Source organism: Pinus tabuliformis, chromosome 2_1, assembly GCF_031772625.1.
Source record: "Pinus tabuliformis cultivar Carrire ecotype Pingquan chromosome 2_1, CPIR1, whole genome shotgun sequence".
In the NCBI taxonomy this organism is placed as follows: domain Eukaryota; kingdom Viridiplantae; phylum Streptophyta; class Pinopsida; order Pinales; family Pinaceae; genus Pinus; species Pinus tabuliformis.
Genome location: NC_142299.1, coordinates 706,411,075 through 706,555,253, shown reverse-complemented (window position 1 = coordinate 706,555,253; position 144,179 = coordinate 706,411,075). Strand labels below are relative to the sequence as shown.

Genomic DNA, 144,179 nt, shown 5'->3' with positions numbered 1-144,179 from the left:
TAATAAATTCACAATATAAGTTCTGCTCATCGGATTAAGACTATTTTTATATGGATTTTACACCTCTCAGAAAGAGGAATCCAACAAAAATATTAGCCTCTTAATCTGAGCATCAGAACATGGAGTTTGGACCTAGTTGTCCAAATTTAACACTCCCTCTCAACTAGGGAGAACTCCATTTATTAGTGCAATCAACATCGTGAGTCATCCCGCCGAAACTTGCTTTGCTGGCTTCTTTATTTCAGAACAGAAGTGGGTCAGTCACAAAGACATCATTCCCCGACTGACATAATCAGTCCAGAGGTCCCAGACCTCACAAATCTTGATCCCAGATCAAGAGGTTGGACCATGCCATCCTAGATAGAGAGTACGGCAATCTCTGATGCGTCCATCAGTCTTTGCTAATAGTCTCTAGCTTTTCCACACCTCATTGGCCAAATGAGAGGTACTTCCCATGAGCCCTGAACTCAATGGGTAGGATGCATACGGGGCACAGATTAAATGAGTGGCGAACCAGCTCAATAATCACAAGGGTGGGGCAGAAGCATTATGAGTGCTTATAGCTTCGAGAAGCTATCCCCAAAGCCCCCCAGAGCTCCCAGAGCTCATCGTCCAACAGGACCCACATCATAGGGTCTTTCCACGACACCAAGACTCTCACGGAAGGTTAGGAACTTGACCTTCCCCAGGGGCTTAGTGAGAATATCCGCGACCTGCTCATCAGTTCCTATATGATCGAGCCTTACAGCGCCTCGCTATACCATATCCCGGATAAAGTGGTACCTGATATCAATATGCTTGGATCGGTCGTGGAACACAGGATTCTCAGTCATACGAATCCCACTCTGATTATCACAGAGTATTACAGTGGTATCTAGCACATGTTGGAACAGCTCACTAAAGAGCTTCCTCAACCAAACTGCTTCACAACAGGCCATACTAGCAGCAATGTATTCGGCCTCCGCGGTGCTCAAAGCCACCGACTTCTGCTTCCTGCTCATCCATGAGATCGAAGCAGAACCAAGATTGAAACAACATCCAGATGTGCTCTTACGATCCACCACACTGCCAGCCCAATCGGCATCAGTATATCCCGGAGTATCACACTCCCGACAGTGTATCTCAGCCCATGGTTTATCGTGCCCTGAAGATATCTCAAAAGATTCTTGGCACCAACCCAGTGAAAATGATGAGGCTCAACCATTTGTTGGCTCAAAGTATTCACTGCAAAACATATGTCCGGACGGGTGTTCACTAAGAACATCAAAGCTCCTATGAGTTGACGATACTCAGTAGGATTGGCCAAGATAGGCCCTGCAGCGCTGCCACTCAACTTCTTAAAGTTGAGTTCCATTGGTGTCGACACGGACTTACAGTCCACCATCCCAAATCTTTCCAGAAGCTTCACAATATACTTTCCTTGAGAAAGGAAAATCTCTCCAGGTCTCTGCCAGACCTCTAGGCCTAGGAAATAGAGCATCAGTCCTAGGTCTTTCATCTCGAACTCAGCAGCAAGCTCCCTCTTACATTGATGAATGAGAGGGTCACCACCTGTCAGGAAGAGGTCGTCCACATACAGCACTAGAATGAGAGGCTTTCCTTCCACAACCTTAAAGTAAAGGTTTGGATCAGCATTGCTTCGAGTGAAGCCCAGCTTCATCAAGTAACTATCCATCCTCTCATACCAAGCTCTGGGTGCTTGCTTTAACCCATAGAGGGCTTTCTTCAACCTGCAGACATAAGTGTCTCGATCTTGAACTTCAAATCCCAGAGGTTGTTCTACATACACCTCTTCCTTTATTGCACCATGCAGAAAAGCGGTCTTGACATCCATCTGATGAAGACTCCATCCTTGCGTAGCAGCAAGGGTTATGATGGATCGGATGGTGGTATATCGAGCCACAGGTGCAAATATATCGTCATAGTCAATTCTCAATCATCATGGATCTGCACCTCAATGACTGTAATGTTGCTCTCATTATACAGCATCACATTGCTACCCCAAATCAACAAGAATGACAGATCTGGTCTTTTCATTGTAATATACTCCTAGTGGAGATTCATATCTTCTTTGCTGTCTATGCATCATCACGCTGCATGCTACCCATGCTGCCTTTGCATCATCACGTTGCAACACTACAACACAGTCAGATCTGCACTAATTGAGGCTTACGATCACCCAATCAAGCCTCCAAATTTGCTCCCACAGGTTGCCCAACCATCTGATCCAAAACTGATCAAATTCCTTGACCCAACACAAGGCATAAATTGTTGTTCCAATCTGTTTTCGCTGCTGCTCCTAATTGTGACTGGTTAGGGCATCCATATGCTGCAACAACCCTTAACCAAGTCACCAAACAGCCTTCAAAAACTACGTGCTACCCTTGTATAAGTCCTCTGCATCCACGCTGTTGATTAGGGCTCAATCTAGCCCCAAAACAGTCCCACGCAATGCCTTTTCAGTGGGGTAAGGGCCTGCGGCCTACCACAGGTGCCTTCCTGTACCCACGGCCTGCTGAAACAGAGTTTCCAGCCCGCACATAATATTCAAATCAACCCAGAATTTTGTCTCCTTTATTGAGGCCTTTCTGCTGGTTAATTTTCACTCCAAAACAGTCATAGGAGTGACCTAAACGTCCCCTCTTCCTTCACTGGAAATGCCCTTACCTGCACCCAATAAAACAGAGATTTAGGGCCCAATATACTGCAGATTTAGGGCTCCTATTCTTAGCGTGTAAGGGCCTCTTGGGACAGCGTATGAGGGCTCTTTAGAACTGCGGATTCTCCTCTAGATCTCTCTGTCCACAAAACCCAAACACGTGGAGAGAGTGCAGTGGTAGTCTCCCTCTTAATGCCAGCTTCTCTGCAGAAGTCTTTGAACTCATTTGACTCATATTCAGTGCCATTGTCAGTCCTCAAAATCTTGATCTTCTTTCCGGTCATATTTTCCACCAAGGCTTTGAAGGTACGGAATCACATGAAAGCCTCATCCTTCTTTTTCAAGAAGTATATCCAGGTTTTGCGAGAGAAGTCATCAGTAAATGTCATATAGTAAGAACATCCCCCCAGGGATGTTACAGGCAACATACCAGAAAGATCAGAATGGACCAGTTGCAATATCTCAGATGTCTTTGTGACACTTGAGGGGAAAGGTCCCCTTGTATGTTTTCCTTCAGCCCTTACATACACCTTTATGATTATTTCCAAAATCAGGCAGCCCTTCATGTTCATGATCTTATAATGCTGCCTATGCATCATCATCATGCTGTCCTATATATCATTGTCACATCTCAGCTATATAAATCACTGTCATACAAGAATCACTTCCATACATCAAGAAACATTGTCCAAATATCACTAAAGTCGCTGCCCAAACATTATTGTCATAGGAACAAATATCTCTTCCATATATCATCTCCATTTGTCAAGAGAACAATATCACTGCTATGCATAACTGTTATAAGAGTAAGTGACACTACAATGAGTGCAGAAGATCACTGTCAAAAACTCTGTCATATTGTCATATTTCACTGTCATACGTACAGAAGATGGGGTCTGATAATAAGCCCACTTGACTACCCTTAAGCTCTTCCATATATCCATTTTTAAGACTCCAAATCATCTACCTTCTAACAGCCCTTGTTGTCCTTCTCAAGGGACTATACTTGGAGCTTTACCAAGCATCTTCTTACAGCCCATTATACCAGAATTGCAAACTGTCTAATCTGGACCATAGTATCTGGCAAATTCATCATTATAAAAGACAAGCACATACCTGTGATAGACGTCATATTTCTGTCCACAACTACATTTTGACCAATGCACAGGACCCTGAAATTTCGGCCCTGGTTAGGGCTTTCTGTGGCTTCTACGACAGCCCACTATACAGCCTTCAAACCTCTTTAATTCCTACGTTGATGGTCAAGGGTACTGCGGCCTTCTTCCTGCTCCTTGCTGGGCCTCTCGGCCCTCTCAAAACAGACTTTTGTCCCATTGTAAAACTCAAAATCACTCAACGGCTGTGCATAGAGAATAACCCTTGCATTTATGCTCAAAACTCCTCTTTACAAGCTCAGCTAGCCTCCTTCCTTACTTGGCCAATCAGATCATAAACAAAAGACACAGAAATACTCCTCTTCGCACTTTGGCCAGAGCCTTAAGCCTGCAGATACCTCTTCATCACTACGACTTGACTCTTCATGACTGCAGCCTCATGTCCTTATGACTGCGGCTTCCTTTACTGCCTAAACATATCCTCTACAGTTGCGCTGTATATCTTTCCGTTACAACGTATATCATTGATAGCGTATATAATCCTCTATGTACAGCGACACAAAGGCATCCATTGACTTCGATTAGGGCATGATTATTTCGATGATGATTGCTATAGATAGAGTTTGTCTTCACCTCAGCTCCGATACCATGTAAAGTTTTGTAGATGTTCTATGCTAAGAGCAATTTCACTTTTCTCACAGCAATCATACAAGTAGTTAAGCAAAATGCAGATAGAACATATAAGCAGATCTTACAGAAGACAAATCAGAAACAAGAAAAATGTGAGTGTTCGTTTCAGCGGTCAACAGGATGCTTCAACCAGCAAAGTCTCCTTTGGTCAGCCAGCCCAGATGTGTCACAAGATCCCTCCAACTAGTAGATGAGTCAACCCAAGTCAATTCTACAAAAAGTCAACGCAGGGGCAGCAAGCTAAAAGTCAACGCAGCAGCAAAACGGTCAACCCTTTGACCTCGATTTTTGTGCCAGATAGTACGGCCTTCAAAAATCGAACTTTCCACCAATTTTCAGCTTGATTGGACCAAGCGTTGACCAAAGTCAACGCTGGTCAAACTTTCTGCGAAACCCTAGCAGCAGAAACCCTAGCAGCAGAAAATCCTAGCAGCAGAAAATCCGTACGGTCTGTCCTCTTCGTCCTTCCCACGTGTGGCTGAAATTCGTCCTCCAGGTAGCGTACTCTCTAAGATGAGAGAGGAAGATGTGAGTTGAGTTGTAATAAAATTCTCTCCAACTTTTCCTGTATATATATCCATCAATGAGGGTGTGTGACACATCTGTTGGGCATGTGAGCCTACATTACAAAACTGGCTGACCTTGCACATATAATTTATTAAGAATAATAAATTCACAATATAAGTTCTGCTCATCGGATTAAGACTATTTTTATATGGATTTTACACCTCTCAGAAAGAGGAATCCAACAAAAATATTAGCCTCTTAATTTGAGCATCAGAACATGGAGTTTGGACCTAGTTGTCCAAATTTAACATTATTTCTCATTAGGATAAAGGAATATTCATATATCAAACCAAGTACATCAAGGAAATGCTCAAAATAATCCAGATGGAAGATTGCAAGCCAGTCCTTACCCCCATGATAACAGGTTGCAAATTAAGCTTAGAAGATTCGTCAAAGGATGTGGACCAAAGGTTGTATAGATCCATGATTGGTAGTCTCCTATATGTGACAGCCTCCCGGCCTGATGTGATGCAGGCAGTTGGACAAATAGCAAGATTCCAAGCAGCACCAAAAGAATATCATATTATTGTCGTCAAAAGAATTCTTCAATATCTTAAAGGAACAACAGAATATGGTCTATGGTATCCCAAAGAAAATGATCTGGTTATCCAAGCTTATACAGATGCAGATTAGGCAGGAAGTGTTGATGATCGTAAGAGTACCAGTGGAGCAGCATTCTATCTAGGTGGTTGTCTGATCTGTTTTTGTATGATTAGTTTTGTTGTGCTAATAACAATTACAGATTTATAAACATGTTCTTGCTTCTTGCTTTTTGTGTTGAGGTTTCCTTAGTTTTTGGTGCTTACAAATAGGTGAATTTCCTTAAGTTTAACAAGACATTCAAGAGCAAAATAACTTCAAAAATGAATAATGAACATCAAACATCTACAGTACAACAAACCATCAAAGAGACACATTAACACAGTGTTTTGGTCCAGCTTCCATGGCTTGGACCTCTATATTAGCTCAATGTGGCAAAAATGTTGTTTACGACTCCTGATACCTGCACCAATGTGTTTAGAAGGTCCAAATTATCCAAGAACTCTTCTTTCTCATCTCAATTTGGTCGAAAATTCAGCAAAGTATGCTTCATTCAATTTTTCCTAGGAAACCTACGCTAAATGTATAGACACTCCAATTAAGTCCGTCAAAATTGGCAATTTCCGCCTAATTTGGCGCACTGCCAAATCCGCTGCCAACTTAATCTAAATTTTAATCATGCTTAATTAATGTTTTCAATGGATTTAGTTTAACTAAAATGAGATTAGCACTAAGCTCTTCCATTGGTTGGCCCTTGGACGTGTGGTTGAGGTCGCATGGGGTGGGGGCTGGCCCGTAGGGCTGGCTCCCACCACAGCGCCATCGGCATCAAACTACAGCATAAAGGACTATGTGGCGGCCTCCTTTCAAGCACGCCCTCGGTGGTCTATTGGAAATTCACTCGAATTAGGAGTGGGAGGTCACGGGTTCAAACCCACCCTCCCCACATCACATTATTTTGCCATATTTATATGCAATCCCATAGTTTGAAACTTTGGTTTAATGTGCCATTTAATGTTTAATATGCCATTTGAAATATATAACATATATGCCATGCAGACTTTGGTTTAATTTGAATGTGGATTTAATAATTGATATTTATTAATATATATATATATATATATATATATATATCCGAATTCCACCTTAGAGCTAACTAGGCAATTTCCCTTTCACACAACCACACTAACGAATCTGGAGGTGACACTTGTCAATATCCCATTGGGCGAAAACTGAAGAAGATTCCACTTGCTGACTAGAATGCTGACTGGACTACCATGTCATCGTTTTGTCCCATTTTGTAGTTTTTTAGTTGTTTAGGAAGACGAACAACGTGCCTTTTCTCCTTCATCCAGACTTTGTTTTCGGTGAAACGAATTGAATTGCAATCGTCTTGATGAGGCGAACGCAGTCATACTATTTTCGAGCCAATCTAAGAACTTTGATTTTTGAGCTAAATACTGAGCACCTGATCATTGTCTTGTTTCATGGTTAAATAAAAAGCAATCTTCAATCTTGTTATCCACAATAGAAGCAGAATATATCGCAACAGCAGCTTGTTGTACACAATTTCTTTGGATGGAACAAACTTTGCAAGATCTTCAAGTCAAGTTTGATGAGCCTATTCCCATCTTTTGATATAACACCAACACCATTAGTATCTCCAACAATCTTGTGATGCATTCCAAAATGAAGCACATTCTGATTAAATATCATTTCGTTAGAGAGCAAGTTGCCGAAAAAAATATCAAACTTGAATATGTTGGCACAAAGGAAAAAATTGTTGACATCTTTACCAAACCATTACCTTATGAAGCATTTGAGTATCTTCACCAAAATCTTGTGATTCTCCCAAGTTTTCATTAGAATCGTTCTCTTATCTACTCGAGTAGAAAGCGGGAGTGGAGGTGTGTACAGGTCCGTAGGATGGTTGTTTTTTAGGGTGAGTTACCCTTTGCCATTGATGACAAAGGGGGAGAGAAGGCAATAGGAAGAAGTGTCATGATCATAGGGGGAGTACTTGTGTTTCCATCAATGCCAAAGGGGGAGATTTTTTATCAGTGGTTGTCATTGATGTCAACCCAAGTAGCACCAGGGGCTACCCCGATCTTGCATGGGCATTTTGATTTGAAAACTTACTCTATTCTGAGTCAAGGATCTTCTATCTGGATTCTACTCGTCGAGATGTTTCTGCTGATATATGGCACACCACATAATTCTTCACGGTTTGAGAGATATTCATGTTTGAAGTCAGTAACCCCAGTTAGTAGGCTAAAACCCTATGGGGTTGCGGGATGGCACTCATAATTGGTTGTGGTCATTGAATAGTAAATAATTAATAAATTTTTTTTTCCTAAAATTCTTCCAACGTTCACTTGTTGAGGACCCTCTCAACTCAAGACTTTCATATAAATAGTGACCTTCATATCCTCCTCTAGTATGGATTTTGTGGCTTCAAACAGGTCATCATGGAATTTTCACTATAAATGTTTTTCTGTGAAGATTCAGAAGCTGAACTTAAAACCCATTTGAACCGAAATCTTTATGAACCTCGTGACCAAATTTCAGATCTTGGTTCACTATATTTTCTTATATATGATCTGAGGATGTTAGAGTTTTTACAGGCTCCCGAATTCCAAGTCAAACAGGTGACGTTGGGAAAATCGTCATAACTTTCTCTCTGAGCATTGGATTCATATTTCATAAATAGTGACAGAAATAGGACGGACTTTAGCTTGATGGGTATCATTTTCAAGGCCGATGGTCGCAATAGTGACACGTGGCAGTTCGTACAAATTCGATCTATTGAACCAGTCTATAATCAGGTCATCATGGGATATTGGGCATAACTCTTTCTTGAATAATCCAATCTTGATAAGACCTATGGGGTTGGAAAGAGGAATCAAAGAGCTACCGCAGGACGAAATTTCAAACCCTAGAGATTCAAAATTACATAGATACAACAGATTCAATATCGATCTCCTAGAAGGAAAGAAAAAGCATGCATTAAAGGATCACTGCAATAAGGACCACACGTCAACAATCAAGGGTAAGTCTCCTACAGCAAGGTATGTATGATTAATGTTTACATTTGAATTTTGAGTATCATCTCTGACATATGTTTTTTCAAGACAATGTTAGTCTATACAGTGTCTCGGTTATATCTCCATGTCTCTATATGTCACAATTAGTTTTCGGATGTCCTATTCTTGATACTACACATTTCATGCTACATATTCTTGATGCTTCACCAAGTTTGCTAAATCTATATGATGTTGTAAGTTCATATTACTTGTCTTGTCATAGTTGATAGAATGGTCTCTCTTGTTTTACTTAGAACTTGGTCCATCACATGTCTAGGGTTTGTCATCAGTGTTTATTGCATATATTTTTAGGTCAATTTTGGATATAGTCTTGCATAGAGTCCAGATCTATATCAAGGGTGGGAGTTTTTGTCTACTGTTGCAACAAGTCAACAACAAAAGTGACAAGCACACTTCAGGTATTGTAATTTTAATTTGTATTTATTCATTATTATGCACTTACATGTGTTTTGTCGTCAAAGGTAAGTTGAAGGGTATTTTGTTTTGTTTTGGGATTGGTTTCGCTGGGAAAATTTTGCATGTAGGTAGAAGAAGATTCAAGTACACCTTCAAGCAAGAATTCAAGAGAAGAAGTATTAAATGAAAGGATGCAAGCGAGACATCCTCTGAAGACATGACAGTCATCTGTATATTGTGATGAAGTGTCAAGAACAAGAGTCATCATTGTAAAGTTATAAACGTGTCATTTGTAAAAGTGTCATCATTGGAAGATTCATTATTGTAAAAGAGTCAATCTGCCTAGAGCCGAAAAGGAATTATTGGGAGGTATAGGAGTCCCTGTTGGGATGATGTCATGGTTGGGTTGTAGGTCATAGTGTGATTGGGTGTTCGGTCAGAATCATTGTAAACCATATTGTGTCATGGATCATTGTCCCTGGTATGGGAATCCACACTCTTGTCTCATTTCAGTCATTATAGGGTGGCATGGAGGTGCTAGGTAGGTGCATGAAGTTGCCTACAGGTTGGAGCTTGTGAACACTTCAGGGTGGTAGGTTGGTCTAGGATGTTGGGTAATCCATTCAATGGATTATTGAAGAAACCAGGGCGTTGGGGCGTCCTTCCAGTGCAAGATGGAGAAGAATGTTTTTTCTAGAATTCTAGGAAGTTGTTGCTTTCATTTCAGTTGGGGTTGAAGATTAAAGAATTTATTAGAAAAACATTCAGTGGTTTTTGACCCGAAGGGGGTTTTCCACCTAAAATTCTTGTGCCTACTGCGTTCTTTTATTTACCGTTTTTTTTTTTAACACGATCGATTACTGTTATATTATAAAAACTTCAGCAGAGGAACAAGTCCTGTTACATATATTGGAGGAAGCGAAGCTGAATGGATCCAAAATGGGCACGCAGTCCCTTGATCCAATTCACTAGACTTGAGATTTAAGACTTGGAAGATATAACGGCTATATTGCCGTATGAACTGTCCTAGGAGCAAGCAGTATTTACAAAGCATAAGATGTTTTACATAAATTGATTTACTGAATCATCGGGCGGTGGCTCTTTTTTGTCACTGTTCTTTGTAGAGGCCTCCCCTTGCATGCTTTGGGTCATAGTTTTTATGTGGTTGATGGCTTCTTCCAGGTGATTGCACTTCTCTTTGAGGCTTTCTATTTCCGCCCTCTGTTTTTCCAGCTTTTTCCTCTTGGATTTGCTATCTGCCTGAACTTCTTCTTTGAGCTCATTGAAGTGCTTGACAAAGCGGGCAATCATGAAGCAGTGCGCTTTACAAAGGGTGCAACTGTTGTTGGTAATGACACGGTCGAGAGGATTTTCAGACATTGTTGACGAGCCTTGAATAGTCTTGGAAATCTTGAAGCAGAGCTTAAAAGAGATGCTACAGAGAAGAGAGGAAAGGTTGACAGAGGTTTTGGAGGGGCGGATCAAATGAAAGGGAGAGGAGCAGATCAGAGGAAGGCTCGAGGCTCCACAGAGAGAGGACGGGAAGCGGGGAGAAGCAGGGTCAGGGGGGGAACAACTTTTGCGGAAGAGAATAGAGAAGATGACGTGAGGATGGAGACAAATATACAGGGAAACTGAGAACTGAGAAGCGGTGGCTGACGAGGTTGAGAGAATCTGATTCAAATAGACAATAAGACTGTTAGAGAGAAAGAAAATACAATCCTGAAAGACACAATCAGTACCTCGCCAGGCAGAGTTTGAAGAGCTTCTTCGACTGAGGAGCACTGAGAGCGATCTAGACCGACTGATACTCGAACTTTTGGCCACCTGAGACGATCTGTAGGGGGCACGACTGAAGCACAAGCCTTTTCCAAGATGACAGAGCAAGACTGAAGCACTGAACTGGCTAAACTGAGGCACCTCGTGCTGTATATAAGCCAACTTAGGTAACGGGGCCTCTGAATGCGGATCAGGCTGCTCAGAGATTTTCCTGTCCCAAATGTCATTTCGAGAATTTCTTGAGCAGCCTCTAAGGATTGCGAGATGACTGGTGCCTAACTTCTGGTTGCTTTTGTCACGAGACTTTTCCCAATCCATTATCCAGTACAGATTTTCCATAGTCCTGTAGATTTCATTGACAGTGCTTTTGATGTGATGATGGACATTGTCAGAGGGGAGGGAATCAGATGTCCAATTGCAAGAGTTAAGGGGAGAGGTGGAATTTTTATTGAGGTGACTGTTGTAGTCTTGAGTCACGAGCTCGACTGAGGAGAGAGCCAACTTATGGAATTGGTTTGTCATAAGTGTGTTCATTCTCACGGACCTGTCCTGTGGGTCTGTTGACTGCACTGTTGGCTAGAGAATCCGCCTTGATGTTGTGGTTTCTCATGACATGCTTGTATTGGATGTTCCCCAGCTGATTTGAATTATCCTTGATCCTGTGCTTGATTCTGTTGAGGGCCTGTTTCTTGAAATCTCCCCCTGAAGCCATAGCTGCAATCACAATTGCCGAATCGCCAATTATGACTGGATTTTTGGCTTGCAATTTTTTCAGGATGCAGGTACCTAGAAGAAGGCTATAGGCCTCTGCCATATTGTTCGTCATGTTTCCCAATCCCCATTCATAAGTGGTGATAACTTGCCCATTTTGGTCTGTGATTATTCCCCCTGCCCCTGCTTGACCAGGGTTGTTTTTGGATGCGCCATCGAACTGGAGAGTGAATTTCTTTTGCTCTTGTATCCACTGTTCTATGTCTTCTTGAGATCCCCTGAGTTTCCAATTTTTTTCCCCTTACCTGCATTTGTTGGAGACTGCTTATTCTTGGAATAGACCAACTGGAATTTATTGTACCATTCTTCCTCTTCCTTCTGCCAACTGGAGTGATCAGTTTTTGTAACAGTGTTGGCACTTATCATTTCTGCAACTAGGCCCAGAGTTTTGGCCAGAGTGCGAGCTGGGTTTGGTTTTTGGTTTTTAAAGATGCAGTTGTTCCTAGAGAGCCATATTTGCCAACAGAGAGTAGAAGGGATACATTTCCATAGGCGAGTGATGGTGGATTTGCCTTTTCTTGCATGGGGGTAGCTTTTCTCCCAGTTTCTGTTGAGGGTTGTGAGTTGATTGAAGGTTTCTCTGGGAGGCCTCAGAGGGCTGATAATTTGATTCCAGCAGTGTTGAGCAAAAGGGCAATCTAGGAAAAGATGTTGACTGCTCTCCTCCTCCGAGCAGCAGAGGCAGCAAATTGAGGGACCATGAATCCCTCTTTTTTTTTAGATTTTTGGCAGTGAGGATCTTCCCTTTAAGGAGGGTCCACACAAAAAATTTAATCTTTGGGAGGCATTCGGTTTTCCACACTACTGACCGAAGATTCCAGTTATCTAGATTGTTGCTAGATTGGAGGAGTTTATACCCATCCTTTATAGTGAACCGACCTCCGCTAGGATCCCAGATGAACCTGTCATGAACAAATTTGTTTAATGGGGCTGCTCCCATCAGCGTTTTCTTGAGGTCTGCCCATTGATTCTTGAGGTGGTTTGGGAGGGGGAGATCCCTCCAAGCAGACCAACTATTGTGATCGATCCCAAACGGAGATATCAAATAAGGAACGTAAGTTTTTGGCCTCCATCCATAAATTCAGGGGTCTGAACTGCTGAAAGAGGTTTCTTGGCTCCGATCCCATAATTCTATCAATCCAGAGATTTATTTCTTTTCCGTTTCCAGGTGACTTTAAGATATGAGTTTTTATTTGGGGGATGACTTTTTTGATAAGTCTCCAAACCGGAGTGCATGGTCTTTCCACTAAAAAATCAGTGAGAACCTTGGAGTGCTGCCCATTGAGGTATCTTCTTTTGAGAGCCTCAACCCACCAGCTGCCTTTTTCCATTAGCATTCTCCACACCAGTTTGAAGCCCATCGCTTTATTGGTAAGGCTTGGAATTTTGATTGCTATGCCCCCTTTTTCGAAAGGGAGGATTACCTGATCCCAGCGGACCAAACTAAATTTTTTTGTATCTTGTTTCCCTCCCTGCCAGAGAAAGCCTCTCATGATTAACTCCAAATGTTTGTGTATACTAGCTGGGGCCAGAGTGACAGCATATTGATAAATGGGGAGGGCTGAGAGGAGAGCCTTTATGAGGGTGGTCCTGCCCGCAAGATTTAGCCACGACAGCCCCCAACTGTGGAGAAGCCCTCTCATTTTTTCAATCTGCTTATTCCAAATCTCAGACTTGACAACTTCTTTTGCCAAGGGAAGGCCAAGATATGAAAAGTGGCTCCAGTTTCTTTGAACTGGGATGTCCATGATTAGAGAGATTCTTTGCATGACTTGGAGAGAGACATTCCAAGTGTAAATTCTGCACTTATTGTTGTTTAGCAATCCCCCTGAGACAGCCAGGAAGGTGTCTAGGGTTCTCTTGAATCTCCTTGCGATTAAGCTTGAGGCTCCACCTATTAAGAGTGTGTCATCGGCAAAGAGCGAGTGATTTATTTCTTTTATTCCTCTCGCTATGCTGATCCTTGTTATCTCCTTTTGCTTCCTTAGATTTTCCAGGTGTATGCTTAAGGTTTTTGCCATGATGATGTAGAGGAAGGGTGAGAGGGGGCAGCCTTGTCTCAATCCTCTGGAGCTTTGGAAGTAGCGACTGGGCCTGCCATTGATTAGGGGGGTTGTCCAAGGATTTGAAATACATTCCATAATGATGCTTATGAATTTGTTGGATATTCCAAACTTCCGGAGGACAGCAGCTAAGAATTGATGATTGACCCTGTCAAAGGCATTTGCCATGTCAAGTTTTATGATCATACCTCTTTCCTTTCTATGGAAATTGTTGTGAATTGCTTCTTGGATCAGAATGACATTGTCCGTTATTTGTCTTTTAGGAACGAATCCTCCTTGGTTCTCTGAGATAAGGGAGGGCAGAAGCTTTTTCAGTCTATTTGCTAGGATTTTGGTAACTATTTTGTAGGAGACATTGCAGAGGGAAATGGGTCTGAAGCGATCAAAGGAGAGGGGGTTAGGATCCTTGGGGATAAGCGCCAAATGGGAGGTTTTTGTGTATTCACCCATCTTGGTTTTTTTGAAGATGTTTTTGACCATCCTTACTAAGTCTTTCTTTATAATATCCCAGTGAGTCCGGTAGAAAGCAGATGTGAAGCCGTCAGGTCCGGGGGCCTTGTCCGGCTGCATGCTGAACACGGCTTCTCTTATTTCTTCCTCCGAGACATCCTGATCCAGCTCGCTGTTTTGATGCTCATTGATTTTACAATCGACTGGTTGCAGAAAGTCCACGCTGTCCATATACTGGGGGTCTGCAGATAAGAGAATTTTGAAGTGATTGTGGGCAGCTTCTTTGATTTCCTCTTGCTCTCTTAATTCTTTTCCCTCAGCAGTGATTTTATCTATTTGATTTCCTGCTCTTCTGAGCTTGAGGTTATTATGGAAGAAAGAAGTGTTTTTATCTCCCGCACTGAGCCAGAGACACCTCGATTTCTGTCTCAGCTCCTCTTCCTCTTCTCTGTTCTGCCTATATAGTTCCCTGAACATTTCATTTTCCTGTGATTGCTCTTCCTTTGAGATTTGTTGGTCCTCCTTTTCCTGATTCCATTTTTCCAATTTTTTGTGTAGCTCTATTCTTTTGTTTTTCTCTGAAATTACATTCTCTTTTGCCCACTTTTTGATTGCTGCTCTTAGGTATTTTAATTTAGATTCCCAGACATAGTGAGGGGAGCCAATGACTTCCGTCTCCCAGCTTTCTTTGATGATCTTGCAGAAGTCCTCCTTGCTATCCCAAATTTTATTGTATTTGAACGGGATTGGGCCGAGATTTCCTATTCTGTCTAGAATCAAGACCACAGGCTTGTGATCTGATGTTGTGGCATGGATGATCTTACTTTTTATTGAGGAGAAACCTGCAGCTATTCTTTCATGAATCAAGATCCTATCAAGTCTCTCTTTGATGTTATGAGTTCCTGCTCTCTTATTGCTCCAAGTAAATTTACCATTGCAAGGTGGGATGTCGATGAGTTTGTGAGTTTCTATTATTGTTTCCAAAGCATCTCTTGAAGGGTCAGCAAGGAATTTCCCTCCTATTTTTTCTTCAATGTTCCTTATTAAGTTCAAGTCGCCACCCAAAACTGTGTTCCTATTTTGACATACCTGCAGCTCTGAATTGATAGATTCCCAACAATATGCTTTATCCCTGTAGTGATTTGGAGCATAGATGTTGAGCACGGTAAATTCTTCTTTTGTGATTTTATTTTTGAGGTCAGTTCTGACCCACCAGTAGGTTGAGTTTTGTCTGATGAGGTCCCATTTTCTCTTGTTCCACAATGTACCTATTCCTCCTGAGGCGCCCAATGAATCTGTTGCTGTTCCTACAAAGCTTTTGTATCTTTTTGTAAATGTTTGAAAGTCTTGGTTGGACATTTTGGTCTCTTGGATTAGGAAAAAATCTGGCTGCTCATGACTGATTAAATCCCAGGCTGCGTTGGATTTTAGAGAGGAGCCCAGGCCCCTACAATTCCAAGAGACCAATATCATTACTTACTGGTTTTTTGGTGAGCCCCGCTCTTCTCCTTTGTCTTCTCCCCGCTTCCTTTTTGCTTGTCCAAGAAAGAGTCCATCAGTTGTTGTGTGCCCGTGGCCATTTCTTTAGCTGTTGTTTCGTCTCTTATTTCTTTATTTGATTTCCTGCCTGCTTTTTTCGGTGGGTCTGAAGTGTAGCTTGCTTCTTTGAGTTTGTTTCTTGTTAGGATACGTTCTATGGTAGGGGGTGGGGAGGGGAGGATCTGAGAAGGGGAAGGAATGACTGCTAGAGCAGTGGCTGAGGGAGAGGAAGGGGGGGAGGAAGGGTCTTCGTCCACCAGGGATTCAAAGGGGTTGGAAGAGGAGGGGAAAGGCTGAGTCAAGATGGGAGGGGGGGGAAGGGGAGCGGCTTGGGGTTCCGGGGGGGCTTAGGTTTAGGGCCAGACTGAATGGGGTTTGATTTCTTTTTTTTTACTTGCTCCCATGTGCCTTCGCTAGCTTCAGCATTTTCATTCATTTCATTTACTTTTAGCTTACTACACCTATTAGCAAAATGACCATATTCATGGCATACCTTACATTTGAACGGGATTTGTTCGTAGTCCAGCTGTTGAATATGGGTCCATTGGTCCACTTTGATCTTGATAGCTTCCGGTAGGCCTTTTCCTAAGTCGACTTCAACACAGATCCTTGCACAAGCATGCATATTATCCTTTGGTTCACATCTGTCAATGTATTTTCCCACAGCGTTCCCAATAGCTTTAACCGATTCATCCCCCCAGCAATGCAGAGGGAGGTGAGGCAGGCGAACCCAGACCAGAACTGCATTTGGGATATCCATTTCCGGATCGAAGTCAGGGGACCATCTGTTCAGGTAGAGACCTCTCGAGTCCATGAAGTAGGGACCATTTCTGAAGATGAGGTTCCGGTCTTCTTTGGTTTCAAAGAGGAAATTGTAGTAGCCCCTTCCACATAATCTTATGGAAATTTTCCCTTGAATTTTCGCGTTCCAGTTATGCTCCACCCATTTCTGAACCGCTCTGGGAGATGGCCAGAGACCAGTAAATTGTCCTACCAAACCTCTCTTAGCCAAAGAGATCGCTGCTTTCCTTGGGAGACTGGGAGGAAGAGAGATTTCTGGAATGTCAGCCAGCTTCTTAACAAACTTTGATGTTGTAGGTCGGATTCTTGAGGAAGTATTTTCGGAGATGAGAGAAGCAAAAATTTCCGCCTGGTCTTCATTGTCTTGCTGCTGGGAGGGATCAATCCCAGCCATGAGTGAAGCAGAGGGAGGCCAGTCTCGACACTGACCAGAGGAGGGCGCGGACCGAAAGCAGGAAAGGATAAGAGGAAGATGGCGGCCCCGCAGCTGGGGCTGCCAAGCAGGAAGCCTGCGAAGGTCCACAGGAGGTGAAAAGCGAAGGACGAGAGCACTAAAAAAAACCAAAGCGGGGGCCAACAGCCAAGGGATCGAGCAGGAGGGGGCCCAGCAGCAGGGGCTGCCAGGCGGGAGGCCTGCTGGAGGCCTATCGAGGGCCGCAGAAGGCAGGGATGCAGAAGCGCGGGAGCTCCTGTTCAAACTCCCATCATCTTCACTGACTCATATTTCTGTTAAGCCTATTTACTGTTATTACTGCATAAAAATTAATAATAATTGAAGATTAACTAAATTTCTCTTAAAAGATTTAAAAGTGCTAATTTCTAAGGAATACGGATTCACCTCCCCTCTCAGTATTTCCAACAATTCTCTAATATGATGCATCCTATATTATTTAAAAAGATACCTACCTATACTTTACACAATAGAAGAATATTTGAAGGAGATCATCTTAGTCATAGTAGAGATCTCTCACTTCCTCCTTAGGCTTCTTTGTTTTAGGTTATTCCACTTCTTCAGTAATATGAGCTTCTTCCTTGTTTCTCTTATTATTGTCCCTTTCAATTTTAGGACAATTTATTCTATAGTGCCCATATTCTTAACAACCAAAACATTGCACCTTAACCATGTTCTTCCTTTTCTTTTGAGGACCAAGTTTTCCAAATTTCCCTTTCCTTTTTGTCATAACAACATATGCTTGATTCTGCTCATTCGATCCCACATCAGTTTTTGCCTTCAGTCTAGTTTCTTCAATTTTTCATAATGACCACAGATCTTGGAAAGGGGTGGATTATTTCTTCCCATAAATACTTGAAGTGAAGTTGCCCCATTCCTCTGGTAGTGCATTTAATACTACAGTGGTCATTTCTTTGTCAGACATTATTTCACCCAATTCCTGAAGTTGATCTCTTATTTCTGAAATGCTCACAAAATATGAGGCTATTCCTTCTTCTCTTGAGATCTTCAATTTGTAGAGTTCTTACCTTAGAGAGATAACTTCTCCTACAGTACTTATGGAAAATAACTCTACCAAATTGTCATATATTGTTTTTGATGTGTCTAATTTTGATACATATGGGATGAGAGAGTCTTTGATGGATTCTATGAGAATCCTTTGGGCCCTCACTTCCCCCTTCATGTATTTAGCAAGTGCTTGAGTATCTTCTTTGGGAGGTTGGGTTATTAATCCCTTGATGTGATCCATGATTTCATTCTCAATGAGATTTAGGTTTGTTCTTTTCTTCCATGCAAGGAAATTTGAAGCCCCAACTAGTTTGTTTCTTTCCTTGCAAAAAGATATTTTGGTAGTTTCAAATGAAGTCATATACTTACTTGAGTGAATGTTGCTTCTTCCGCTTGCTTCCTCCTTAATCTTGATGTTGATGTAGATAGTAGAAGACTATTCCTTGAAAGAATGATGAGATAAATCTTGTTTTATGAACCTTGAAGATGATGACAATGTTCTTGTGACCTAGCCTTCCTTAGTCTTTTGAAGAGCTTCCACTTCTTTGGTGATGGATGAATGATGAACTTGGAAATGCTTCTAGGGTTTTGATCCTTTCTTTCTTCTTCCTCCTTGATGATGATTCCTTCGATCTAGGGTTTTGGTATGATGAATATCTTGATCTCTTGCTTGATATCTTTTGTCTCACTTTGATCCTTCCTTGAAACTCGATCTTTGTGTGCCTTCTCGATTAGATGCCCCTTCTTGACTTTAATACCTTAGCTCTAATACCATGTTGAGAAATCTAGGGCATCAATAGTTAGGTGATTTCTCTACTTATGATAATTTCTTGTGATAGACTTTTGCTTCTTGATTAGATCTTCTCTTTCTTCTAATTATTATAGTGTTCTTTTCATCAATACAATTACCATATCATGAACAAATAGAGAGACACGAGACATAGTATATAGGCTTGTCAGCCAAGGCCAAAACCTCTCACTCTTTGAGAAGAAAACCCAAACGAAATTCTTCTTATAGATATTCAATTGATGAACACCAAGACCATGACAATGACCCTTGACACTAGAGTCCTCCCAAGACCAAGTCACTAGCCTCCTTTACCAACACTGCTCTTCTTCTTCCTCTTCTCGGCTTCCTTTAGAATCTCGATCTTCTTCTTCTCAACTTCCTTGAGAATCTTGGTCTCCTTGAGGTCTCAAGAGAGATACCTAATGCACTTCTACTTGGCCCCTTCTAGTGAGGTCTTCTTCCCAAATAATATCACTTTGATGTAGCTGCAAGACTTCTACCTTCTTCTGGCACCTTCATATCTTCTGCCTTTGCACGTGCGAGGATATATTACCCAAAATAGTCTGCAAACTAACTTTTCTCTTCTTCCCTCCTGCTTCGCTAAGATAATGGATTTCTCTAGTATGATTCTCGCACTTCTTTGTAGACTTTCTTGATCGAATTGATTTCTTTGAAGTGAGTTCGAGTACTTGTATATATACATGTTTGATCATGTCCATTAGGCTGACATGATCACTTGAAGGAGGGCCGACATCATCTTCTGGATTTCTCCCTTCGTTGTAGGCCGACTTGAAGAGGGCTAGTGACAAGGACTTGGAGGATGACTTTACATAGACAAGTGTGACTCTTTACAATGTATAACATGTCTTCATTACATGACAATGACTCTTTATACTTTTATGACTATATGACACAATTCCTAAGGGCTCTCAATGAGAGCCTATACTAAAATAAAATCTCTTGCTCATGAAACCCATGATACAAGCATTACAATAATTTTATTTTTATTCTTTACATCTCTTACATAAAATCACAATTACATGTCATTATGAATACCGAACCTAGTTACACTTTAAAACACTCTTTTTGTTGTATCCCCTGACTAATCCATGCCCAAAAGTGTACATGATAAGTAAACAAAAATACCCAACTTCATAATGAAATGGCATACCTTCAGGGTTGGAAGTCCCACCTTCAAACATACGATCATAACAAATGGACGAGGGGCAAAATGGATGGCTCAGGTGGTGGAGATGGTGGCACATTTAACTATATGGTGGCTGCAAGGGGTTGTTGGTTGCTAGTTGAGGACCATCTAGGAAAAACAAATGTCTTATGGATATCACCCATAGGTGGTGGGTAACAGGATCCATTGGTTGCTTCTTTGATGTGCCATGTTGAATCTTGATCCTCTTAGGATGATGAAGTATTCCAACGTTGTATTGTATAGGTCTATCAAATCTATTTCACTTTCCTCTATTATTCATGATCGATGATGTGGAATCTTGGGCTCGTTTCATCACAGGCTCAGAAAAAATTGCAACAGTGTGTTATAGTCTTCGAGTGATCCACCAACATTTGCATTGTTGGGCTCCCCTAGATTCTCAACATGATACCTCCTTTCAATTTTTTTGTAGAGACTGACCATACCACCATCAATTGAAGGGATGGTAGCATAAGATAAGTCCAACTGAATGCACCCACCAAGATCAACTGCAAACTTTCGAGATAAGAGCATTCCCCATACATCAAGTACATCTATAATAGAAATATCCATAGTAATAATCATGTATGGATATGTTTCTAAGCATCTTTGGTCATGCCAAGAAATTCAATATTCTTCGAATTCATGGAGCATATATTGTGGTAAGGCCTTGATATCCTTAAATTCAACTATTCCATGACTTTCTTAGCCATAACATTAGTTGAAGCCCCTGAGTACAACATACAATTATGCAACAGACAATCATTCATCATCAAGGTCATGAAGAAAGGATGATGGTCTCCATTTGTCATGTAATGGTTTAGCTCCTTTAAATTAATTTATTCATCTTTGGAGTGTGCATCAACCCTTTCCTATTGACTAACCCCAATGGATTTCAAGAATTCTGCTCTTTGAGATAAAATCTTCAAAATTTCAAGGATAGGAACAAAAAAAATTGCATTATTGATCCATGTGACCCAATCAATTTTCAAACCAGAATGATAAGTCTTAGAAGCAGTTTGTTCCTTGTTTTGATCTTTATTTCTTCTTTGATAATTGTATCCCTACTTTTTGCAATCTCCAAGATTTGTTCTTGAGATGGATTTTCTCCATATAAATCTGTAATAGGTTCCTTTTCATTTATGAAATTATTAATCGAAAGGATGAAGGGAGCATCTCCATATCATGATCTACATCTTCCATAGGCAAGTGAGGATCGTGATTGATTCCATTAACGTGTTCCCATTTGTCCACCATCCAATATTCCCCTTGCAATAACACATGAGACCTCATCATGTAAGCTTTCACAAGGTCTACAATATGGCAAAGGTTGATAAACAACATTTGTAGTTTCAAGCAGATTTGGCAGTCTCTATTCATTTGGAGAGGTCCTTTTTCTCCATGCATTATTATTATTCCTAGGTTGAAAATTTTGTGCTTGTGATCTTTCCATTTGGATCAACCTAGCTTGCATAGAATTCATTTCTCTTGCATTTTCAATCTTCATATCCTTAATCAATTGCGCCAATTCTTTAATAGGATCATGGTCAACGTCCTAAACTTATTTTCTTGTAGGCTCACGAGACTTGCTTGGACCTCTATCAAAGCTTGGAATCTCAGACTTCCCAGATGCCTTTCTACATTGTTCCAATTTTTCAGCTAAAGTCTAGGCAGTTTTATAATCAATCGGCTTAGCACATCTTAACTCATATTAAGTATCAACATTAAATGCATTGAGATATTATTACAATAGACTTATCGGTAGGCTTATAATCTTGATGTAATTCTTTAACAATACCATTAAACCTTTTATTGAATTTTTTCGTAGTCTCATTTTATTTCTTCTTTATATCGCTAATGGCTCTGAGCAAATACCTTCATTCTCTCTTATCGCCATATTTATCCTTAAAGGAATCAACCAGCGTTTGTAATGAATTAAATGGTTATCTGGATTTTCCATAAACCAATATAATGCATCTTCTTCTAGGGAGAGAATAAAGAGCTTCATATTTACATCTTCATGATTATAATTAGCTTTGCTAGTATATCTACCCAAGCAAGTTGTAAAATATTTGAGATGATCACTAGCACTAATCACATTATTGTCTTGGAAGGAGGGGGACTTGTCAATGCCATGCTCTAGAAGATCATGAAGATAACCTTGAACATCAGCAAAGTCACAAGGAGAGAACAAGTCCATGATGTCTTCCTCAGGTGGGTGAAGAAAAGAAAATGGATATCATGGAGGGCTTCTTGTACTAGAAAAACAAGATGCTTACCAAAATTAAGCTTGTTTAATCGAACTCTAAGGGCCTTTTTAGGATCCAAAGTGGGATTAACCAAGCTATATGGATTCCTTCTAGTATATGCTCTTGTGAAAGGAGGAATAAGTGGAGTCGCCTCTCAAATAGAAAACTAACCCTGAACACCCAGGTGCTCATTAGTAAAGGGAAACTGAGAACAAGAAACTTGTCCTGGTGAGAGATGTCAAACTAGGAACAAAAAAATTCTATCCCCGACAACAGTGCTAGAAAATGTTGTCGTTTGATGTCTACACCAAAGGCTCAACGCTCAGAGTAGGGGTCGTTGCTTTGATCCCTACTCACCCCGTTTAAGTTTTCTCCTAAAGCAGAATAAAGGAGGTAGTCCCTGAAGGTGAAATGGATGAGGAACTCTTTGAGAATCAACAAGTTTAGGAGATACAAATTAATATCCTAGTAACTTGATTTAAAATTATGTGGCAAGAAAAATTATTAAGCACAACCAATTAAATTATTAAGATATATTCGTGATATACCAGTGCCTTGAGATTAAGATATACTTGTACGACAACAATCAATATGTCAAGTTATTGATAAACAATTGCTACCAAAATGAGACGAGAGACCTATCCTAGAAGAAATGCAAGATCTAATTTAAATTTGCAATGCAAGATCTTGGTTAGTTTTAGTTATATGCCTAGTCTACATTAGAACCTTCTCCTCACTTGTTTTGAAGCAAGTCTCGCACAGGGTTGTAGAAAGAACTCCAGGGGAAGGAGATTAAGGCCTCATTAACGATACCTACACTGGAGTTCTAACAACCTAGATGTCTTCGTTCCTACAAGGGATTGTCCACAAGAGAACTGCAAGGTTATCTATTTTAACCACAATGAAAGGGTCAAGCATCACAAATTGGGAGAGAAGGTGGCCTTAAATCTCTATCAACCAAGCTTATGCTTGGAGGTAAATTTTAATTATGCAATTACAATTTAGGATGATAGTGCAAGATGATCAAATTAGGAATGCTTCAACAAAGATGAAAGTACTTCAATAAGATTAATCACTTGTAACCAATATATCACAATTATCGCTTGTTAACCAAGATTACAAGAAACAAAAAACGATAGTAATGCCTCCTTATTACTTATATGTGCTTATTAGAATTTCTCTTTCATTTATTATATTAGACAGTTAGAACACGAGAAGTATTTAAGAATACAAGAGCACAACTATAAGCAATTTAGATGAGATTTCTAACAATGAGCTTAGCTAATGAAATGCAACAAAAAGATTAAACTAGGAAATGCAATTTGCAAAAGAGCAATGCTTATGCAAATGAGATGCAACTAGAGTTTAACCATGCAAAATGAGTTGCAAAGATTGAATGCAATTACAGAGAAGAAACCAAAAGATAGTTAGTAAACAAACAACGATATCCTTGACAAGACAAGAGAGAAACCAATAGCAATGTCAATGTCCTTTTAGTTGCCTAATTCCAATAGTAAACACTTCAAGAAGTGCACCAAACTTCAAAATAAACCACTGTCAACAAAAATCAGCTCACTGTAGTATATATAAAGCCACCTAATGATGAGATTAGTCCACAAAATCGTTCACAACTAATCACCGCATACAAGGAACACTATCAAATGCTCAAAATAATGAAAAGATGCCACTGAGAGATTAGATCAGTAACTGTATAATCAGATCATACTTCCAATGACCAAGATTTGTCACCCAAATAGCAAGAAATGAGAACCAAACACTTATGATTATTCTTGTAATTATTATGTGTTATTTTCTTAGCGTTTTTAAGGCTTATTATTAGGTGTCAATCTTATGGTTAGGGTCTACAACCAATGTTACGAAAATCGTGATTGGGATAAAATCGACAAGGGTTCGAAAGAGGAAAAAATCATAAAAAACGAGAAAAATGGTAAAAATCAGCAAAACATCGGCAACATTAAAAAAATACAAAAAAAAAAAACATTTTTTTTTCAATTTTTTTAGTATCTAAAACATCCACGATATTTTGACAGTTTTTTGGCGTTTTTTACGATTTTATTGTGATTTTTCCACTTTGGAAAAATAATTGGAAATTTTCACAATTTTTTGGTGATTTTTACGATTTTATCACGATTTTTTCATTTTGGAAAAAATCTCTGATTAAATCGGCCAATTAAATCGCCATGCAAAAAAATCACTATTTTCGCAACACTTTATGCAACAAAGTTCACTTCAGATCTAATTGTAGACAGTCAGTGAATGGGCCAAGGATGAGAGCAACAATGCCTTGGAGACCTGCGGCCTAGCCTCAAAGGCTAGTATGCTAGGATGAAGCCTCAAATTTGCAATGTTTGTACCTCAAACAAGTGCCCAAACCTCTTGAAATCCTCCACGCTCTACCTGCAATCACCAATGGGTTAGCCTTATGCTACAAACAAAGCGATCATACCTTCAAAATGGATGCGACCAAGGGAAAAAGAGGCCTCTAGGCCTATGGGTAGGCCTAGAGGGCTAGTTGATGAGAGAGATGAGATCCCCAAGCCAAACAAAAATATAAAAGCCCTCCCACAAGTCTACAACAAAAGGTTAGTCAACAAATTGCAATGGATCAAACTTGTATTCGCCAATTTCTTAATGAAAACCACAACCAAACATTGACAAAGTCCCAATTAGGTCAGCAACACAAAAGAATTAGTCCCAAAACCAATTGCAATGAAATTTTGTAAGTCTCTAATGTCTGCGTTAGGGTTTTAGGGACCCAAAAGGGGTTGTGGCTAGGTCTCTAAGGGCCTTTTATGCCTGCAGCTAGTGATACAATCTCTCAAAACCCTTTGCGACTAGCTTGTAAAGGTTTGTAATAGGAATTTTTTGGCCTCCAAGTGACTTATGGTGGATTTTCACTAGAAACAAGTTAGATTATGCCATAAATATGATTTATAGCCCTAGAGAATTTGCCAATAAATTTTGAAAAACACCAAACACTTATGAAAAACCCTTGATGCAATGGGAATAGCCCTAAAAGGGCCAGCACCCTCTAGATTTGCTTGAGCGTTGATGGAGGGAGGGGCTAGAATGACATATCTAGGCCTCCTAGTTTAGATCAAGCCTTGAATTCCACTCGTCCTTCTCCCCTTAGTTGGACGGCTTCCTCCAAGGATGATTCACTGCCCAAACCCTAGTCATTAGGCTAGGTGAGGGCTTAAGCCTTCGACGAAAATGAAATTAGCCCTTGGTCTTGTGATGTAACACCTGCAAAGTGACAAAAAGCTGAGAAAATTCAAATTTGAATAATAAACCCCACTAACTATTTACACTAGAAAAATAAAATACAAGGGTTAGTAAAACTATTTACAAAATTATTCACAATAAAATTTTCAAGCTCTAATAAGTAGATCTATCTTTATTTGTACTATTAAATTTGAAATAATTGAGTAAAGAGATTTTTAATTTAGAGTCATGGCCAAGTCACTGCATACAAATCATTAAATAAGCCTTGGAGAATTTAACACAATGGGATTTTAAACCTCTTGCCTTGGGAGTTGGTTGGTCAAACCGAAGACTTCCCCTCATGCCCAAGATCTGAATATCAATTGATCTCTACACACTTGAAATGAAGTTATTAGATCATAAGGGGCTAAATATACATTAAAACCCTCAAGATCTAGAAATACCTACTAGATCGAGCGAGCTAGAACACTTTTCTAAACCCAGTACCTACCTGTGCAAATAGATAATCCAATTGTTGGCTAATGAAATAATAACTTGGCAATTATATTCAGTAGATCATTAAGAACACAATTCATAATAACATTACCACAAGAAGCAGAAAATGAACACCATGACGAGATGAACCCCCAAAGACTTTGATATTATTATTGCAAAATAAAAATTACATCCAGCAGCATGACTCACAACTTGCTTAAGATTTTATGATCAGTACATGATTGTTCAATGAGGAGCTCAATGGCTTCCTTATAGAGAAAAATGAGAATGTGAGAACCCTCCAAGTGGAAAAACGACTAGTTTGACTTGATCCAAGGCTTGATCCTTATCAAATTATTTTTAGTCATTGATAATTGTTGCATAAATCCCCAAAGAAATTAGATCCCTTTGAAACTTGAGTTGGATGGGCCAAAATCAAACTTTTGGGTGTTTTCAATCCCTTGGAGAATCTTCAAAAAATATAATTGTCGTAACTTGAGCATCAAATCAACCACCTGGTCCAAAAAATATGATTTTGCTTGAAAAATAGTCTTTCTAATCCAACGAATTTTTGAACTAGGACATTCTACCTTGGAAATGAGGCCTTTTAACTTTGACTTGATTTTCCATTTTTGAAAAAGGTCCTCAATTACTTTTTTGATATTTTTTTCCACTTGGAGAGATTATTTTTCTCATTTTATTTTTGATAATTTATGGCTAATTTTATTTTTATTTTTGCGAGAAAGTAAATAAAAGGACTTAAGAGGGTATTAAGTGAGTCTAAACAACATTTGGCAATGGTGTCTAATTATGAGTGAGCATTCACCAAAAATATTCATAGACAACACTTTTACACTGTGTTGCACGGGTACCCGCACCCGGGGGTGGGGTTCTCGAACCCGTCCCGGGTTCCCGCACCCAAGTACCGGATTCGGGTATGGGTTCTTCCCAGACGAACCCAGAAGAACCGGGTTCTTCCATGAAGAACCGGGTTCTTCAAAAAAAAAAATTGGGTTCTTTTCCTTTAACGGGTTCTTGGGTTCTTGGGTTCTTCGGGTGCTTGGGTTCTTGGGTTCTTCGGGTTCTTCGGGTTCTTTAGGTTGGGTTCTTTGGGTTCTTTGGGTTCTTCGGGTGGGTTCTTTGGTTCTTCGGGTTCTTCAGGTTGGGTTCTTTGGGTTCTTCGGGTTCTTCAGGTTGGGTTCTTTGGGTTCTTCGGGTTCTTCATAAAGAAAACTATATTAAAAATTTAATTTTCAAATAATTTTTTTTATTGAAATTTAAAAAATAACTTATAACAAAGGTAAAAAACTTAAAAAACCCTAAATCTTTAAGACTTTAACTCTTTACACAAGCAAATATCTGATAGACTGATACCGTGATACGTGATTATTCTTGGCGGCAAAGCACCGCGACATACCAGAAGAACAAACACCGTGATCACTGATTACTAATTTCATTTAACTTTTAAGTTTTTTCCATTTGGTTGAGGCTTGAGCAGTGCCCGTTTACCATTTTCGGAGGCAGTGGGCAGCTTCAGCAGCAGTGGGCAGTGGGTAGCTTCAGCAGCAGTGGACAGAGCAGCTTCAACGGCACTGGTATTTACGAGTTTTCGTTTTCAATTTTATTATTCCATGAAAAAGTTTCACAAGACCCGCGTGTGAAAAATATAGGTGCATTATAATTTATATTACACATTTGAACAGTGAACACCCACAGGGGCTCAACTAAATTAAGATGCATTACACTTTCATTGTAAGTGGATCGCAATTGCCCACTAGCAGTCACTACTGCAATATCCCTAATGCCATAGGTGTTCGTGATTACTTAAAACCAAAAATCCAGGCCTGTAGACCCGTGTTCTCTGTTCCAACGATGAGCTTTGTGGAACGGAACGTAGCCACCATCTAATTTGTAAGGCTCCTTGGAGCATATTAGCAAGTTTAATTGCAATGTTTTCCATCGACATGTAACATTGAGCTGGCAAAACATATAATAAATAATTCCCTTCTCTATACAGATGGACATTCAATTGTAACAACTCAATTTAAAAGCTAAATATGTCACTTATGTCGAGAACATAGAATATATGGCATCGAAACCAGAACTGGAAAAGAGACCTCTTACTCTGTAATTTGAGCCTGCAGATTCTTGTAAATCAATTTGGAATGAAACATTCATTCCTGAGCCAAATAACCATCAAATTATAAACTGTAAATGCACACATACAGGTTCAGACATTTTCGGTCAAATAGAAAGTAGGATTGAGACCAGCCATAAGTTGTAATCAGATGATGCTGTTAAATGGCGAAGGGCTATTTTGGACAATGGATAAATTAAGTATCAAAATCTGCCAATTTCTCACAGCATTCTCAAAGTTTTCTTGTTTAAAGTTGAAAAAATACACAAATTCAAATTTCATATATATTATTAATTATAAATTTATAATTTATAAAATATAATTATTAAAATTTAATATTATTATACTACCCGACGAACCCACGCACCCTGTTTCCAAAAATGTCGTCCCATCCCCGCACCCACGTTTCCTGGCAACATAGCTTTTACATCAATATTTTACATAGATAGCCCTTTAAAAAGAGAATTTTACAATAAGCATATGACCCCTTATACTCAACCAAATTATGCGACACAAGACACATGGTCTAATATGATAAATATACATAGACTCAATAACACTAGGACTCACCTAAGACCTTACCAAAAAATTCCACTCTAGCTTTGGGATGCTCGGGAGAAAAACCTTGCTAATTATTAGTGCAGTTAAAAAATTCCCTAGAGTGAAACTTTTTGTTAAGAATCAAAAGCTTACCTAAGTGTGTTTGCATAGCTTCATAGTCATTGTAGAATCATTTTTATAATAAAATTGCAAAAATTGGGATTAAATTCTTGAAACATGGCTTCATAGTCATACTAGAATCATTTTTACAATAAAATTGCAAAATTTGAGATTAAATTCTTGGAATTGATGACATATTCATGGTCAACAAATGGCTTACCAGAGCTATTGCAACGGAGGAATATTGGTTTCAAAAGATGCAAGTTAGTGAAGGTGGCAGTGTTCTGCAGGGCAACAGTACTTGCAAGCTTAAAAAGTCTCAGTGCATCCATACCAATTTTGGAAGCGCAGATATAGAAGTCCCTCACCATCTCCCCCACCAAGAGCTGGTGTCTATACTTGCAGGTTTACTTTAGAAGATTCCGCGTTGAAGAGGATATTGCAGCAGATTTAATAGTTTCTTGACACAGATATTGCAGCGAATTTAGTAGTTTCTTGACAAGGATATTGCAGCAGATTTAATAGTTTCTTGACGAGGGCACAGAACCTGAATTTAATAGTTTCTTGACGAGGGCACATAACCTGAATTTATGTCCCCCTCTGCAACCCTTGTAGGTATGCATTCACTCAAAAATCCCTTGTAGGTATGCATTCACTCTTTTTGATGAGGGCACAGAACCTGAATTTATGTCCCCCTATGCAGCCCTTGTAGGTATGCATTCACTCTTTTTGAATGCCATATTCAGATTAGAACAAGTGGTCATTTTCCCATCACTCCTTAGCACCATGCATGACGAGTCGAACAAGTGGTCATTTTCCCTACCACCATGTTTGGCTAGTGAGTAGACCATGGAAATATCCTTAGCACCATGCATGACGAGTCGAACAAGTGGTCATTTTCCCTACCACCATGTTTGGCTAGTGAGTAGACCATGGAAATATCATGAATTTCGTGGTGAGCCATTAGAAACAACGTCGTCGTGAATATAGAACTGGAAATTTTTCTAAGAAACACGACAACGGTTGTGAATACAGAACTGAAAATCCATGGAGGACGAAGAATATCAAACTAAATAAATAGACAACCAAGACGAGGGGAAGGAGAAGATGTCAGTGCACTTGGTGAACATGCATGGTATATGTTATGACGGTATGGACAAATGGTCAATAGAAGGGCCCAGGCAGTGTTGTGCTTTTCCACGTGAGTGAGGACGATTAAGGTGTCGTGTCACCTAATTTTTCAAAGTGATCACTAAGGTGTCGTGTCACCTAATGTAGTGAAGGAAACATGTATGGTAGTAGTTGAAAGGCTGGGCAGCCTACCGAAGTTCACAAACCCTCTCCTGTAATTAGTCAAGCTACGTCGACAGCCAACCTACCACAACAAAAAGGCACTGTAGGGGAAAGCGGAGATAGAAATCTAACTAAAATTGTAAAGGCGTTGTAAGTCTTTAATGTTAATACATTAGAAAGCCCTAAAACATTTCCATGGTATCACAATAAATACATTTTGAAACTGTTACTGCTACGGTAAAAACAGTGTTTGGATCACACGCTACGGGCAAAACAGGTTTTGGACACACGCATTGCATGGAATGTTCCAAACATGAATGAAAAAAGAAAATAATACATGCAGTATTGGTTATTATTATGCCACATTTATACACTTATCATGCTTTACATTTTAACCATGTGCAAGGATGAATAGGTATACAAGTTAACAACGTACTGTTAACCATTTCTGGGTTTTTACAGAATGAAGTTATAATTTTTTAGTTAACGTAATTTTCCATTTTTTCCCTCCATATAAACAGCCCTTGGCACTTTTTCTTTTCTAAATGTGTTTGTGTGCATAAGATCGTGAAAATCTATCCCTTCTAATACATATATTGTGCTCCCACGTTTAAGTCCAGACCACAGGAAAATACCGAGCTATTAAACCATTATAAGTCTACATCAAGTCAAGCATGGAACATCATCGGCATACAGAACTTTTCTGAGTGCCATGTATCGATTTGAAGATAACTCCTTGTTTTATTAATGTTACACATATTTAGGTGAAGATGGATCCAAGTGATGTGAATTTGAGTATTTAAACTGACAACCTAAGTCGTTGGTTCCCTGTCACTTAACTGATTATTTAAGTTCACATTTCTTTAGTTGAATTTTGGTGGAATTTTGAAGCAAAGATTTAAGTTGGTTTTGTACAGATGTTCGGGACAATGGTACTGTCAAAGTCACGTTATTAAAAACTGGTACTAACATTGAAAATGGCAGCAGAGGCAACATGATGGAGACTATAAATTTCGAATCTCATTGAGAGTATGTCAATCATTGTCAACAAATCCCCAAAATATCTTATTTCAACTGGATTTTCACTTAACTAAAGGAGTTGTGTTTCTCATTTAATGTCTTCCTCAAATCATTGTAAATGCAGGTATTGGGATCTCAACTGGAGCAAACCAGGAGGTCCACTACTATCTGATTCATGAGTTTACAGTATTGAACCAAAATTGTGGTTGAATGGACTCCCTGATCATGGAAATGGCAACTGAACTTCAAAAATATGTGATTGCAGGATTGAAGGTTGAGAATTTAGTGTGGTCGTGAAAACAGAGGACCAAGTTGAAGTATCATTCTTTCGAAACTGGGACAGCATTCCAAGGCACCACACAAATTCCCTTGAATATAGACATAAGGTAAGTAAAATTATCTAACATTTAGCCTGGTGAGTTAGCTTTAATATAGACATAAGGTAAGTAAAATTATCTAACATTTCGCCCGGTGAGTTAGCTTTATTTTGGGGGTTGATTTTTTGAATTTACTGTCCTTGGTGGGTTAGGTCTATTTGGGGATTAAATTTTTGAATTGATTGCCTCAAGTGTCTAAAAATATATCTACAGAACATTCGTTTGAATTTATTTTTTTTAAAACCCCTAGTGGTCTGAATAAGGTTGGTAAAGGAAATGAACAGGCACATTGGAAATGGTAATTAAAGCCCCAACTGTTGATAAACAGTATCTGGGGGCCTAACTTAGGCACATTCCAGTCACTCTGCTTCATGATAGAGTGTCAAAACTCCCTGCTATGACTCAGTTTGAGATTGTAACTATCAATTCAATCAAGGCAGTGTGTGTTACAACTGCTGCCAAGTCCAACTTGACCCTGGAAATGCATACTACGGCTGTTATCATGCTTAAGTCAGCTTGGATATGCTTACTAAAACAGCTGTGATGCACCAATCGGCACCAATCAGCATTATACATGCATGCCGAAATAAAAGCCTCTACTTCTCTTGCCATTTTATAAGTGCAAGGTTGGAAAGAAATATCCCGCCGTCTTGTTTTCATGAGAAGTCTCGATGATATACATACCTCTCAACACCTTGCAAAATTTGCTCCATTGTTGAGGTGATATCTAACTGTGCTCAGTCTTCATTGGTTGATTAAGAGTACATTGGTTTGGCTTATGTATGTTTGTACTTTTCTTTAGAGGACTTCAACTCACCATTGACTTTACCTCCAGGAGAATTGAACTTCTGATTTCCCTTGTTACAGTGTATGCAAGGATGAACGTCCCAACAGTTGGACACAATGTCGTCCTTTTCCACTGTGAGAACAACTAAGGAAAGACTAAGAAAGGCTCTGCATACCTTATTGTTTGTCTTTCTCGCTTTTGTGTTTTCTTATTTGGTTTCCCAAGTGGCCAGACATTTTGAGGTGCATGGCGCTTGCCTAATTCGTCCATCTTGGAGCTTGTACAAGGCTTTTGCAATGATGATGCACTAGCTGGACCTTCTCCACTAGTTGATTGCACTCCTTGGAGCTGCTTCTTTGTACTTTTCTTCAGTTCCTTGCTGGGATAGTGAACCCTTTCTTCAGAGTGCTGCCCACTCTCCGAAGGTTCCTTACACTCTTCTTTAGTCCTCTGATTAATGGTCTTACATCCTCCTTACATCCTCCTTTGTGCATGCTTTAGGGAAATGGAAGTTTAAATTCCTCTTTAGAAGTCTCACCTTCATAAACTCCACGGCCAGATTATTGAGGCCTCAATTCAATTTCATTAGGGTCTTTTCTGCCTTGTCTATCCTTGCCTAGCCCTTGGCCATTGTATCCCATATTTTGTATTATCTTGGAGCCAAAGCTTTTCATATGTAATTCAAAATTTCAAAGCTTCCAAATGAATAGGAAGTATGTGCATGGGAATTGACACTGGAAGTGGAAATGCTTACCTCGTTCTTTGATCATTGTCCCAACATCCCTTCTTGCTCATTTCTTTCATTGGGCAGTATTGTTTTCTTCCTGCAACTTTTCCAATTTGGCTTGGAGTTTACCCAACAACTCCTCCTTGGGAGTCAAGTTTGTCTGTGATTTCTCCATGGATTGTATGCACCTTGCTTCAACTCAGTTCATGCTTTCACAAGTGAGATGGGCAACTTGAACACACCGGGTCTATATCATTGCAAGTTTTTCTCTCATGGTGGAAAGAAACTTTCTTATTGGATCCTGGGCTGCAAGCTTTTATTGTCTCTCTTCAATTTCATAATTTCTTGGAGTTGCTGTTTTTTCTCCAAGTAATTCTTGGATCTTGGACTTCTTTGCTTTAAGCTGGTTCTTTCTTTTTCCTTTCCCGTGATCTTTCTACAATCAACTGTGGAGCTGTAACTTTGTTGCCAGAGGATCAAAGAATAGAGATGAAAGCACAACGCTTTTATTTGAAAACAGACTTCTCTTATAACAAAAGAAAGAACTGCCTTGGTAACAAAATGATCACTCTGGGCAACCTGAACGAACTGTCTTTTCAATTCGAGCAAGATTATCAGAATATCACCAAGTGTCATAGACTTTAAAATAAAATACAGATACTGAACACTTAAGTTAAACAAACATAAACCTTAAAAATGCTGAAATCACTAGAACCTAAATCATACAATGAGAATTTTCCACCATTCCAAAGAGTGGCATTCAAGGTCTGCAGCAGTATTAGTGCCAGAGCAAAAATTTATCATATATAGGGTCATTTATATACAGGGAATATCTACTGCACTCCATGCTTTCGAGGACCAACCATTCCTGCTAGCTGCAGTATTAGTATGAGTCTTGAGAACGGTCTGTCATGCATAAGAATCGTTGCCCTCTGACAGCAGAATCAATGTAAACAGGGTTTTTATGGTATCCAAAATAATGCAGGAGCCTCCTTGGTTCATGGGCAATCCTGCACAGCCAAAAACAATTTTTGCTTCCAGTTCAAATTTTGATAAATTCTCCCACTAATCTTAGCTGAGCTCAGAATTTTTATGTTGTGATCGGGATTTAGTTATAGAGGTCATACCCTGTATTGAATTCTGGTTTTTTTCAACACTCCCAGGGGTTGCATCACGTTTTGAACGGGTTAGAATCCATGAGAAATATACTATTATAGTGCCCAGGCAAGAATATGCATATGCATACTCCATTTTAAATCAGAGCCCTTCTTTTTTCTAAAATCAAGCAAGTTTGGAAACAGGGACTGATTTTTAGAAGGTTTCCTAAAAGTTGTTTCACAAAGTGAAGAAGTTATTAAGCAGATTAGATCATAATATCTATTCTTTATGGATTGGCAGTAGTCAATGTACCTCCAGATGTGCACAACTTGACAGCAAAAATTATGCTGTTCAAAGATTCAAAAGTGGAGAACAATATCAAGGGAAAGGAAAAAAAATCCAAATATCATGAAATTAAAGAAGCAGGATATGAAGGCAAAGATAGGGAAGCAGTTGCAATCATCCAAAGCTAGAAAAGCACTTGTAATCAGCATGTCAGTTGTAGGCAATATTATTCCACATGTGCAGAGTGCCAGAAAAACATCTATTCAAAAAAAACTATGTTAAAGGCGATCATACAATCGTTAAGGAAGAAAGTAAGTTAAGAAAATGGCAGAAATGACTACGTACATGCAACTGCTAAGAAAGATCCATTTATAGTAGAATGATATTTAATTAGGTTCATGACAGTGGAAATTACTAGGTCTTAAGCTTACCAATTATGTATATAGTGCAGTCTTTGGAAGGCATAGACCAGCACAAGCATTTCACAAATTGTCAATATAAGTCTTTAATAGTTAACAGATCCATGGCAATAACTGGATATGCTGAATGACATAAATGGTGATCAAATATATTGATGATGGAAGAATGAATACATGTATTCAACCCTTGACATCATGATTCCATTGAGTATAGCATAATTAGGTACACAAAGATGCCCTTAAGCCTTATACCAAAAACTTATAGGAAGAATGTTTCCAAACAAAAGCTTTCTTGGAAACAATTTCCAGCACCTGCCCTCAAGTATTCATCAATTGTAAGAGGCTCTCTCTCTATAAAGCAACATTACCAGACCTGCAGGGCTTGACCTGGACTTGCTGGCCCAACCTGGCTCGCCCACCAAAACAGACCAAGGCAATGCAGCGCAACTCAAACTTGGCGCTAGTGAGTTTGACTCACATTGACTTGCAACTACTCACAGATCAAACTCTAACCCACAAATATTTGGAAAGCTTTTAGTGGGTCAACAAGTTAGACTCATGAACCCATAAAAAATCTTGTTGTCCCTAATTATATAAACCACAATTCATCCTTTGTATCGGCTGAGTTTTTGTGGAGTCCAAGTCAAACTCGTAGTTTTTGCCTCACTAAATTTTTTCATCTAACCAAGTTTTGTAACACTGCTTTAGATGTTCAAAAACTCGTTGTCCCTCATTATATAACCCACATAGCTGAGTTTTCCTAGAGGCTAGAGTCCAAGTCAAACTCTTATTTTTTGCCTCACTGTGTTTTTCACCAAGACAAGTTTTGTAACACTGTTTTCACCAAGGCTCCTTAAATTCTCTTATTTCATTCTGAATCTAGTTTTGGTCTGTTTTTTCTGCCCTGGAAGAACCAACATGCAGTGTTAATTGGTTCCAAGTGTTTTCTTATTTCTATTACTAATAGTGGGTGCATTCCTCCAAAGAAATATATCGATAACACCTTCATAATTTTGAACTTTGATTCCTGTGAGGCTGCAAAACACACTTAGTTATTGAAATTTGATACCTACTTTGGATTTTATGTAACACTTTAGTTATTGAAATTGGATACCTGCTTTGGATTTCAGGTAACGATGGATTACTTGATAGTTATGATCACTGCATCTCTCCATTACCAGGGTGATTTTCTTGCTAAAAAATGGTGATATTGCACACACAGAGACTGTGAAACAGGGATGGATCCCAAGCTTGAAGGAACTAAGAAATATTGTTCACTTGGCCTAATCACATGCCATCTTGGTGAATGTAGGCTGCAAGAGCCCAGATCAACCTGATGATCATATTTATAACAACAATAATATAGGAGTTTACAATGTTGAAGCAGTAAGAGATTGGGAAGTAAGCAACCCTACGTAACCTGTAGACAATACATAATAAATTTGTGGTTTGAGAGAAAAGCTGCTATGACAGATTGCTCGGAACAAGTCACATTTGTTTTAGGGTGGAAAGTGTGGAGGGGACAATCTCCAGGTGAATGTAAGACCTAGGGTTTAGAATCTAGATGGCTCTGTGCTAGTTTATTTCTAATTGAAAAGCAAATGGGCATTCCCTACAATTGAGAGCTTGTGTAGTGGGTTTGACAATAAGCTATTCAATTTTAGGTTGGTATCGGGATCCATTGCCAGTTATAATAACAGGTAAAGATGGTTTCTTGATGTTTTATTGTTTTTCTTGTAATTCTGATCCATTATAGTAACTTAAATTTCATCTGGTCAATTAGTGCTTTGTATCGCAATCAAGGGTTTAAAGACTTTGATTTGAGAAGAGGCTAAGGCTAAACAAAATTTTATCGTCAGAGTACTTCACCGTGATGCCCAACTTACAAACTGGAGTTGTAGCTGTAGTTATGATGAATCTGGTCAAATTCTTTTTTCAATGGATACTTCATAACTATTTATTCGGCAGTAATGCCATCTGCGTCATGACCTTGTTTAAAATTTTAATCTAGTTGAACACAAATATTAAAAGATCAAATAAAAGAAGACTAGCAACCCATTTTTTACTCAATGCAGGTGTTAAAACAAAAGAACAAACTGTTCAGTACTTTAGCTCCAATAATCCCTAGTCTGGTTATAAAACAACAGCGAACTAACAGGAAGAAAATTGCAGGTAAAAAATGTGGAAAAACCCAAAGAACAACAAATTTTTTTACAAAAATGTGAAGAAACTCCCAAATTATTAAAAAATTTAGACTTCTGTGATCCATAACATTGTTTAGAAAATCTTCGGCAAAATCACATAACCAATCTTTTGTCGACGCGTTTCGAACCAACCAGTGTGGTTCATCGTCAGGATAAGTTGGTTCGAAACGCGTCGACAAAAGATTGGTTATGTGATTTTGCCGAAGATTTTCTAAACAAACTCCCAAATTCTCAGGTATTTTCATTTTTCTTTGATATTGGCATCATTGACCATGATCAAACCAAGATCAAAATTTGAGAAACCTGATCGTTATAACTTATGACAACTGCATATCAGGTAGCATTGATACTCCATAAAGCTCTGAAGATCGTATTGAAGAAAACAATTTATTTCATCAAGCATCGGTGACAACCATTTTAGTTTTTTTCTGGCCAAACAATTTATGAGAGATTATTTTGACCTCTTCCACACATGAGGAAAAGTCCCTTGTCAGTTCCTAAGTTCCACTAAGTTAATGTTCTTCTATAGTCTGAACTGCTTGATAAAGACGTTTACAAGAATATTGATGGCTATAATTCCAACATTGTAAAGACCTTCCCAATAGAGACATCCACAACAACATTGGCTATGAACCTTCCCTTTCTGGAATATTGATTTCCCTCAAGTTACTATTGCATCTTTTTAAGTTGTAGTGGTACTTCTTAAAGAGCAAGCTCCTAAAGTTGAGATGCTGAAACCATATTTGGAACCAAACAAAAGGTAGAACAAAAATTATTCAATCCTTAACACCAAACCTTGAAATGTTAACAGAACAACTTTTATCACAGTTACTATTATCATCAAGCACTGCCTAGATTAGAGCATTGACCATTTAGTAACAAAACCAAATACCATCGATCATCTAGTAGGTACAATAGAAAACCATGAAGTAGAATGAAATGGATCAGATAACAACAACATCTAGTAGTTGCTAGGTTATAAACTAAATAGCATGGAGTAGAATATGAAATGAAATAGGCCATTGTGACTCAAAAAGTTACAACATGCAAAGAATAATATTCACAAAATAGGGTATGTTAATATTCACAAAATAGGGTATGTGTCTAATTTACAAAATAGGAACTGAAACACTATAGTGAACTTAAGTCTATTCAGATGTTGAACCACTATGGCAGTTACTTTTGGCACATCCCAACAATCTCCACCTTGACAACAATTTTCCCAACTATGATATCTCATGTAGTTGTTGTTGGGTTGATAGTGACTGTAAGAATTTTGAAACTTCATTCATGGTTGGACGGTTAGAAGGCTGCCCCCTTGAGAAAAATAATGCAAGCTCCAGTACCTTTCTAACCACCGCAATATCTGTGCAAGTTGCTACTATTTCTGAGTCCACAATGTCCATAATCCTCTTGTCTACTTCAAATTGTATCTGCATTCAATGCCCATGTTAGTTAAACATACATTAGTTTTTCTTTTTCTTAGTCAATGCAATACTGCTAGACAAACAAACTCGACAATTCACAATTAAAGCAGATCCATATAATCGAAATCGTATTGTCTTACCAATTGAAGCAAATTAGAGTCATTATCCACAGCTTTCCTCCGTGTTATGAGCTCCAAAAGAACAATGCCATAACTGTACACATCAGATTTCTCAGTAAGCTTCAATGTCCTTGCATATTCTGGGTCAATGTAACCAATGGTACCCATTACATCGGTAAAGGTGTGGGTTTCAACAGAGGGGATACACTTGGCAATGCCAAAATCTGCCAAATGTGCTTCAAAATTCTCATCCAAGAGGGATGTTGGAAGTCTTTACATCTCTATGAATAATACGTGGGTTACAATCATGATGCAAATATGCTAGACCTTGTGCAGCTCCAAGAGCAATCCTTAAACGAGTATTCCAGTCTATCCTATTTGAAGATCCAACATAGAAAAAACATTGTTTAGATTCTCCAATTAGACCATTCCAAACATTAACTATATATGAAAGGCTGGTTAGAATCTCTTGCTATCTTACATAACCTTTTACATATAAATTTCTCGACAAATTTTTCCATACAGTTTACTTACCATGTAAGATGTCCTTCAAACTTCCATTAGCCATTTAGTCATAGAACAACAAGTTTCCATGTGGAGAAAGAGAGTATCCCAGCAAACTAACAAGATTCCTATGCTTGATGCTTCCAACAGTATTTAACTCAGCTTCAAATGCATGCAAGTTTTCTGGATACTGTGTATGCATTCTCTTAATGGCAATTGCCTCACGGTTCCTCAAAACACACTTATAAACTAGGCTTGTAGCACCAGATCCAATTATATATCTCTCATTCAAATTTTCCTTGGTTCTCATGATGTCTTCATATGTGTATCCTGTCAAGTCCTTCTAGAATATTATTAACCTTGGACAATCTGCATAAGAGAAAAAAAAAAATCATTAGCCAGAAACATAGATATTGATGTTGAAAGAACACTTTTATTCTCTAATATTATTTAAAGAAATAGGAAATGAAGCACATTACCTTCCATTTTTCTTTTTGATACTTTACTAAATGGCTTACACTGATTTGCACAATTGAGTGCAATCATGATCACAAAAAATAGTCGATTTGCATAATAGAAGACTATCATGATGGCACAAAATACTATCACTAACCCCAGTGAGATGCAAACAATCACTGGTGTTGAGAGAGAAGCTGTCAATTTACACAATCAAAACATTACAATTATAAACAAAGATAACTTGAAAGGATTGTCTCAAAACGAAACATTGTAAAATTTAATTCTCTTTTCAGTTTTCACCTTTTGATTGTTTGGAGTATATCTGACAATGTGATCCAGTCCAATTGCCACAGAGATCTGGATTTCCTAAAAAGCTAAGGGAATAATCATTCTCATTAGACAAATGAAAAATACCACTAATGTTAGGAAATAATGATGAATTTTATTTAGAAAGAAATGGTTCCATTATATCTACACCTTGCTGAGGTAAACCTTGTAAAGTTATTTATTGTAGGAATATCTCCAGACAAATGATTATTGGAGAGATTTCTGTAAAACAAATGGGCCATCTTTAGTTCAAAGTCTTGAATTTCAAAAACTTGAAAGACTAACATATTTGTAAGTGTTCATAGGCCATACTCAATGGAATTACCTATTGCACAAGAAATTATTGAATAGAATTACGAAAATTCATAGTAACTAGTACATTATGTTTCCACTTTACAGGGATCTTTCCTCAAACAATATCTATGGAATGATTCATGTAGTGCTCGAACTTATGAGTCTAGACACATTGTAAGTTATTCTACTATACTAGTTAAACTTTCAAGGATGCTCTTAAATTATATGTAGAAACAAAACTTCTCTAAAGGGATCACATGTATTTTGATTGATATGTGATTTAGGGACCTTTCTAACAATAACATTTATGGACCTAACTTGGGAGTTGATAGAGCTTCAGAACATCTTCTTAAATTGTAAGTTTAATTATTGAAAAAAATTCTATATTTGTAAGCCATGAGTAATGCTTTATGGATGAGAGTTATATTTATTTTGTGCTCTCTATTGGATTATGATTGCAAGGAACTTAAGTGGAAATAATTTGAGTGGTTTTATCCCAGCGAAATTCATAAACCTAATAAATATCGTGCATATGTAAATCCTCTACAGTTGTTTGTAGCCTACAAATTAATGATATACGTGTGTTCTCTAGTATGCTCTAGTCATTTGAAGAAAATAGTAACTTTGTGTTCTTTTTTTTCAATGCAGAGACCTTTCTTTCAACCAATTATCAGGTCCTATTCCTCGAGAATTTGGAGATCTACCTAATTTAGTCTCACTGTATGTTCCTTGGAGTGATTTCTAAATAAAAATTTCATGATAGATTCAGAATGTCAAGTTCTTGAAGATTTTGCAGCTGATTTATTTTTCATTAAGTGTTCACACATACATGTACTTAAATATTAAATACACAGAACCTTTAACTAGATTTGCAGCAAAAAAATTAATAAAACCACACACACAAAAATGACACAATATGTACCTTGGAAACCCTGAAGGGAGAAACTAGCAAGAGTGATTTTCTTATTCAGTTTGAGAGAGAAATTTGAAAATGAAATTACATAACAATAGGACCTGAATTTGTTTTGTCCGAGAATGACAACAATCATAGATTGATATATATGATTTCAATCTATGATATATATCAATCTATGATTGTTGTCATTCTCGGACAAAACAAATTCAGGTCCTATTGTTATGTAATTTCATTTTCAAATTTCTCTCTCAAACTGAATAAGAAAAACACTCTTGCTAGTTTCTCCCTTCAGGGTTTCCAAGGTACATATTGTGTCATTTTTGTGTGTGTGGTTCTATTAAATTTTTTGCTGCAAATCTAGTTAAAGGTTCTGTGTATTTAATATTTAAGTACATGTATGTGTGAACACTTAATGAAAAATAAATCAGCTGCAAAATCTTCAAGAACTTGACATTCTGAACCTATCATGAAATTTTTATTTAGAAATCACTCCAAGGAACATACAGTGAGACTAAATTAGGTAGATCTCCAAATTCTCGAGGAATAGGACCTGATAATTGGTTGAAAGAAAGGTCTCTGCATTGAAAAAAAGAACACAATGTTACTATTTTCTTCAAATGACTAGAGCATAGTAGAGAACACACGCATATCATTAATTTGTAGGCTACAAACTAGTGTAGAGGACTTACATATCCACGATATTTATTAGGTTTCTGAATTTCGCTGGGATAAAACCACTCAAATTATTTCCACTTAAGTTCCTTGCAATCATAATCCAATAGAGAGCACAAAATAAATATAACTCTCATCCATTAATGATTACTCATGGCTTACTAATATAGAATTTTTTTCAATAATTAAAACTTACAATTTAAGAAGATGTTCTGAAGCTCTATCAACTCCCAAGATAGGTCCAGAAATGTTATTGTTAGGAAGGTCCCTAAATCACATATCGTTCAAAATACATGTGATCCCTTTATAGAAATTTTGTTTCTACATATAATTGAAGAGCATCCTTGAAAGTTTAACTAGTATAGTAGAATAACTTACAATGTGTCTAGACTCATAAGTTCGAGCGCTACGTGAATCATTCCATAGATATTGTTTGAGGAAAGATCCCTGTAAAGCGGCAACATAATGTACTAGTCACTATGAATTTTCGTAACTCTATTCAATAACTCCTTGTGCAATAGGTAATTCCATTGAGTATGGCCTATGAACACTTACAAATATGTTAGTCTTTCAGGTTTTTGAAATTCAAGACTCTGAACTAAAGATGGCCCAATTGTTTTACAGAAATCTCTCCAATAATCATTTGTTTGGAAATATTCCTACAATAAATAACTTTACAAGGTTTACCTCAGGGAGGTGTAGATATAATGGAACCATTTCTTTCTAAATAAAATTCGTCATTATTTCCCAACATTAGTGGTATTTTTCATTTGTCTAATGAGAATGATTATGCCCTCAGCTTTTTAGGAAATCCAGATCTATGTGGCAATTGAACTGGATCACATTGCCGGATATACTCCAAACAATCAAAAGGTGAAAACTGAAAAGAAAATTAAATTTTACAATGTTTCATTTTGAGACAATCCTTTCAAGTTATCTTTATTCATAATTGTAACGTTTTGATTTTGTAAATTGGGAGCTTCTCTCTCAACACAAGTGATTGTTTGCATCTCACTAGGGTCAGTGATAGTATTTTGTGCCATCATGATAGTCTTCTGTTATCCAAATCGACTATTTTCTGTGATCATGATTGCACTCGATTGTGCAAATCAGCGTAAGCCATTTAGTAAAGTATCAAAAAGAAAAATGGAAGGTATTGTGCTTCATTTCGTATTTCTTTAAATAATATCAGAGAATAAAAATGTTCTTTCAACATCAATATCGATGTTTCTGGCTAATGATTTTTTTTTCTCTTATGCAGATTGTCCAAGGTTAATAATATTCCAGAAAGACTTGACAGGATACACATATGAAGACATCATGAGAACCACGGAAAATTTGAATGATAGATATATAATTGGATCTGGTGCTACAAGCCTAGTTTATAAGCGTGTTTTGAGGAACCGTGAGGCAATTGCCATTAAGAGAATGCATACATGATATCCAAAAAACTTGCATGCATTTGAAGCTGATTTAAATACTGCTAGAAGCATCAAGCATAGGAATCTTGTTAGTTTGTTGGGATACTCTCTTTCTCCACATGGAAACTTCTTGTTCTATGACTAAATGGCTACTGGAAGTTTGAAGGACATCTTACATGGTTGATGGTAAGTACAATGTATGGAAAATTTTGTCTAGAAATTTATATGTAAAAGGTTATGTAAGATAGCAAGAGATTCTAACTAGCCTTTCATATATAGTTAATGTTTGGAATGGTCTAATTGGAGAATCTAAACAATGCTTTTTCTATGTTGGATCTTCAAATAGGATAGACTGGAATACTCGTTTAAGGATTGCTCTTGGAGCTGCCCAAGGTCTGGCATATCTGCATCATGATTGTAACCCAAGTATTATTCATAGAGATGTAAAGACTTCCAACATCCCTCTTAGATGAGAATTTGGAAGCACATTTGGAAGATTTTGGCACTGCTAAGTTTATCCCCTCTATTGAAACCCACACCTTTACCAATGTATGGGTACCATTGGTTACATTGACCCAGAATATGCAAGGACATTGAAGCTTACTGAGAAATCTGATGTGTACAGTTATGGCATTGTTCTTTTGGAGCTCATAACACGGAGGAAAGTTGTAGATAATGACTCTAATTTGCTTCAATTGGTAAGACAATACGATTTCTATTATATGGACTTGCTTTAATTGTGAATTGTAGAGTTTGTTTGTCTAGCGGTATTGCATGGACCAAGAAAAGGAAAAACTAATGTATGTTTAACTGACATGGGCATTTGAATGCAGATACAATCTGAAGTAGACGAGAGGATCATGGACATTGTGGACTCAGAAATAGTAGCAACCTGCACAGATATTGCGGTGGTTAGAAAGGTCCTGGAGCTTGCATTATTTTGCTCAAGGGGGCAGCCTTCTAACCGTCCGGACATGAATGAAGTTTCGAAATTCTTACAGTCACTATCAACCCAACAACTACATGAGATATCATAGTTGGGAAAATTGTTGTCAAGGTGGAGATTGTTGGGATGTGCCAAAAGTAACTGCCATAGTGGTTCAACATCTGAATAGACTTAAGTTCACTACAGTGTTTCAGTTCCTATTTTGTAAATTAGACACATACCCTATTTTGTGAATATTAACATACCCTATTTTGTGAATATTATTCTTTGCATGTTGTAACTTTTTGAGTCACAATGGCCTATTTCATTTCATATTCTACTCCATGCTATTTAGTTTATAACCTAGCAACTACTAGATTGTTGTTGTTATCTGATCCATTTCATTCTACTTCATGGTTTTCTATTGTACCTACTAGATGATCGATGGTATTTGGTTTTGTTACTAAATGGTCAATGCTCTAATCTAGGCAGTGCTTGATGATAATAGTAACTGTGATAAAAGTTGTTCTGTTAACGTTTCAAGGTTTGGTGTTAAGGATTGAATAATTTTTGTTCTACCTTTTGTTTGGTTCCAAATATGGTTTCAGCTTCTCAACTTTAGGAGCTTGCTCTTTAAGAAGTACCACTACAACTTAAAAAGATGCAATATTAACTTGAGGGAAATCAATATTCCAGAAAGGGAAGGTTCATAGCCAATGTTGTTGTGGATGTCTCTATTGGGAAGGTCTTTACAATGTTGGAATTATAGCCATCAATATTCTTGTAAACGTCTTTATCAAGCAGTTCAGACTATAGAAGAACATTAACTTAATGGAACTTAGGAACTGACAAGGGACTTTTCCTCATGTGTGGAAGAGCTCAAAATAATCTCTCAGAAATTGTTTGGCCAGAAAAAAACTAAAAATGGTTGTCACCAGTGCTTGATGAAATAAATTGTTTTCTTCAATACCATCTTCAGAGCTTTATGGAGTATCAGTGCTACCTGATCTGCAATTGTCATAAGTTATAACGATCAGGTTTCTCAAATTTTGATCTTGGTTTGATCATGGTCAATGATGCCAATATCAGAGAAAAATGATAATACCTGAGAATTTGGGAGTTTCTTCACATTTTTGTAAAAACCTTTGTTGTTCTTTGGGGTTTTCCACATTTTTTAGTTTGCAGTTGTTTTATAACCAGACCAGGGATTATTGGAGCTAAAGTACTGAACAATTTGTTCTTTTGTTTTAACACCTGCATTGAGTAAAAAATGGGTTGCTAGTCTTCTTTTATTTGATCTTTTAATATTTGTGTTCAACTAGATTAAAATTTTAAACAAGGTCATGACGCAGATGGCATTACTGCCGAATAAATAGTTATGAAGTATCCATTGAAAAAAGAATTTGACCAGATTCATCATAACTACAGCTACAGCTCCAGTTTGTAAGTTGGGCATCATGGTGAAGTACTCTGACGATAAAATTTTGTTTAGCCTTAGCCTCTTCTCAAATCAAAGTCTTTAAACCCTTGATTGTGATACAAAGCACTAATTGACCAGATGAAATTTAAGTTACTATAATGGATCAGAATTACAAGGAAAACAATAAAACATCAAGAAACCATCTTAACCTGTTATATAACTGGCAATGGATCCTGATACCAACCTAAAATTGAATAGCTTATTGTCAAACCCACTACACAAGCTCTCAATTGTAGGGAATGCCCATTTGCTTTTCAATTAGAAATAAACTAGCACAGAGCCATCTAGATTCTAAACCCTGGGTCTTACATTCACCTGGAGATTGTCCCCTCCACACTTTCCACCCTAAAACAAATGTGACTTGTTCCGAGCAATCTGTCATAGCAGATTTTCTCTCAAACCACACATTTATTATGTATTGTCTACAGGTTACGTAGGGTTGCTTACTTTCCAATCTCTTACTGCTTCAACATTGTAAACTCCTATATTTTTGTTGTTATAAATATGATCATCAGGTTGATCTGGGCTCTTGCAGCCTAATTCACCAAGATGGCATGTGATTAGGCCAAGTGAGCAATATTTCTTAGTTCCTTCAAGCTTGGGATCCATCCCTGTTTCACAGTCCCTGTGTGTGCAAAATCACCATTTTTTAGCAAGAAAATCACCTTGCTAATGGAGAGATGCAGTGATCATAACTATCAAGTAATGCATCGTTACCTGAAATCCAAAGCAGGTATCCAATTTCAATAACTAAAGTGTTGCGTGAAATCCAAAGCAGGTATCAAATTTCAATAACTAAGTGTGTTTTGCAGCCTGACAGGAATCAAAGTTCAGAATTATGAAGGTGTTATCGATATATTTCTTTGGAGGAATGCACTCACTATTAGTAATAGAAATAAGAAAACACCTGGAAACAGTTAACACTGCATGTTGGTTCTTCCAGGGCAGAAAAAACAGACCAAAACTAGATTCAGAAAGAAATAAGAGAATTTAAGGAGCCTTGGTGAAAACAGAGTTACAAAACTTGTCTTGGTGAAAAAAACAGTGAAGAAAAAAAATAAGAGTTTGACTTGGACTCTAGCCTCTAGGAAAACTCAGCTATGTGGGTTATATAATGAGGGAAAACGAGTTTTTGAACCTCTAAAGCAGTGTTACAAAACTTGGTTAGATGAAAAAATTTAGTGAGGCAAAAAACTACGAGTTTGACTTGGAATCCTCAGTGGAGAAAGTCCAGCTAGTGCATCATCATTGCAAAAGCCTTGTACAAGCTCCAAGATGGACGAATTAGGCAAGCGCCATGCACCTCAAAATGTCTGGGAATCAAGAGGAATAGTTCCATTTAGATTGTTGCTCTTCACATTGCTACAAAAGACAAGTGAATAAATAAACTCAATATTATTAGATAGTTTCAGACAATGTTCCATAATTTCTTCAATGTTCTTAAAGGTTATACCACTTACAAGTGATTAAGAGCAATGCATGAACTAATGTTTTCTGGAATCAAACCTTCAAGTTGATTTTTGGATAGATCCCTGCCCCAAAAAAATGATTACTCAATATTGTTAAATACTTATAGCAAGAAACCACAATATATCAATGAATAATGTTAGTGTATAATTAGGTTTTGAGATTTTTTATCATTTTTGTGTCCACTTTTTCACAAATGTATAGACACAAACTTACAAATGAATCAAGTTTTCCAACTTCCCCATCTCAGGTGGAATTTGTCCTGTAAGTTGATTACCATGTAGATGCCTGCATAACCATATGAGCATGGCTATTTCTTATCATGCAAATACAAATTATGTTACATATTAGAACACACAACAAAAGATGTAATTTAAATCCTTACAGGGACTCGAGACTTTTCATGTTTCCCAATTCTGGTGGAATAGATCCTGTGAGATTATTACCAGACAAATCCCTGAGAAATACAAAGGAAAGAACAAGAAAATCAGTGTCCTGGGAATTTGACTATGAAAGCAGTTTATGTTCCAAATTTAACGACTACAATGGACCCATAGTGTAAAATTCAATGATTAATTATGTAAGCAACTCACAAATGTAGAGTTTCATCCAAGTTGCCTAGGATAGGAGGAATTGTTCCAGTAAGATAATTATCACACAAATTCCTGTAATACGTAATAAATATAAATGTGTAAGAGCACTAAACATAAACCATCATTAGATAATCAACTTTTGGTAACGCAAACCATTCATCAATGAAAGAATATAGAATCTACATAAAACTAACAATGCCAATATCCAAAAGCATTCTGCATTTTTATTGAGCTAGGCTTGGATACATTTTTAGCGTAGAGAGGTTATTTATGAATGGATTAGAAGAAATTCTGGACAAGCTAAGATCCTACAAAAAATATACTCACAGAACAAGAAGAAGCCGCATGAGACCAATAGCTTCAGGAATCCTTCCCGTCAGCTTGTTTCCATGTAGTGCCCTATGAAAACCACCTCAAAATTAGGCTATGGGGACTAACACAAACAAAAAATAATACCATGGATCAAATAGTACAAACCTACAACTAATTACAATTCCTGGGTAACCTACATGATGTCATATCCTTACTTATTTAACAAAAAAATATTGATACTTATTCATTTTGATTATAACATTATTCCACAAGAAACAAGATGGATCAATAACAACATGGGATACTAGAATTTAGTTACTCCTACAAATATATACACTTACAAAGTTTGCAACTGTGGAAATTGATTGTTGAAAGGAATCTCTCCTGTAAGTTGATTGTGTGACAAGTCCCTAATAAGAACACCAGCCGCAATCCAACAAGAAATGATTGAGTTACAAGTATGCACCATAAGAGTCTTCCATCAAAACATACATATCGACCCATTTGTTCATTTATAGACTTCTTAGGGAACCAAAAAACGTACAAAACTAAGAAACTTCTACAATCACCAATATTATCAGGGATCGTCCCTGTCAAGTTGTTCCTCCCCACATCACTGCATAATAGAAATCAAAGTCTTTAAAGATCAGAAACATTTGAGCTACAACCAAGAATCATTTATGCAAACTCTCTTAATGCACTAAAACTATTGCATCAAGATAGCATTTTAAAAAGAAATGTTCTAAAAAATATCATATCTACTCTAGAAGACAAATGCATTGTGACTTACAACAACTGCAATCTTGTCAATTGACACATGTCAGGAGAGAGAGTTCCAACTAGTAAGTTTTGTTGCAACACACTGAAAATCATAAGAAAATGCTTAGTGAGAAAGAAGCTCCAAATTTAGTTTGCATAGGTAAGAATAATATTGATTAACTTGAAATCTTCCTCGAAAACTATTGAATCAATAATAAGGAAAGGATGATATGATTTGATTAAAAGAGAACAATAGTGATGCACTCATAAAGGATTCAGATTCTTACATAACTTCCAAAACTTCATTCCAGTAGATGTTCCTAAGGATCTTCCCACTTAATTGATTTTGTGCCAAGTTCCTTAACACAATACAATACATAACTTCCAAAACTTCATTCCAGTAGATGTTCCTAAGGATCTTCCCACTTAATTGATTTTGTGCCAAGTTCCTTAACACAATACAAAAGCATTGTTAAATGAAAATGTCTCCATACTTTATACATCCTATACAGTTTTGAAGTAAAAAGTAGCAAGGAGAGTAGAATTGAAACTAGCACTCCCCCCAACTCACCAACTCCTTGAGTTTGAAAGCTTGGTTAGCATCTTGTATCTCATGAAAAAATATTGTTTCTTTTACATAATATTTACCATTTTTCTTGAGAGCAAATAATAAATTTATCTTAAACTAGAGACTTTGAGTGTTGGGATAAGATGAAATTTGTTAACCAACTTCTAGTGGATGTTTCAATTTTTGGTTCACATATACATGGTGCACACAAAAAATAAAAACACAAAATACATGGAGAGAATAATAAATGTAATTCATCAAATAGTATGTCGTGACAATACATCAAGTGAGCCCAAAATGGGATAGCTAGTGTGTTACATCATATTTTGTATGGGGTGTCTAATGACCAATTTCATGACACTTAACAAGACGACACTTACGGAATCTCTATGCACCAATTGCAGATCATGGGCATTATCATGTTGCACATATTATTCATTTCCATTCACATCCCCTTATCCACTTACATTTTTCCACTTAGCACATTCCCTTAGGTGGGACACTCCACTGGGTGGTCCACGTGCATTTTTGATTGGTATTGTTCAAACCTTGTTGAAGGCTAAGTGACTTGAGTTAATTTTCCCTACCTTTGGAATTTTTTGCACACTTCCTTAGAGTGCACTATCTATTATGGGGAATATTTTATGGTTATCTAACTTGGTCAATGTCGACTTAATGCACATTCTCATATGGATTACTGTTTTAAGATGGTTGTTGAGCCTTGGAGACCACTTTTTGGACCAATATGCTATTTTTGGAGTTTTGGAGGACACAATACTAAGTGAGTGTATTCTATTATTTGATTGAATGGTTTCAATCATTTAGAAGCTTCCTCCTAGGGTGCCCCTCTAGTGGAAACTATTTTATCATTTTTGTTGGATAAAGGACTCTTGGGGTGCACTTGATCTCTCTTGGAGCTCTCATGTGGATAGATATAATACTGTTTGAAGACTAATTCATGTCTATGTCACATTATTTATTGTTTGACATATAAAAATTGATCACTATGATGTGATTATTTTATTGTAAGGTGGCAAAACCTAGAACTCTGTAAACTAGAGGCTCTCCTTGTAATGGTTGTTGAAAGAGTGATCACATTTTGGAGCAACAAAATTTTTCTTATGTGCATGTCCTTAAATCTATTGCTTTTCATGTTGTGTAAGGCTAGTATATGAGTGAATTATTGGAGATTGAAGATTGATTTGCAAGTAGGGAGCTAAGCAAAGGCCATCCAATTAAGAAGACTAGTTCAAGTGGTGAAGATCATTTAGGTGTGAAATTTTTATCTAGTTTCTTGTCACTTGTTTATTTTCTATTATGTTCTTGTTCCTTTTAAACCAATAATAAGTAGAACAAGGAGAATCTAAGCATGAATAACGAGGGTGAGCTTTGAAATTAACATCTTAGGAGTTATTTCCTGACATTTCTATACTTTATTTTTCAGCCAAGTAGGGTTAGTGTAGCATGCACTTAGGTAGCTTTGAAATGAACAAGGTTCATTTACTAAGAAATATATAACATAAGAAGGATAGACAACTGAAATTCATAAAGGACAAAATACATAACCATAATGAATAAGTTATGATCAATGATATACAAAAAACTTTGTGATGGTATATATACACATTGATGGCTCATAAGGAGAAAGGTTATGTTAGGTTGTGACCCCTAGTAAATATCATTAGTAGTAGTATATTTGCTATTTTATTTATATATTTTTTATGTTCTATTGTGTTTTCCATCCCTTCAAATATGCTTTGTCCTCAAAGGATTTTATGGAAAAGCTCGATGTCTTTGTTTAGGCTCATAATACCTTCTCATTATTATCTATTCTTGAAGTTGTGATGTTTGATGATATGAGTTACAAGCATTGAGCATAATTATCTTATTGTAAAAGGGTCAAACCACCCTAATTCAACTTTTTGCAAAATTGTGGTAACTACTTCTCTGATTTGGGAAAGGATAAGATTCCATGCTTGAACTTCTCTTCAATATAGTAGGATCTTCCCTTCGCTTCTCATATTGATTTCGTCTACTAAGTAATACAATGATTTTTATAATTAGGATGACAATAAGGCATCTTTATATTTGGTTTCTTGTTTTTGGAACCTTCATCTTTGGAAGTTTCTCTAGCATTTATTCTTGTGACTTATTTTCACCTTTTAACTTCTTAATATGTGTGATCAAGTTTTAAAGTATTTTGATGAGGGAGTTTTTAAATCTAATCTTATTGTAATTTTTTTTATTGTTATATTCTTTTTGTTGTAGCGAAATATCCAAAAAAAGTCCGATCATATGAAAATATCCAACACTTCCATCTAGGATGAAGTAAGAATTATGTCAACTTCATTTTTTATATAGATTTAACATTGAATTGGGCTATGAATTTGTAGTCAGCTAAGTCACCTGACACAGGGATTCGAGATTCGACGGATACGGGGATTCGTGTGTCGGATACGGACACGTTGACCCCCCGGAACAGGACACGTTCGGATACGTTATATATATATCTATATATATATATATATATATATATATATATATATATATCAAAAATTAGATATTTCTTACACAAATTCTCATTCATGATACAAATTCATTGATTCAAACATAGATCTTCATCTAGATCTAAGTTTTACAAAGTAACATTATGCATACAAGATTACAAATACAATTGTGACATAAATGATAAATTATAAATTTATAATACATATTCAATTCATCAATGATCCAATAGCAGAAAGACAAGATAGTAAGATAGCGATATTATAGTTTTCTCATTAAGTCATCAAAATCAAAATGTGTTACTATTTACATAGGTAGTGCAATGCCAATGGCAAATACAAATAGCAAATACAAAACAACTACAAGTCTACAAGCCTCAAGGCAGTAGGTAGCTCATGGCTCATGAGTCATCAATCCTCATAGTCATCATCAAAATCAGCATCATTGTCCTCATCAATGTGGAAAAAGTCGAAGTCGGGATTAATTCGGCAAGGGTCCAAAAGTTGAAAAACTCGTCAAAGTTGGGAGTTTTTTGAAAAAGTCGGCAAAAAGTCGACAAAATTAAAAAAACACAAAATTATTCATTTTTATTTTATTTTTTTTAACATCTAGAGTATCCACAACATCAAATAAATGCATTTCCACATAAACATGTAAAGAAAGCTAATATATAATATGTATATGAAGTCTAATGCTACATCACATATCAAAATAGTGAATCAACTCCTGAATTTTGGGTCTTGTCTGAGTCTCAACTCTCAAGAGTCAAAATATCAACAAAAAATATAATAAATGTATATCATGAGTCATCTAAAAGTCATCAAGTAATCAGTCACTGAGATCCTCTTCCCCTTTTAATTTTTGTTTCCGCTAATTGTATTAAGAAATAAGTCATGCATTTATTCAGTAGATTGTAATCTGCTTGGGTAATAAGGTGTCAGGTGGTAAGTCCAATGAAAATTAAGAGTGAGTATCACAGTAGATGTGAAAATTAACGCTTGGTGACTCCAAGCTGCTTATTTTCTGAGAAAACAATAGATGTCAGATTACTAACCTAGCCTTGGCATCTATTATTCAAAAACTCTTGGAGGTAAAATCCACTTCTGATACATAACCTTTGCCCACATTTACAGGGAGTTCATCACTAAAGAAGATTCCCTTTCAAAACGTGATCTCATTGTAGGAAGGATCTTTGTTGTCACGTGATTTCACAGGTACTTTGTTCCTGTCTGAAAAATGGGTTCTTTTTTGAGGCACTGGTTTTGTTTTTTTTGGACAGGTTGTTGCTATTTGATCTTCATGACCTCCTCTTTGTTGTTTCTTCTGGAAGCATTCAACAACTGTAACAATGTTTTTGATGGTGTGGGGTTCTTTCTACGGAAGACTGTTGTATGCCTGTCCTTTTGGTACTTTTGTAATCTTTTGAAGGGGCAGTGGTTGTTAGAGTCTGGATCACTGAAAGCCTGGAGGCTTAGCCAATGTATACTTTGCTTTCTAACTAGAAATATGAAGTATAAAGATTTGTTTTTCCTTAGAAAACAAAAACATATCTTAACCTCAAAACTAACAGATTACAAATGAGACTGCTATGCTCGCAAGAAGTATGACAAACAATACAATGCAATAACTTGAAAATGCATGGATGGAAGCTTCAATTTATAGTTTTTTCACCTTTGCGGCCTCTTTATCCGCGGCCTGGGAAGGGAGGCAGACTTTTTGGGTCGACTCCCGATTTAATCGGGAGTATAAGGAAAAAATCGGGATTTTTTCCTTTGTGAAAAAGTCGCCAAAAAGTCGGGGGATTAAATCGTTTAGTTCAAAAAATCGTGTTTTTAGGATTAAATCGGGATTTTTTCTAGACTTTTTCCACACTGGTCCTCATCATCATGGTCACCACTTCTCTCTTCCACTGCATCCTCCTCCTCTGTATCCAAAGTCATCTTTGCATCTGCGGGTGTGGAGGATGACCCCTCTATAGTATCACCATCATCAAATTTGACAGGCTCTAACACTTACCTATTGTTTGAATCTCCTTGAAAATGCTCCCACACCCTTTGCTCCTTGCTCCTAAACACCCACAGTAAACCCACAACAAACTAAACAAATGAATGTGCAAATAGAATAGGGAAATACTTCTTTATAACGCCGCGCAGGTTCTTGATTTCCAGATTCAAAGTGTCCGAAAACTGTGACATGTTCCAGATTCGAAGTGTCCTGGTCGGGACAGGTTTTGGATTCGAAGTGTCCTGATCAGACACGATGTGTCCCGATTTTCGGACACGAATCCATCTGAATCATGTCTGATTCGCCAGATTCGGGACAAGTAGGGCCTAGGGGATGAATCCGGTTTCATAGGTAGTCAACAATTATTAATATATAGTAACTCCTTAATTTCATATTGTTCATCTCTAAAATTTCTTTTCCTTTTGATCATTGATCTGGATTGGATGATTATATTTTTTGTCATCCATCTCGAGTAGTTTCAGCAGTGGGACCTAGTTTGGAGAATTGGGATTAGAAACTATCTAGAGCCAATTTGAGGCTTTAAATGACCTTTTTGGGATAAACTTTGTTACTTAAGCATCACACCCCTTGGCGTTATTCCACACTCGAAGACCTTTGCAACAGTGCAAGAATTGCCTCAATCAAAGTTCAAACGCAAAAATTATGCCTCTTAGAAGTTGACCTATCATGATTGACCACCATACTTTGAGAGAATGACATGTCATCCCCCATTTCTCATGCAAAAGGGGCTAGCCACATGGGCCTTATGAATAATGCTCTAGAAGGGTTGAGTTGTAACTCATATTAAGGGTTGAATGTGTCAAATTTAAAGCTTAGTTGGCTATCGAGATGTGCTATAATTGGGCCACTAGGATGAAAATGGGTTTAATTCTATTCTAGTGCATTTTGTTCCATAGTAGAGCAGAGAAACTGAGAGAGGATAGAGAGAGATAGAGAGAGCAGAACAGAGATGGTTTTTGTTTTGTAGTAACCCAATGGCCACAGGTCTCACTCCTTTGTATTTTCATCAATTCCATTTAGAAAAAAATAGAGTAAAGGAACCTCACTTTCTAGCTAGGTTTCCTCCCAAAAGGGTTTCCGAAGTCATATATGGTGGAGTGGTCATTGTGACTGGTGTGTGTTCATTTTTCACTATTCTCTATTTTTCTCATTTTATCTATTGCATGCATAAGCAAAGAAAACGATAAATTAATAAATCTAGAAATATAAGGAAAATTAACCCTCATAGTATAGATTTCATATTTTAATCCATTTTTCTTAAGATCCATTATGACGAACTATCAAGTGAAATATCCACTATTAGTTTACAGATCATATTAGTATCAGAGTAGGTAACTTTGGATATTTTATGGGAAGTTGCAAGCGATCCAGATTGGTTTAAGCAGACAAACATAACAAATCAATTTTTAATAACCCTCAAGATCTAACAAAGGAGAGATTCACAAGGTTGGAGACCAAATCACAGATATCAGACGAAATATGAACCTCCTTAAAGTGGCTCAAGCAAACAAGCTTGGAATCAAAGAAGACAAAAGTTCCAACTCGGAAGTTAGATTAGAGCGAAAATCAAGGGATCAGGAAGAAACAGAAGACTCTAAAAAAGAATTCGAAAAAGAACATCCCAATTTGAGTGTTATGAACCATTCACAGTCCTTGCTCAAGATGGAAATGAAGGTCGACATCAAGCCATATCAGGGTGAGGTTGATGCTTTGGAATTAAATCATTGGTTGCAGCAATTAGAGGTTTATTTTAATGTTCACCACATACAAGAGGAACAAAAAATTTTGTTTTCCCGTTTGAAACTTGAGGGCCATGCCCTAGCCTAGTGGCAGAGCCATGCAAAAACCTTGAGGCTAGAGAGGGATCCTTCAGTGACTACATAGGAGGATTTTAAAAATCTCATAAAATACCAATTCTACCCTATTGGGTATATAGAGGACTAGTGGATCTGGTGGCATTACCTCAAGCATAGACAGGGGTCGAGTGTACAAGAGTACACCACAGAATTCAAGAAGATAGCAATAATGTTGGATTTCTCTCTGAAGAACCCCGACATACTCAAGTATCTAGGGATTCAACATAGCCATTTGCAAAAGCAAATGATGTTGTACAAACCCAGAACAGTCGATGAGCCTTGTGTACAGGCATAATCCCTAGAAAATATTGGCCATAAGAAAAGGCAGTCAAGTGGTTCAAAGCAAAAGGAACACCAAGAAGCTTCCAAAGAAGGGAAGAAGAAATGAAACGGGGGGGAGAACAAGAAGACAACAACCATAGCACATCAATGCAAAGATCCTAGGAACCACTGCAACCACTATAACATTGATGATCACAAAGAGGTGAAATGTTGAAACCTACATCCAGATTTCAACCCTAAGAACTGAAAGAATGATGTGAGGAAGAAAATGGCCACAAATTCAAGAAATCGGGTGGAAAGCAACTTAGAGATGGATGAAATGATTGTCTACGCATCAATGTAGAAGGGGATGAATTTGAGTAGTGATCCGGATTGGATCATTATATTGTTTGTCATCCATCTCGATGCATTCAGAGTGGAAAAAGAGGAATCAACTCATGGGACCATTTTTACATGTGGAACCTAGTTTTGCAAAATGGGGTCTGAAACCTTCTAGGAAAGTTTTGAGGCATCAAACAACGTGTTTTGGGGGTAAAACTTTGCCGCTTTAGCGCAACACCTTCATGCTATTCTATACACAGAGATCTTTCCAACGGTGCAAAAGCGCGTCAATCAGAGTCTGTATGCAAAAGTTATGCCACTCAGAAACCGGCCTTCCTGTTTTAACACCTATAGTTCAGGAGGATGTCCCATCAGCCCCCATTATTCATGGAAAAGGGGCTAGCCACGTGTTTTTGATGTAAAAGACTCTAGAAGAGTCTATATTGTAACTCTAATTAAGAGCTGATGTAGTCAAAACTAACCACTAGTAGGTTATCGAGTTGTGTTATAACCAAGCCGCTAGGAGGAAGAGGCTTTCCATTCTTTCAAGAGCATTTTGTTCCATAGTTGAGCAAAGATAGCCAAGAGAGATAAGAGGTAGAGCACACAGAGAGGATTTGTGCATTGTAGCAGCCCACGGGCCACAAGCATTACTCCTTTGTACCTGCAGCCTTATTTTCCAGATAGAGAAAGAGAGTGAAGCAGCCTCACCTTCCAGTTAGGTTTTCTCCCAAAAGGGCTTCCCAGAGAGCATATCTTGTGTCTTATGTGTGTGTCAGCTTATTTTGTCATTCTCTACTTTTCTGCATAATTTCTATTTGCATGCATGCACTAATTACAGTTAAATATGCAAATCTAGAATTTTAATAAAACTGTAATAGTGTAAAAATTCAGTGTTTTAATAAATTATTATCAAATTTGTTGTGATGAACTGTCCAATGGAATATCTACGACAGTTTATGGATCGAGTAGCCTTCAATAACAAGAATAGAAGGAGATGACCAAATTCTTCCATATAAAGAAACAATTCAAGAAGACAAAAATTGATCCTTTGTTCGGCTAAGGATGATAGGTGAATCTCATAGTGGTAGATCTAGTTAACAAACTTGGACTGGAGGTTCATGACCGTCCTAGCCCATATCCATTGGGATGGGTCAACAAGGAGGCAAATATAATGGTAACTAGATAATGCAAAATCAAATTTTCTATCAATGCTAATTGTTGGCAATGTTGGCATTGATGTCAAATGGTCATGAGTCATGATGATCCAGGCTTTCCATGGAAATGACCTTTAGACCCTGCATTATCTCTCCTTTTGGCATGAGTGGAGAATGCAATGGGGTTGCTTCTATTAGAAGGCATTTCTTGCTCCACCATTCTTGTTTCTTCTTGAATGCATCTTGACATCAATTCTTCAAACCCTGGAATTCGATCATTGTTGAGGACGGTGGTTCTAAATACATATCACTCAGGTGGGAGTCCTCCAAGGGTGGTGAGAGTAAGTTCCTTGTCAAGAATGACTTCTCCAATCGAGAGTAGATCATTCTTGATCTCAGTAATCCTCAAGAAATAGCATTGAATATCCTCATCCTTGCCCTTCTTAATATCCTTCAACTTATTCTTGAGAAATAGAATTTGATTAGCATTACTAACGTTGAACATGCCGACCAACCAGCTGTAGATCTCCTTGGAGGTCTTCAATTCGGAGATGTAGGCCACCAGATGCTTGTCAATGGAATCCTTGATAATCTTATTTGCTTTGACTTCAACCCTATTGTACCTGGTCTTCGCAGCAGCCGGTGCATTTGAAGTAGGTTCAGGGATTTTACCCAACACATAGTCCATCACTTCTTTTTCTTCCAAGGTCAAATCAAAAGACATCTTCCATCCATGATAGTTAGATTTATCATGGAGCTTGTCTTCAGTCGGGAAGTAGGATGAGGAACCCACTGAACCTTTTGTCCTTGTCCAATTGTCTTTGGTGATTGCTCTTTCACTCTTGCTTGGGCTTTCTCTTCACCTCAACTCTGATTCCATGTTAATTTTAGGCAACAATGGTATGTTCTATGCTTTATAGCAATTTTACTTCAACTTCTTTATTAGCCCAATATCAATATTCAAATTAGCAATCACATCAACATGATAGTAAAATGCAGATAGAACATAAACATAAATAGTAGAAGACAAGCCAAGACAAAAGGACACAAAATGTGGCACCAGCCAGGGACAAACCCCAATGTGGGGAACCCTTGATCAAATCTTCTTTTAGTATTCAATAGTTCAGCAGAGAGAGAGAGTACAATTTACAAATCTGATAATTGATAGCAACAGTAAAAGAGCCCTAACCAGAAAAATCAATGTTGGTCAAAAGGCAGATTTGACCCTCAAAAAATTGGTCAACTTCAGTCAACTTTAGCCTCCAAACAACAAGATGAATCATCCTTCAAAACAACCCAAAAACAACCCAGTCAAAGTTTGGTCAAACAGCCCACCTGCAATCAGCCTTAGCTGCAGTCAACGTTGGTCAACAATCAACGTTTAGCCTCGATTTCTATGCCCAAAAATGTGGCCTGCCCAAACAGAGATAGCCCTCACAAAAACGCAGTCAAAGGAGGTCAATACATGTTGGCCAACACTTGGTCAAACTGTCCAGAAATTTGGTCTCTTGAAATTTCGGCCTCTTGAAATTTCGCTCTCCTGAAATTTCGACCTCCTGAAATTTCAGACGTGTGGAGAGAGAGGCCCAAAAATCCGTACCCAATCAATGAGAGAGAGAGAAGTGTGAAAATGAGTGTGTCCAAATGAGGCTAAGTCACCTTCTATTTTTATGCAACGTTGAGGATGAAAAGGCGTGACTGTTGGGCTTCTGAGCCTACATAAGTTTGTTTGTCGACCTTGACAATTTGACCATAATCAAAGAAATTCATAATTTCATTTGCACGTCTCAGAATTGGATGATCTTTAGGTCAATCCTACACCTCTCGAAGAGAGGAATCCAAGAAAAATATCAGTTGTCATAAATAATATGACCCATGTGGAGTTTGGCCCTAGTTGCCAATTTTAACAATGTTTTTTGCGAAGAAGACAAGGATCAAAAGGACAAAGATCAAAGCAAGATACTTGCTTGCTCTAGCAATCAAGGATACCAAACTCTAGAAGATTGTCTGAGGTATATCTCTCTGTGGAAGAATGTGAAATTCCCGTGGAAGACTACGAAGGTCTAAGGCATAAGTTCTAAGGTTACATTTGAATTTTTTAGGCTGATGTAGAGGTCAAATCTCAACCCTCTTGAGACATTGTCTTTGTGGCATATCTCTGTGGTACATTGCGAGGTCTGAGGTAGATTTGTTAGACGTGTTTCGGCCCTCTTAAAGTCCTTATCTCTATGATACATCTTTGTGGCATAATGTGAATTTTGAGGCAGACTTAGAGGACATTTCTAGACCTTGTTGTAGATCTTCTGTAGACAGAATTGTGGAGGGTTGACTTGGTCCTTGATGGTTGGTCATTGTTACCCACCATTTTGTGGGTGACACCTATAGGAGAAAATTTTCTCCTAGATGGTCCTCAGTCGGCAGCCAACAGCACCTTGCAACCACCAGATAGCTCGATGTGCCATTTCTCCGCCACCTTAGCCAGCCATGTGGTCCCTCGCCCATCTGTTATGATTGTATGTTTGAAGGTGGGCTTGCCAAACTCGAAGGTATGACTTTTCATTGTGTAGTCGGGTATGTTTGTTTACTTGTCATGGATACTTTTGGGCATGGATTAGTGGGGGGAATCAGTGGAAAGAGTGGGTTAGGCCTGTACTCCTATCTCCTCTGCCCAATTTGATGGTAAACCTTGCATCCTAGTCCAATGGGAACTCCTTTACTAGCTACTAATTTTAGCTATGACACTACATGGGAAACCCGATTTTGGTTTTAAGGTCCTGCTTCCCGATACCATATACATTACTCCCTTCCGCTCATTATAACCCCATTCATCATTTTTCCCATCTGGGTCCACAAGGCGTTATCCTCCCCCTCCCCTTGTCTATTGAATTTCCATGATCTTTGGTCTAGGATAGAATCTTAGAATCTCTGACGCTACCAAACAAAGAATCTCAACAAAACTACTTTGCATAGCGGAAAATATAAAGCAGTAAATCACAAATGCACAAGTATAGACAACTTTTTACAAAATATTGTACAAATATTGTTAATTTTAGGTATGTTCTATGCTAGAGCAATTTATTTCAATTTCTTTTTCAGATTAGCAATCACATCAACATAAAGTAAACTGCAGATAGAACATAAACATAAATCGCAGAAGACAAGCCAAGACAAGAGGACACAAGATCTGGCGCTAGCCAGGGACAAACCCCACAATGTGGGGAAACCCTTGATCAATTCTTCTTTTATGTTCTTCAAAGTTCAGCAGAGAAAGTGAAAAAGATAGTACATTTACAATAGAAGTCAACACTTTGACTTTTGATATCTACAGAGATCAGTTGAAGACATATTGCTTCAACTGGTTCTCTAAGGTGACTTCTTCACTTATCATAGTGTTGCATCTTATCCATTTGCTGTACCTTACTGTGTAGCACCATCATGCTGCATCATGCATCATCATGCTGCTCGTGATCACTATGTTGCCCATACATCATGCTGCCCATGCATCATGTTACTCATGATCTCATCTATCATGTCGCTCATGATCTCTTACATCATGCTGCCCATGATCTCATCTATCATGTTGCCCATTCATCATGTTGCCCATGATCTCAGTGCTATACCAAAATATCACTAAGCTGTTCTCATTGATCCAAGAAAGGTTCCAGCACTGTTGGTGCAACCCTCTTGCCTCTTCCTTGAGGCTGCACCACTGTCAAGTTCATGTTGTCTAAAGTTATTCCATGACAGCACTTAGTCACCATGAATAGCGTCTATAACAGTCTCCATGACCTGCGTATATCTGTCTCCATGAACAGTGTATAACAGTCTCCATGACCTGCATATATCTGTCTCCATGAACAGTGTATAACAGTCTCCATGACCTGCGTATCTATATCTCCATGAGCAACGTATAACTGTGGATAGATGTGAGTTTATATCATCCTCTTGACAACAATTAGGGCTCTTTTTTTAGAGCTTCATTATATAGCGTATTAAGGCAGCAAATTAAGCCTCTCCTTGCAGCGATGTATAATCTTATTTAGGACAGCGTATGACTGTGAATAAGGTCAGCGTATAGTTCACATTACCTCAACCTATGTAATGCCTCCTACAGTTGTAGATGGACCCATTTATGACTGCGGCTTAGAACAGCGAGTTAGGGATCTCATTTAGACGGCTGGGACATTTAAGTCTCCTCTTGACCTGCGAATAAGGCCCTCCTTCGTGCTGTAGATTAGGCTCCTCTCATCAGCAGTTAGGGCCTCCTTTAGTCCATGGATTAGGGCTTCTTTAGACTGCGTATTGCAGCTCCCCAAGACAGCAGACAGATCTCCTTCAATTTGTGGCTTGTGCTCTCCATTTGGCTGCGGCTAGGGCATCATCCTCTCTGCGGTTAGATTTACTGTGGCTAGGGTATCGTACTGCAACTAGGGCATCCTACTAGGCCAACGTACTCTTTAGTATCTCTCATTCTCCAAAAACCCAAGACGTGGAGAAGAGATCACATAAAGAGTGTGTGTAAATGACTTCAAATCCTCTTCTATTTATACTAAAACGAAGATGATGAATAGACATGACTATTGGGCTTCTGAGCCTACTCAAGTTGCTGGCCGACTTGACAATTTATTTTATAACATAAATAAATTCATAACTTCATAAATACTTATCGGAATCGGATGATCTTTAGATCAATCCTACACCTCTCGACGAGAGGGATCCAATAAAAATATCAGCTGCCATAAATAAGCTAACCCACATGGAGTTTGGCCCTAGTTGCCAATTTTAACACTCCCTCTCAACTAGGGAGAACTCCATCTGCTGATCCATATGTCCAACTGTACTATCTCTGCCATCAGTGCCCTGCACTTCTCTGCTTAGCTCTGCTAGCTCTGCTCAGCTTTGTTGGCTCTGCTCAGCTTTGTTGGCTCTGCTCTACTCTGCTCAGCTCTGCTCTGCTCAGCTCTACTCTGCTCAACTTAGCTCTGTTGAACCATGAAGAAGAAGAATTGATCGAGAATGTCTCATACCATTCTCCACTGACCCGAAGTCAGTCTCAGAGTGCATACCACTGGTCCCAGACCAGTCTCAACCGACTCAAAGTCAACGTCATAGGGGGCACCACTCCTACTACTGGTCCCAGACCAGTATCATCAGTCTCAGAGAGTGTACCACTAGTCCCCGACCAGTCTCAACCGACCCGAAGTGAGCGTCATAGTATGTACCACTCTCACTGGTCCCAGGATAGTCCTCCACTAACCCAAAGTCAGTCTCAGAGTATGTACCACTGGTCCCAGACCAATCTTAACCAACCCGAAGTCAACGTCATAGTGGGTGCAACTCCTACAACTGGTCCCAGACCAGTATCAATGATCCCAGATCAATGAAGGTCATCCTAGCATAGGGAGTATGGTAGATACAATGATGCGTCCATCGGTACTACTATGGTCCCTATCCTCATTTCCGATGGATAACACATCATCCAGAACTCATAGGAGAACTAATAATCCTGCTACACAGGAGAGCAAATCATCTTGTTCCACAACAGAGCGAATCATCTTGTCCGCAGGAGAGCGAATCATGTTGTCCACAGGAGAGCGAATCATCCTGTCCCACAAGAGAGCGAATCATCATGTCCCACAAAAGAGCGAATCATCTTGTTCACAGGAGAGCGAATCATCCTGTCCACAAGAAAGCGAATCATCCTATCCCACAAGAGAGCGAATCATCTTGTCCACAGTGCGCACCACCAGGGGAGAGTGAGTCACCATGTGGTCGTATGTTGCTCCAGTAAGAACCGCAAGCCCCCAGAGCTCCCAGAGCTCAATGTATGCAACATGTAGGACCCTTTCACAAGGGTCTCTCGACAACTCCAATTCATTTAGGAAAATCACAAATTTGATTTTTCCCCAGGGGCTTAGACAAAGTGTAGCGACTTGTACATCATCTCATAGCGATGGAGCTTCCTTGCTCATAGACTTACCATATCCCAGATAAGGTAGTATCTGATGTCTATCTGCTGGAGCAATCGTTGAATACAGGATTCCTCAATAATTGAATCCCACCTCTGGTTGTCACAGAGAAACACAGTGGTATTCATCATGTGTACAGATAGCTCACTAAAGAACTTCCTCAATCACGCAGCTTCATACGAGATCATACTCGTAGATATGTATCCAATCTCGGCGGTGCTTGTACCAACCGGCTTCTGCTTCCTGCCCATCCATGATATCGAAGCAAAATCCAAAGAGAAACGTCACTAAGAAGTGCTCTAGTGATTCTCCACACTCCCTGCCCAATCAGCATTCGAATAATCATGCAGCTTCATATTTCAGACAGTGTATCTCAATCCATGAGAGATTGTGCCCTGAAGATAACTCAGAAGATTCTAGGCACTAATCCAGTGAAGCTCAACCAAATATGAGCTCGCCATGCTAACTACAAAACATATGTCCGGACGGAGGTTCACCAAGAACATCAATGCGAATGAGTTTATGAAACCCAGAGGCATTTCCCAAATCTGGTCGGACATCACTACCATATAACTTCTAAAAGTTAAGATCCTCGAGGTAGTCACAGACATGCAATTTATCTTTCCACATTCGGAATCCAACTCCCTCTGTCTTCTGCAAATGAGGGGGTCTGCACCTATCAGAAATAGGTGCCGGTATGAGAGGTCTATCATCCACAACTTTCGGGAAATGGTTTGGATCGGTTTCACTCCTAGTGAATCTCAGTTTCATCCGACAGCTATCAATCCTCTCATACTACGCCCGTGGTGTTTTATTTCAAGCCATAGAGGGCTTTCTTCCACCTGCATACGTGAGATTCCTGATCATCAATCTCAAACCCCTCGGGTTGTTCCAAACCTGTGGACTTGCTACATGAGGGGAATGATCCCCTTGTAAGATTTTCCTTCGGTACATCTCAGACATGTACCTTCATGCTCTTTTTGAATTCAGGCATCCCGGTCACCATCTGACTCACAGACCTCCGGTGCTGAGTCAATGGACATGGTCCCCAGTGGACTTGATACAACCCTGAACTCTAAAACATCTTTGAAAAATCTATTTTCAAACACGTACCTTTCCATCGATGAGTACCACCCTGAAACCTTTGACTTCCATTTCCGAGATGGACACCAGGTTCTTCTTGCGATCAAGTACATAAAAGAGATCCTGGGGTTCCTTGCTTTCTTTGAAGAGTTGACCATTTCCTTGATGACCTGCATTACTTATCATTCCTCTGATCATTGAAGATGTCCCTGGAATGATTATTATCTTCATCAAGAGATGTGTCCCTGTCCTTCGGACACTCCTTCGCATGATGGCCGAACTTATTGCAACCAAGGCATCTGCCTTTCCTTCCACCGTTAGATCTGAACTTCCCAATGAAGTGATCTTAAGTAGGCCATTAGAAACTTCCGCTGCGCCATTCTGATAATATTCTCTGCTTCGGTGATTGCTCTTTCACTGTTGCTTGGGCATTGTCTTCACCTTAGCTCTGATACCATGTTAATTTTAGGTATGTTCTATGCTAGAGCAATTTATTTCAATCTCTTTTTCAAATTAGCAATCACATCAGCATAAAATAAACTGCAGATAGAACATAAACATAAATCGCAGAAGACAAGCCAAGACAAGAGGACACAAGATCTGGCGCTAGCCAGGGACAAACCCCACAATGTGGGGAAACCCTTGATCAATTCTTCTTTTATGTTCTTCAAAGTTCAGCAGAGAAAGTGAGAGAGATAGTACATTTACAATAGAAGTCAACACTTTGACTTTTGATATCTACAGCAATCAATTGAAGACATATTGCTTCAACTGATTCTCTAAGGTGACTTCTTCACCTATCATAGTCCCGCATCTCGTCCATTTGTTGCACCTTATCGTGTAGCACCATCATGCTACATCATGCATCATCATGCTTCTCATGATCACTATGCTGCCCATACATCATGTTGTCCATGATCTCATACATCATGTTGCCCATGCATCATGTTGCTCATGATCTCATCTATCATGTTGCCCATGATCTCTTACATCATGCTGCCCATGATCTCATCTATCATGTTGCCCATGATCTCAGTGCTGTACCAAAATATCACTGAGTTGTTCTCATTGATCCAAGAAAGGTTTCAGCATTGTTGGTGCAACCCTCTTGCCTCTTCCTTGAGGCTGCACCACTGTCAAGTTCATGTTGTCTAAAGTTATTCTATGACAACACTTAGTCACCAGGAATACCGTATATAACAGTCTCCATGACCTACGTATATCTGTCTCCATGAATAGTGCATAACAGTCTCCATGACCTGCGTATCTATGTCTCCATGAGCAGCGTATAACTGTGGATAAATGTGAGATTATATCTTCCTCTTGACAGCAGTTAGGGCTCTTTCTTTAGAGCCTCATTATATAGCGTGTTAAGGCAGCAAATTAAGCCTCTTCTTGCATCGATGTATAATCGTATTTAGGACAGCGTATGACTATGAATAAGGTCAGCGTATAGTTCACATTACCTCAACCTGTGTAATGCCTCCTATAGTTGTAGATGGACCCCTTTATGACTGCGGCTTAGAACAGCGAGTTAGGGATCTCATTTAGATGGCTAGGACTTGTGTTTAAGTCTCCTCTTGACCTGCGTATAAGGCCCTCCTTCCTGTTGTAGATTAGGCTCCTCTCATCAGCAATTAGGGCCTCCTTTAGTCCACGGATTAGGGCTTCTTTAGACTGCGTATTGCAGCTCCCCAAGACAGCAGACAGATCTCCTTCAATTTGTGGCTAGTGCTCTCCATTTGGCTGCGGCTAGGGCATCATCCTCTCTGCGGTTAGATTTACTGCGGCTAGGGCATCGTATTGCAGCTAGGGCATCCTACTAGGCCAGCGTACTCTTTAGTATCTCTCCTTCTCCAAAAACCCAAGACATGGAGAAGAGATCATATAAAAAGTGTGTGCAAATGACTTCAAATCCTCTTCTGTTTATACTAAAACAAAGATGATGAATAAACATGACTATTGGGCTTCTGAGCCTACTCAAGTTGCTAGGCGACTTAACAATTTATTTTATAACATAAATAAATTCATAACTTCATAAATACTTATCAGAATCGAATGATCTTTAGATCAATCCTACACCTCTCGACGAGAGGGATCCAATAAAAATATAAGCTGCCATAAATAAGTTGACCCACATGGAGTTTGGCCCTAGTTTCCAATTTTAACAAATATGTACAAATCAATCTTCATTATATTAAACCAATCTGAATAATACAATAGTCTAGGGAATACAAGATACAATGACAATCTTGCGGCAACCTCTATGTCGTATCTTGTCCTGTCGGTCCTTCGCTTCCGTTCTACTCTCTAGTTGCTCCTTAGTCCATCAAAGGACAACACATAAAATCTCCAGGAAGGGTTGCCACCTATCACTACAACAAGTCACTTCTGCTACAATGAACACGGGCTAATCCAATCTGCGCTCTAGGCTAGCCAATACCTGAGCTCCAATCTGCCAATCTAGTAGCCTCTTTCCTCCATCAAAGGGCTACACATTAGGCTCCAATCTTCACCCAACCTTTAGTTGTCACACTTCCTTTAGGACTGCTTGTCAAGGGCTACTTTGGGTAGCAAACACGTTGCCCTCCACCAGTCCAATGGCACCCAATACTTCACTGCAAGATATGCTCCTAGTTGAGGTCTCCAACTTCCTAAGTCAACCTCAACACATGGCTCCCACAATCTGCAAACAATTCTTATAAAAAACTGGTAAATCCTTTGACCCAACACAAGACAAACTTAACTCCAAGTCTGTTGTACCACTGTTGTCCTTGACTATTCTTGGTTAGGGCACCTGGCACACTGCAACAACCCTATTAAATACCCACACAGTCCCTTAAAAATTTGTGGCCTACCTCCAAATGTATCCTCTGCCTCCACGCTGAAGTTTTGGGCACATATTAGCCCTCAAACAACCCTACGCATGCCTTTTCTGAGGTGTTAAGGTCTGTGGCATACCAAACCAGCCTTCATGTACCCACGACCTACTCAAAACATAGATACTTATCCACTAAACAAGCCCCAACAGACCTGCGGTGTTACCTCTCCTAGCTCGCCCTTCCTGTAGGTGTAAACAACACTCAAAACAGACACGGGAAGCATCCAAAACAGCCTCTATCCTTCGTTGAAGTGCCCTCTTTCCTGCGGCCCAAACAAAGGTGTAAATTCTTCCTTAGCCGAGTTTCTAAGCTCCCTCTTCTGCCTTATGTTGCATGAATGGATGAGCCTAAATGAAGCTCACTCACCTTGTATTTATACAACATAAAAGGGCTCCCTCAAAAACATCATCATAGGGCTTGACAAGTTGTCATCGGGCTTAACTTTCCCACACATGCCCACACATAACTTTCAAAAATTCATAACTCCAATTCTACAACTCGAAATCGGATGATTTTCAATGCATCGGATTTGTCTCGATGAGTACTATCATCCTCATCCATCACATGTCGAATTATGCCCATGGTTTTGGCCCAAACAACGATGGGTGCAAAACCCCCACCTTGGGTTCCAAGCCCACAACTGACTCTTGTGGTGCTCCACCCTCCAAATCCAAAACCACAGGGCTTGGAGTACCTCCCAAGCTACTCAAAAATCAACACTCCCTCTTAGCGAGGAAGGTACTTCCAAGACTAGGAAGTAACTCATCATCATCATCACTACTCGCAACACTCACCCAACTCTTGGCGCTCACCACTGCAGCAATCCCTATAGCATGAACTACGCCTCTCTCAGAAGTGTCGTTGTCATTGGAAGCATCTTGCTTCTTCTTCTTTTCCTGTATCGCTTTCCAATCCCTCCATGATTCCTTCTTGGCAGATGTGGAAGCACCCTTGCTCCCCACTGACCACGCGCTCTTCTTGGGCTGCAAAGTCTCCCTCTAAATCTGCAAACTCCCACTAGAACTCGACTCCTTCTAAGCCTCTAGAACCTGGACCTTCTTCTCTAGAACTTGTACCTGCCCCTCTGAAGCCTGCACCTACAACTGCTTCTCTGGAACTTGCACCTGCTCTTTCTGCTTCTTCTTCCCATGATCCATAGGCTTGCCCGTCACCCTGTATAGACCATGCTCTCTAACTCCAAGCATTATACCCGCAGAGCTAGAGCCTCTGGGCCTGAGTCTTGCCTTCCCATCCTCGAATAAGACCTCAAGCCCCTTCTTCTCGATCATCAAAACAAATATCACGCTATATATGAGTCCTGGTACAAACAATACATCTTGGACCTGCATCCCTCGTCCTGTCTCCATCCTGAATGGCACAACTTTCGATCCTCGGATCTCCTTCTAACTCTTGTCACCCAACACCATGTGCAACTTCGAGTCCCATTCAGCTAAAGTCTCAAAAACCATCTATGACCCTGTCATATGTTTCGACGCACACCTGTCCATGTACCATCCATCCTCATCAATAGTACCTTGCGAGAAATGAGAGATGATGGCAAAATCCTCCTCCTCCAATATTCTGGTGAGAGCATCCATCTCAGCAAAAGTGGCAACACCGGCGACCTACTTCCCTTTCTTCTTCTTCATCGGACATCTCGACGAAAAATGACCCATCTCGCCAAAGTTGAAACACTTGACTTTACTCAACTCCTTCTGCTTACCCTTCATTCGTGCTGCAAGAGCCACGTCATCATCGAAAGTCTTATTCTTTGGATGAAGATCCTTGTCTCGCAACTCTTCCTAAATGAAGTCGTCCCAAAGCCTATTCCAATTTGGCAACTTCTCTCTGGCAACGATCCCCTTGATCAAGGCTTCCACTCCTCAGTGAACCCTTTCAAAGCAATCCTCACCATATCAGAATCTAAAATAATCACACTGACGACAGCAATCTCATCTTTGACCTGAGACAATCTCGTCAGATAAGAAGTCACTCCTTCACCCTGTATCATCTTGGTGGACTTCAACTTATCCACGAATACCAGTACCCAATTCTCGTTCTTATTCAGGAACAAATTTTGAAGAGCCATCCACTTCTCATGTACAGTGTTCTTCCTGAACAAATGAGGTATTAGGGGATCCTTCACACCATAAAGGATGATCAATCTCGTCGTCGTATCCAAATCCTCGTACACTTCCAGCTCGTTTGGGTCAGTTGGCTTCTTGATGGCTTTCTTGGCGAACTCCCAGATCTTGTTGACCTGCAAGACCAACTTGATCCTTTCCCTCCATGGAATATAGTTGGACAACCCCTCCAACCTATCCTCATACCATAGACCAGCCCGCAACTTCAACATTGTAGTGAGCCCTTCACCTATGTGACCAACTCCCTCTTAAGTTGTACTTCGATGTGCACTCTGATGATTCACTATCTTCCAAAGTAGCTCAGACATGCTTTGATACCATGTTTAATTTCCATGATCTTGGGTCTAGGATAGAATCTTAGAATCTTTGATGCTACCAAACCAAGAATCTCAACATAACTACTTTGCACAACGAAAAATATAAAGCAGTAAATCACACATGCACAAGTATAGACAACTTTTTACAAAATATTGTACAAATATGTACAACCCAATCTTCATTATATTAAACCAATCTGAATAATACAACAATCTAAGGAATACAAGATACAATGACAATCTCGTTGCAACCTCTATGTTGTATCTTGTCCTGCCAGTCCTTCACTTTCGTTCTGTTCTCTAGTTGCCCCTTAGTCCATCAAAGGACAACACATAGAGTCTCCAGAAGGGTTGCCACCTATCACTACTGCAAGTCGCTTCTGCTACAATGAACACGGGTTGATCCAATCTACTCTCTAGGCTAGCCAATACCTGAGCTCCAATCTTCCAATCTAGTAGCCCCTTTCGTCCATCAAAGGGCTACACATTAGGCTCCAATCTTCACCCAACCTTTAGCTATCACACTTCCTTTAGGACTGCTTGTCAAGGGCTACTTTGGGTAGCCAACATGCTACCCTCCACCAGTCCAATGACACCCAATACTTCATTGCAAGATTTGCTCCTAGTTGAGGTCTCCAACTATCCAAATCAACCTCAACACACGACTCCCACAGGTTGCAAAATATTTTGGTCCAAAACTGGTCAATCCTTTGACCCAACACAAGACAAACTTAACTCCAATTTTGTTGTACCATTTTTTTCCTTGACTATTTCTGGTTAGGGCACCTGGCATGCTTCAACAACCCTATTAAATACCCACACAGTCCCTTAAATAGTTTTGGCCTCCCTCCGAATGTATCCTCTGCCTCCACGCCAGGTTTTGGGCACTGATTAGCCCTCAAACATTCCTATGCATGCCTTTTCGGAGGTGTTATGGCCTGCGGCCTACCACACCAGCCTTCTTGTACCCATGACCTACTCAAAACAGAGATACTTATCCACTAAACAAGCCCCAACAGACCTGCGATCTTATCTCTCCTAGCTCGACCTTCCTGTAGGTCTAAACAGCCCTCCAAACAGTCACGAGAAGCCTCCAAAACAACCTCTCTCCTTCACTGAAGTGCCCTATTTCCTCCGACCCAAACAGAGGTGTAAATTCTTCATAAGCCAAGTTTCTAAGCTCCCTCTTCTCTCTTGTGTTGCATGAATGGATGAGCCTAAATGAAGCTCACTCACCTTTTATTAATACCACATACAAGGGCTCCCTCAAAACGTCATCATAGGGCTTGACAAGCTATCATAAGGCTTATTAGCATCAAGCCGACCTTGACCTTGTGCCACCATGCCCACACATAACTTTCAAAAATTCATAGCTCCATTTCTACAACTCGGAATCAGATGATTTTCGATGCCTAGGATTTGTCTTGACGAGTACTGTCATCCTCATCCATCACATGTCGAAATATATCCATCGTTTTGGCCCAAACAATGATGGGTGCAAAACCCCAACCTTGGGTTCCAAGCCCACAAGTGACTCTTGTGGTGCTCTACCCTCCAAACCTTGAACCCTAGGGATTGGTGTACCTCCCAAGCTACTCAAAAATCAACACTCCCTCTTAGCGAGGGAGGTACTTCCAAGACTAGGAAGTAACTCATCATCATCATCTCTACTCGCAACACTAGCCCAACTCTTGGCACTCACCGCTGCAGCAATCCCTGTAGCATGGACTACGCCTCTCTCAAAAGTGTCGTTGTCATTGAAAGCATCCTGCTTCTTCTTCTTCTCCTGTATTGCTTTCCAATCCCTCTATGATTCCTTCTTAGCGATGTGGAAACACCCTTGCTCCCCACTGACCATGCGCTCTTCTTGGGCTGCAAAGTCTCCCTCTGAATCTGCAAACTCCCACTAGAACTCGACTCCCTCTGAGCCTCTAGAACCTGGACCTTCTCTGGAACCTGTACTTGCCCCTTTGAAGCCTGCATCTGCCCCTCTGAGGCCTGCACCTGCAGCTGCTTCTCTGGAACCTGCACCTCCTCCTTCTTCTTCCCGTGATCCATAGGCTTACCCATCACCTTGTATAAACCATGCTCTCTAACTCCAAGCACTATACCCGCAGAGCTAGAGCCTCTGGGCCTGAGTATTGACTTCCCATCCTAGAACAAGACCTCAAACCCCTTCTTCTCGATCATTGAAACGGATATCAAGCGATATCTGAGTCCTGGTACAAACAGTACATCCTGGACCTACATCACTCGTCCTGTCTCCATCCTGAATGGCACAACTCTCGATCCTCGAATCTCCTTCTAACTCTTATCGCCCAACACCATGTGCAACTTCGAGTTCCATTCAGCTAGTCTCAAAAACCTCCTGTGACCCTGTCATATGTTTCGACACACCACTGTCCATTTACCATGCATCCTCATCGATAGTACCCTGCGAGAAATGAGAGATCATGGAAAAGTCCTCCTCCTCCAATCTTTTGGTGAGAGCATCTTTCTCAGCAGGAGTGGCAACACCGACGACCTACTTCCCTTTCTTCTTCTCGTCATTTCCCGTCTTCTTCTTCATCCGACATCTCGAAGAAAAATGACCCATCTCACCACAGTTGAAACACTTGACTTTACTCAAGTCCTTCGTCTTACCCTTCATTCGTGCTGCAAGTACCACGTCATGATTGAAAGTCTTCTTCTTTGGATGAAGAAGACTCGTCTCGCAACTCTTCCTGAATGAAGTCGTCCCACAACCTATTCCAATCTAGCAACTTCTCTCTGACAACGATCCCCGTGATGAAGGGCTTCCATTCCTCGGTGAACCCTTTCAAAGCAATCCTCACCATATCAGAATTTGAAATATTCACACCGACGACAGCAAGATCATCTTTGACTTGAGCCAATCTCGTCAGATACGAAGTCACTCCTTCACCTTGTATCATCTTGGTGGACTTCAAGTTATCCTCCAATACCAGTACCTGGTTCTCGTTCTTATTCTGGAACAAATTCTGAAGAGCTACCCACATCTCATGTGCAGTGTTCTTCCCGAACGAATGAGGTATTAGGGGATCCTTCACACAATCAAGGATGATCAATCTCGTCGTCGTATCCAAATCCTTGTACACTTCCAACTCCTTTGGCTCAGTTGGCTTCTTGATGGCTTTCTCGGCGAACTCCAAGATCATGTTGACTTGCAAGACCAACTTGATCATTTTCCTCCTTGGAATATAGTTGGACAACCCCTCCAACCTATCCTCATACCATACACCAGACCGCAACTTCAACATTGTAGTGAGCCCTTCACCTACAATGTGACCAACTCCCTCTTAAGTTGTACTTCCTTGTGCACTTTGATGATTCACTATCTTCTAAAGTAGCTCAAACATGCTTTGATACCATGTTTAATTTCCACGATCTTGGGTATAGGATAGAATCTTAGAATATCTGACGCTACCAAACCAAGAATCTCAACAGAACTACTTTGCATAGTGGAAAATATAGAGCAGTAAATCACACATGCACAAGTATAGACAACCTTTTACAAAATATTGTACAAATATGTACAATCCAATCTTCGTTATATTAAACCAATTTGAATAATACAACAGTCTAGGGAATACAAGATACAATGACAATCTCGTTGCAGCCTCTATGTTGTATCTTGTCCTGACGGTCCTTCGCTTTCTTTCTGCTCTCTAGCTGCCCCTTGGTCCATCAAAGGACAACTGTTAAATTATGGTATGTTCTAGGCTTAGTGCAATTTACTTATTTTCTTTTTATTAGCCACAAATTAGCAATCACATATACATTAAGTAAAGTACAGATAGAACATTAAATGATCAACCGAAAACAAGCCAAGACAAGAGACACAAGATGTGGCGGCTAGCCAGGGACAAATCCCAATTTGGGGAAACCCTTTGATCAAATCCTCTTTTATCTTCATTAGTTCAGCAGAGAGAAATAGTACAAAATCTGAATTCTGTAATTTTATATCAACAACAGCAAACCCTAGATCAACAAATTCAAACTTGGTCAAACTAGCTGAAATTGACCTCTAAAATACTTGGTCAATTTCTGGTCAACTTGTCCTCGAACAGCCTGAAGAAACAGCCCCAAAAGTTCAGTCAAAGTGCAGATTTCTAAAGTCAACTGCAGCCCTAAACTAGGGCAGTCAATACTGGTCAAACCAGAGGTCAGATCACCTCGATTTTTGTGCCAAAAATTGCGGCCTGCCTAGGAGAGGCAACCACACCCAATCTGCACTCCTTGGAGGGTCAACGCTGGTCAAAGATGCTTGCTGTCTTGTTTTTGTGTTCTCTTTGCTCTAGGACGTCTTCCTTTTTAGCCACACGTGTGAGAAAGAGAGAGAGACTCTTTCTGCGCAGGAGAGAGAGAGATGTGTGTGAGAGTGAAGTGTCCAAATGAGGAGAATGCTCCTTGTATTTATATGCAAAATGTTGAGGTTGAATAGACATGACTGTTGGGGTCCTGAGCCTACATAAGTTGCCGGCCGACTTGACAATTTGTCCATAATCAAAATAAATTCATATCTTAATAAATACTTATCGGAATCGGATGATCTTTAGATCAATCCTACACCTCTCGACGAGAGAAATCTAAGAAAAATATCAGCAGCCATAAATAAAGTGACCTGCATGGAGTTTGGCCCTAGTTGCCAATTTTAACACTCCCTCTCAACTAGGGAGAACTTCATCTGCAATTTGTCGGATGGTCACTGTTGTCCATCCATCAAATGCACTGTCTTGTATGGCTTGACCCTGTTTTGCTCTGCTCTGCTTTGCTTTGCTTGAACTATGAAGAAGAAGAAATGATCGAGGATGTATCATACAATCCTCCACTGACCCGAAGTCAGTCTCCAAGTGTGTACCACTCTCACTGATCCCAGATCAGTATCATTGATCCCAGATCAATGGATGTCATCCTAGCATAAGGAGTACGGTAGATACAACGATGCATCCATCGATAGAACTACTATGGTCCCTATCCTCATATTCCTTCTCATTGATCAGATGAGAGGTACTTCCCATGAGTCCCAGACTGCATGGGTAGGATGCCTCGACAGGAAAACTAATCATCTTGTCCATAGGAGAACGAATCATCCTGTCCAGTGGATGCCACAGAGAACTAATCATCCTGGCCTACAGGAGAACTAATCATCCTGTTCCATAGTTTCCACGGAGAACGAATCATCCTGGCCCACAGGAGAACTAATCATTATGTGCCACAATCGTCGCGGGGGGTCACAAGGGAAGGTTCCTCGGGCTGCAAATGTGTCCTTCGGCATCATCAAGTGTCCCCCTAAGCCATGAAGGCCTCTTCCTGGAGGAGGAAGGTTCTTGCGGAGGAGGATCAGTGGGATCTAGAGGTTCTTCCACATCAGGCATTGTCTCATCTTCTTTTTCCTTCGGTTCCCTGGTGTCAGCTTCTTTAGATCCTCTTAGAGTAGGAAGATTGTCTACTTTGCTAACAGCCATATCTTCGTCAAAAGTGACATCATGGCTAATCTCGACTTCTCTTTGACCAGCCACATAGATTCTATAGCCCTTAGTATTTTCGCTATAGCCCACGAAGATTCCTTTCTTTCCAAATGCACCCAATTTATTCCTTTTCTCCTTTGGCACATGAAAATATACAGGGCTTCCGAAAATTCTAAAATGAGATACATCAAGTTTCTTACCAGTGAACATCTCTTCATGAGTCTTGGAACCCAATGATTGATGAGGGCATCGATTTTGTACATATACAACGACGTTCGCAGCTTCGGCCCATAAAAACTTCGGAAGTCTTTGATCATGCAGCATAGCATGGACAGCTTCCACAATCGTACAGTTCTTCCTTTCTGCCACACCATTCTACTTAGGACTCAGGAGTATATGGTGTAGTAGTCTCCCTCTTAATGCCAGCCTCATTGCAAAAGTCATGAAACTCATTGGATTCATATTCAGTCCCGTTATCAATCCTTAAGGTCTTGATCTTCTTTCCGGTTTGATTCTCGATCAAGGCTTTGAAGTGTCGAAACCAGGAGAACACTTCATCCTTCCTTTTCAAGAAGTATATCCAAGTCTTGCGAGAATAATCATCTGTAAAAGTGAGGTAATATAAATTTCCTCCCAAGGAATTCACAGGCATCATGTCGGATATGTCTGAGTGAACCAACTGCAATATATCAGAGGTCTTGCTTTGGCTTGAGGGGAATGGTCCCCTTTTGAGCTTTCCTTCGGCACATCCTAGACATACACCTTCTTGCTCTAATCTGAACTCGGGCATCCCAGTCACCATTTTTCTTACATCAGGTAGAGCTTTATAATGAAGGTGAGCAAACCTCTAATGCCATAGTTCGCACTGAAGAGATGTGTCACAAGACATGACACCTAGCGAACTTCCTCCGACCTGATATAATGAATCAACTCGAAACCCAAGAGTGAAGGCATCTTTAATATTATTTTTCCATACACGTACCTTGCCATCGCTGAAGGCCACCTTGTAGCCTTTGTCTTCCATAGCCGAAATGGACACCAGGTTCTTTTTGAGATCAGGTACATATAATACATCTTGTAGGTGGATTGTATTACCCTGATTCAATTTAAGAGTAACATTTCCTACGCCTTTCACGGGATATTTTGAATTATCTCCAAGAACAATTTCCAGGTTGGTTTCTTTCTCTATCAGATTATAGAGAGCTTCTTTGTAACCAGTGAAGTGCCTTGAGGCACCACTATCAATGAGCCAATTTCCCAGCGAGTCCGGGGGAGTAGAAGTAGATAGAGCTGCTGGTAGATAATATTCATCTTGCTTATTGTTAATAGTGTTAGATTCATACCTCGAATTTCTTGCCTTCTTGAATGGTTGTCCTCTTCCTTGATTTCCAACACTTCTTTTACCTCTACTATTTGACCTGCCATTCATTTGATTGCCGTGAGAGAGATTTTGATCATCATCCCGATGTGTCCCTTTTATCAGGGCACTCCCTTGCATAGTGACCTGTTTTATTGCAATTGTAACATCGTCCTTTTCTTCCACCCTTTGGTCCAGCCTTTCCTTTGAATTTAGCCCCGGAATTGTTTCTTCTTTTAGCATGAGAAGAAAAAGCAGCGGGATGACCTTTAAGTGTGGGCATTTCTTGTTCTTCCATCCTTGCTTCTTCTTGAATGCATCTCGCCATTAATTCCTCAAATCTAGGAATTACATTATTGTTGAGGAGAGTAGTCCTAAATATATACCATTCAGATGGTAGTCCTCCAAGAGTTGTGAGTGCCATTTCCCTGTCAGGAATTACTTCCCCAATAGATAGGAGATCGTTCTTGATCTCGGTGATCCTTAAGAAATATGCTTGCATACTTTCATCTTTGCCCTTCTTAATTTCCTTCAGCTTATTTCTAAGAAACAAGACTTGATTTGCATCATTAACTTTAAATAAACTCACCAGTCTATCGTAGATTTCCTTGGAGGTGTTTAGCTCAGAAACATAGGCCACCAAACGTTTGTCGATAGAGTGCCGGATGATCTTATTTGCTTTGACTTCTCCCTTGGTCCATTTGTTTCTAGCAGCAGCGGATGCATTTGATGGAGGCTCAACAATTCTGCCTCTCACATGGTCCAACGCTTCCCGTTCTTCTAATGTTAGATTGAGAGACATCTTCCATCCGTGATAGTCAAACTTCTCACAGAGTTTGTCTTTAGCAGGGAAGTGTTTTGGGGACCCCATGATTTCTTTTAGATAGCCTTGCCAACCTTCTCTTAGGTGATTGCTCTTGCTCTTGCTTGGGCTTTGTCTTCACCTCAGTTCCGACACCATGTTAAATTATGGTATGTTCTATGCTTAGTGAAATTTACTTATTTTCTTTTTATTAGCCACAGATTAGCGATCACATATACATTAAATAAAGTGCAAATAGAACATTAAATGATCAACCGAAAACAAGCCAAGACAAGAGACACAAGATGTGGCGGCTAGCCAGGGACAAACCCCAATTTAGGGAAACCCTTTGATCAAATCTTCTTTTATCTTCAATAGTTCAGCAGAGAGAAATAGTACAAAATCTGAATTCTGTAATTTTATATCAGCAATAGCAAACCCTAGATCAGCAAAGTCAAACTTGGTCAAACTAGCTGAAATTGACCTCTAAAATACTTGGTCAATTTCTGGTCAACTTTTCCTTGAATAGCCTGAAGAAATAGCCCTAGAACAACCCCAAAAGTTCAGTCAAAGTGCAGATTTCTGAAGTCAACTGCAGCCCTAAACTAGGGCAGTCAATACCGGTCAAACCAGAGGTCAAATCACCTCGATTTTTGTGCCAAAAATTGCAGCCTACCTAGGAGAGGCAACCACACCCAATCTGCACTCCTTGGAGGGTCAACGCTGGTCAATGCTAGTAAAAGATGCTTGCTGTCCTGTTTCTGCATCCTCTTTGCCCTAGGACATCTTCCTTTTCAGCCACACGTGTGAGAAAGAGAGAGAGAGACTCTTTCTGCGCAGGAGAGAGAGAGAGATGTGTGTGAGAGTGAAGTGTCCAAATGAGGAGAATGCTCCTTGTATTTATATGCAAAACGTTGAGGTTGAATAGACATGACTGTTGGGCTTCTGAGCCTACATAAGTTGTTGGCCGACTTGACAATTTGTCCATAATCAAAATAAATTCATATCTTAATAAATACTTATCGGAATCGAATGATCGTTAAATCAATTCTACACCTCTCAATGAGAGGACTCTAAGAAAAATATCAGCAGCCACAAATAAGGTGACCCACATGGAGTTTGGACCTAGTTGCCAATTTTAACAACAACACATAGAGTCTCGAGGAGGGTTGCCACCTATCACTGCTGCAAGTCACTTCTGCTACAATGAACACGGGTTGATCCAATCTGCTCTCTAGGCTGGCCAATACTTGAGCTCCAATTTGCCAATCTAGTAGCATCTTTCCTCCATCAAATGGCTACACATTAGGCTCCAATCTTCACCCAACCTTCAGCTATCACACTTCCTTTAGGACTCTGCTTGTCAAAGGCTACTTTGGGTAGCCAACACGCTTCCCTCCACAAGTCCAATGGCACCCAATACTTCACTGAAAGATCTGCTCCTAGTTGAGGTCTCCAACTGCCCAAGTTAACCTCAACACATGGCTCCTACACGCTGTAAACAATTATGATCCTAAATTGATCAATCCTTTGACCAACACAAGACAAACTTAACTCCAAGTCTATTGTACCACTGTTGTCCTCGACTGTTCCTGGTTAGGGCACCTGGCACGCTGCAATAGCCTATTAAATACCCACACAGTCCCTTAAATAGTTGTGTCTTAAATCCAAATGTATCCTCTGCCTCCACGCTAAAGTTATGGACACTTATTAGCCCTCAAACAACCCTACGCATGCCTTTTCTGAGGCGTTAAGGCTTGCGGCCTACCACACCAACGTTCCTGTACCCACGACCTGCTAAAAACAAAGATACTTATCCACTAAACAAGACCGAACAGACCTGTGGTCTTACATCTCCTAGCTTGTCCTTCCTGCAGGTGTAAACGGCCCTCCAAACAGTCACAAGAAGCCTCCAAAACAGCCTCTCTCCTTCGCTGAAGTGCCCTCTTTCCTACGACCCAAACAAAGGAGTAAATTCTTCCTTAGCCGAGTTTCTAAGCTCCCTCTTCTGTCTTGTGTTGCATGAATGGATGAGCTAAAATGAAGCCCACTCAACTTGTATTTATACCACATACAAGGGCTCCCTCAAAATGTCATCATAGGGCTTGACAAGCTGTCATAAGGCTTATTCACATCAAGCCAACCTTGACCTTCTGCCACCATGCCTACACATAACATTCAAAAATTCATAACTTCATTTCTACAACTCGGAATCAAATAATTTTTTATGCGTCGGATTTGTCTCAACGAGTACTATCATCCTCATCCATCACATGTCGAAATATGTCCATGGTTTTGGCCCAAACAACGATGGGTGCAAAACCCCAACCTTGGATTCCAAGCCCACAACTGACTCTTGTGGTGCTCTACCCTCCAAACCCTGAACCCTAGGGCTTGCAGTACCTCCCAAGCTACTCAAAAATCAGCATTGTCAACACCTTGGGTCGAGCCTGGAACGATGCCCCGAAGGTTGATGCAGCTAAAAGAAAAAGGAAAAAGCATAATTTGGCCACTCTCAACAGGAAATGTACCACAAAATGCCCAAGATGGCCGAGACATACAAATTTAACGCGTGGGAAAAAGCCAGGCATGAGCTCTACCCCTTATCTATGGCCATCACCCTGGTTCCTATAGGCCCTGTTGTCGTTCAAATTGTATAGGCACAGTGCGACAACGACTCAGTATAGGGGTTGTCACTTTGATCTTTGCCCTCTCCATTCTAGTTGTCTCCCAACAACAGGCTATGGGGGGTAGTCCCTATGGAATGTGAGAATGCAAGACTTGTTGGAAACCAATAAATCTAGGAGACACGATTGAATGGCCTAGCCACTTCGTTGATTTAGCAAGTTTTAATGATTAGATTATTATGTGAGACCAATGCCTTATGGAGTCAATTACTTGCTTTGTATCGATTAAGTACCAAATGACCCGATGAACAATCATTTCTTATGGAATGCTTATCTATCCTATATGAAATGCAAATCCTATGATCTAGGTGTGATGCAAAGTCTTGGCTTATTTTAATTATATGCCTAACTAAATGTATCCCTTAATCCTTAGCTGTTTTGAGGCCAGAGGAAAAAAATTCCAGATCCGACGAGTACATTGCAAAGAGGCCAAAGTTTCTCTAGGAGGGTATGTAAAGGCAGCGCAGAAGCTTCAGAGGGCAGTTCGATTTTGTTGGGGTAAAGTTGGTTATCAGTTCTAGAGGCCAGAAGACACTTCCAGAGTGTCGGAGAGACAATTTCCCAGTCAGCAGTAGGCAGGACGGCTTGCTTTGCAGAAGTTCTGAGTTGAAGAGTTTGAGGGACTACGCAGAGGTGATGTAGGGCCTGCGTAGAGCTAGGTGGACAGATTGCTTTTCAGAAGCAGTTAGGTGTCGGGATTGCTTGGAGTGAGGATAATTTCCCACTGATAATATTTGCCAGTATTTTCTCTATAGGATAGCTAGTATTTGGCATCCAGATTGTACTCAGATTATTTCACTGTTGCTTAATAATATAAAACCCTCAACTGTTGCATCGGTTTTTCCAAGTTGTGTTTCTCTGGGGACTTAAGTCCAAAAATAAGCATGTCAAATTTATGAGTGTGTTAGCATATTTCTCAGTTTCCAGCGCTATTATTTTTCACAATTTTATTTGTGAAGGTTGCAGTGTGATTTATTTGATATTTGTCGTAGCAAATAAATTGTTAATTAATTAAGAATTAGAAGAATTAATTCCAGTTGCTACAATAGGATTTCAGACTTGAAATTTTCACACTTAGAGATTGTGGCCAAGGGAGAAAGAGGTGCCAAGGAGGGGAAATAAGCCTTTAGGCCTGCGGCAAGGGTGAGGAAAGCCGCCGAGAGGGAGAGGAGCTTGCGGCAAGGGAGAAGGAGGTTCACGGAGGGGGAAAAGGCCTTGGGAAGGCATTCAGCTAGGGCTTAGAAGCTCTTGAAGGCTAATGACAGGGGAAACAAGGGCCATGACAAGGGTTTCAAGGCCAAAATAAGCTAGTGGTTTACCAAGGGAAGAAAAGGAGGTTGCTACTAGTACAAATGAGGGCTACGCTAGGCCTAGAAGGCCTAAAAAAATTTCAAACCCCTGCAAAAATTCAAAATTTGCTTCAGATCATCAAAATCGCCATAAAAACGCCACAAAATCTTCCTTGAGGGCTAGTGGCTTCTTCTTTGGCTTGAGCGTTGAGCTTGGAGGGGAGCTAGAGGGTGGATCTTTCTTTCCTAGGCCTAGATCCACCTCAAAACCCCAACGATTTTCTTCAAGGAGGCTAGAAACCCTCACAAAGTTGATATGGCTTGAGATTTCACCTACACAAACGAAAATAACATTTCCCAAAACCCCAATATATACAAAATTCAAAATAAACCCCAATAGCTACAAAACAAGGGTTAGAAATAATTTACAAAAAAAAATATTCTACAAAACATTTACACAATATTTACAAATATATAATGTTTGTAAATAAAATATTTTTGAGAAATAAATTTTGAATAATGGCAATGGATCAATGTGTTTTCCGAAAGTTAGAATATTGTCCACACATAGAATATTGGCCACACCCCTTAGGGAAGTTAAAACACCATATAAAAATTTCTAGAGCCCAAACAAGGTTGGCTCTCCCCCACAGCCTGTGAAATTGGAGCCCAAGGGCTAGCGTACCTGCAAATCTCTATATATTTTCTCAAGTAGAACTATTAGATCATATGGTGAATCAGATCACTTAAGAAAAAACCAAATTTTACCAATAGAATGTTCCTATCACCGACAAATGAAATAACAATTCATTAAAAAATATTAGCACAATATAGGAAAGCACATAACTAGCACATACCACAGATCAATGGAAGATGAACACCATGAACTGAACCCTGAAGTCTTTTTATTATGAGATTAAAATGTTCCCAGCAAAGCTATGGCTCAATACCAACATTACAAATTTACAACATCCAAAAAATAGCCCAGATCAAAATTTTCATCATGACTTGAGAAGCAAAATGGCTTTTATATATAGAGAAATCTCTCCAAGTGGAAAATAACGGCTAGTTGGCTTGATCTCCGTCAAAATAAACTCGACCATCGATAAATATTTAATTATCTTTTAATCTCCACCATTGAATATTTTTATTTTTAGGAAAATTTCGAATTTCACTTAAAGCCCATTTTTTATTAATCTAAAAAATAAAATTTTGGACTACTTTCCTCAAAATTTTGACTTTGACTTAACCACCAAGGTCCAAGGGCTTAATTTTTCTTAAAATATCCATTTTTTTCTTGGTGGGGGACCTCCAAAATTTGACTTCTTTTTGACCCACGAATTTTTTTATTATTTTCCACTTAGAGAAATTTTAATTTCTCTATAATTATTTTTTACTCTAAATTAATTAATTTTTTTGCTTATGATTTAATTTTTTTTTTGCCAGAAAAATTAATTAATCGACACAAGAGGGGATTAATATTTTTTCCACCCTCAAATATTTTAGCCATGGTGTCTAATTGCGAGGGACCATGCACTAAAATATTTTTACACCAGATATTACAAATAATTCAACCCTCAATGGGGGAATACGCATTCGTTATAAAACCTCTAAATGATTACTCAATTCTACGATACAATATGATCTATTATAGACCAAGTTCTCTGTAATAATATAATTTAGCCAAATAGCTTAAATTATTCCCAAACAATTTTTACAAAGACTCGATATAACAATAGGACTCACCTACGGCCTTGTCAATGAATTCCACCCTAGCGTTGTGGTTTAAGCTGGAGGAAAAACTCTGTCGATTATCTTTGTTTAGAAACACAGATAATTCAATGAGGTTAAAAACCCTCCTAGGATGAAATTTGTCGCCAAAATCATAGGCTTACCTAGTTGTTGTAACAAAATTAAATGGTCATACTAGTCATTTACAATAAAATTTTGCAGAAATTGGGTTAACAATGATATAACAATTGGTTGGTTGATGATTCTAATCCCTGAAAAAAATGTGTACATTGTTTCCTTGGACTTGTGACAAAATGGGTACAACATGCCCTATATGAGCCTCCTTCATCATTAAGGAACCCATGATTGTCCCAACCCCTGGTGGGCGATGAACTACCCCACCTTAAGGGGGTATCCACTGCTATACCCTACACATCATGCCCTCATCTCCTGGAGCCCCGAGCAGTTATGAAGAAAAATTAATCAAAGGCAAAAGGCATATGAAGAAGGGTGGAAAAACAAAAGTCGGGGTAACCCATGTACCATGATTTCTCCCTCCTACATTAATGTACCCAAGTGTGGGCTTCCCCTATTATAGCTACCATTGTACCATGGCATGTGACTTGGAGCATTCCCTTGGTCCCCTGCTTCGTTCCATCATTATATCACATGCTACCTACCACCTGATGGATGTACCATGGACATGTCACCCAATTTAAAGGTTGAAACCACCTAATAGAGTCCTTGGTTAATCTTTTTATTGAGCTTGGAGACACCTGTACATGCCAAAGCCCACTATGGAAGGGCATGCCATTATGAAATGTCCACTTGTTTTCCATGATTTGTAAGCTCTCTTACTCAATTACTCTAATGATTTATTGCACTAGAAGGCGAGGAGACGCGTTGCATATTATCCAGGATTGCAAGTGGGACTCCATTTGGGGTTTGGTCTCCCTATACAGGGTCCAAGCCATCCAGAGGGTCACATTGACACTTGTAGGGTGAGCGTTGAGAGCCATGGCCCTCCACCACAGCAGAGAGCAGTAGTCCACTTCATGGATCCCTCAACACCACTCATTGATTGCTCGTGTTCCACCTTTTGTTCCACCTTTTGGATGAGGATGATGCACCTGGACCACCTTGCCCAGTCATCTTCACACTTGCACCATACACTTGGCATATATTCTAAGGTCCATATGAGGATGTGTCTCCCCAGAGGAGACAATGGGAGGGCTTATGTTATCATTCCAACCTTTGCAGATGGTATACAGGCATTATCGATCCACTTGGAGACCCATTAGGTTGTTGTTGTGCCCCTGCACCCATTTGGGGCACCACATTGGATTTGCTTGGATATCAAGGGGCCATCCCCTTGATCATTATGTTTGGAGCCTTCTCTCTCGCATCGACACACTTTGGACTCCACTAGGCCTTCTCAATGGCCCAACAACTCATTATGAATACTATTTTTCCTTCTTGAGAGGCTTTGTCTTTGTATTATTGAGCTATCTTGGTGGGCTTGTCACCAAGTCATGTCATTATTGTACATTATTTTATTATTTGGGGCATTATTAGGCTAATTAGGCTATTCAAACCCCCTTATGGATTGTATAAATAGATGAGAGGCTCATTCATTCCTCTCATCATCACTTGGATTGGACTAGTATCTCTTGAGAGATTTTTGCACTTCCTTTCCTGGATGAAATTTTGGAGTTTCTTGATGCACTATGATGTTCGGATTTTCACTATTGTCTTTGGAGCTTCTTTTCTAATGCGAAGTTGATGAATGGGTATACTCTCTCTCTCATGTAAGTAAATTTTAATGTTATTCTTGTTATCTTACTTGTCTAATGCATGGTATTTCTATCATTATTCTTGTATGGGCTAAATAATGTGACATTCTTCTTCGAAACCTTGATTAATTGATTTAATGCATGCGTTTCTCTTTGAGGGAGTGGTGAATGTTCCTAGAGGCACCTGATAGGTTTAAAGCCTTGAAACTTCATCTCCTTTGCAATTTGAAGTATAAAACCCTAATGACCTAGTTGTTGCACCTTGAAAGGCTAGCAAAGATCATTTAGGGCTCCTTAGCATAAGAAAATCTTCAATCTAAGTGTATCTTGACTCCATTAAACCCAAGAAGTAAGGAACTGATCCTCACATCCCTTTGGTGGTCAAAATAACCTTTCTTTTCTTCACTTCTCCCAATTCTAGGCCTAACCCTAGAAGATCTCCTAGGGCATCAAGAGAAATCTTTTGTAGCCATCCAAAACCCTTGAAAATTGGTCCACAACTGTGTTGGGGTCTTCTCAAGGGGTTCTCCAATTTTGAGCTCAATCCGACGGTGGAATCCTAAGATATTGCAACCCCTAGCCCAAGGATCATTCCTCTCCCTAGGTTGATTTGGGTTAGTGTCCTCACTTGGATCATTATATTTGAAATTCAAAAGAAAAATAATCCTTTGATCCTATTCTCCTCCCTAGCCAGGTGAAGCCCCTCTATTGTTGATCAACTCCATACCCTTCACCTAGTTTGGGTCCACTTGGGTTCTTTGTGGTCCTGCAACTTTGTAACTCAAATTCTACAAGGATTGCATAGAAGCCATTTCTCCATAGGGATTCTTAGGTTTGGAATACCTCTTGTCAAGGGAAATTCTCCAAACCTAGGCCCTTCTTAGAGAGCCTACCACCTTGCTTCTAAAAAAAGTAAGCCATTTGATTGAGTCTATCTTGTGAATAGACTTTAAGAATCACTTTGCATCCCATCATTGATCTATTCATCCTTGTGATTCCTCTTGTATCGAGTCTCCTCCCATCGATGAAAGTTCGTAAAGAGGAGGGAGTTTTAGCTGAGGTGACAATGGGCTATCGCTCCATTGTTGCCATTTGACCTAGTAGTGGCTCTATAGGATCCCCTCCTACGAGCCCTGCTAGTTTGAGCGGTAACAATCATCTTACTGGTCAATTGACTTTGATGTATCGCTTGTTGCATTGACTCTCTAAGGAAAGGTTGGCTGGGTTTTTCCCCATGAAGGTTTTCCCAGGGTAAATCTCTTTGTTCTTTGTGTGGTTGTCTCTTTTTCTTAAATGCTATATGGTTGATGTCTTCTGCGTAATTTGCTAAATGGTGAAATTATGGATAATAATGTGTAAGAGAATTAAATCATCAAAAGAAATTATCAGTTTAGAAGACTCTTTTGAAAATCAACATGGTATCATAGATTATGGTTGAAGATCAGTGTTAATGTTGAAGCCAAATTAGGCCTTGGAATGAATCTTTTTAATCTCAGACCGAAGATCCTCAGATGGACAAGGCTTCTATAAGATCAAAGCCCTAATTCCTAGGCCTCAACCCTAGTTTCAATGCCAATCTTCAGGCCCTGCCATATAGGCCTGGAAAATCCTCTGAAGATATAAAAATGGTTGAAGCCCTAATCTCATATCAAAGGATGAAGGAATATTCAAGATCAAGTTTTATTCTCTATCTTATTTGTATTGATTGAAGGTAGGCCGAATGACCTCGGACCTTGAAAAGGCCAAACCTTGATCAAAATTGTCCAAGAACTTGTTCATATAATAAATTTTGAAGTCTTAAGATATCTCATAGATCTGAATCATCTCTAAAAGGTTGATCTTATCATCATAGGTTGAAAAGTTCAAATATAAAATTATCTCTATCTAAGCCAAAGAAGGTTGAAGTCTGAAAAAAAAGTCGCAGAAACTATCAAATAAGCCGCAGGACCTATTACTAAAGTCGAAGATCAAATCTCAGAAATATAACAATGGCCGAAATTTTTCAAATCAAACCTCAGTTTGAGGACCAAAATCAAGATTATCTTATAAGGTCCTCAACCATTACGTCTTATTTTGGTATTGGATCAACGTTCCAAAAGTTGTATTGTTCTCAAGCAGAAAAGGTGTTTTGTCCAAGACCAAACGTTCTTAAAGGCAACCAAGACCTCGCAGAAGGAAACCTTAATTGAAAGTCACCTAGAGACATTTCTTGTTCATATGACATCCCCACCTTATGATGTCTTGCTTTTGATCAAGTTCAAATAGAAGTTGCTAACAATCATTGTCAAGGAAGATCACCTTTCTGAAGTTGACGTTAAAGTCTTCAGAGAAAAGGTCTAGAAATGCAACAGATCATCAAAATATGAAGTTTGGCGCTCAAAGTACGAGATATGAATGATCATTTTGTCCTTATATCTCAAGGAACTATGTTAGCCAAGATCAAGTATAAGTTTGAGTTGTAAGTATGTTTCAAAGTTCTTTTGGAACTAACGACTTCTAGTTCTATGAACCTAAGATGATCTCAGTGTATCGTAAAGTCAGTGCTATTTAAATTAGAAGACCATGTCAATACTCTGAAATCATTCCCTTACAAACACTTGGTACAAAGTCTGGAATATGTATTTCGAAGGAATCCCATATTAGAATTGTTATTCAAGCTAGATAAAACCAATACTAAAATAAAATGAAGTGTGAGTTAACAATATTATGCTTCCTTGAAGATATTGCATTATAAGTAGGGCATTGAAGTTACCATGGACCTTGTATTGTAAAAGGCCCTAGAAAGATGCATTGTATGTGATAGTGATAAGGCATATATTATGAATAACTAAGTCCTATATGAGAATAAGGGTCATTGTAAAAGAGGTTGAGTCCCTATTTAGTCTCTCTATTGACAAGGTCAAATTATGTGCAATAGGATAAAGTAATAAACAATATAATAGAAGTTCTTGAATAAATTGACATGTGCTACTTGCATGAGTACTTGGATCCATTCCTTGCACATTGAAAATATGATTATGAGAAAGCAAAGTTTCTTGGATCATCATTGGACATCCTTGATTGATTGATGAAAATGATGGGATGTGTAAAGAGCATTATAGGGTTTTGACAATTGGTTTTGTAAACCCTAGCAAGCACAAGAAGAAAACCCTAGGGATTATGCACAAACTCTGGGATTGAACTTTTTTGTTGAAAGAAGAAACCCTAGCTCGTATGAAGGAAGGATGACACCATGATGGTGATGTGAACAAGACTCGTTTGCAAGTTGGATGCATCAAAGGCTAAGATCAAGAGGGAGTTGACATTCTTCTCAAAGATAAGTATTTTGTATCTATTATTTGATTATTGTTGGAAAAGTAACTAGATTCGGTCTTCATATTTATATTTGTACTTGTAACTAAAGCAAAAAGAAGAAAAAGATTTATATTATTATTATTTATTTAGTTAAGTGTGAAATTATTCTTCTAACTGTAAATTTTAATTATGCAGTTTATTTGCTATGGCAAATAACAAATAAAATCAAAACTACAATTTTCACCATAAAAATACTACAAAAAATAAAATATTGAAAGCTAAGAAATTCTAGCACACACACAAGAATTTTGACCCTTTGCGCAAAGTTTACGCTGACCCTGTGAGGATTTCGGCCTTCCTTCCTTTGCCTCTTCCTGGAACTGGAAACCTTCCTCCCGGAATGTTGCTACCCTCCTCTTCCACCTGCTACTCACCCTATGGCTCTATCTTCTCTGTCGAGTTACAATCACTGAGAAAATCAAACTTCCTGGGCAACTGAGTATCTGCACTGGTGTGTTCTCCATCACCACATCGATCTCCTCTTATAATCCATTGTTGAAGCACCAACGGCCAAGATTAAAACTTAATCAATGGCTAGAATCTTCTCTGGGTCGATCTGTGTGAGTTTCTAAATTATTATCACCTTATCTCAATTAACACTGATTAATTAACCATATTCCCAAAGTTTAGACTTATGAAATATTTACAAAACAGTTAATAATCTAATTGAGACACTTCTAGGCAGAATTTCCATAAACGATTTCTGGGTTTTGGAAATCTCATGTATTCTAGCCTCTCCACCAAATTTCGTGGCTAGAACACATCTAATGCTATAAAAACTAACATTAAGCATGTTCTTCATGCTTTTTAGGTTTTGATTGAGTCAAATAATTAAATTTGAGTCAAAGTCCATTTAGACTCTGTTGTCGCCCAAAGTGTACACCAAGGACCACAACGCTTAGGACAAAGGTTGTCACTGTAAACTTTATCCACTCCGTTCTAGCTATTTCCTATGCAAGCTAAGGGGGGTAGTCCCTAAGAGGTGAAAGATGGATGATGAAGGAAAATTTGTTGGGAATCAACAAGTTTTAGGAGATGCACTGAAAGCTATATTATTAACTTGACTTAAATTAGATGCAAGCAAGATTAATTGAGCAATGTTTAAGATATTCAATTAAATTTAGACAAACTAGATTTAAAGTTATGAGACCAATGCCTTTAAATACAATGCTCAAAAAAAAAAAAACTTGCAAGATAAATGATTCACCAAGTAACAAGATGACAAATGTTGCTTTAGGTGGATGATCAACTAACTTATATGAAATGCAAGATGAAATGAGATGTTAAAGACTTAAGCACTTAGGTTACGATTTACTTTGAGTTAAACGCTAAGTACTTTAACGAAAAATCTCAATTAAACAGATGCTCAAAATACTCAATTTTAAGAACCGAAAGATATACAATTTTCCACAAGTCCACGATAGAGTATTCAATAAAAATGTTGATCACAATTACTTGAAAATTCTCAAAACTAAATATGCACGAAATATCTAATAATTCAAGTAAATAATCTGCACTTAGAATTAATTAAGCAATGAGCGATCTCAATAGATATCAAGCACTAAAATATTTAAAATCCAATGCCAATGATCATGAAACTTAGCTGAAGCATGCAAAAGGCTTAAGCACTTAAATTTCGAAAATTAGTTACCAGGAAAAACCATGAAATTTAAATACTAATCAAATAAATACCTCTTCAAGAAATTATGGAATTAAATGATTTTCTAAATAACTCAAAACCAGAAAATATTTCCTTTCCTATAGTCAAACTTAGAGAAATTTAAAAAATTTATGTGCCTTGACCATAGAAGAATTTTTTAAATTTTACCCCACAAAAATATTTCAAAGATTTAAAGCCCCGAAGCTTTTATCACAAAAAATTTAACAATAGCTTTAGATTTTAAAAATGTATGTCATACATAAAAAAAATTAAAGTTTAATGTGATAAAAAAATTAATTTTCTCAAAGGGGTGATAAATCAAAAAAGATTTTAATGTTGCAAATGTTTAATGAGGAAATCAAATTTAAATTTTTTAAAGGGCCAAAGGCCACTCTAAAAAATTTAAATTGAAATACACTTTCTTTTTGGTTTTAGGTTAAATGAGTTGAAGTGAGGGTGAGTTTGTATGCAGGTCGATGGACGGGTAGTTAAGGAGAAAGGCGGGTTTGGCAGGGAACGCAAACGAAAGGAGCTCACATGGAGCTGCGAGCTTGATGGACAACGGACGCAGATGGGAGAGGATGAGGGACACGAGCAGTGAGAGAAGATTAGGCTGCGTGCAGTCGGAAGAGGGAGGACAGAGGATGAAGGGCCAGGGGAGAGGAGCTCACGCAGGCATACAAGGAGTCGCAGGCTAAGGTTGCGAGTTATTGAGTAGAAAAGAAGGGACACAAGGAGAAGGCTTAGGGTCGTGGGCAAAAAGGAGCTCATGCATAGGGATGAGGGTTAGGAAATGCATAGGGAGAAAAAACACAGGAAGAGGGAGCAGCAAGGGAGAAAACGCAGAGGATATGGAGTGTGTGAGGAGATGAGGAGTTGCGATTTGAGGGAGCAGAGGAAAGCGGGTAGAGGAGACTATGAGGAGATGGGGGGAAAAATCGAAAATGCAGAGGAGATAGCGGGAGCTTCAAGGCAGCAGATGGGAAGAAAAATGGTAGCCCAAGGGCCCTAAAAAAATTTTAAAAAAAATTCCCAGAAAACTTTATCTCAAATTGATATATTTCTGCTTCAATTATTTTATGAGAAAAACCTAGATCTGGAAAAAATAATTTGATGATTTTAATTGAAACTTTTCCCTTAAAAAATTGTTTCTAAGACAAGATCTTACCTCCCAGGGCCTAGATCTATCTCAGATCTTGAAAAAATCTCCTTGTAGAACTTTAGATCCGCTTTTTCACAAGCAAAAAACAAAAACCCAAGACCCAATACATATACAAAAATATGAAATTATACCCAAATCCCAAGTTAGAAAACAAAAAAAACAAAATTTTAATTTTTCAGATCTATAAACTTAAATTACAGATCTATTAGATCTTAGGAGTATGAGTCCAACTCTGCTCCCAGATCTGCAGATTTGAGACTCTTTCTAGTAAGATCTAACAATTTAGCACAATATTTTGAAGAGAAATATTTTTTTAAGTTTTAAGTACTAGCCCAGGACACCCCTGCAAAATATAATTCGTTGGATAATCTAGGAATTTTATTCTGAGAGGCCCTCCAGATCTTAAATTTCGGGAGTCAGCTGGTTCAACCGAGAACTTCACCAAACGCCCAAAATTTCTAAATCAAATGATTTTTTCACACTTATAAAAAAAGACGTTAAACCAATAGAGGTAAAAAATAACTATTAAATCTTTAAAAATTAGAGATACCTGCTAATCAATTAAAAATCTTAACGCTATCTTAAAAGCCAACAACCTAAGCAAGATATACCTATGCAATAGATTGATCTACAAGAGCTATTAACCAACAGCTTATAAATAAGATCAGTAAAATTTTAAATACAAGTTACCATAAAATACCGAAGAGGAACACTGCCATCAAGTAAAACCCGAAAGACTTTGTGTTGTATTATTCCAGAAAATTTTACAAGAGCTTCAAGAGCTAGTACATGATTCAAGGATCGGATTTGGCGAATGACAAATGACCTCTAATTTATAGATTAATTCTCCAACGGCTAGTTGGTTTGATCCCCGTCAAAGTAATCTCAACCGTTAAAAAAGATTTAATTATCTTTTAATCTCTTCCATCCAAATTATTTTATTTTTTGAAGAAATTCGAATTTTTCATTTAATTGAATTTTAATAGACTCAAAATTAATTATTTAGAGTTTATTTCCTCAAAAAATTGACTTTGACTTAACTACCAAGGACCAAGAGTCCAAAATCTCTTGAAATTTTGGATATTCCCTTCGCTAGGGACCTCCAAAAATTAATTCTTCTAAAACCCACGAATTTTTTAATTTGGAGAATTAATTTTTCCTAGGACTTAAAATTAATTAAATTTCTGGCTTATAATTTTAATTTATTTTTGCCAGAAAATTTAATTAATTGACTCATGAGGGGATTAATAATTTTTCCAACCCTCAAATAATTTAGCCATGGTGTCTAAATATGAGGGACCATTCACTAAAATATTTTTTACATCAATATATTACAATTTAATACATGAAGGGGAAACACCCGTTCGTTATAAACCCTCAATCATTTACTCAATTCTGCGACTCAAATATGATCTAGTAGACCAAATAATTTGTAATAAAGCAATTTAGTCAATTAAGTTACATTACTCCCAAATTATTTTATAGAAAACTCGACTAGAACACTGGGACTTACCTAATATCTTGACGACAAAATCCACCCTAGCTTTGGGGTGAGGTCGATCAGCTGTGTTTAAAAACACACATGAATCAATAAGACAAAAAACCTCCTAGAATAGAAATCGTCACCAAAAAGATAGGATTACCTAAGTTGTTACATACATAGATGGTCATACTAGGATCATTTACATTATAAACTTGTAGAATGGGTCGACAACTTTTAAAAAAAGATCACTGAAGATGATGATGAAATCTAGATAATCTTCACTGCCCGAGCATGATGGAATATGCTTGCGAAAATGTACACTGCTATAGGGTAGTTGACACAGATTGGTCAACAAACTCTTTGTAAGAAAAAGGAAAATAATTTTTGTTTTAGTCAAAAAGACCCTTCATAGTGGCAAACAAATATATATTGGCGTAAATCCTCCACCAAAGAGATCAGAAGTTCATTGAGTTTTTCTGTGGAAAGAAAGTGTGAATTTCAGTGGCAAAAAAATTCGTTTAAGTTCTCAAATGATTTCGCCAAAGTCCTAAAGCAATATATGTGAATTTCCTGTGGAATACAATCTGAAAGGAATGCGAGTTACTCAAGATGAAAGGATACAAGTTTTCTGAAGCTAGAAGTCTGCAACTATATGTGAGTTTTTGTGATGCTTTACAAACTAAAGAAGGAAGGTAATGACTATTTTATGAAAAGCAGAAGAGGACTAGAATGAGAGCTATAGGAAGGACGAACTATCACTGTGGGACAAGGCATCATGTGACAAACCAGTTGATCTTATTGAAAATGAATCATGATTGAGAATGGAGGTCTGACTTGGGGATCTTATGTAGGTAGTTGTCTTGGTCTTGGATATCTCATTTGATTTGATTCTATAAGAAGAGGATTATTTGGGTTTTCCCCAATTGTGGAGTTTTTCCCTGGTGTGGAACCTATATCTTGTGTTTATTGTCTCTTGTGATCTTCATGTTTATATTTTGGTAATTTCTTGATGAAGTAAAAGAACACAGAATTTAATAAGACGTCAACAAAGTTCACTAGTAATTATCAAGTAAGGAAAATCAATATTAATCCTCAAAGACCTTGATTTTCCAACAATTATGACTACTGACGTTAATTTTTATTGGTAGTTAGTCCCTTGTTTTCAAATTCTTTGCCTGGTTGTAATTGTTCTTCCATGATTTCCTTGTAAGGGTTGCAGGTACATAATGAAGCCTACCAAAGCTTTTGTAGCAGATGGAAGAAGAAAGCAAAGATAAGACGAAGAGGACTCTCCCAGAAATAGGGATATACGAAGAGAGATACTATATAAACTATGGACTCAAAAGGAGCAAACAGATCAACAAGATGGAAGAATGCCTTGATCTATGTCAAAACGAAGTCAGTGGTGACTTCCAAAACAAAGTATGATTGGCTGGCAAGAAGTACTAATCAAAATATTACTTCAAGAAGAAAGACTATGAAAGGACATTTTGTCAAGTACACTTCCGTTTATGATTCCTATTGAAAACCACATCAAATGGATGTAAATGTTGACTTCGAAAGAAGTATACATAAGAGCTACCTCAAGCTTTCGAGCTACATGATATTTGTAAGAAGAATTTTTACAGGCTCCTCGGATTTAATACACCTAGATTGATGGATCAAGGTTGATCCTACATGATTTGGTGACAAAAGTAGAAGAGATCATGTGTCAAAGGGGGTTGCATTAAATGGAAGATTTTCTCTAGAGAGAGATGGACTTCTAAATTCAATATGAAATATCTTGACGATATAGTTGATAGCATCAGTGGCAAAGGGAGAAAATCAAGATTTCCATTTGGGTATCCTGAAAGAAACCAAGATGATGGATCAAGTAAAGGAAGCAAATTAGTTTATGGTTGAGCCAAGAAATGGAGCTCAACATTTACAGTTGGTCATGAAACACAATTACAAGAATTCTCATTGAACAAGTAGTGTTGAGGACATAGAGAGTTTGTATATCGCTTTAGTCTGCGCTCTAATCTCGTAGATGAGACTTTTCCCCTTCATAGTCACATATTTACACTAACACCTATTGATTGAGGGGTTGACCTTGGAAACGTTAGTTCCCTTGAGGGCTAGAAGCACCTAATAGGGTTGACCATTAGCCACCTCTATCAAGGTAGGAAAAACCTTTACAAGACTTGGTGTAGTTAAATATCATAAAGTAATCCTTGTTTGAAGTATTAATATGTCATTAACATGCAAGTTTGGTCCACTTAAATGCATATGTGGTCTTAGTATTTGATGGTTGGTTGCTTTCACTTGTGTTCATGTTGTTTTTGTCAGGGGGTCCACAGTAGCCCCAGCCTTGAGGGCACCCAATCCATAGGTACCCAGGATTCTTCAGAGAGATACATGTCTTAGCAAATGCAACGTTGAGAAAGTTGAGACTCCTAATGACTTGAGCAGATGCGGCATTGAGAAAGTTGAGACTCCTAACGACTTGAGCAGATGCGGCATTGAGAAAGTTGAGCTTCCTAGACCCAGCATGTCCCAGGCTAGCCTTCACACAACCTAATGGGAAAGAATTGCTTCAAAGCCTAGGTGAGGATGTTCTCCCATTGAGAGACTTGGTAGGGCTTGTTTCACTTGGAGAAACCCCAATGATGGAGAAGGGAGGCCTTGTTTTGATAGTTAGAGACCCCTGGAGATGACATGATGGCACCCCAACTGCACTTGGGATCCCAGAGGAGGATTTGAGGTGGATTTGAGGGATATTCCTCAAATTTTGGATGAGCTTGACACCATGACACCTTTTCACACCTTGACATGGCATTTGGGGCCCTAAAAGGGCATGAAGACAGCGTTTCTAGAGGCTACGACTCACATGTGTGGGCATTTATGGCTTATTTTGTCACTTAGGTAGTGGGTTGGCTTGTAACCCAAGGTTATTTTATGTCAAACTTGATTTAGAGGCTTCATTAATCAAAAATTAGTTGAGGTAGACCTCATATAAATAGAAGTCACTTGATTTGTCTTTTCATAATCACTCGCAGATCAATTCAGTCTCTAAAAGATTTTAGCCTAGCTGAAATAGATTTGTATATTGTGGAGATGTGTTCTTTTATGAAGTATTTGCTTCTAGAGACATTCTCTTGTTTTGGAGACATCATTTTGGAATAATAAAGGATTAATTCATGCATTTTCTTGTAAGTATTCTATGTTGTTGAATATTTGTTATGGCTATTGCATGGAATGGTTATTGTTAGGGTTTCTATGTGCTAATTTTTATTGAATATTTTTCTATGAAAAAATGGCAAAGTATTGTATGCATTACACTTAAGAAGTGTATGATAATCCCTTGATTGATCCTTCATGTTAAGCTCTCCTCAATGATTTTATCCCCTTATAAAATGATAGTTAGGGTTTTGAAAACTAGGGTCTTTTAATATCCCTTACTCCATTCTAGGTCTTGATTTTTCTATAAGTAGATTTCACTTTGGACTCCATCACCTAAGATCAAGCACTGACCTTTCCACATAGGTGATCACACCATAGAAATTCCCTAAAATCTAGATTTTTCTCCCTCTCCTTAAATTTTTGACCCATTAAGGCAAGCTCCTTGGCTAGGGCTAGGTCGAATTCAACTAGTGCTAGTACACTTTGCTTTTGGAAGGATTATACATGTGGTTCGTCACTCATTGCCCCAAAATCACCCCCTTTCCATGGTGAATTCTTTCGTTCTAAGGCCGACATCACAAACCCTAGAGTAAACCATAATCTAGCCCTAAGCTTCAACTTGGGGATTTTTGAAGGCTTATTGTCCCAAACATTGATCATATTCATCTTGTCAAGCCTTTTCTTGGCCTTGTGTACCTTGGTAAGCCTATTATCATTGCTTATTCACTAAACCCTAGGTCACTTGTGCCCTAGATACCTCTTGACTCTTTGGAGGGCATGCTTTGCCTTTTCTATGCTTGTTTGAGCCTTGTCCTTAATTTGAGTGTCTTTCCTTGGCCTATACTTGTCACCTCCTAGCCTGAAATTTACAATATCCATTAGGTGACCTACATAGGGAAGCCTCCCTTGTGGTGAAAATCCACTAAAGAGAAGGAGGTGGTGGTTGTGGTGATAGTGGGCCCCACCTCATAGTGTTGTCACTTGGTCTAGTCCTTGTCTTGTGGTCTTCTGAGGCCCCTTTCACAAGACCTGCTAGACTTTGAGGCAACAAAATCCATGAATGATGATAAAACCAAGCTTGGGTAGAGGTGGTGAGAAATGTCTGGAATGGCTCTCTTGGTGAATCTCTATTAAGGATTTTCCATATTGATTTGTTTAGATTGATTGTATGGACTTACTTTTACTCTCTTTGAGAAATTTGAGTCTTATAATTGCAAACTAGTATATAGACACTGATAAGACATTGTCGGTGCATTGAATTACATATCAGTTTCTTGGAATGATGGTTGAGTATGTTACAATTGGTATTAGAGCCAGGTTACAACACCAGGGGCTGTATGGGCTCACTATTTTAGAATTGCATATTGCGGTTGCACAAGGGCATTGCCAATTATCACAGTGTAACTCCTGAGTTCTATAATTTGTTAAATTCCTGTATGAAACCAACCAAGTTGAATAATCTAGCAATGAGGCATATGCTTGCATACACCAACCCAGTTTTTGATGCCCTTGGAAGATCATCCCAAATTTTTAATATATAATTTTCATAAATTTCTAGTTATAGCAAGAGATGTATACACTTCATAAAAATTGCATGTAGATTCAGACGTTCTTTTAAGAAAAAAAACAAGCAGAAAAACATGATTACCTTGAATGTATTTCGGGGAAATTAGCATCGCATACTTTTGGTATGGTTAAAGACCTTTGCTTATAAGCTTTTTCATTTGTTATGACCTTTAACTTGGAATCATTCGATCTTGTTTTTGAAGTTTCTAGGCAAAATCTTCTTGGACATGTTTTGAAAGAAATAGATAGTAGGTTTAGAAAGGAAAAATCAGGCTTAGAACTTCTTGGAGGTGGTTTGATTTTCCAATTATAGACACGAGGGTTTCTTTCCAAAACCGTGTTGTTGAGTTTTCTTGGGACAAGAAGAAATAAACTCAACTGTTTATGAAATTCTGTGCCATTCAAACTTGTGTTTGTAATGGCGCAATTGAGCCTTTTAGAAACTCAAGAGTTTAAGACCTAGAGGCTGGAACAAATCCAGCGGAAGCTACTAAAACCCATCCTAAGTTTTTGATTCAATTCATTGTTCACACTTGCACATTAAATTTATTTGGTGGCCCATATATTTCTGATCAAATTCTTCTTGAAGAAAATGTGAAAACTGATATTCGCAGTAGTAATTACTTCACAACTTGGATGTACAGATTTAAGATCCTAACTGTGTGCAGCCTATTCAAACTTATAAGACACAATTGAATGAAACCTCACTAGGGTCAAAACTAAACAGATGTAAAGGTCAATATCTAGTCATGGACTTCCTGTGTCCAACCTCAAGTTATTGACTTTGAGTGGGTATAGACTTCAGTGAATGTTTTCTCGGATTTTTCTATTTAAATCCTTATTTTTTAGGCAATGCTAAAATTATCTGAGAGCGAACGAAATGAGTACTTTATTTGCAGTTGGGGAGGATTTCAAAAGATTCATGGAAGAAGCTGGAAATGGAGGGGTTGATGAAATGGTTAGTGTTCCATTTCTGGTACCGCTTTAACATTCACTACATCTGAAATTTTTCCGATCTATGACTGATGCAACATATTTATGTGAGCTTATAGGAATTTTGAAGTATGGCTAAGCCTCAGGATCCTTTGATTATCACTCATATTGTTTTATAGCTATCATTATACATTAAGGGTTCTCTGGCTACAGAAATAAAGTTGTTCTGGTCTTCGGAGTTATGCCTTGTTTACGCTGATACATCATCTTGAGTATTTGTTGTCTCATATTTTGGCTCGCAATGTCTTTCTGATGTGTGTAATGTCCCAACTGAAAAATTTCTCAAACTTCAATAAATTTCTGAGTTTGCAATTAGAGTTTTAGTGGCAACTTTCATCAAACAGTTTGGTCACTTTCTGCTGTAGGTGTGTGTTTTCGCATGTACCCAACAATGACTAAAGCACAGAGTGTTAGTTTTAGGTATGTTCTATGCTAGAGTGATTTATTTCAATTTTCACAGTTAGCTCAACATCTTTTCCAGATTAGCAATCACATCAGCATTAAAGTAAACTGCAGATAGAACATAAATATAAATCACAGAAGACAAGCCAAGACAAGAGGACACAAGATGTGGCGCTAGCCAGGGACAAACCACAATGTGGGGAAACCCTTGATCAATTCTTCTTATATGTTCTTCAATGGTTCAGCAGAGAGAGAGAGAGAGATAGTACATTTACAATAGAAGTCAACACTTTGACTTATCTAGATAAGAGCATAGATCATCTCTAACAAGATGATACATGAGATCAGTTGAAGAAATGTTGCTTCAATTGATTCTCCAAGGTGACTCCTTCACCTATCATTGTGCTACATCTCATCATCATGATGCACGTGCTTGTTGTCCCATTGTGCCACTACTGCACAATGTCATGGCTGTCTCGTTGTGCTTTGCCATACCATAACAGCACCATGAATTTGCTGCACTAAATACTAGTTGTCCCATGTTGTACCATTGTACCATTGTTGTCCCATTGTGCACTATATGCCATTGACCATTGTTGTCCCATTGTTGTACCATATGCTGCACCATACTGCACCAAGTTGCCTTTGTTGTCCCATTGTTGTATCATTGCAACACCATGTAGCATTGTTGTCCCACTGTTGCACCATACATCTTGTTGTCCATATCATTGCACCATTGCTGCACCATACAGCACCAAGTTGCCTTTGTTGTCCCACTGCTGCACCATACATCTTGTTGTCCATACTGCTGCACCATACAACACCAAGCATCTTGTTGTCATATACTATGTTGTCTATAATGTTACAGCATTCATCATAAGACTTGGATCTATCATTCATGATTGTGATTCAATCCAAACAGCAGATAGAGCATCCTTATTTAGAACAGCGTTAAGGATAGTTGAAGGTGTGGCTTCTTTATCTCAACGTCTACATGTGAGAGCATTCCTTCCATGCCAACAATGGTCATCCTTTCATGACTACGTATAGGATAAGGGCTTTTCCATTCATGACAGGAAGGGCATTCCATGTGTAGAGCACTTCTTCTAGGACAACGTTTAGGTGCCATCTCCATTAGGTAGCGCAGCAACTAGGTTTAGGGCATCTCTTCTCCTTAGACCTGCGGCTAGGGTTTCTGCCTTCATTTCCATGGTTGCGTATTACTTCTTCTTCATAGGGCAGCATTAGGGCTTCTCCATAGGGCAACGTTAGGGCTTCCTTCACCATGCTAGATCTCCCTTTCCTCTTGTGCCTAGGGCTTCTTCATTAGGGCAGTGTAGAACCTAGGGCACTCCCTCTAGATTAGGGCAGCATTATCCCTTAGGATCTCTCCTCCTACTAAAACCCAAAGACAAGTAGAGAGGAAGTGATCCCAAGTGTGTGTTGAAATGACTTGAAGACCACCTCTATTTATACTAAAACATTGAGCACAAGTGGGGTTTATCTGGTTGCTGGCCGACCTTGACGAATCGTTCCATAACACTAATAAATTCATATCTCCATGAATACTTATCGGAATCAGATGATCTTTAGATCAATCTTACACCTCTCAATGAGAGGGATCCGAGAAAATTATCAGCTACCATTAATAAGATGACCCACATGGATTTTGGCCCTAGTTGCCAAATTTAACACTCCCTCTCAACTAGGGAGAACTCCATCCGTTGATCCATATGTCCGACTGTACTATCTCTGCCATCAGTGCTCTGCTCTTCTATGCTCTGCTGAGTTTTGCTCTGCTCTACTCTACTGAGCTCTGCTCTGCTCTGCTGAGCTCTTCTCTGCTCTGCTCAACTCTACTCAACTCTCTGAGCTTTGCTCAGCTCTACTCTGCTCAGCTCAGCTCTGCTAAACCATGAAGAAGAAGAATTGATCGAGAATGTCTCATACCATTCTCTACTAACCCGAAGTCAGTTTCATTTGAAGAGAGTGTGTCATATCACTCTTATTGACCCGAAGTCAATTTTATTGATCCCAGATCAATTTCACAAGAGAGTGTCTCAAACCACTCATACTGATCCCAAATCAGTTGGAGGTCATCCGAGCATAGGGAGTACGATAGATACAACGATGCGTCCATCGATAGTACTGCTATGGTCCCTAACCCCATTTCCCTGTTCATTGATCAGATGAGAGGTACTTCCCATGAGTCCCAGACTGCATGGGTAGGATGCCTCGACAAGAGAACTAATCATCCTGTCCCAAAGTCGCCTCGAGGTATCACAGGGGAAGGCTGAGCCATTCACCCTATACACAACACACAATTAGTGGAGGGTGAGTCACCCTATGGTCGTGTGTTGCTCCAGTAAGTACCCCAAGCCCCCCAGAGCCCCTAGAGCTCAATGCAAGCAACATGCAGGACCCTTATAAGAAGGTCTCCCAACGACTCCAAGTCGTTAGGAAAGTCACCGATTTGACCTTTCCTCGGGGCTTTGACAAAATGTCTGCGACCTGTACATCAGTCTCAATGTGATGGAGCCTCCTCGCTCATCAACTTACCATATCCTAGATAAGGTAGTATCTGATTTCTATCTGCTGGAGCAATCATCGAATACAGGATTCCTCAACAATCGTATCCCCCCTTGGTTGTCACAGAGGATCACAGTGGTATTCATCATGTGTACAAACAACTCACTGAAGAGCTTCCGCAACCAGGCAGCTTCACACAAGATCATACTTGTAGCTATGTATTCGGTCTCGGTGGTGCTTATAGCAACCGACTTCTGCTTCCTATTTATCCATGATATCAAAGCAGAATCCAAAGAGAACCAGCACTAAGAAGTGCTCTAGTGATCCTCCACATTGCTTGCCCAGTTAGCATTCGAATAATCATGCAGCTTCATATTTCCGACAGTGTATCTCAATCCATGAGAGATTGTGCCCCAAAGATATCTCAGAAGATTCTTGGCACCAATCCAGTGAGGCTCAACCAAATATGAGCTCACCATGCTAACTGCAAAACATGTATCCGGATGGAAGTTGACCAAGAACATCAATGCAAATGAGTTTATGAACCTCAGAGGCATTTCCTAAATCTGGTCTGGCATCATCATCATATAACTTCTTAAAGTTAAGATCCTCGAGGTAGTCACGGGCTTCCAGTTTACCATTCCACATTCGGAATCCAACTCCCTCTTACTTCTACAAATGAGAGGGTCTGCACCTGTCAGAAATTGGTCGTCCTCAAAAGGTGCCAATATGAGAGGTCTATCATCTACAACCTTTGAGAAATGGTTTGAATCAGTTTCACTCCTAGTGAATTTCAGCTTCATCAGACAGCTTATCAATCCTCTCATACTAAGCGCGGGGTGTTTTGCTTCAAGCCATAGAGGGCTTTCTTCCACCTGCATACATGAGATTCCCGATGAATCTCAAACCCCTCGGGTTGTTCCAAGCCTGTGGACCTGCTACATGAGGGGAATGGTCCCCTTGTAAGATTTTCCTTCGATACATCTCAGACATGTACCTTCATGCTCCTTTTGAATTCAGGCATCCCAGTCACCATCTGACTTGCATCGGATAGGGCCCCATAATAGACCTCCGGTGCTATAGATGAGATGTGTCAATTGACATGGTCCCCAATGGACCATCCTGCAACTTGATACAAATTGCCAACCCTGAACCCATGAGAAAAAACATCTTAGAAAATTTCATTTTCATACACGTACCTTTCCATCGATGAATGTCACCCTGAAACCTTTGACTTCCATTGCCGAAATGGACACCAGGTTCTTCTTGCGATCAGGTACATAAAAGAGATTTTGTAAATGAATCGAGTTACCCTCATTCAATTGAGGGGTAACACCCTTTCCGGGATAGGTGGCATCGACTCCAAGTATAATCCCACGAATGTTTCCATCTCTACCAAATTAGAGAGAGAGCACCCTTCTATTCGATGGAGTGCCTTGAAGCACTACAATCAATAAGCCAGATTCCCAAAGAATCTGAAGGAGAGGGCCAATACAAGATAGCACTTCTTTATCTTATCAGAAACAACATTTGATTCTTCATACCTAGGGTTCCTTGCTTTCTTGAAGAGTCAACCATTTCCTTGATGACCTGCACTGTCATTCCTCTGATCATTGAAGATGTCCCTGGAATGATTGTTATCATCATCAAGTGATGTGTCCCTGCCATTCAGACACTCCTTCACATAGTGGCCAAACTTATTTCAACCAAGGCATCTGCCTTTCCTTCCTCCCTTAGATCCGGACTTTCCATAGAAGTGATCTTCAGGTAGGCCATTAGAAACTTCCGCTGCGCCATTCTGATAATATTCTTTGCTTCGACTTCACCCTTGGCAAATTAGAAGAGGGATGAGGAATCCATTGATCCTTTTGTCCTTTCCCAACTGTCTTCGATGATTGCTCTTTCACTCTTGCTTGGGCTTTGTCTTCACCTCACCTCTAATACCATGTTAGTTTTAGGTATGTTCTATGCTAAAGAAATTTATTTCAATTTTCACAGTTAGCTCGATATCTTTTCCAGATTAGCAATCACATCAGCATTAAAGTAAACTAAAGATAGAACATAAATATAAATCACAGAAGACAAGCCAAGACAAGAGGACACAAGATATGGCGCTAGCCAGGGACAAAGCCCAATGTGGGGAAACCCTTGATCAATTCTTCTTATATGTTCTTCAATAGTTCAGCACAGAGAGAGAGAGAGAGAGATAGTACATTTATAACAGAAGTCGACACTTTGACTTATCTAGATAAGAGCATAGATCATCTCTAACAAGATGATACATGAGATCATTTGAAGACATGTTGCTTCAACTGATTCTCCAAGGTGACTCCCTCACCTATCATTGTGTTGCATCTCATCATCATGCTTCACATGCTTGCTGTCCCATTGTGCCACTGTTGCACAATGTCATGGTTGTCCCGTTGTGCCACTGTTGCACAATGTCATGGCTGTCCCGTTGTGCCACTGATGCACTATGTCATGGTTGTTCCGTTGTGCTTTGCCATACCATAACAGCAATATGAATTTGCTGCACTAAATACTAGTTGTCCCATGTTGTACCATTGTTGTCCCATTGTGCACTATATGCCATTGACCATTGTTGTCCCATGTTGTACCATTGTACCATTGTTGTCCCATTGTGCACTATATGCCATTGACCATTGTTGTCCCATATGCTGCACCATGTTGCCTTTGCTGGCCCATTGTTGTATCATTGCAGCACCATGTAGAATTGTTGTCCCACTGCTGCACCTAGAGCATCCATATTTAGAACAGCGTTAAGGATAGTTGAAGGTGTGGCTTCTTTATCTCAACGTTTACGTGTGAGAGCATTCCTTCCATGACAACAATGGTATTCCTTTCATGACTGCATATAGGATAAGGGCTTTTCCTTTCATGACAACAAGGGCATTCCATGTGTAGAGCACTTCTTCTAGGACAGCATTTAGGTGCCATCTCCATTAGGCAGCGTAGCAACTAGGTTTAGGGCATCTCTTCTCCTTAGACCTGCAGCTAGGGTTTCTACCTTCATTTCCATGGCTGCGTATTACTGCTTCTTCATAGGGCAGTGTTAGGGCTTCTCCATAGGGAAACATTAGGGCTTCCTTCACCATGCTAGATCTCCCTTTCCTCCTGTGTCTAGGGCTTCTTCATTAGGGCAGCGTAGAGCCTAGGGCACTCCCTCTAGATTAGGGCAGCATTATCCCTTAGGATCTCTCCTCCTACTAAAACCCAAAGACAAGTAGAGAGGAAGAGATCCCAAGTGTGTGTTGAAATGACTTGAAGGCCACCTCTATTTATACTAAAACTTTGAGCACAAGTGGGGTTTATTTGGTTGCTGGCCAACCTTGACAAATTGTCCCATAACACTAATAAATTCATATCTCCATGAATACTTATTGGAATCAGATGATCTTTAAATTAATCCTACACCTCTCAATGAGAAGGATCCGAGAAAAATATCAGCTGCCATTAATAAGATGACCCACATGGAGTTTGGCCCTAGTTGCCAATTTTAACACATAGCTAAACAATTGCTCACACAAGTGACCCAACTCAAGAATAATAACCAGCATGGTATTCGTCATTGAAAAATGAAAGGTACAACCATTAGATTACTAGTCTTCCAGCATGAATAACCCAGAAATATCTATATATCAACACAACAGAAATTACATGGCCATTTGTGCAAGAGCGTAGTGCTAAGGAGAAATGAAGTTGGTGTATGATGGCTGCCAGCATATACACAGTCCCAAACAAAGCTCATGGAAACATTTTTTATCAGCTATACATCATTTACAAGTACTCAGAAACTAACTAGACTGCTATAGGGTGCAAGCAAGGATATACATTTCAAATTTAGGAGCTATTATGTGGACTGATATACACAATTAAAGATTAGGAACCTGAGCACGCTCCAGCTGGGTGACAATGCCTGGAATCTTATAATTTCGTCCTCCCTTTCTACAACAATTCAGCCCTCATTAAAGACACAAATCAAACTCCTCCTTTGGCACTAGAAATTCTGAGCGTAATGACCAACTTGCCCCTTGGAGAAATGAAGAGTAACTCAGCCCACACAATAATCTGAACTAACTAAATAATATAGTAGTAGGCACAATTCTGGGTTTATTACCGCAGTACATCAACGATATATCAGTCCTATAAATGGTGCATCTTCAGTCCTCTAACCAGCAGTAGCATTAACTAAATATTTGTGTCCAGCACCATACCACCATGAAGTTCGCCCCTTTTTATAGTGGATATCAGCAATGGAATTAAGAGAGAAGGCACAGTCCAAGTATGCTTAAACAAGTCCCCTTAGCCAAAAGTCTTAGTGGATTCAGCTCAGAAAATAAAGATCCACATCCCTCTAAATAGCAAACTCGGCCCTTTCTGTCAACTGAAGGAACTTGGCCCTTTGCAATGATGGTATAATCCTACAACCAAATTAGATCACAATGCTTGAGCCTCCTGCAAACAATTCATTTAAATGTTGAAGATTCTCTGCAATAAACACAACGGAAGATCTGAAGTAATCTTCCCCTAAGCTAACTAGGGTGGCACTCGAAGTCCACCGAAATCAGCTTCAGTTTTGCCTGAAACTCTTGAACTCGCTTGAGCTTCTTTCAATTTGCCAATGAGATAGATAGAATAGAATGTCTTGCCATTGAGTTCCTCCTCCTTTTATAATTCTACATGGAGCCTCCCTCTAGCTTCTAGATACTCCTTTTTGTAGAAATTTCTGTTTTCCCACCCCGGTTTTCAGTTTCTCCTTATTTCTCCCATATAGTTAAATGCCCTTTCCCATAACCATACATTTAACAAGCTGGAAAAAATAAATTTGTTGAAAACACAAATTCTGGAAATTTTACAGAATGCTGGAAATTGCAAAAATAAAAATCAGCAGTAATAAACAGCCATTAAAACACATTTAAACACTGAGATTTTTGGTCAATGTGACCCTAGAAAAAACCCCTACAACTCTTGGGGAAAACCAGTTTGAGAGCTCTTCTTTATTTCTGGAAATTGTCTTTTTACAGTAAGAAATATTCAGCAAAAATCAGCAAGCAAACTTACAACTTATCTCTTTTCCCATGCCTCACAGCAAATTGGAAATTACAGCAAACATGACAGCAATAAATGTTGTACGGCCTCCTCGATTTTTGTGCCCACTTTCAGCATTAAATGTTGTTGTACGTCCAGCATTAAATGTGTTGTACGGCCTGCAATAAATGCATTGTACGGCCTGCAATAAATGCGTTGTACGGCCCTCATTTTGCGTGCAGAAAAATCAGCAAGCTGCTCCTCAATTTTTGTGCAAACCACTCCTCGAAAATCGTGCCAAAATCTGCCTTTCACTGTGTGTTGAACCAGCTGTACAAATCTGCTCAACTGTTGCCTTGGAATGTGTGCCAAGCTGTTGTCTCCTTCTCCTCCTTGCTCAGAAATCTCTCTTGCTCTCTTGCTCTCCTTCTCCCAATCTGCTCATGAAAGAATGAATGACCTTTTCCTCATTTTCCTCCTTTAATCTAACCCCAAATGACTTTTGGGTGATCCCTAAATCCAATGGCTGAAATAGATTGAGATTTAAGGCTGAGATTAAATGCTCATTTAAATCTCACTTTTTATTTTTTAATTCACCCCACTTTAATAAAGACCCACTTAGTCATTTATTTCCAAAGTCACTTTTCCTTTCTAATTTTTCATTGACTTTATAAAAGTCACTTTAAAATTAGACTTAGTAACTTTATCACTTAAAGTCACTTTTAAATTAGATTTAACTTTATAAAAAAAAATTACAAAGTCACTTTAGGAGAAAAATTAAATTCTTTTGGACACTTTTCCCTAGGCCAAAGATCAAAGCCTTAGGGAACCACCTGTCCTCTGGTACCAAATTTCAACACTTTTCCCTATTATTTTATTGGTGGGGCCCAATTTCCACTAGGAGACTTTTGCCGCCATTTTGAATAAAATAACAATTGGCCTCCTTTCTCAATAAAATATTAATTTGCCGCCATTTACCAATAAAATAATAATTTTCTTCCCTTCTCCAATAAAATATTATTTGCCATCATTCTCCATTAAAATAATAATTTCCGCTTTTCTCCACAAAATAATATTTTCTCCCTTTTAATTTAATATCACAAAAAATTGGCAAAATTCTCAAGTGTATTTTGCACTCACAATATTTGGTACCATTACAATGTGCAGATTACAACAATTTTATATCTGCAAAATTTTAACTACTGAATAGAAGAGACAATTTTCTTCTTTTTTAAATTGATGTTAGGTAACATTAGTTTAGGTGATTTCCATCCATTTTGTATGTGTCCAGACAAAAGGCTGAATGCATGATTTTTCATGCACGTGTCCTGGCTTAAGTATCAAATAGTATTGTGCCCTATATTGCAACAGCTAAATCCATCATGAACACATGGGATAGAAGAAAACAATATTCCAGAATCCAAACCCTCACATGAAGATCTGATTTATGAAAAAAAATGGAGCTTTATATGGATTTTATCTTGAGTTGGAGATATTGATATGACTACATTTTCTTCTTTTCTAAATTGATGTCAGATAACATTAGTTTAGGTGATCGCCATCCATTTTGTATGTGTCCAGACAAAAGGCTGAATGCATGATTTTTCATGCACGTGTCCTGGCTTAAGTATCAAATAGTATTGTGCCCTATATTGCAACGGATAAATCCATCATGAACACATGGGATAGAAGAAAACAATATTCCAAACCCTCACACGAAGATCTGATTTGTGAAAAAAAAATGGAACTTTATATGGATTTTATCTTGAGTTGGAGATATTGATACTGACTACATGAACTTGACAATCTGAAATCAGAGCACTAACTTGAATAGACCAGCGACTGATCAAAACGAAGTCAACTGTCAAACACAGGAGTTTTATGTAGGATGGACATAAAAAAGCTTTTCTCATTTAAGTAGTGTCTTATCCTATATATCATAGATAGCTATTAACATGCAGCTCATATAAAACAGTTAATCTAATCTTTCAGATCTAAGATCTAAAATCTATGGTCTAATATCAAGTAGTGAGATACAGATCTAGGAATCACCAAGAAGAATGGATCCCTGTCAAGATCTCGTGAGCCTGGACGTTCCTAGCATACTTCCAAGTTCCTACTTTCCAAGTGTTGGAATGATATAATTGACATACTTGTGCATTATGATTTTGAGAAAATAGCAGTCCAATTACTAGTTTAGTTGCAACATTTTATTAGGTTGGAACCTTGGATAGCTACATAAATTATCTTTTGGCTAGTGCCCAACTTTGAATTTTATGTTAATAGCTTAACTGCAGTCAATGGCTGCCATATACACAAAATCTGCATAAATATTAGAACCTGGCATATTGGGCAGAATAGAAAAAGAATACATAAGGCCTTCATATACTGCCAGCATTGGAAATGGATTGGAGAATGGGCCCATGAATGATGCCATATCCTAGCTGTTGATACTGTAGCATCCTGTGTACTATTGTTCCTTGGCCTTTGGGGTGTTGATGGATGTGCAGCCTAGTTGGCCAACCAAACATGACCTACTACCAATGCATGTGAGTGTAATTTTTTTTAATAATTGTGGAATTGGATATAGCTATAAATTTATATTAAATGGCACACAAGCATTCATTTGCATATTTTTGCTTTTGGATATAGAAAAGCATTCTTCAAAGCAATGCTTTATATCCCCATCACAATGACAAGTACTAGCACGATTATTTTGATCACTATGTTGAAGGAAGATTTGATTCTTCACTGTTTTGGGAGTAGAATTTGATTACTTGCCACTTTAGTTGTGTCTTGCAGCACATATGAAGAGTTCAAGGACAGGATTTTGGAAATTGTGAAAATGGTTTGTCCAGAAGAGTTAATCGTCTCAAATAAATTTTGGTCTGTCGTTTCTAAATGGAATACTCTTTCTTAGTTTTCTTTCAGTACTCTTGAGCTTGCAGTTATAGATGTAAGAGTAGTTATGTAAGATTAGAATAAAAGCTTTGTAAAGATTGTTAGAATCTTTGTAATGCATTCATGAATTGGTATGGTGTGATTGAGCTGGTCAATAGTTATAACTAGAGTGATTGGGTCATGGCACTCATGTTACAAATTTTGTATACAATGTGAAATTGCATGCCATGTGAAGCAACTGCATGTGACACCATAATGTGTTGAACTTGGAAAAAGCTATAACACTACACAAGTATCCAATAAGTATCCATACTTAGTTGATGTTTTGGATCATAATTCTGGTGTTGTGTTTGGGTTGAGAAGAAACATATCCAGATATTTGACAAAATAATAAGGAAGTTTCTAGATGCTGTGTAGAGGTGTTGGTTTGGAACTCTAACTTATTTTGGTAAAACACGAGCCTGAATTATCGAAATTTTGTTTCTATGAGAATGCATTGCATGAATATGTATTATGCATATATAAACTATGAATGATAATTTTATGTCATTTCGTGTAATGAACAGCTAAAAGTGATTGAAATTATTTTCAAGGATTATCAGCTAAAAGTGATTGAAATTCTTTTCAAGGTTTATCTGCTAAAAGTGATCGAAATATTTTGTTGAAAATTTGCAGCTGAAGGATGAATTTCCTTATCTAAAATCTCATTTTTGACAATTCTGGAGTGACTTTTTAAAAATAGAAAGTCATGTCCAGCATCTCAAGTATGACTTTCCAAAAATGGTAAATCACCTTGCATCAATTGGTAATAAAATATAGTTGATGGAAAATCACTTAATTTATCATTAATCAATCCTGCTAGTTCAATCTCGACTTAATCATCAATATTATTATTATTATTATTATTAAAAAGAAATTCATGTCTCTCAATCATGGCAACTCAATCATGTCATATGTAACTTCCCTCAATTAATGTATATGTTACTCTCTCTCACTTAATGGATATGTTACACTCTCTTACCGATCATTAAAAGCAGGGCATATTCCTCTTACACACTCATTAAAGCATGTCGTAAAAGATTCCTCTTACGCACCCTTTAATGCATATGTTACATTCTCTCCTTTATGGCATAAGTTACTAAGGCATGTGTACCTCTTTTATGGCATAAGTTACTAAGGCATGCGTATTGCTCCTTTATGACCAGAATTTGTTGCTCCTCCTATATATGTATCTCATATCATCTCATTCTCACTACTTGTGCATTATGAAAGAAGGATTTGAACTTGAGAGAGAGAGTTGGAGAGACTTGAAGAAGATTATGAGAAAGAGAGACTTGGAGAGTAAGAGCAGAACTTGAAGGTTGATTCAATGTTTGCATCAATTGTTGCTACCAGTGATCTTCATGCTACATCTTGGTCAGATTTGGGTGAATTTACTGATTCTCTTGATCTTTCATTGTACTTTGTATCTTTGCTGAACAATTGATATGTAATAGAAGAAGAATCTGGTTGGGTTTTCCCCTTGTGGGTTTTGCCCTGGTCATCATACCTAAATTCTTTGTGCCTTATTTTGCTTTTAGTTGTCTTCAATTGTGCATTTGGTTTAAGTTCTATATACAATTGCTTAACTAATATTGCAGCAAAAAGAAGTTTTGGAATAAGTAAATTTTACAACATAGAACTTCAAAATTTCAACAAGGTATCAGAGCTTTGGAAGCTACTTGTAGGGCTACTTTATCAGGTCAAATCACATTAAGATCAAAGATCACTTCATCTAAGACATAGTGCATAAGTGAGCGGGTTAGCTCCACTACATATCCACAAACAAGCAAATTGTGGACATTCTCAGCAAGCCTCTATCTAGAGTGAAGTTTGTATACTTCAGAGACAAGCTTGGCATGATGCAGAATGTCTCCCTCATTGAGAGGGAGTGTTGGTGTATTTTCTAGATTGGACAGATCTTCTCCTGAGAAGCCATAAGGACTTGGTTGGTTCATGCTAATTTGACCAAAGGAGATTGATGTAATTCACCTGGACTTTGGTTAGTCAATGCTACTTTGGGCAAGGGTGAATGGTCCAAGGGGAGATCTTCTCCTGAGAAGCCATGAAGAAATTTGGCTAGGTCATGTTGATTTGACCAAAGGAGATTGATACATTTACTTGAGAAGCCACGTTGATTTGGCCAAGGGAAAATGGCTCGGGATACTCACATTTCCTATTCTAGGATGGAGTGATCTATAGACGTGCATGTGAGGAGTCATATTACCTACTCCAGGATGGAGTGATCTATAGACGTGCCTATGAAAAGACACTACATCAACATAGAAAGCTTATGAACTTTTCTTGTGGAGGAGAAATTTCAGCTAATGAGAAATCTGTTTGCAGCCAAGGACAATACCTCCCTCACTAAGAAGGAGTGTTGAATTTTTGTAGTGTCAGGAGGTATTCCCGAATGGCTAAAGAAGTATCCAAGTCGGCCTAAGAAAATTAAAATGAAAAAATTCATTTGTGGAACATCAAGTTGGCCCAGGAGGGTGAAAGGATGTGTCCCTTGGGTTATTTCACCCCATTCAAATAGTGTATGTAGTTGATGTGGCATTTCATTTTCATGACCAACAAAGTGCAAATCTGAGCAAGAAAAAGTCTATTTTGGAGATCATCTTTCTATCTCTCTCTTGGCTGCACATGTGAAGGATTCTTTGATCGAGTTTTTGGACAAGTTTAACCAGCATTCTTGGATAGTCACACGTGTGAACAGAAGGATGAATTTGACCACAACAACTGACCGAGTTTGATTGTTTGATCGAGCAATTTTAAACCGAATTTGACTAGAGTTTACCAAGCTACAGTTGACTACAAGAGGGCCACATGTGCAGACTATTAACTGTAGGGCTTTGACCACAGTTGACTGTAGGGCTTGTTGACCACTGGAGTGGCACCTGATGATTATATGAAAACTCCATGCCCAAGGATGATCCAAAGGACACTTGTACCATCAGATATCATCAGTCAACAGAGTTTTTAAACTCTACTTCTATCTTCTCATCATCTTTCTTGTACCCAGATTCCACACCCTGCAGGGAATTGTAATAAGTGATACTAGTAATGATGAGTTTTTGAGTCTGTAACAAGCCTAGGATGTTGGGACTCGATCAGCAAATGAGTACACCTTGGAGTGTTTTTTTATCTAGTTAATTATCTCTTCTTTTTCAGAGGCGGATAATTTTCTGGGTTTTTTCACTCACTTTTTACCCCAAAGCTAGGGTGACGGTTTGAAGGTTGAGCCCCTAACACATCTTAGTGTTTAGAGTCGATGTATATTACCATACTAGATCACACAAAAAATTTCGTGGAATTTGGTTAGGTCTAGGTAGTCATTTTTTTATTTTTTAGATTTCCCGCAGGTCAAAAATTGCAAATAAAATTGTACTTGTAATGTAATAAGTGATGTCTAGAGAAGTTGTATGGGGTATGAGTAATGAAATTAACACCTCACCCCCTCAAATTTCTACTGTGACACACTTTGATGGGTTAAAAATGTGTTTTGAACCCTCAAAACCCACTTTTCCTAAGTTTAGTGGCAATTAATTAAGCTAGAAATTAAATAAATGGAGAAAAATAAATATCCACACACGCTAAATGTTGTGGAAATGAGGTGGAAAATTATGGGGGAGTTAAAGTGAAGTCCCAAGGTGATGTGGACTCCTAAAATCAAGGAAATGACATGTGCTCAAATAAAATCGAATTTATAGCATTAAAGGAGAAAGTTGCTTACTTGGAAATTCGAAATTTGTGAAATTAATGCACATTTGGGAGAATTTGGGAGAATATTTGGTGGAGATTTTTGTGGAAAATTGTCCTCACATGGGTTACCACCCATATACACTGGTCATTCTATCATAAAATTCGAATTTGGCACATAAGAGAAGAAGAAAATGATGTCCACTTGCCAGAATTCGATTTTTACACTTGGCATTGGAGCTCCATCCAACAAATTTGAACTTCTCTTTGGGATTGTCACCTCATGCCACTTGTTTAATCACTTGTACATTGAGATTCACTCCAATGCCATTTGTCATTGTCATTCTTCATTGGGATTTTCTCCCAACTCTCCATATAATAGAGCCATGGGCTCTCATATTGTATCATGTAATACGAACTCTTGCGCTTGAGGAGGCTCTGCAGGATTGTATTCACTACTTGCAATATAATACAACAGTCTTCGGGGTAAAGCGTGATGGTGATCTTCTCCTTGCATGTGTGGTAAATTCTTGACTTATTGTTATGCTTCTATTTATTTCCTCATGTTATTATTTCTTTCATGCTTGTTTCAAGTTATGTTAGTATGCAGCTATCTCATATTAGCATAAGAATTAATTATTTGCTTTAGGAAAAGAAATCTTCTAGTGGATAATAGATGTATCTCTAGGAATTCTTTCCACTGCACTTATTTAATTTCATGTTGATTTAATGATTTGTGGTGAGATTTTGTAGATGAATCATTATTTGGTCAAGCTTTTCAAGCATGAGGGGAAATTCTCGGAGGAATCAACCCATTCTTGAAAAATATTCAAGAAGAAGCCGCATGTTTTGAATTCCAAAGTCTTATCTATATCTTATTTATGCCTTGCAGGGATTCTTTCAAGTTTCTTAAAGATTTTATTTCTTGCATCAAAATATCGAACTTGGAAAAAATTATTTTGTACGTATTGTACTTCATTGATCAATATCTGGCTATTTCAAAAAGTTAAGTCCTTCCTGTCCATTGCCACCTCTTTGCACTAACAACTATGGATTGAAGGGTTGACCTTGAAAATACCACCACCCCTTGGGGGCTAGAAGCACCTAAATTCCTAATAGGGTTGGCTACATAACCACTCTGACAAAGGTAGGGAACACTTTACGAGACTTGGTCTAGTTAGAAATCTGAAGGTGATTCCGGTTTGAAGTATTAATATGCCCTTAACACTTAAGTATCGTCCACTTAGATGCATTTATGATCTTAGTCTCTAATGAATGGTTGTTTTCACTTCAATTTGAGTTGGTTTTTCCAGATGGTACAGACCAGCGAAGGCCTTGAGAGCACCCTATTACCCTCAAACTAGCAGGGGTCCTAGGAGGGGATTGTTGTGGGGAAAAGTATCCAACACGGAATGACCCTATCCCACTCTAAGGGTGATAGTTCCTTAGCAACAGCTGAAGCAAAGCTATCTAAAGTTACTTCTTTATGACATGCAAGAGATGAAAGGAAGGGATCCACTTACCGATGTCTTGCGCAAATGGTCGATCCAATCTCCTCTATTTGCCGCTCGCTCCCAGCTCCAAGTCTTCTCACGGGCCCAGCTACACAAGATCCTGCGAACAAGACAAGAAAAGGAAACTACAAGAAGCATGCATTCATAATTGATTCAAGGACTAGCATAAATCAAATACGCAAGTAAGACAATACACCATTGAAACACATGCGAATAGAAGAACCTCAAATGCTTTATTAATATAAGGAAGTAAGGTTCAGGCGGTGATACAACCGTGAGAGGTCCAATCCAGCATCACCTTCCCGACGGAAAGAAATCTCCTCTTCACCTCCCTCAAGCAATCACCCAATACTCTCCACTGTAAACCAACAGCAATTCTTTGCACAAAATTCCGCCCTCTAGATCCCATGGGATGAGATCCTTATATAGAGTTTTGGAGTGAAGATAAGTCAGCTTGATGTGTGACTTGTTGTCCTCTTCAACTCCAGTTGTTCTTCAGTTCTTCACTCGGAGTTTCTACCTTCCATTGGGAGTTTTAGAAGCTCTTAACTCATCATTAGGCGAATCTTATGATCAAGTGTCTTTTTGGAAGCTTCCTGGGCACTGGCACATTGAGAAAAAGATTCCTCCACATGTCAAAGTACGCCCAGCGCAGGTAGCCTTTGTTGCACTTGCTATGCAGCGCAGGTACACCATAGAGCTTTTGACATTCAGCGCAGATGCTTAGTGGAGCAGCTGCTTTGATCCAAAACTGACCTGTTTTTGAGTGTTTTTCAGTGGAGAACTGATTTGCAGTGCTGTGGTTCGCTGACCTTGTTCCTCTAAGGGTAATAACAACATGTTTAGGGACTTTGGATCCCTTAGATTATTGACATTTCATGCTCTATGCTGTAAGGCACAAAAATGTCTATAACAGGGATAGCCCACTGTCACCTCAACTAAGGGTCCTTGCTCTTTATAGACTTTCACCGATGGGAGGAGACCCGGTATAAGAGGAATCACAATAATGGATATGAAGGGATGAAAGGTGATTCTCGAGGCTAGGGTTTGGGGATGTATCTTGTAAAGATGATTCCTAGGCCTGTAACTCCTTGTGGAGAATTGGTCTTTATGTGATCTTTGTGAAATTGGAGTTATTAGGTTGTGGGACCACACAAGACCAAGTGGACCCAGAATTAGGTCAAGGATGTAGGATTGATTAACCAAATAGGGGCTTGACCTAATTGTGGAAGAGAAGAGGATCAAAGGATAAATATTCACAGAATAGAATGCAATGATCCAAATGAGGGCACTAGCCAAGGGAAACCTAGGGCAAGAAACAATCCTTGAGCTAGGGTTTGCTTTATCTCAAGATCCCACCGTCAGAATTTCTTGAGATTTGGAGGGCCTCTAGTGGAAACCCTAGCACAGTAATGGGAAAGAGATAGAAGTATTTTGATGGCTTGAACGTGAGATAAGTGATGCCCTAGATGACCTATGGAGGCTAGGCTTAGAAAGAGAAGGAGAGGTGTGAAAAATATGTGGTAAAGGTGACCACCTATGGAAGGACTAGTGCCTTATCCTATGGGAGAGATGGAGTCAAGAGAATTTATGGTTTGGAAGATGTTTACCCAATCAAGGAGGTCTTCAAGCAGCTTCGCATGACATTAGGGCATGAGAGCAGCTACTTAAGATTTTTATACTTCTATATGCAATAATTGATGACTTGTCAAGATGTATTTCAACAAAATAATCTCTAGGAACATTCACCCATTCATACATGGCCCATGCAATGATGCAACGCTATAAAAGATAATAATAAAAAATCCACAATTTCGCATAGGAAAGCAATAAATTTCAGACTTGTATAGAGAAAATCACAGCAACATTCATGTGACAAAGTAAATAACAAGAATAAGCATGAAAAGATTACTTACATGTACAAAAGAGTATATCCAATCATCATGTTATGCCAATAATGAAGCTCCAAGACAAGAGAAATAGATCCAAACATCAAAATTCATCCATAACATCCAAACTTGTCCTCCAAAAGGGAATGCAAAATTCTGAAGAGCTACTAAATCCCAATCCAAGTGATGATGATGAAAATGAATCACCTCACTTGTATTTATACAATCTCTAATGAATTCGAATGGCCTAATTTGGACTAATAATGCCCCTAAAATAAAATATTGTGCGTAATAACAATACTTTTGATGACAAACCCACCAAATAGCTCAATAACATAAGAATAAGCCTCTCAAGAGGGCAAAATGATCAATATAGTAAGTTGTTGGGCCTTTTAGGAGGCCTAATGAAGTCCTGAGTGTGCTCAATAGCATAAGAATAAGCCTCTCAAGAGGGCAAAATGATCAATATAGTAAGTTGTTGGGCCTTTTAGGAGGCCTAATGAAGTCCTGAGTGTGCCATGATGTGAGAATGGACCTCAAACATAGTGGACAAGGGGTTGGCCCCTTGTCTTCCAAGCAAATCCCTGTGGTGCTCCCAAGTGGGTGTGAGGGGCACAAGGACATCCTCATGGGTCTCCAAGTGGATCGAAAATGCCTATAAACCATCTGTAAAGGCTAGGATGACGACATAAGCCCTCCCTCAACAGCGGGAGACATCTTCTGAACCCTAGAATATCTGCCAAGTGTATGGTGCAAGTGTGGAGCCGACTGGGCATATTGAACTAGGTGCATCATCCTCATTCAAAAGGTGGAACACGAGCAATCGATGATCGGTGTTGGGGATCCATGAAGTAATCTCTGTTATGGTGGAGGCCCATGGCTCTCAACGCTCACCCTACAAGTGTCAATGTGGCCCTCTGGAGAGATAAGACCCCGTATAGGGAGACCAAGCCCCAAAAGGAGACCGACCTGCAATCCTGCATAAGATCCAATGTGTCCCCTTGCCCTCCAAAGCAACAAATCATTAGAATAATCAGGTAAAAGAGCTTACGAATCATGGAATCAATTGGGCACTTCATAGTGGCATGCCCTTCCATAGTGGGCCTTAGCATGTGCAAGTGTCTCCAAGATCAATAAGGGGGTTAATCAAGAACCCTAATAGGTGGTTTCAACCTTTAAAGGGGGTTGACATGTCCATGGTACATCCAGCTGTGAAAAATCGGAAACCTGATTCCTATTGCAACAACTGGAAATAATTCTCCTAATTGTTAGATTAATTTTAACAATTTATTTACTGTTTGCTACAACAAATACTGAATCAATCACACTGCAACCTACGCAAATAAAACTGCGGAAGAGATAAACACTGGAAGAAATTCTAGCACACACACATAAAATAACACAGTTATTTTTAGACCAATGTCCTCGGAAAAAACCCAACTCAGGAAAACTGGTGCAGCAACTGAGGGTTTTATTATTATGCAACAGTGAAATAATCTAAGTACAACTGGATGCCGAAACTGGCAATCCTACAGAGAAATACTGGCAAGGAAATCTATTGAGGAGAAATTCCTCACTCCACAAGAAAATCTCGGCACTGACCTCAACTGAAATTGAGTCACCCAAACTGCCTTTGCGCGGTCACTACATCACCCTAGCGTAGTTGCTATTGCTCTAAGCTTGGAACAACTTTTCCTCAAGCCATCTGACCAACTGTTGTCTGGGAAAACGTCTCTCCTGGCCTTTAGAACCTCTACCCAGTTTCTGGCACTAAGATTCTGCTTCTCCCTAGCAATTCAACTTTGCCTCTAAAGGCTACTGCGTTGCTCTACATCAGCCTCACTGTGGCTTCTCTGCCTCTCTGCAAATGCACTCACCAGATCTCGAATCCTTCCTCAGGCTTAATTGTCCCTGCCCCTCTCTCACTACTTCGATATCACTAGCTCTCTCTCTCCGACAACTGATTGCTGCTACTCTGGAAATCGATTTTCTCATGAAATTGAATTGCACAAATTATTTGTCCAAGCCCCATCGACTTCTTCCTATAATCCTTTGTTGAGACTTCAACGGCCAAGATTATATCTTAACCAATGGATAGCATTAACTTGAAGTCGATCTGTGTGAGTTTTTAGAACATTCACACCATAACTTAATTAATTCTGATTAATTAGTCATATTCCCTAAGTTTAGACTTATGAAATATTTAAAAATTGACTAATAATCTAATTAACTCATTTCTAGGTGGAATTTCCAAAAACGATTTATGGGTTTTGGAGATCTCATGTATTATAGCCTCTCGACAAAATTTTGTGGATAGAACACATCCGATGCTACAAAAACTAACACTCCCTCTTAGCGAGGAATGTGTTATAATGATCTACTACACATCCTATAGCAGCAACCTGTCTTTGCATCATTTCCTGTCATGCTGTTGATGTCTGGCCATACAGCCCACCAACCATTGCGCAACTCTGATATATGTTGCAACTGTGTTGTTGCTGACACTGCCAACACTGCATCTACACTGCAACTCCCTTTCATCTGTTGTTGTTCCAACGGCAACATCTGCAACTAAAAAGCATCAAAAATATTGAATCAACTGCGTTTAGTATGATGCATCTATCTCCCGAGTCTCTGACTACTACTAGTATCTGCACTGTCGCTAAAGAATATGTGTTGTTGTTGACTCTACACTATGCCAACTGCCATGCTGCCAACTCTGCACTGCACTCCCCAACTCCTGACTACTACTATTCTGCAACTGTCACTCGGCCTCTGACTACATCAACTGTCACTGATCCATCCTACTACTAAATATTGTGGGGCCCCTCGTAGCAAGGTATTGATCCAAGAGGTGGACTCCTTAAGGATCCTACCCATATGGCATACTGGAGTCTCATACTCCTCCTCCTGGATCTGGTGCCCCACTATCTCCTTTTGAGCCTAGTCCCTGGCTGGGACTCTTCTTTACTTTGCAACTCGCACTTCCTCCGGCAACTAGAAGTCGATCTGCTAACCAGATCTCCATTTTGGCTGACTCGCGCAGCCTCCTCTGGCAATCTCGTACGCTCATCCCTGCAAAGCTGCAAAATCTGTGAGACTTAAAACTGGAGAAAATAAATTCGAAAATCCCCCTCTTTCCCGCTACTTAGTCGCTAGATCTACTACTCGCACTCCCTTCTGGAGTGAGAATATTTGCTCACAACTACTGCCAATCTGCAACTGGAAAAATTAGATCTCTAAATCTTAAGATTCCCTGAGAGAAATTTTCCCTTTACTTTGTGTGCTTCTCTCTCTTCCACTTGACGTTGGCTCTGCTCTAGCAAACTGCTGCAAAAATACTGCGCCAACTAGAGATCTACTCTGCGAAAATACTGGGTTGCTCCCTCTTCCTCTGAATCCCTCGATCTAGGGAGATTGAATTCTTTTGTCCCTCACTTTGAAAATCGAATCTCCTCAGCAAACTCGGCCTCTCAACTAAGTGACTGCGTTGCCTTCTAGGGTTTTGATCTATTGCCCACACTGAACAACAAAACTCCTTTCTTCACTACTGAGCTCTTCAACTAATCATCTGCGCTTCGATACCATGTGAAAAATTGGAAACCTGATTCCTATTGCAGCAACTGGAAATAATTCTCCTAATTGTTAAATTAATTTTAACAATTTATTTACTGTTGGCTACATCAAATATTGAATCAATCACACTGCAACCTACACAAATAAAATTGTGGAAGAAATAAACTCTGGAAGAAATTCTAGCGCACATAAAATAACAGTTATTTTTGGACCAATGTCCCCAGAGAAAACCCAACTCGGGAAAATCGGTGCAACAGCTGAGGGTTTTATTATTATGCAGCAGTGAAATAATCTGAGTACAACTGGATGCCGAAACTGGCAATCCTACAAAGAAATACTAGCAAGAAAATCTAGTGAGGAGAAATTCCTCACTCCACAAGCAAATCCTGACACTGACCTCAGCTCAAATTGAGCCGTCCAAACTGCCTTTGCATAGTCACTGCGTCACCCTAGCGCAATTGTTGTTGCTCTCAACTTGGAACAACTTCTCCTCAAGTCATCTGACCAACTGCTGTCTGGGAAAGCATCTCTCCTGGCCTCTGGAACCTCTACCCAACTTCTGGCACTGAGATTATGCTTCTCCCCAATAATTCGACTTTGCCTCTAGAGGCTATTGCGTTGCTCTGCGTCAACCTCACTATGGACAAGCATCTATCGGTTGTCACATGTGGACATGTCGGTGGGACAAGGTTCATCTTTCCCCACATGTAGGTTGCTCATTCCCTACGATGGATGGTTGACATGTTGGTGGGACATGGTTTTTCCTTTCCCCATGTGTAGGATCCTTCCTACGATTGTTGATTGGCATGCATGTAGGACGTGGTTCATCCTTTCCCTACTCTCGTTGGTTTGCATGCGCATAGGATGTGGTTTATCCTTTCCCTACAGGTGGTTGTGAGCAAGATGTGATTTATTCTTTCCCTATTGTTGCCCCAGCATCATCCTACCCATGTAGTCTAGGACACATGGGAAGTACCTCTCATCCGGCCAATGAGTTAGAAAAGTGGATAGGGACCATAGCACTACAAATCGACGCATCATGTGTTGTCCTACTCCCTATGTCTAGGATGCATGGTGTTCAACAACTTGATTTGGGACCAAGTCTGATTAGGGTTCTACCCCTGGACTGACTTTTGTTAGTGGAGAGTGGCAAGGCCTTGTGACTCACTCTCAATCAATTCTTCTTCATTATTACATCATTGTTCAACAAAGTTGAGATGAGATGCAGAGATGGTTCATGATGACAGGATGGCATGATGGATTGGCAGGTGGAATTCTCCCTAGTTGAGAGGGAGTGTTAAAATTGGCAACTAGGGACAAATTCCACTTTGGATAGCTCATTTCATGGAGATGATTATTGCATTGAATTCCTCTTTTCGAGAGGACCAAAATCGACCTAAAGATCATCAAATTTGGATAAGCATAAATGGGTTTTTGAATTTATGCCCTCACGTGTGCAAATTCTCAAGGTCAGCCACATCATCATGTAGGTTCATGTAGCCCAAGAGACACGTCACTTCACCCTCAACAATTTGTATAAATAAAAGAGACCTCCAACCTCATTTGGCACTTCACTCACTCACACAATCATCTCTCTCCTTCTCTGATTGGTTCGTATAGCTTATTGGGCATATCTTTTCCTCACACATGTGGCAGCAAAAGGACAAATTGCAGGACGAATTACAAGGCCGAAATTTCAGAGACAGTTGCAAGTTTGACCAGCGTTGACCAGGGGTGGTTTGACCTCTTTTTACTACGGTTTTTGTGCCAGAATTTTGTTTTTGGCAGGCTGCATCTATTGGCACAGAAACCAAGGCATTTTGTTGACTTTGACTGCAGACCAATCACAGGGTTGACCACAGACCTAACCAAAGAGTTGACCGCAGAGTTTGACCAAGTTTGATCATTGTTTTCATGATTGTTTTGGGTTGTCTTTGACCACCTTTGAAGGTCGAGTTTGACTGGGTATGACCGAGCTGCATTGAGGACAGTTTGTTGCTACTTTAACCTGTTGTTGACTTTTTGGTTAGGGCATATTTTGACTGTTGTTGACTAAAGATTTGACAGGGTTGTTTTGACTTTGATTTGGCAAGACAATTTTTACTTTTGTACTCTCTCTCTCTGCTGAACATTTTGATATAATAAGAAGAATTGATCAAAGGATTTTACTCATCTTGGGGTTTTGCCCTGGCATTTGCCAAATCTGGTGTCCTCATGTCTTGGCTTGTCTTCTACATTTATGTTTGATGTTCTTTCATCAGTTATTGTCATATGATAATGGTTAATGTGATTGCTAATGGATTAATGGAATTAATAATGGGCTAATGGATTAATGAAGTAACTGACCTAAGCAAGGAACATGTTAACTCAAAAATTAACAATTCAAACTGTAAATACTCGCTTTTTCAACCAAACTTAGAATATAAATTGTTGTACAATGAACTAACTGTAGTCTTTGTCTTTGTAGCACATTAGTGGGAGTCATTTGGTAGCCAGTGCCCTCAATTGCAAAAGTTTGCAGTTAGAGTCCTCAGCGAAACTTGCAGCACTTCTTTGTCTTTGTAGCACATTAGTGGGAGTCATTTGGTAGCCAGTGTCCTCAATTGCAAAAGTTTGCAGTTAGAGTCCTCAACCAAACTTGCAGCACTTCTAGTTGTGAGCACAATTGGTTTGTTTCTCAGCAGATAGACACGAAGAAGAGAAATCATCTGGAACAAAAATGGTTAAATGATATAGTCTTTGTGCAGTACAACCTTTGACTAAGGCACAACCAGTTTGTTGAAAGATGTAACTAGTTTAGGTCTTCATAATTTTATTTGTGTCATGACTTGGTGTATAATTATTGTACTCAAAAGAAAAAGGAGAAAGAAAATTATTTATTTGTAAATGGGTTTCTTGCCCGTGATTATTTGTCCGAGGTTAAAGCACCCATTGAGTGCTCTAGGAGTTGAGTCTTGAGTCAAGTCAAAGTCATGATGAAAAGACCCTTTAAGGGCTCATGTATCAAGAAAATAAAATTATTATTGATGTAAAGAATTATCTAGAATCTACCAAGAGTCAGGTCAGCCAGCCCCTAAAGTCGGCCTAAATGAGGCCCATGCACCCACAAGAAAGACTATAAAAGGAGGAGCATTCGTCCTCCACAAGAACACACTTGAGCATCGATCTTCTGGAACAATCTGAGGCAAGATAAGAAGTGCGAAAGTCTGGAAAGAATGCAGCAAAGTACCTCTCTCTGATTTTGGTCTTAGACTATCTTTCTTTGGCAGTCGAATTTTTGTGGAAGATCAGATCTGAATCTTTGCTAGAAGAAACAACAAGTCTTACATCATCTTGGGTGGATGGCCTAATCTTGGTATGTTGTCTAGGGTCTGTGGTCTTGGAAGTATCCTTAAATTGATTCTTTAAGAAGAGAGTTCTCTGGGTTTTCCCTTGTTGAGGGGTTTTTCCCTGGCGTGGAACCTCTAGAAGTGTCTTTATTGTTTGCATAGTGATCTTCTTGTTTGGCACTTATCTTTATGATGAAGAGAACACGATAATGATAATGATGAATTAATATAATATAATAAGAAAGTGTCAGGGTAACAGAAAAATCAATTAATAAAATCCTATCTACGATCTACCCTTGATTTCTAACATAGTATCAAAGCTAAGGCTGACAGATGGAGTTTTGAAGATCACTCTGCTAATGGAACTCCTGGACTTATCATCTCTGTGTTTTCTCTATTAAGAGTTCGCAATCTGTAGAGCGTAGATCGCCTACACCTCTGAAATAGTGATATCACAATCTCACTGTGGGATCACATTCCTGTTGATCGATATATAAGTCTTGAGCTTAATCCTGTAGTCGCATTTTACAGTGAAGCACACTTCACAGTCTTAAAGCTCGAATCTAAGGATCTCGCTCACTATTTAGTAGCTTAGATATATAATAATCGCACTTTGTATGAACGTGTATTCCTTTGATCACTCTATGGTTTGGTTACAATGACTCGCTCGCATAGATCACATATAGATTCAAAGACTCATCTTTGTGGAATCACTAGAAAATCCGTTGCCTGAATAATTATGACTCGTACCCTATGAAAAATCGTGGAATAAATCTGCATCTATTCACGATGAACGCTTCTCAGTAAAGAAAAGAAGAAATGGCTCACACGGTGATGACTCACTCATGATTTCAAAGGCTCTGACACAGTTTAGTCTGCGGAATGAATACACGACAAATCGATACAATGGATCAAATTTGAATCACTGCAACCCCATTTACAATATCATCGTAGGAGCAACAAGATTGTATGGCGCAACGCTCATTCTTGATGACTATATTCCATACGCTCAAAAATTTTGTGAATTGCTTCGTAACACAAAGGTTACAATTCAATCACTCGAAGAACACAAGAATTCAATGCAGTAAGAATATCGAATATATCTCCTAGACCTGGAGTCGGGTAACAAGAAATTCGATGTGATATAGTCTAGTTATACAAATAGATCATTTAAGACGCAGCATGGCTTTGATGGCGTAACCATCGTAAGTATAAAGGGACGATGGTTTATGTTATCTCTGAGGTTGGCTACGAACAATGGAACAATAATATGATCGGTCAACCATAATAATGAGTTATAACGATCATTAACTATAATGGTCAATATACGAGGAAGAAGCTAGGGAAACGACATTAAAATTGGAGTAAAGAAGGATTTTGAAAGGCCTATTTCTAGAATGGGTATTAGCCCAGCAGAGGAAGGAAGGAAGGCCGCAGCTATAGAAGACCTATTTTGAAGCTTATAATTAGGGTTGACATGGAATAATGAAGCAAAATTGGAGAAGCTAAACCATTAGAAGATGAAATCCTTATGGAAGGCATCAACTTCCAGTAGAAGACAAAGGTACGTAATCATAACATATTCTCTTGTTAAGGGTCTAACAGAAAAATATTTTAGGGTTTGATTATTTATATGGTTCTAGGGTTTGTGGTAGTCATTATATTGAAAATTGACTGATGGCTCTTTGAAGCAAAATTGGAGAAGCTAAACCGTTAGAAGATGAAATCCTTATGGAAGGCATCAACTTCCAGTGGAAGACAAAGGTACATAAGCATAGCATATTCTTTGGTTAAGGATCAAATATAAAAATTTCAAGGTTTGATTATTTATATGGTTCTAGGATTTATGGTGGTCATTATATTGAAAATTGATTGATGGCTCTTGGAAACCCTAGTCATATGGAAACCCTAACCCTAACTTGCTTGTTCCCTCATAAAAACCCTATCTCTTGCTTTCTAGGGCTTATGTGTAGTCTAGATAAACCCTAGTATGGATAGATATGGATGATAATTTAAATTTGAATTTCATATCATGAGCTAGGGTTTGTACTTGAAAAACCCTAGGATTTCATCCTCTAAAATCCATGAGAACCCTAGATTGACAGATTGACATCATGCTTTAATTATCACATGTTTTTCTTGGTAGTACTTGTCAATGAACATTGCAGGTACATCATGAAGAAAGCAAAGGAAGATGGATAAGTAAAGCAGATCTAATGTTTTATGGAAGGAGGGAATTGTAAATGGTAACTTGGTAATCAAGTTGGATCCTTGGGCACTCTGATTCGTAAAGTAAGATTCATGTGAAGATTGGCCATGTGAATACTTGATCAACAAGGAAAAGCAGAAAGACGGCGTCACATTAGAAGCATGCAAATGAAGCAAGAGCTCATAACATCATTATAGAAGCTTGAAAGAATAACTGAGGTAGAAGTCAACATGGATAGCAATCCTCATAGAAAAGAAGTAACTCTTAAAAGCATAAGTAGTACTTATAGGTAGAAGAAAAGTCATCTAGCATGATAAAGGATAAAAAGAGTTCATCATGTATCGTCATCATTAGGAAGGAGCATTTGCAGCATGAGGATAATCAAGATCCTCCGTTGGAATCTTCATTGGAAAGTTCACCTCTATTGGAAGAAGCAAGTGTCTCACTAAGAATTCCATCTTGTATGGTATTCATGGGATGATGGTATGATGACAAAGGAGTACAACAGGTCAAGATGGTTGAAGTATTTTCAATCAAAGAAGTTGCCGAAGGAAGTCTAGATGACCAAAAAGAAGAAATGAAGTATGTATGCATGTATTTTGAGTCATGTCATCATATAGTTGCAGATAGCATGGATGAATGCTCTACCTCATGAGCATGATCGAAGAAAAGGGATCTCTTTTGTTGGAAAGATGCATGAAAGCATTGTTCACATATTGACAAGATGAAATCAACATAATATGTCCTCATATGGAATATGAGGTGGTTGACAAAGACGAAGGAACTACAGATTGACGTTCCTGAGGAGCAATATGTGAAGAAAGAAAGAAGAGATCGTGGAAGCTGCAACTAAGGTCACAAGGAATCAACATTCGATGAATCTGATATGCAATCTCTGTAGGAAAGGTATGAAGACCTTGATAAAGTCTAAAAAGAAGAAGACCCTTGACATTGAAAGCCTTGGAGATGGGTTTATGAATATGCAGGATGTTGATGTCTCTAGTAGCAAATGTCATGATGAAAGGCCATCACAAAAGGTAATTTTGATTTGATGTTCATTTTTGGTTTTTGAATAACATCTGGATGGGTTAATGCAGGGCAACTAGAAAAAGAGTTGTGGATGTCACCTACAACTAGTACTCATGTGGTGAGATGGAAGATCCTAAGGTAACATGATTTGAAAGAGGTAGCTGCAAGAAGGAAAGCTAGATGTGGACTAGAAAAACACTTTCCAATAAGGGGAAGGATGACATGACTGACTTGAGGAAAGTGATGGATGGTCGATGCCCTACAAGATGAAGGCTCCATAATAATGAAGATAAAATTCATGACATCGAAAGGAGGAGCTCAACAAGCAACTAAAAGTCCCATGATCTCCACTAAAGAAGAAAGTTGTTGTTGGAAACAAGTCCCTGGTTAAGAGGGAGCTTGGAAGCAAGTCCCTAGTTAAGAGGGAGCTTGGACAAGTCCCTGGATAAGAGGGAGCTTGGGTACATTCCTTTTACAGGAATGGGTACATTCCTTTATAGGAATGGGTATATCCTCCCTAGTTGAGAGGGAGAGATAGACACATCATTCTTGTCTTCACTTTGGGAAGAAAGAATGGAGGATTGGGTAAGCATCTAGCATCTAATACTCTTTGAGGATGTGGTAGGGCATCCAAGATAAGAGTAGTCGTAGAGGACCGATATTCTTTGAGGATTGAGAATCCAAGATAAGAATAGTCCTGGAAGGACATACCCTGTGAACACCCAAGTGGGGTATGTGCCTTGAGAGACAATGATGATGGTGTCTATCAGTGATTGGTCTCACCAGCGTTGTGCTTTGATCTTGTGGAGAGATAGAGTTGTTAGTCAAGGCCTTGCTATGTGACAATGTTGGTTGGTATGATGCTAAACAGATGGATTACCAATCTGACTCTTCTTATGAGAACTTTTCAATGTAAGTATTGTCCTTGTACCTGTAGACAATTATGAATACCTCCCTAGTTAATAGAGAGTAATTGTACTTAAAAGAAAAAAGGAGAAAGAAAATTATTTATTTGTAAATGGGTTTCTTGCCCATGATTATGTGTCCTAGGTTAAAGCACCCATTGAGTGCTCTAGGGGTTGAGTCTTGAGTCAAGTCAACATCATGATGAAAAGACCCTTCAAGTGCTCATGTATCAAGAAAATAAAATTATTATTGATGTAAAGAATTATCTAGAAGCTACCAAGAGTCAAGTCAGCCAACCCCTAAATGAGGCCCATGCACCCACAAGAAAGACTATAAAAAGAGGAGCATTCGTCCTCCACAAGAACACACTTGAGCATCGATCTTCTGGAACAATTTGAGGCAAGATAAGAAGTGCAAAAGTCTGGAAAGAATGGAGCAAAGTACCTCTCCCTGACTATCTTTCTTTGGCGACCAAGTTTTTGTGGAAGATCATATCTGAATCTTTGCTCGAAGAAACAGCAAGTCTTACATCATCTTGGGTGGCTGGCATGATCTTGGTGTGTTGTCTAGGGTCTGTGGTCTTGGAAGTCTCCTTGAATTGATTCTTTAAGAAGAGAGTTCCCTGGGTTTTCCCCTGTTGAGGGGTTTTGCCCTGGCGTGGAGCCTATCTCTGGTGTCTTTTATTGTTTGCATTGTGATCTTCTTGTTTGGCACTTATCTTTATGATGAACAAAACATGATAATGATAATGATGAATTAATATAATATCATAAGTGTCAAGGTAACAGAGAAATCAATTAATAAAATTCTATCTACAATTTGCCCTTGATTTCTAACACAGTTGATGATCAAAATACCTAATCTAGATCCCATTTTGTTGAAGAATATTGATCCAACATCAAAATGTGTGGACGAGACTCAACTAGCTGAGTTTGATCTTTGATGAAATGGAGTTATGGGGGGGTTGATCCCAATGTAGATCTTGTATTGTTAGTGGAACTAGAACCAGTAGTTGAATCAAGCAAAGGCAAACAACCAATGGACAACACTAGTCCTGCAACTTGACCGACTAGTGCTTCTACTAGGTCTAGTTTTGCTACTACTGAGGTTGCAGAGGAGTCCTCAAACTCTGATCCAGATGATGTTTATGTATCTTTTGTTGATGATGTTGGAATTTCTAAGTCTGACACGTTAGAAACCCTTCATGCACTTTACTGATTTATTCCTACCTACTTGTTCTGTTAATTAACAAGTTATTTACCATGTAAATATTGGAAATAAATACAAGTACATGCTCAACACATTATAGATCATCAACTGAAGGAAATAGAAAGAAGCACACAAGTGACACCATTATTTTTGGACTAATGTCCCCGGAAAAACCCAATGCTGGAAAATCGGTGTAGCTATCCGAGGGTTTGATTTATTAAGCAGTTTCAGAATACAATCTGGGTGCCAAATCCATCTCACCCAACAGAGAAAAATCTCGACAATAGTACCTCTCTACTCAGAAACAGATATTCTGGATGAAACCCCGGATAAACACTCCGACAGCTCCACAGCTCCATTCTACCCCACGAAACCCTAGCGTCAACCTCTCTCTAGCCCAATGTTAGCATAACGTCACTCTGGCTTGGCCTGCGTCAGCCCTCTAGCCCTCTGTGTCACCCACGCTGGCTCTCTGAGGCACTGCGCAGCTCCTGGCTGCCTCTGTGTGAGCCCTGGCTAGTTCTACATTAACCCTTGGCTGCTTCTGCGTCCCTCTCTCCGGCTACTGCGTTGATCCTCCCGGTGCTATCTCTGCCTCTCTGCTTCTATATTCACTGCCCCTCAACTGCAACTCTAATCACTCTCTCAACTTTCTCAACAAACCCAGCCCCAAAAAGTCGAAATCTTGATCTCTTGGTGTGTTCTCCAAGTGACCCTCAAGCCTCCTCTTATACTTTTCTCGTTGACAAATCAACGGCCGAGATTAAGTCCCTAATCAACGACTAAGATTAGATCTGGTTTGATCCATGACTTTTGGGCCATTCTAACACAGTTTTATATTAATTCACATTAATATTTATTTTCCCTAAGTTTAGAGTTAGGGACTTCATTAAAAATATGAATTATTTTAATATCTCCCAAACTGTTTAGAATCTGCCCAAACCATTCTGGGTATTGGAGATCTCATGTGCCTTAGCCTCTCCACCAATTTTCGTGGCTAGAGGACATCCGATGCTACCCCAAATCAATAGATGATCCCATGTCTAGTAGTGGTGATGAGTTTGATATGGATTGATCATGTTGATCACTGATATGTCTAATTTTAGTAGGCTATGGTTGAGTAGCTTGTAGCATTGTTTTTGAACTCTAAAGACCATTTAGAGTTGTATTGAGTATGCATTTTGCTACTGATATGTATTGCACTTGGTGCCATTTTGATATATTCACCCTTACATGGTATATAAATGAGAAAATTTTGCATATTTTGTCTCTAATTGTTTGGAATCATGGTTTGAAATCTTAAAAATAAATTTTCTCATTAAAAAATAACTATTTCACATATTTTTTAAAAGACTAGTTCATTGATATTTGACCAACTCGACTTTTCTGGTTATGGTTCAAAAACCGGTTTGACAAGTGGACCGAACCAATTACCAATTCCAACATTTAAAAGTATATGTCAGATATGGCTTCAATAATATCCATTCATACAATTTCTTGTAAATAGACAAGTTATATTGAAAGTAATTTTTATTTAAGTAAGCAATCATAATCTGTTAAAACAAGTCCTTAAATGTAATCACGTACTTCATAAGATCATTAATAAGTAAAAATGAGTTGGAATTTTAGGATCACAAATGCAAGATGAGAAAGAAAAACTCACAAGCATTTTAAAGCAAATATATCACTAATCTCATTAGGAATTCGTCCAAAGAGAGCATTTCCTTCCAAGTCACTGTATACATAATATAGTTAATAAACCAAGGTCGGCATGGGTTATAAAGTGCTGCTAAGTAACCCTGCATAGTAAACCATAATAATCATCTTAAATTCACAGAATACCAAAACTTAAAAGTAGTATATTAAACCTATGAAGTTACTTACAGTAATTCTAGTCTCTTTAGATGACCAATCATTGGTGAAATTTCTCCACCCAAATTCAAATGAGAAAGGTTCCTGCCCAAAAAATATAGGGACAAAATACAAAAATATCATCCACAAAATCATAACTTAAACAAATTTCGATAGAAGAAAAAGACTTGAGTTCCCAATGACAACTTTCTTAATTTCCAGTATAGCATATTTAACATATATTAAATTTATAAGCTAGCATATAGAAAAAGAAAAATCCCAACTTACAATTTTACTATAGTGACATTATTGCATAGAACACCCCGCCAAGTGCAATAGTCATTGTGGCCATTGGTTGACCCATTGATCCAATCATACAATGTGTTGTCAGTGTCTTGAAATGAAGCTTTGATTTTCAACAGAACTCTTGCAAAATGACCTGTAAATAAAAACAGAAAAACGTGAATCAAATAAAATATCCAAATTTTTAAAAAATTGCCAAAAAAAGCTAAATTTCATGATATGATTGGTCTTTTACAAAAATGGGATAGAGTTGTTTTTACATTTGTGCATTATTTATAAAATTAAAGAAAAAAACAAGGTAGACAATCATCTGTCATTGTATCTAGTGAGAAAAACTATTATGTTGTTGTTAGTGCTTTTTTGTTATGGTTGTTGTATATGTTGAATATCTTTGTGCTATAGATTCTTCTCCATTTGTTTCAAATTGCTCTCCAGGTTTAATAATTGGTATTAAAGTAATCATTAGCATCAAAGCAACATCATTGTTGTGAAGCTGAGGAAACTCAATTTATGAAATTTTGGGTTGTTGGGGCCTTGTTTTGCGATCTTGATTGAACATCCTTTTAGACCTAGTTGTCTAGGTTAAGGATATCAAACTGGATAGTGTTGCATTGCTGCAAAAGAGATTTTTTGTGGTAGCTAGCTTCAATGAAAGGTTGGGGATAATAAGAAGAGTTGGGAAAGCAAGATCAGGTATGCTCTTTGGTCTGATCACACGATGGTTAAGAAATCCTCAAGGTAGAGCCCCTTCAAGCTAGTATATGGGTTAGAAGCAAAGCTCCCCATATAATTATGGTTTCCTATCTTGCATTACTTGAAGGCAAGCACCAAAGAAAAAGATGTCGTGCAATCTAGAATAAATCAACTCATTGAACTGGATGAAAATAGATGCCTCAATTTGGATCAAATGAGCAAGAATCAAGAAAAGATTCAGGCCACATTTGATCGAAGGACTAAGCCTAGAGATTTTGAACCAGGAAGTATGGTCCTATTATGGAACAAAAGAAGAGAAAACCTTGGAACACATACAACATTTGATAAATTATCGATAGGACCATACAAAGTGACCAATATAGCTGATATTAATTCATACCACCTTGATACCCTAAAAGGAGACCCAATCCTATTAGGAAAGAATGGGAAACTCCTAAAGGAATATTTCCCAAGTGTAACCAGATGCATCACTGAATAGATACTTGCATTGCATTTGTGTGTCATGCATTATTGTGTGTACATCCTACTTATGATAGTGTTCATGATGATGTGTATGTATAGTAGTTAGATAAATTATTTTTATCTAACATTTTATTTTAGTGTTGTTTTATCCTATATCGCAAGGGTGACGATCAATACCCTAGTCAATTACTATCAACAAGTTGCTTTGAGTGTAAAAGTAACAGGTCTATGAAGCCCAAGGCTTGTTGGACTTCTCATACACTCCTCATTCAAACACATGGATCATGCACTCTACAGTAAGCACATCCCCGAGTTGGAGCCAAATGTTACCCACCAAAAAGTGGGTAACCCCTAGAAGAAAACTTTTCTCCTCCTTGGACAACTAGCCAACTAGCAACCCTATTGATCAACACATGACATGATGCCATAGATCCTCCACTTCTTGCTCCAGTCAGATGTCTCCCTCCCATCCGGCATTCTTTCTTGAAGGAAGGTGAGGCCATCCACTGACAAGTACTTTAACCATTTTGTAATCATGTGCTTTCACTTGATGTTTCAGGCATACTAATATGAATCAAAGGGTGATCTAGATGATTGACCAATCTTGATTGTATTCTTGTTCCCACACTTCACCTAAGAGGTTAGTCTTTGACTCTAGTCCAATGGGACCTCCTCTAAGACCTTAGGGTTATAGGAAGGGAATTACTAGGGAGGCTCTAAGGCTATGATTAGAGTAGTGAGTCCATGATATCCCATACTTGCCAGTTTTCATCTTTCCCGTTATTCCATATCTATTCTTTAGGCTAGTGGTCATTGGTCATGGGGGATTATCATTCTCTCATCCTCATCCTTAAGTTTGGGCCATGTTGCACCTATTTTGTCACAAGCCCAAGGAAGCAGTTCTACAAATTTTTTCAAAATTCAAAATCATCAGCCAGCCAGTTCATATATCATTGTAAACCCAATTTCTGTAAATTGTAATGTAAATTATGTCAGTACTACCATTTAATTATGTAACAACCTAAGTAAGCCTCTAATTTGGGTGAGGAATTTCATCCTAGGAGGTTTTTTAGCTTCATTGCATTATGTGTGTTTCTAAACACGAATAATCAACAAAGTTTTATCCCCACCTTAAACCCTAAAGCTAGGGTGGAATTCATTGACAGAGTCTTAAGTGATTCATAGTGTTATATCGAATCTTTGTAAAAGTGTTTTGGGAATAATTTAAATTATTTCGCTAAATTATTTTATTACATATAACTTTGTCTACTAGATCATATTGTGTCACAGAATTGGATAAATATTTTGAGGGTCTATAACAAATGGGTATTCCCCCTTTGAGGGTTGAATTTGTAATTATCTGATGTAAAAAATATTTTAGTGCATGGTCCTTCGCAATCAAACACCATAGCTAAAGTATTTGAGGGTGGAAAAATAATTAATCCCCTCTTGTGTCAATTAATTAATTTTTCTAGCAAAAAATAAAATTAAATCTTAAACCAGAAAATTAATTAATTTAGAGCCAAAATTAATTTTAGAGAAATTAATTTCTCCAAGTAGAAAATGACCAAAAAATTTGTGGATCAAAAGGAAGTTAATTTTTGGAGGTCCCCCACCAAGGAAAAAATGGATTTTTCAAGAAAAATTAAGCCCTTGGACCTTGGTGGTTAAGTCAAAGTCAAAAATTTGAGGAAATTAATCTAAAAAACCAATTTTTGGATTAATAAAAATGGTTTTCAATAGAAGTTTGAAAATTCTTCAAAAATAAATATTTTCAACGGCAGAGATTAAAAAATAATCAAGTATTTATCAATGGTCGAGATTACTTTGATGGGGATCAAGCCAACTCGCTGTTATTTTCCACTTAGATGATTTATCTATAAATTAAAAGTTATTTTGCTTCTCAAGTCAGGATGAAATTTATGGCTCTGGTCTATGTAATTTTGTAATGTTGGTATTGATCCACTAATCTGATGGGATCGTTTGAATTTCATAATAGAAAGACTTTGGGGCTCAGTTCATGGTGTTATTTGTCCGATGATCTGTGGTATGTGTTGGTTATGTGCTTTCCTATATTGTGCTTAAAATTTTTATAAACTTGTTTACTCATTTGTCAGTGATAAGAAACTGAGGTGATTTGAGCACTTTGACTACAGAGACAAATTGCAGGTTGACCAGACTTTCAGGGCAGAATTTGACCAAGTTTGACCATTGACATTGTGACTGTTTTGGGCTGACTTTGACCACTCCATAAGGCCGAGTTTGATCATTTGGCTATGAACATGCAGACTCTGTTCACAGATTGGTCACACGGTTGGGGTGCATAACTCTTAAGGTTGTGAAACACACTGGTATTCTCACATTAGAATATCTCACCCACTACTCCACTGTTACCTCCACTTTTAAAACTTGTCTTGCATATCGTTTTCGATGATTGTAGGTCCACCTACCACATGCTAGGCACCCAACGGGCAAGTGCAACAATTACGCTGCTAAAAGAGAAGCAAGTGTAAATATCTAGTTAGGGCATATAATGCTTGTTAGTCATCACTTCTATCATATGTGCACCTAATTACCATGATGCCCATCTGTGTGGAAAGTTGTAGACAACTTTGCGATGGGAATCACTAGCAGTGATGAACTTCTGTTCCCAGAAAAAGCTGCCAGTACCTTCTTCAATAAATATTAAAGATATATCAGTAGGTAAAGAATTTTCACTGTAATAACTTTTAGAACTCATCTATTTACGGGATACCATAGATTTTATCCATAGTGACCAAGAGCACATGATATTGAGACTAAAATTTAAATAAGTCTGTGAAATGTCTAAATAGGTCCTGACGCCAAATTCCATGCACCCTAGGGCCTTCAATGTGCCTTCTTAACTATAGGTGGTGCATTATACTTGAACATTTCTATATTAGATCAAAAGCACTGGACCAGTCATATTAATAAGTAGCTGGTAGCTTTCTTGGCTATTAAGTACTTTCATAGTTCATTGTTAAATATTTTCCACTCTTTCTTCTTTGGTCATCTTGTTTCAAAATGACCAATAACGAAAAAGGAGATTAGGTTATTGCCACCCAAAGCCAAACTACATAAACTTGTCTCAAAAGTTCACCCAAAGCCAAACTACAGAAACTTAGCTCAAAAGTTCACCCAAAGCCAAACTACAGAAACTTGGCTAAAAAGTTCACCCAAAGAATGGTGGTTGGCACCTAGAGACCACTCTTACAAATTGTGAGCACATAACCCATAATAAACTCAGAAGCAATGATGGGACAGATTGCAAAGTCATTTTTAGAACAAGCTTTTTAGGCAGCTATTCCAGGATGAATAAAAAAGGAGAGGGGGGGACCTTCTAGACAGGGTTGATAAGGTGGTAAGAGAATGCAATTAAATTGTGCTTTTAAAAAGGCTAAACCTTAGGGGATACTCTTCCATCATACTAAAACATAAGGAAGTCAAGCTGGAGTTGGAGGTTCTAGAAGCCAAGGCGTTGTGGCTTCTGGAAATGCCCAATATCCTAAGGATGGGTTTGTTGGAGGTTCTAGAAGCCAAGTGGTTGTGGCTTCTGGTAATGCCCAATATCCTAAGGCTGAAAACCCATCCTTGCATACCAACACCACCCTGCTCATGAAACTTAGGTGAAAATGGATGAACGTTTCTGGCCACTGTAAACGAGAATGGGGCGTATAAGACGACTTTTCCCGTGCCGTCTCGTTTCTAGAGCGGCTTTTCCAAGGAACGCTGGACGATTCCAGTTTCTGGTAACATATCCGGAATGTCTTGCTGGCTTCTCAGTGAACAGAAGGAAGACAAGATTGATGACTTCGTTGAAGAACTGGAGACAATGGGTTGTTGGGTGAAGGGGTGAAGAGAAAATTTAGCATTTACCTGAGCAATGCCCACCACTGCCAGATGAAGTTTGACTCTAGTGAAGAACTTGCCTTGGTCCCTGCAACCTGTAAATTGTGCAAACGAGGGATGCAGGGAAGTATCTTCTTCCGTGTATGCAAAAAAGCACAATGATATGCCCTTTAAAACTGGTCCGCTTGTGAGTTGGCTGATAAGACTGAGATGAAATTTAGAACCTAATATTGTTGCGGTCATTGAAAGAGCAACTGGGTTTTTCAGGGCGTTTTTTTTCTGACAGAAATTGAATCCCTGGGATCAAACTTCCTCCGACTCCATTTATTCGGCTTAACCTCCAAATTCAAAGAGGAAGTGTCCGGTTGTTGCAATGTCTCCTCAGCTTCCATTTTCTGCACCATTCTGACAGAAATCTTATTCCTGGGATCACACTACCTCCGACTCCATGTAGGCAAGACATAACCAGCCCGCCGACTGGCCTTTAATACACCACATAACCAGCCTGATTTGGAAGCCGACAGTATTTTTAGAGGCCAAATCCGAACCCAAGACTCGAACTTGGGGAATGATCTGTGTTATCCCTTGGAGGCTTCACGTGACGATCTTGACATTCCACCGAACCCCATCCTGGACTTAAAGGACTAAATCTGTGAATTTCCCAAAGGCGCATTGGATGGCTTGTCAGCAAGCATTGATGTTAAATCCGAAAACTGGCACCAGCCTGCCGGCAGGCCTTAAATACACCACATAACCAGCCTGATTTGGAAGCCGACAGTATTTTTAGAGGCCAAAGCCGAACCCAAGACTCGAACTTGGGGAATGATCTGTGTTCTCCCTTGGAGGCTGCACGTGACGATCTTGACATTCCACCGAATCCCATCCTGGACTAAAACGACTAAATCTGTGAATTTCCCAAAGGCGCATTGGATGGCTTGTCAGCGACCATTGATGTTAAATCCAAATCCGAAAACTGGCACTTCGAGGACAGTTTCGAAAATTATGGACAATTTACAGTGTACGATGCCTGGGATGCTAGCGAGCTGTAAGATTTTACAAATAGAGATTTTGACAGGTAAGGCATGTTATTTGATAAGGATTTTTCTGGTTAGCCTTATTTTCAGCGGACTCGAATTTGGTGAATGACCTGTGTTATCCCTTGGAGGATTCACGTGACGATCTTGACATTCCACGGAACCCCATCCTGGACTACTTAAAAGACTAAATCTGTGAATTTCCCAAATGTACATTGGATGGCTTGTCTGCTAGCATGGATGTTAAGGTTTTTCAGACGTATTTTATTTGACAGGTATAAATCATTTTCAGGCGAAGAAGATATATAGAATATATATAAGATTAGTTAAAATGATCGGAGAAATTATTTTTATTATATAAAATACTTTAACCTTAATCTTTTAAATTTGGGAATTTGTACGTTAACCATCTTTTTTACTCTAGATTATTTTTTTTCACAGAGAAATCATCATCATATGGCCGAAGCCCGTAGATTTTTACAATCTATATGGCCGAAGCCAGTGAAAAAAAAAAATTCTAGGGGAGAAATCATCATATGGCCGAAGCCCGCAGATTTTTGCAATCTATATGGCAATTTTCTAGGGGAGAAATCATCATATGGCCGAAGCCCGCAGATTTTTACAATCTATATGGCCGAAGCCAACAGAATTTTTTACGGCATAGTTGTTACAAATACCGTTCAAACATCTCCGCAGAAATCATCGCTATGGGGTGCGAAAGCCATCCGCCCTAGCCATTACATCATGCACGTCATGTGCAAAACATAAATTATGTACAAACATAAATTACATAAATAATAAAATATCACTGGCATTTGCACCTAAGAGGTGCAACACAATGGAGATAAAAGCGAGCAGTGGTGATCTGGAAGTAAATAATCTGCATTGCGGTGCAAATCCCAGTTATATTTTATGATTTATGTAATTTTATGTTTGTGCATAATCTATAGTAAAAAGATGGTTAATGTATAAATTCAAAAATTTAGAAAGATTAAGGTTAAAATATTTTATATAAAAAATATTATTTCTGGTTATTTTAACTAATCTTATATACATTCTATATACCTTCTGTGTCAAGATTTAACAAGTCTTATTAGAATTAATAAAGAATAGGACATTTTAAAATTTAAAAAAATTTAATAATTTCTAATAAGATAAGGAAATTTTAGTTTTAAGATGCCAAAAAAACTTTAATTAAAAGAGAGATAAGTTTTAGGTTTAACTTTAAAGTCTTGACGCAAAGGTATTATATTGGAACATCTTAAAAAAAATAATTTAAGAAAAATGGCGATTAAAACTTTTCCCAAATAAATTTTAAAGGTTTAAGGACCTGTGTTGTTGGCACAACCATAGTTAAGTCCACCTCTTTCGGACTCATTTGCCATGTATTTTGCTCCATTGTCCCAAATCGGAGAATCCCATTTATCGAAGTTTTATATATGGTATGTCTCGAAAAACTCTAATATCGTTATACTCCCGACCTCTGATGGCCCACATCATATCGTGTCATATATCGCAAGTTCTCCCATCAAAAATTTTCCAATATAGTTGGTTCACCCCCGGACCCGATATAGAATTTAAATCTACTTTATGATCCATATCGTGTCCGTTCATTATATCGGGCTTTTTAATAATTCTACAAGTTGTAAACTTCGATAGGTTGGACCTGATTTGGAATTTAATTGTGATTTATAATATGATCGGGTCCACTACCATTTATCGGTATTTTTACAATGACAATTCCAAAAAACTCTGATATCCATTTAACAAGCGGATCCGATAAGAAATTTAACTGCCATGTATCTGAACAAGTCCTTCCCACGTAATTAATGCATGAAATGATAAGCTAGGTGCGGGTTGAATGGAGCGATGCAATCTCAAAACGAACCGCATATTTAGTCAGTTTTGATTTTATTTCTACAACCACCAACATGCCAAGAATGTGTTTACGCAATGGAGAGATAAGTTCCCAAAGTATTATGATAGATCAAGTTGTTTAAAACATTTTGTTCATTTTTTCAGTATACAAGTGCATAGAAGTTCTACAGTAAATGACATGTGTGTAAACTAAGCACTTCATTGCATTGTATATTGAGTTATTTGGAAAAATCCATACTGATATATTAATCAACAAAGCTTTGAGAACAAGTAGTAGTTGGAAGGACTTATTAATCAAGAAACTTTTAGAACATGTAGCAACAACGAGGGTATAAAAAGCTTAACTATTTAAAGGAATTTAAATGATATAGCAAAAGCTTTAGACTAAGGAAAATTTGACAAGAGCAATTCTTATTTTAAATAGTTTTGAGTCCACACAATATACCAGAAATGATAGATAAATACATAGAGCATGCCATTGAAATGAATATTGGGCATCCTTCCTTTCTAAAACAAATATCGACATTCACATTTCATGGGGAAGTATCTTTGTGACAGTTGCAGAGTTATTTTACTTGTCTGCTTTATATTAGTTTACGAATTTTTTAAAGGTGGTTCCTATGGCATTAGATGGTTTTGGTTGCAGTTGTTGGTTAAGAGACAAGCCAAAAATGTTATTGGGTTTCTACATTTTATCGGCAAGTATGATCTAAGGTGTGTTATGATGGAGCAGTCGGGTCCGCAACACATATCGCAATCGGAGGTTTCAAAGTGACAAGGCTTCAAAAGTTGTGATATGGCAGATGCGATATTAAATTGAAGTTGTTATAATAAAGGCAATCGGGTCCGCAAGACATATCGCAATTGGAGATCTATGGACCTAAGGGGAGGTCTCATTCCAAAAGGTCTGATTAAGGGCGGATGTGATTTTATATTAAATATGTTCTTATAAAATTAATTGGGTCTGGAGGTAAATGATATCGCAAGATTTAGTAGGACAAGCATTTGATTTCTTCGATAAAAATCTCTGATAAAGCTAACGTGTAGCAAAGCCCATGTGGATCCACGTTGTGTCAATTAATGGCGAAATGCAGTGAATTTATGGTTTTCGATATTCTAAATGCTTTCATTAATACTAATGATTGTTGAAGATTTGGCTTTCTAGACTTTAGGAGGAGCCATCCCAATTTGGCAGCCAATGCATGTGCAAAGGCAGGGAGATCTTTGAGGCCCCATCCTCCCCATTTTTTTGGTAGTGCAATGCGACTCCATCTAACCCAAGCAAATGGCTTCCCTTCCTTGTGCCCCTTCCAGAGAAAATTGCAGCAATTTTTTGTATTCTTGAAATAATGCCTTGTGGAATCCAGGAAAGTGACATCCAGTAAACTAGAGTGGCTTCTAGGACAGATTTGATAAGCACCAGTCGCCCTGCTCTAGATAAGAATCAATGGTTCCAGTTGATCAACCTTTTTTCCACCTTAGTCACCAGCCAGGTCCAGTCAACAATTTTGTATCCATGTGATTTAATGCGGAACCCCAAATATTTTAGTCCATCCTCCAGTAGAAGGCTTTGGAAGGGAAACTTCTGATAAGCATGTCTAGTTTCTTGTGGTGAGCAAGCTGAGAAGGTGATGGTGGACTTTGGTCTATTGGTTTCCATCCCAGTGGCCGAACAAAATAGTTGCATTACATCATAGAGAGTATTAAAGTCATGAATGCCTCCATTGAGGAAGATAAGCACATCATCAACGAAAAGGAGATGGGTAAGGATGCATTGATCAGTGATTTTGAGTCCCTGTAATCTCCCAGCTCTTTTCTCATGTGAGATCAGCCTGCTTAATCCCTCCATGACTAGCAGGAAAAGTAATGGGGAAAGTGGACATCCTTGTCTGAGGCCCCTCTCAGCATGGAAGAAATTGGATGCAGATCCATTGATAAGAATGCTAAAAGAGATAGTAGAGATGCAACACATAATCCATCGGATGAAAGACTTAGGGAAGCTAAGATGTGTGAGTAACATCCTAATATAGAGCCAGCTAACACGATCAAAGGCCTTTGATAGGTCAATTTTGAGAATGGCTCCTTTCAAGTTCTTCAGTTTGATTGAGTGGAGGGCTTCCTGAGTAGTGCCTATAGCCTCATGAATCTGTCGATTGTGGAGGAATGCAAATTGTTCAGAAGATATGTTGTCCGAGAGAATGGGTTTGATACGGTTGGCGATGATTTTGGCTATAATCTTATATAGGCAGTTGCAAAGGGAGATGGGCCGGAAATCATTGAAAGATTGGGGGGAATCCACCTTTGGTATGAGGGCAATAAAGGTGGTATTTATGGCTTCATACATATGCCTAGAAATTCTGCATTCCTCTATGACCTTGAGTAGATCCAAGCCTAAAGTCTCAAAGAAAGCTAAGTAGAATTCCACAGACCATCCGTCAGGACCAGGACTTTTATCCTTCTTGAACCATTTCAGGGTGCTCTCCAATTCCCCCATGGATACAAGTTTGTTAAGGTCATTAGATATGTCTGGGTCCACAAAGCGAGGGAAATGACCAACAATGTGAATGATTTCAGCAAGCGATGCTCCTAGGGGAGCTTTGAAGAGCTGCTGAAAATGTGAATTTCCCAGGTGTGCCAGCTGATGAAATATTTGTGCATACTGTCTATGATCAGTAGGTATTTTCCAGATGGTGTTATAGGCCCACCTTCCCTTGGAAAAATTGTGGAATAATTTTTTTTTCTCATCCCCTGCCTTTAGCCATATGGCTCTGCTTCTAAGTCTCCTCCCGCTCCTGTAGTATCTTGGATCTCTGTGCCTCCAGTTCGGTGAGGGTAGCTTTTGCTTCAACAGAGATGAATCACCCTCCCTGGTCATCTATCAGATCGACAAGTTGGTGTTCAATATCACAGAGAGTTTGGTCATCTCTGGATCGTTTTGCTTTGGCCCATTGAATGGAGAGACTTTTAAGTTCCATAAGATTCCGACAAAATCCTTCTGCCAGATTGCGACCTTGTGTAGGAGGATGGTCTCTCCAAAACTCAGTGACTAATTTATGATAATCAGGGTCCTGTAACCAGGTCGAGTTAAAATTGTAGGGTGCTCTAGGCTTATGAGATGGGCCAGCCAGTTCCAGATAAATGGGGGAGTGATCAGAGATCCCCCCAAAACCAACCCATTGACGAAAATTTGTGAGGGTGCCAAGCAAGTCCTCTTTGATGAGGAATCAGTCCAATCTCCTTCCCAGCGCCGCATCACCAATCCTCCTATTATGCCAAGTCGGTTGCTTTATGTTCATAGGGATGTCAATTAGGTGATGATGTTCCATTAAATGATCCATGTGATCTGATAGAGGATCCAACTGTGAATGATGTCCCTAGGATTCTTCATGATCAATCGTGAAATTGAGGTCACCTCCCAAAATAATATTATTAGAATTAATCAGGGAGAGCTGCAGTAGATGGTTCCAGAATTCCATCCTATTGTGATTTGGAGCGTAGACATTGACAATATGAAGGTTTCTTCCTAACTCCAAGGAGAAAATGTCCATTCCTAGAAACCTAGGGCCTCCCCAAACAGAAATAGGTTTGATGGAACGAGTGTTAATGCCCAATGCTATACCCCCAGATCTACCATTGACATCTAGGGCATGAAAGCACCATCCATGCAGCATAGAGTGAAGTATTCGGCTAATCTGCTCAGCCTTCCCTAGGGTTTCTTGCAAAAATACAATGTCAGATGGCTCTGTGTCCAAGAGCCTCTTGAGAGCTAGTTTTTTGGCAGGACTAGCTAACCCTCTACAGTTGAAGGACAACCACTTCATGGGAGGTCCAGAATGAGGGTGTTATTTTCTCTAAGAAACCTATCAATGGTAGATTGTCTGCATAGAGCCACATCTACCCTGGCAAGCATGATTGCTCTCGAAATCTTAGAAGGGCGTCCACGGGAGGGTTTGGTCTCAGCTGGAAGAGAGGAAAGACCTAATCCAACAGGGTTAGTGGAATGGATACCCGGGAGCGGAGATTATATGAATGTGAATGAGAAGAGGTGGAGGGCTCAGATGGGATGATGGGACCAAGACTAGTAACAGAGGGTGGGGTGGTAGAGAAAATGGATGGAGGAAGATCAAATGGGAAAGTGAGAGGGGATGTGTTCAAACAAGGAATGGATGCAAAAGCAACATGTATTTGTTGTGCAGTGCATTCAAAAGAAATAAAAGAGCATAGAGGAGGAAGAGTACCCATGGAGAGAGCAGCCGCCGCAACAGTCCGGGATCTCGTCATGGGCAGGGATGTAGGCTGCACTGTGACAGAGCAAGTTGGCAGAGAAGTGTCCCCATCCATATCCATCGGACTGGCAGAGCGTGAGGGTCGTTCTTCCACCTGTGGATCTTTTGTATGCGGTTGCTTGATGCCTTTCACTGATGAAGAGGTTGCTGATGAAACGAGTGGGCACTCCTTATACACGTGCCCGACCTTATGACACCTTCTACACCTGAAGGGGACCCCTTCATTGTCTAGGATTTGTTTGCAGGTGAAATGCCTCCAGTGCAAAGTGATCTTTTCCTCCAAGCCTTCTCTGGTGTCCAGGTGAACCAAAATGTGGGCCATGGATTTATTTCCAGATGATTCGTAAGTCTTATCATGATCCAAATATGTGCCCAATGTATTGCCGATGCAAATAAAGACATCCTCTGACCAGAAATGTAGAGGCAACCCTGGAAGATGAACCCATATCGGACCTGCACCTAACTGCTCCCTTTCTGGATCGAAAAGGGGACTCCATCGTTTTAGTAGCACCGGGGCCAATTCAATATGCCACTATCGAGAGAGAATCCAGTCAGTGTATTCTTCCCGGTGAAAGCTGAGGGCGAACCAACCGCGAGTTAGAATGGTGATTGACGGAAGCTCTTTGAGGAGGGTGCCCCAGATCTCCATGGTCCAAAGGCAGAGCCTCTCCACCATGTGTACAAAGGCAGAGCCTCTCCACCATGTACGTTCGTCCCCTCACACACCCAACCAAAACCTTGTTTGCAGTATCCACCACCTCGCCCATAGTGATGTCTTCCCCGAGTTTGAGATTGATGTCCTTGCCCGTGGCCTTGACGCACTTTCCCTTCTTGGCCTTGCTAGTCTGTGGTGCCGTCGGGTGGTCCCGAAAAGGGTCTCGTCTACCTTGTAGAACCGCCTGTGGAGAGAGGGAGGCGTTCCTAGGGATGGCGGCCGGTATGTTGAAACAACTTAATGGGATAGGGAAGCTGCATGGAGGGCAGGTAGGGTTAGGTTTAGGAACGCTCTCCAAAGTGGAGAAATGGGGAGAGGTTAGCCCAGATTGAGATAGCCCGAGTGCCGTGGGGACGCCAAATGATGTGGGGTGTTGTGGAGTCGCAGATGGAAGGGAGTCAAGTGTGGGGGAGGGAGCGATGCAGGCAGCTAAAAGGTTGAGCGTAGCGGGTGATAACGGAGGGCAATCAAGCCTAGGTGTGGCATCAAGTGCAACAAAATCCGACAGGTAGGGCGCGGATGTTCCATGAGGTTCAACGACAGACGACAATTCAGTCTGCGAGAGGGG

At 39.0% G+C, this 144,179-nt stretch overlaps 1 pseudogene across 1 annotated transcript; it reads right to left on the bottom strand.

The window, feature by feature from the left end:
- Positions 1-33,917: 33,917 nt before the first annotated feature.
- LOC149202541 (uncharacterized) lies at positions 33,918-136,994 on the bottom strand (annotated as a pseudogene). Its single transcript, XR_016253692.1, has 19 exons — positions 135,726-136,994; positions 130,638-130,788; positions 130,383-130,454; positions 130,162-130,233; positions 48,866-49,027; positions 48,610-48,681; positions 48,364-48,435; positions 48,161-48,229; positions 47,835-47,906; positions 47,508-47,579; positions 47,300-47,371; positions 47,131-47,202; positions 46,908-46,979; positions 46,689-46,760; positions 41,639-41,710; positions 41,454-41,525; positions 39,313-39,322; positions 38,471-38,921; positions 33,918-38,336 (listed from the first exon to the last, which is right to left on the bottom strand). The product of XR_016253692.1 is annotated as an uncharacterized LOC149202541 (transcript).
- Between the last annotated feature and the right edge of the window lie 7,185 nt (positions 136,995-144,179).